This window comes from Heloderma suspectum, chromosome 1 (assembly GCF_057233095.1).
Source record: "Heloderma suspectum isolate Gila_16-S chromosome 1, 16-S_ref, whole genome shotgun sequence".
Lineage (NCBI taxonomy): Eukaryota > Metazoa > Chordata > Lepidosauria > Squamata > Helodermatidae > Heloderma > Heloderma suspectum.
This window is the reverse complement of record NC_139458.1, coordinates 142,676,866-142,820,380: the sequence shown is the minus strand read 5'-3', so window position 1 is coordinate 142,820,380 and position 143,515 is coordinate 142,676,866. Positions and strand designations below refer to the sequence as shown.

Sequence of the window (143,515 nt, the reverse complement as noted above, 5' to 3'; positions counted from 1 at the left end):
AGCACACTGCTTTGAATGGCCATGGCTGCACACAGAGGGCAATGGACTTGGAAGGAGATCATCCAGTCCAGCCCTTCAGATGTTTGAAACAACTATCTTGGCCCACCTTAACCTTCTCGTGCGACAAGACTCAAGAAGGGGGAGAGCAAATAGTCATGGTTTAGGGTGTACCAATGTGTGGATCATGATCCCAACTAGGATTACTGAAAGGGACAAATGAGGCTTCCGAGTCCCTAATTCCAGCAACTCCACTTCACTCAGGCAAGATTTGAAGTGGCCCGGAGAAAGGAGGCAGGTAGGGAGGCATGGGTTGGGGGGCAGCTGGTGTGTGTGTGCAGGAGTGCATTAAATGGATGAAGCAGCAAAAGGAGCCAGCGTAGAGAGGGGAAATAAAGCAAGGCAGTGTGGGAATCAGCCAGGTATATACTCAACTACACTGAGGGGTGGGGTGTTTACAGGAGATCCAGCACTTTTCTACTCAAGGCATTTATTGTGCACTCGTCATTCCCTACTCACAGTCATTTAAAGGTTCTTTAGACAACATGGTGACCCTCCAGTTTTGTTTCTGTTTTTCAATAGCATTTTCAACGAGGATTTTTTAGAGTACGGAAAACGCAGTAGTATTTGTGAAAATGAAAGAAAATGACTTTTCTACTTGTGTAATTGTCCTATTCTGCTATACCACAGTGCCACCTAGGGGTTATGTAGTGGAAAAGCAGGAAAGGAAACACTCTTCGTGTAGTGCTCAGAGCTCAATTCTGCAACAAAACTAAAAGTAGATACAGCAGATTAACAGCCGTGTGTAGGAAAGCACCTAATAAATTTCGAAGGAAGCACAATGTCATAACATTTCCGAAAATGTTAGCATAGTGAGAAACCACAGGTAAATCAGGTCACTGGAGATCAGGGGTGTATACTTCCAATAACTGAGGGCAATTTTTATTTTATTAATTCAAGAGGGCTATCCTGTTACATTTACAGTGGGCAAGCATTTTTGCCACCAAAGCGTTTTTAACCCTGTGTTTTCTTTTGAGCTTCTTCTGTTAACTCCCCTTTTTTGCTGTGCTCCAGAGCACACCTGCTTTTCTTTCCTTGCTCTACCACTGGTGTCTTTGCAGAACCCCCATTTCTCTTAGCCCACCATCATTCTCCATCTAGAGCTGGCCCAAGACATTTTGCTACCTGAGGCAGAACAACAAATAGCACCTCTCCCCCAACGCCAAGTCAAGATGCATAGTATCCAAAGCTGGCAAAATAATTTTGCCACCTGAGGCAGAAAATCCCACAAAGACTTGGAGTAAAAATATAACAACAACAACAATGTAAAAGTAAGAATGTGCTGCCTTTTCATGACACTCCAGATGTCATGAAAAGTATGTGGCAGCTGCCTCACTCTGCCTAATAGTAGGGCCAGCACTCTCTTACACACTGTGTGTGTATGTCCCTCTCTCTTGCTTTCTCATTGCATCCCATCTCTCCATCTTTCTCTTTTCTTCCTTTCAATGGTGGCTCCAGGTTTTTGAGAGCCTTTGGGGAAGATACACTCAACGGGCCCCGTCCCTCAGTGAGTTTACCTTGTCACCAGCTCCTCATCCTCTTTTTCCTCATTGCCACCACTTGCTTGCTTGATGGGCAGACAGCCAGGGAGCCAGCAGGCCATGGCACCTATTGTTCCTCCTCCTCACTACCACCATTTCCTGGGTCAAAGCAAGAGGCAGGTAAACAAGCAGGTTGCTATGGTGAAGAGGAGGAGCAACATCAACCCCAGGGGGATCTTGTCAGTGGGCCCCTGCTGAGGCATGGGCCCTCAGCAGGGGCCCGAGCGTGCCTACCCTTGATGCCAGCCAGCCTTGTTTCCTTTAGTGTTTTCTTTAGCTCCATTTCATTCTCAAGGCTTCCTTACTCCAAGCAGTTCACACACAAGGCAATCTGGCTGGATACAACAGGCTGAAAAGCTGGAGCCAGCTCCCCTGTGCGAGTGCAGGGAGAGAAAGAGTCACATTCTTCTATTCACATCCCACTGTTGATGGGCTTGTGGGGCCACCAATGCTCCTGCGAAGAGGAAATGGGCCACAGCAAAAGTGGGTGTTTGGAATCCCCCCAGGGGACTGCCCTCCGCTCACAGAGAACTATGCTGTACCCATTTTACAACCCTCAGAAATTCAAAGAAGTATTAAAGAGGATGGCCAGGGCATAAACCCCTTGCCAAGGGTGTCTTGACACATAAGACCTTGGAAGCTGATAGTGACCCCTGGAACTGGAATGCTCTGCTGTTGCCTTGCAGTATTGACATTTTTCTGCATGAAATGGAGGATGCAGACACTGGGTGCTTCCAGACAAGGCTTTTATTGTGCAATTGCCTGGGCTCATTCGTGGAACTTTCCAAGGCATCCAGACAATGCCATCTTCCACTTGCAATCCTCCCATGTTTTCCCATTGCTTCTTCCATCTTTTCCCACAGAAAATTGTTTAAGGAGGAAAAGATGAAAGAGCTGCACAATGCTTTTTGACAGGCAGCGTGAGAAGCCCTCCACCTGGAAGCACCCAGGATCAGGAAGTGGAAGCATCATTGGCCTGGCCCTCTTTTGAACTGGTATTGAGCAACACTTTTTGCCCTAAGCACTGGAGCGCATTGTTATATGGGCAAGTCACTTCTGTGTCACAGGCTGGACATGCAGGTATCCCATGCCTGAGGAACTAGCTTGGGGGAAAAGCCTTGCAAAACTCCATAAAATCATCCAGCTCTTGCCACATGTCATGTGTACATTGCCATCCCCCCACTATGCTTGCACCTCACTTGGCGGCATCAGCGTGGCTCACGGCGATGCTTTTCTTGCATTTCAAATGGGCATGTTTTGAGGCTCCGAAGATCGCTACAGTCTTCTCCCATGAACAGTGATCACCTTTCCTCTTCAACTGACTAAAAGGGCTGGGGAAAGGCTGCAGAGACAAATGGCAGCAGTGTGGCCCAATGGACGGAGCATAGCAACCGGGCAAGGGACGTGGTCAAGCCTCAGTTGGGCCCTCTTGGTGACCTCTTCCCTCTCCATTTCGGGACAATTCCAAGGAGGCCAGCTCCAGCGGCCATCTTCTCACTCAGCCCAAACGGAACATTTCACGGGGAGTGCGGCGGTGGTGGCAGCTCCTTCAGCCTGATCTTTCAGGCAGCCAAGCTTGCAGACCATCCGCCCAGCTTCCTTCTGTCCCTGATTGTGTTTTACAGTTACAAGCCTCGCCTGCGTAGGAGGCATCTAGCAAGGGAAGGCGGCCAACTCAGACTGGAGACGGAGATAAAAATCAGGTTTGCCTAGGGCTGAAGGCAAGCAGCCATATGCAACAGGGGCAGGAACGCCGCTGCCTCCTTGGCTCTGAAAAGGCACTTTCCCCCCAGAGGGCTTTTAAAAAGAATGAGTTAGAAAGTCTGTAGAATGCAGAGAAATTCTTCCCCGCAGCCGGGGGCTTGTGATCCTCCACCGGACCGGACAGCTCTGGGCTGGGACTTGGCGAGGAGCACAGGGTCAAGGGGCCAGGCCCACTTGCTGGGAGCAGCGGTTGCTCTGCGATTAGGCACGCTGCCCCTCGGCTTTCTTGGGAAACGCCTTCTCTTTGATAATTCCTTGTAGGCACTTCAAACCCTAATCATCAGTCCAGCAGCCCACTTGAAAGGGAGACGTGGAACTCTCCGGGGACTGGGCCTCATCACTGCCAGGATCTCCCGATGAGAAGGCCAAGGTTCGATTTGCTTCAGCCTCCAGGCCTTGCCACTGGCTTTGTCGTCATCCATATCAGAACAAAGGGGGATGTGCACTGCCGGAGTTTACACCCTTTCTCCACATTTTGCCCCTGAAGATCAATGAAGAATGAGGCTAAAACAAGAACAACAAAATCAATGGCCGATTATAGAATTCAAAACATTGTTTCAGGGCTTGTTATCTTGGCCACCCGAGCGACACCAAGATAGAGAAAGAAGCTTGAGGACAATAATCTGAGATATTTCTGGCAGGAGGTCACCAGCCAGTGCTGTTGAACGGCCTTAAATCCACAGAGTAGCAGCTGCAGCCTGCTATAGTCCTGGGGTGTTCGTTCTCTCTCTCCCCCTCTCTGGGAGCAAGCGCTCTATCTTACAAAGGGAACCAGAGGGAATACAGTAGAAGGGAAACCAGGAGTTGACAAGTAGGGGGGGATAGATCTATATATCTGCCAAAATCTGTGATTGTCTTACCCCCTCTAGTGGTTATTGCTAGGAAAAACTGAAGCTGTGTCTCTCTGCCTTCTCCAACCAGGTGCCTTCCAGACGTGGTGGATTACAACTGCCATGTTCTCCAGACTGCAGGGTCAATTTCTGGATGAGGATGATGGGGTTTGAAGTCCAACAGATCTGGAGGGCCCTGGATTGGGGAAGGCTGATCTAGGGCATTGGTCTTCAACTGGTAGCGGATCAGGACCCACTACTGAGCTTCGCCTTGACCGAAGTTGGGTCGCAATAGCACAGCCTTCCCCAACCTGGCACCCTCCAGATGTGTTGGACTGCAAGTTCCATCATCCCCAGCCAGCAACAATGCCATACAAATATATGTGTGTGTTTTTATTAAGATATGGATCGCCACATGCATGCTTGACATGAAGGCAGGTCTCTGGGGAACTTGAATGACAGCTGGACTCCAGTTCTATGAATCTTCTGCTCAACACCACCTGCCTCCAGGCTGGGGTCAGCAGCAGATTCACAGTTGGAGGATGGCCATCATTCCAGAGAACCCTACCTAGAGCATGACAGAGAACCACGCCTTTTATTCCTGCTAGCAGCAAGCCCCGGAGGGAAATGGAGAATTCCACATTTTGTACTTGAGGCACAGGCAGCTCTCTCCCTCCCTCCCCCCTCTATTTGACCCTTCTATTGTACTCTCTCTGGTTCCCATTGTTATGTGGAGAGCTGCAGACTGGAGAGCATATATCAGTGGGGAGAGAGGGTGGTTTAAGCTGGCCACAACTTCGTTTGGTTGGTTTCGTGGGCAATTTACAATTTCAGGGTGACAGAGGCTCACATTGACATGGTTTGCACATAATGGCAAGCCACCTTTGGTGAATTTCTCCATGGGGCTTGCCATTTTGCATTTTGAAAATGCAAGCCTGGGGAGGGGGGTGCCATGGCTTGTTTTACATGCAAATCTGGAGAAGTGGGTTGTTGGGGTGGTTAGCAAACCACCCATGGCCTGTTTTAGGGTTGTGAGTGGTTTATTAACCTCTCCAACAACCCACCCCGGCCAGGTCCACACATAACAATAAGCCGTGGTGCACCAGATGCAGCTTGCATTTTTAAAATGGCACCCGGCGTCACAACAACAAGCCCCATGGGGAAATTCACCTACAGTGGCTTGATGTTACATGTGAATCAGCCCATGTTGTACTTCATATGTTTTAAATTTGTTTCACATTCATTCCACTTCCCCCTCTTCTTAGAGCCAGAGAACAGACCATGTTTGCTATAGGGATACTACTGAAAATGGGTTCACCATGCTGATCACTTCTCCTCCCCAGCACAGTTCTTCACATGGAACAGGGCTATTCCATGATCAGCTTCCACACTGCTGGGTATCAACACTATCAGCCTCAGTACCACAAGAATGAGGGCCTTCGTTGTTATGGGTTTTAGGGATTGCTTTCTTCTTTATGAATGAACACATCATGTGTTTAGATCAGCCTTCCCCATCCCAGTGCCCCCAAATATTTTGGACTACAACTCCCAGAAGTCCTGAGAATTTGTGGTTCTTGCCCATGTTGGCTGGGGCTGATGGGAGTTGAAGTCCAAAAAATCAGGGGGCACCAAGTTAGGGAAAGCTGGCTTTGGATAATCTGGCAAGATCCTGTTCCAGCTGCCTTTGCCTTATAACATTAGCTATATGGCTGCAAAGAGCAGCGCTTTCTTAGGGGTGGTCCTCACTTTATAGAAATCCCTCCCCTGGAAGGCTTGTTAGAGTCACATTCAGTTGACCTTTAGGAGGATGATAAAGGCCTAGTCCTCGCTGAGGCAGCAAACCTGGGTTTGGGCTGTACCACTTCAGACTGCCATGGGGCTTCATACGATGGAATGCTCCTCCCTTTAAAAAATGATTCCTAAACATAGAATAACCATGCCAGGTAGAATGTTACACGAGAGCCCTTCTCCCTGAGATCTAATTTTCTGTGGAGGGAATGGATGGTACCCTATTGTGCCCATGTGCTCACAGGACCTGCCACTTGCCCAACAGGGTGTTTGTGGGTCTAAACATAATCCCAGAATCTAGCAGCAAGGCTTGTTTCCAAAATGGGGCAGGTCAGTGGCACTCACAGAAGGGAGCTCTGTTGACCTGTCCCAATCCAGAAACAAGCATTTCTGCTAGGTTCTGGGATTGTTTTTAGAAGCGCAAAATCCCCATTGCAAGTGGCAGGTCTCACGAGTGCAACAGAACCAGTGGAGGCAGTGCGGCCCCCCAAGGACTAGATGAAATAAGTCTATTGTTTTGGAAGGCCTTCAGGACACAGGACTGACATCAACTTACACTGATGAACATAACTGAGTGCTGATCTGTTATGGAGTTGTTTTGCTGTGTTTTTTCATCGTTTTAATATTTTAATAACACTTCATATTGTTTGATGTTGTTTTCAATTATTTTAGAATGTTTTGTGTACTAGTGACCGTAAACAGGCCCTGTTGGGCATAAAAAACAGTGTACTAGGGACTTTCAAGGTCCTGTTAGGCATAAAAAACAAAACCACCAGAAATAAAGTCTGCAGAGCCAGACTTACTGTGAAACAAGCAAAATCAATCAGTTGTTTTAGGTAGCAGATTTATTTTCATGCTTCCAACCTCCATCCGACTATATATTTTTTTAAACAAACAAACAACTTTCATTCCAAAGGAGGGGTGGGGATGTCATGTTGACATTTCATTTCTGGTGCAAAAATGTCTCAGGCCTGATGGTTTTTATTCTCCATAGCAGCAGGAAAAGGAAAAAAGAGGAAACCAATTTGCATAAAATGTGCATATGCTTATTTATATATATAGATGCACATTTAAAAATGATTGCTATTATGTAAATAGAAATACAGTATATCTCACCATAGAGGGGAAGACTGTACTGTGGGCCTGCCTGCCAGCCTGCTCAATCTGCTACCCAGGTACTAACTGTTTATGAGCAACTTCAAGGCCCCAGCTGCTCTCCCATCTTATGGTTCTTTATTTTTAAACTAGACTTGGCCTGGGCAAGTCTGGTTTACAGACTACTTTACAGACTCTCATCTGTAAAGTAGGACACATGGGCATGCCAGCAAACACCAATACTGTAACATCTGAAGCAGGAATCCCAGGGACTTTTTCTATTTTTGTATGAACAGTGCATCGCTACTGCCCTCTTGTGGATACACCACTTTAGAAAAAATGTATGAAGACTCCTGTTGCAATGCTCAGGCAGAGCATTTCCCGCAAAGAATGTTCCCCAGTGGAGAACATAAACTGAGATTCTGTACCTGCAGAGCAGCTACTCTGTAGACACATGCTTAAAAGTTGTTTATTCTTAAATCCTTGACTCTCAATGAAATATTGATTTCTGTCTGTGCAACTAACATGAGCTATATAAATAGGCATGTAATTCACAAAATGCCTTGCTGCACGAAAACTAAACTAAAAAATATGGCTGCCATTCCAAGTTGGAAAAAGTCACCTGCAAGGCGTATGCATAGATGTGATCTACAAAAACTACTCTGACATGACAGTACCACTGCCACCACTGCAGCTGCCGCCATGTGCCGCTCTGTATTTGACAGCAAGGAGCACTGCACACATGCATAGGCAGTGCACTGCTTCCCCCATCTCACCCCACAATTCCCACGTGGCAGTGCAAGACTGGGCATGCATCCCAAAACAGTAGCCCACGTGCATGCGCCAACCATGGAAGCCGGGAGAGGACTCTCGGAGGAAGTTGCACTTTTTTTCCTGGAAGTTCATAGATGTCAAGACCATCCTGAATCAAGCTGGGGAAACTCCATCATTGCTAGTACAGTTCAATCATGCGAGGGCTCACCTGCAATCTGAAGCAGTCCAGTCCAGAAAAAGGTTTTCCGTTTCATCGGCTTTTTGTGAGAACTAGCCATTAGAGATATTTGGTCTGCCCGTGTTGAACTTTATGTATAATTTCTTTTATTTTCTAAAAAGCTGTATGTGTGTGTGTGTGTGTGTGTGTGTGTGTATAAACTCTAATTGATACATTCAGTCATGTCGACATATTTTTTCTCTCTTTTTCCTTTTATGGTTTTGTTTTTCTTTGTTCTCTTGAAATTCACAATAAATATAATTTTAAAAAAGGATTGAACCTGGGACCTTCCGCAAGCAAAGGATGTGCTCAGTTTCCAGGACAAACCACACATGCCCCACGAGAACACACTCCTCGGGATTACACAGCTGCATTGAGCCCCAACATGGAAACTGCCACCCTGTGGTCTCTCATAAAAATGGGCTTTTGCCCATGGAAGTACAGGCAGCACACAGTAACCTGCCTGCAAAGAAAGATCGTTAGAAGAGGCTATTTGTAAAAATTATTTTGTTGTGTTTTATTACTGGTTTTGTTGTATTTGTTTTTATTGTGTATGTCACCTAGAGAGCTTTGGCTATAGGGCAACTCATACATTTAAGTTGCCATTTAATGATGACGATGATGATGATGACGATGATAATAATAATAATATCACCTTATTAACTTATTAACTTATTACCTGTGAGTGTCTGGTTCCATCCTGATGGATGACATCTACTTTTGGTGGCAGGTCTCTAGAAGGTCTGGCTTTTTCCCACTTCGCAATACACATTTAGTATTAATGTATTGTACCATAGCCCCCCCCCTTCATGGATCACTGCCTTGTTGTGGCGAAGGGGCTTGCGTAACTCAGTGAAGCCATCAGCTATGCCGTGCAGGGCCACCCAGGACGGACAGGTCATGGCAGAGAGTTCTCACAAAACGTGGTCCACTGGAGAAGGAAATGGCAACCCACTCCAGTATTCTTGCCAAGAAAACCCCATGCAACGTATCACAAGGCTAAAAGATATGATGCTGGAAGATGAGCCCCTCAGGTCGGAAGGTGTCCAATATACAACTGGGGAAGAGCAGAGGGTATTTCCAAGTAGCGCCAGAAAGAGTGAAGCGGCTGGGCCAAAGCTGAAAGGACACTCAGCTGTGGATGTGTCTGGTGGTGAAAAGAAAATCCGATGCTGTAAAGAACAATATTGTTTAGGAACCTGGAATGTAAGATCAATGAATCAAGGTAAGCTGGAGGTGGTCAAACATGAGATGGCAAGATTGAACATCGACATGTTGGGAATCAGCCAACTAAAATGGACAAGTATGGGCGAATTTAATTCAGGTGACCATCAAATCTACTACTGTGGGCAAGAATCCCTTAGAAGAAATGGAGTAGCACCCATAGTCAACAAAAGGGAGGGAAAAGCAGTACTGGGGTACAATCTTAAAAACGATAGAATGATCTCAGTACAAATACAAGGCAAACCATTCAACATCACAGTAATTCAAGTCTATGCCCCAACCACTGAGGCCGAAGAAGCTGAGGTTGATCGGTTCTATGAAGACCTACAACACCTTCTAGAACTAACACCCAAAAAAGATGTCCTCTTCATCATAGGGGATTGGAATGCTAAAGTAGGAAGTCAAGAAATCACCGGGATAACAGGCAAGCATGGCCTTGGTGTACAAAATGAAGCAGGACAAAGGCTAATAGAGTTTTGCCAAGAGAACACGCTGATCATAGCAAACACTCTTTTCCAACAGCACAAGAGGCGACTCTACACATGGACATCACCAGATGGTCAATATCGAAATCAGATGGATTATGTTCTTTGCAGCCAAAGATGGAGAAGCTCTATACAGTCAGTAAAAACAAGACCTGGAGCTGACTGTGGCTCAGATCATGAGCTTCTTGTTGCAAAATTTCGGCTTAAATTGAAGAACATAGGGAAAACCACTAAACCATTCAGATATGACCTAAATCATATCCCTTATGAATATACAGTGGAGGTGAGGAATAGATTTCAGGGATTAGACCTGATAGACAGAGTGCCTGAGGAACTATGGACGGAGGTCCGTGACATTGTTCAGGAGGCAGCAACTCAATCCATCCCCAAGAAAAAGAAATGCAAGAAAGCAAAGTGGCTGTCTGATGAGGCTTTACAAGTAGCTGAGGAAAGAAGGGAAGCGAAAAGCAAGGGAGAAAGGGGAAGATATACCCATCTGAATGCAGAGTTCCAGAGAATAGCAAGGAGAGACAAGAAGGCCTTCTTAAATGAACAATGCAAAGAAATCGAGGAAAACAACAGAATGGGAAAGACTAGAGATCTCTTCAAGAAAATTGGAGATCTCAAGGGAACGTTTTGTGCAATGACGGGCATGATAATGGACAAAGAAGGCAGGGCCCTAACAGAAGCAGATGAGATTAAGAAGAGGTGGCAAGAATACACAGAAGAACTATACAGAAAAGATCTTAATGTCCCTGATGGCCATGATAGTGCGCTCACTGAACTTGACCTGGACATCCTCGAGAGTGAAGTCAAGTGGGCCATAGGAAGCATTACTAACAACAAAGCTAGCGGAGATGACAGTATTCCAGCTGAGCTATTTAAAATCCTAAAAGATGATGCTGTTAAAGCACTGCACTTAATATGCCAACAAATTTGGAACACTCAACAGTGGCCGCAAGACTGGAAACGGTCAGTTTACATTCCAATTCCAAAGAAGGGCAATGCCAAAGAGTGTTCGAACTACCGTACAATTGCGCTCATTTCACATGCCAGCAAGGTTATGCTCAAAATCCTACAAGCTAGGCTTCAGCAGTATGTGAACCGAGAACTACCAGAAGTGCAAGCTGGGTTTCGAAGAGGCAGAGGAACTAGAGATCAAATCGCCAACTTTCGCTGGATCGTGGAGAAAGCGAGAGAAGTCAGAAAAACATCTATTTCTGCTTCATTGACTACACTAAAGTCTTTGATTGTGTGGATCACAACAAACTGTGGCAAATTCTGAAAGAGATGGGGGTACCAGACCACCTTACCTGTCTCCTGAGAAACCTGTACGAGGGTCAAGAAGCAACAGTAAGAACCAGACATGGAACAACCGACTGGTTCAAAATTGGGAAAGGAGTACGACAAGGCTGCATATTGTCGCCCTGCTTATTTAACTTATCTGCAGAGTACATCATGAGATACGCCGGGTTGGATGAATCACAGGTCAGAATTAAGATTGCTGGGAGAATTATCAACAACCTCAGATATGCAGATGATACTACCCTAATGGCAGAAAGCGAAGAGGATCTAAAGAGCCTCTTGTTGATGGTGAAAGTCGGGAGTGCAAAAGCTGGTTTGAAACTCAACATTAAAAAAATGAAGATCATGGCATCTGGCCCCATCACTTCCTGGCATATGGAAGGAGAAGAAATGGAAGCAGTGACAGATTTTATTTTCTTGGGCTCCAAGATCACCGCAGACGGTGACTGTAGCCATGATATTAAAAGACGCTTGCTCCTTGGGAGGAAAGCTATGGCAAACCTAGACAGCATAGTAAGAAGCAGAGACATCACCTTGCCAACAAAGGTCCATCTAATCACAGCTATGGTTTTCCCAGTAGTAACGTATGGCTGTGAGAGCTGGACTATAAGGAAGGCGGAGCACCGAAGAACTTATGCTTTCGAACTGTGGTGCTGGAGAAGACTCTGACGAGTCCCCTGGACTGCAAGGAGGTAAAATCAGTCAATCCTAAAGGAAATCAACCCTGAGTGCTCATTGGAAGGACAGATACTGAAGCTGAAGCTCCAATATTTTGGCCACCTAATGCGAAGAGAAAACTCTCTGGAAAAGACCCTAATGCTGGGAAAGACTGAAGGCAAAAGGAGAAGGGGACGGCAGAGGATGAGATAGCTAGATAGCATCACTGATGCAATGAATATGGACTTGAGCACGCTCCGGGAGAGAGCGGAATACAGGAAGGCCTGGTGTGCTATGGTCCATGGGGTCACGAAAAGTCGGACACGACTGAATGACTGAGCAACAACAACCATAGCGCCACCTTGTGGAACAAGGAGGTTCCAACACAACTGGAATTGCCCCTGGGGAAGCTCCCTTTTTCAAGTTCTCCAAACTGGAGTGTAGTTAAAACAGTTTGAGGCAGCTGTAGGAAGTTCCCACATAGGCAAGTGATGGTTGTTGACTGCACTAAGTAGGATAAAGATCCCATACAAATCCCAGCTCTGCTCTTCTGCAACCAAAATTGCAACATGAGATGTAGAGCAGAACATGCATTAGCTTATACAAAACCAGTAGGGCTATCACAAGATTGAATATACACACACACACACACACACACACACACAACCTGCCTTTTAACCTTTAACCAATGAAGGGTGCAATCCTATGGGGATAGTTGGCAGCCTCCGAACACAGAGGCGACCGGCTATTCAATGCAGGGCAGGCGGAAGGGATCTTCTCCTCTGCGCTCCAGCCACTCGGCATTTGTGGCTAGACAGCTGATTTAGTGTGTCTAGCTGGAGCGGCTTGGGGGGGGCAGGAGAAGCAGGATGGCACATAGGAAGCATTGTACTGGCGCTTCCGCCATCCCTGCCCCTCCCTGCCCCACAGGAATGCACCATTTCCCCAGGCTCTGTGCTGCTCTTATGAGTGTGGAGCCGGGAACGAACTGCACCTCCTACAAGGCAGTGGGGGCAAGGAGGCAGTTTTCTGGGAAGCAACCGCAGAGCATGGGCTCTGAGGTCAGTTCCCGAAAACCAAACAGTCCTATGGCCGTCTAGCTGCTGTCTAGCAGCCATAGGATTGCACCCTAAGTTTAATAAAATTTATGTTTTGCAAAACTCTGATGAATGTGCCTTTGCTGAGGAGTATGAAGAGGCTGTTTCTGTTCAGTGTCAGAATTGTACAATGCAATAAATGAAGGTTGCAATTCTCTGCACACTTACCTGAGAATAAGTTCTATTGAACTTAGTGGAACTACGGACTGGATCAGACTGCCAAGCTACCGCTCATTGCTAGAAGGAAAGCCGTCTTGAACATTTTCTTCTCAATCAAATTCAGGTACATGGAATGTTCCTGACTAGGGATGTATGAGCAGTTCACAACCCCAAACACAAAGGTGAGCAGGAACACAATTCTGGGGAAAATTTCACAGTTGCCCAAACTTGTGTTCACATTTGAAAGCATGCACTTGCAAAATGCACCCTTCTGAAATTGCACACTTGTTCAAATCCCCCCAAACTCAAAATTTTCATGTGTTAGCCAATGGAGGAAAAAAGCACATTTTTTTCAGTTGGGGAAAATGTGTATTTTTTAAAATGCATATTTTTCAATTGGGAAAAATGGTGCAATTTTTAAAATGCACATTTTTCCCAATTGAAAACAAACAAGGTGAAACGAGCTTCGAGGAAGAATTCACAGAATCTCAGTGAGCGCGAACATTGCATATTTGCCTATCCCTATTTCTGACTATCTCAAAATGGCTTAAAATAGACAGGGTTAAGATTCATCAGTATTGTAGAACATCTAGCGATAATAACAGATGCATTGCCATTAATTTCAGTTAATCTGCTATCAGCTTTAGTGGACTGTTTATTGCACCGTTGGCTATGGTTCCTCATATAAGAAAAGCCATGGAGATTTCATCCTGGAAGGCAAAGTGTATGCCAGCTGTGGCTGTAAATGACAAAGAAAGAGCACAATTTGTTTTAAATAAATCTGGGTGGTGTTTTTTTAAAATGTATTACATTTATTTATTTATTTATTTCGTTTATATCCCACCATTTTTCCTCCTTAAGGAACCCAAGACAGCATACATAATCCTCCTCCTCTCCATTTTATCCTCACAATAACAGCCCTTTGAGGTAGGTTGGGCTAAGAGTCTGTGAGCTTCCATGGCTGAGTGGAGACTAGAACCTGGGTCTCCTGACTCCCAGCCCAGCACTCTAGCCACCACACCAAGCTGGCTCACATTTATACCCCACCCTTCCTCCAAGAGCTCAGAATGACATACATGGTCCTTCTCTGCCCCACCCATTTTATCTTCACAACAACCCTGTGAGGTAGATTACCTTGCGAGAGAGTGACTGTCCCAAGGTCACCCAGCTAGCTTCATAGCTGAGTAGGGATTTGAATCTGGGTCTCCCTTGCCCTAGCCTAACACTGTAACCACCACACTACCATGGCTCTCAGTGCAGGAAGGAGGCAGCCTGCACGGTAACACATTCTTAAACAGGTGTGACCAGATATAAAATAAAAGCTTCAATTACTAAACCATCAGCAGAAATAGCATACTACAAACCAAGAAAGCAGGGGTGGGGATACAACTCCCATCACCCCGACCACTGGCCATACTGACTGGGGCTGATCGGAGTTGGAGTCCAACAACATCTGGAGGGACCCACCCTGCAATAAAAAAACAAATCCAGGCAGCAATAACTTGGATGGCTAGGGAGTCATGAAGGTCACTGGTATCCTTAAGAAAAGCTGCCATGTTGTACTGTAAGAAGGAACAGACTATGAGAGCCTTTGGGGCAATATTAGCCCTATAAGTACCAAAGAGAGAGAGAGAGAGAGAGAGAGGAAGAGGTCCCTCAGATAGAGATACAAAACTGGACAAATCAAAGGACCATAAAAACACATTGTAGAATGAGTACTAGAGTCAATGTCAACTGATAATGATCAATAGATAATTGAGCACCTATGCATCAGGTGTGAATACTCAATATGCAAACAATTGTATAAACAAAAACACAATGCACAGTATAGAGAATGTAGCAATTAATCAGTAGATAATTGAGCACCTGTGAGAGTACTCAATATACAACCACCTATCTATTCGAGAAGATGTTGTACAGAACATCGCCTTTGGCAAGCACTCCAGATTCTTGTTTATATGATAGTTTGCATATTGAAAAGCCATGCATAGGTGCTCAATTATCTACTGATAGTTATCAGTTGACATTGGCTCCTGTACTCATTGTGCTTATGTAACATGTGTTTTTATGGTCCTTTGATTTGCCCAGGTTTGTAGCAATATTAGCCCTGCCAGGAAAAGACAGACCAATTAACCTGGCTGCTGCCTTGGCTTCACCTTCAGATATGTGCTGTCAGGATAACCCAATAGATCAGTTCTCATTTTCTTCTGATTTTGTTGTTCTGAACCTTATAAACAGGTGTCAGGAGGCTGCAAGTGTTCACACACCCGTTCTGGGGGCAAAGTTCACAGTTGCTTCTGAAGACCTGGATTGGTTGTGGAAGTGCATCTTGTAGGAGAAAAGGGGGGCTTGACAGGGGTGGTGTAGCATCAGGGCTAAGCAGGTGAGCTGGGATGTGCCTGATTCAAGTCTCAGCTGAGCCATACACTCACTGGCTATAGGAAAGCCGCTCTTCCCCTGCCTCCCAGTTGAAATAAGGGTGCAATAACCCTATGCTGCCCTGCCAGGCTGCTATAATGATTACGGAGATAACGTATGAGAAATGTCTTGAACACGCTTGCCACACTAAGTGCTAAATAAAAGGGTCCTCAGATTCCAGACCATTATGCAGTCAAAGGAACACCGGATGTTGCAGGCATCTGAAAACCCATTTCTGCCAGCGCTTGCCCAGAGCTGGCAGTGGGTCAGTGCAGAAAGGAAGTGCTTCACTGCAAACGGCGCTGCTGGAGGCAGCTCTTGCTGGATGAGAGTGTACGTGCCAACTTCCCCAACCAGGTGCCCTCCATTGGTGTTCAGCTCCCATCATCCCCAGCCAGTATGACCAATGGCACCAAGAAAGGCACCAGGTTGGGGAAGGCTGCCTTAGAAGAAGCTGTTTGTTCTTATGTGAACCAATCTCTAAATACTTACTGAAGGACGATATACAAATCCATCAAGTATAAAAATCCTCCTCCCTTTTGCAGCCTTAAGATACTGTCTAGAATTTTCACACTCAAAATGTTTTCTACCATAGCCTATGCATTAGAAGAACTCCCCGTGGACTTCTGTTTCAAAGGGCAACACTAACTTCCATCCATGAAGCCCTACATGAGGGGTGAATCCTTTTCCCCAACAACATCCCATAATAAGCCTTGTTATGCACCAAACCTAGTTAATAGAAAATTCTGTAGCTATCTATGTGCAAAATTTGGGGCAGATCGGACAAGGGGGAGCTTAGCTATGCCCCCCAAACTGACTTTTTGCCCCTATGGAAAAATGCGCAAAATAGTGCTCCCAACCATAACTATGGGAGGCCCAACTGGGCCACCCACAATCCTAGATATGGAATGATTCTAGATTCTAGATACTGAATGATACTGAATGATTAAGGCTTCACACAATCACCCCCCTGCTTTTATTCTCACAGTGCTTTTGTTCTCACAGTCACTAACATTTCTGTGAACCACCCAGAGAGCTTCGGCTATGGGGCGGTATAGAAATATAATGAAATGAAATGGGTACGCTAATTTTGGTGCATGTTCCCAATCCTCACAACATATTCATTAGATTAGTGCCCAACAGGCACTGATCTGTTTCACGTGGCTGGGTCATTGTGGGTTATTTAAGCTGTGGTGAGTGGCAGGCATGTGTAGCTGCCGTTTTGAATATGCAACCCCCAATCAGGGAGTTGTGCAAACCTGGCCATCATGGGTTACTTGAGGGTTAAACAAGCCTTGCATAACCCTTGATTAATAATAACTAAACTGCAATGAGCTGGCCATGCCATGTGAACTGTCTGGCAATGCCTCAACTAACCTGGCATCAGTTAGTCCTCACAGCATGGAACTAGATCACAGTCACCAGCCTGATTACTCTTTGGAAGCACAGACAAAGAACAGGAAGTTCTTTGGAAGCACAGACAAAGGCTGCTTCCAGATGGTGGGGGACTAGCACTACCAGTCAGAAGGCACTGTGCACCTGTCCCTTCTCTTCCCTAACAGACTTTCTGCAGCAGTGACAAATCCAGAGGTGCAGGGTCCCTTCATGACAGTCACAGCCACGCCCCTTCTAAAATTATACAGCCTTATAGGATTACACAATACAAATGAACTTTCAGTCACTTACTTTGTTTGGAGAATCTGGTCACCCCAATTCAGAATTATTAAATGATCCATTTGAAAAGCACACACACACACACAAGTCATGTCCAGCAACTTGCTAGAAAATATTATTTGATTAGTCCTTTTTAATTCAAGAAACATATAATAATTATAATAATTATAATATAATCATAGTATATTTATTATTCATTATTATTATGAAGAGCCATTGCAACCAGATGTGAAGCAATGCCCCATTAAAATAAATGGAACTTAGTCTGCGGTGACCCACAACTTCTTTAAGGCTGCAATCCTATACACACTTATTTGGGAGTAAATCCCATTGAACATAATGGTACTTACTTCTGAATAGACAAGTAGGGTTGCCCTACATGGCTACAAGCGTAACTACACTCACTAAACTCCATTGAACACATTGGGACTTACTTCCAAGTAAACAAACCTAGGATCCTACTGTCAGCCAGAGGGGTTAGATCCAACCCCAGCCCCTTCCTGCACCTTGAAGGACAAACTTGATGTGCAAACAAACAGCAGGTGAAAACTTTTCACTGCATGGTGCTAAAATATGATCACCTGCTAACATGTGCACATCAAGCCCACTAGAATCCTTCTCCCACACACAGCAAACGCCACGCATAAGCACAAGCGACAGACAATGGTGGCAGCAGCCCCGTGCCTGCTCCTGCTGCCGTGGCCAGCAGCAGCAGCCCTGAACGAGTGGCCGGTGCTGCAGGACGACGAGGGCAATGGAGGAGAAGAGAACAGTGGCAAACCTCACACAGCCCAGTGGGCGAGCATGCACAGAGCAGGGACGGGCAGCAGGGTGGGAAAAGGGGCAGGAAGCTGAGAGCCTGGCTGGGGACGGTCGAGATGCAAGGTGTGGCAGCTGCTCAGGGGGTGGAAGGTGGAGAAGCCAAGGGCTGAGGAGGAGCATAGGGGTGCCAAGGTGAGGGAAGGTGGCTTTGGTCCCGTGTGGCTCTTTTCTCCCTCCTCCCGTACTGGAGAGGGGAACAGGTGACCTTGGGGCTGCAGAGCTCCCTCAGGCTCCCTCTCTCGCCCCCTTTGTCTGGCCAGCTCTGCACCATAGGCAAGAGACAGCCGCCAGTCACCCGCACTCCCTTCCTCTGCTCCCTCCTCCCACCGCATCTGCCCCTCAGCAGCCGCCACCGCCGCCTGGGATCCGGCTCCAATAAAAGTACAGGAGCAAAGACCCGGTGCGACCTGCCAGCACTACATAGCTGTTCTGCAGTAAGAAAAAGAAAGAAGCAGTGGTGGGACTGGGAAAACACAGGAGGGTTACAAGTAGAAGATGGCATTGTCTGGACCCCCTGTAAAATTCCATGAATGAGGCAGGGCAATGGCACCACTGAAGCCTCATCGGGAAGCATCCCAAGTCTATTCCCTGCCCATTCCGATGAACTCAGGCAGTGTAGGCAGAAACAAACAACTACCAAAGTAGGCCGCCTCTGCTGCTCCCACCACCACCCCTTATGTCCACCTCAGCCTAGGCCAGGGGGCTCTTAGACCTTGTAGGACACCCTTGAAGCTTAGGGAATAGGGGTTCAAACCACTACACCCTATTCCCAAGCCTGACCCATTAAACAGTAGCAATTAACCAAGCAGAAGGCTCTGAATTTAGTACCAAGGCCTACTTGGAAGAAGCACACACAACTCTTGAGGTAAGTTTTAAGTTTATGTACAAGGGGGAAAGAAGTAAAAGGGAATACAAGAACCAGAGTATGTGTTGGAAACAATACTTCAGGCAGAAAATAACAATAGTTACTTACACCTGTTCGTATATACTTACGCATGGGTCTTTACATAGAACAAGGACCAAAAGGTGACACTCAAACTCCCTAGACAGAAGCAAGATGGAAGACAAAGAGAATGGGAAGCTACCACCACAGCTTTTATGCTCAAGCCCCTGACAACTCCAAGGAGATCTCTGTTAGCCAATCACAAGCTGGCTGGAACAGCACCCCCAAACCACTAGGAAGGTGGTTAAAAGTTCCCACAGGAACACATCTGAGATCATTCAGTCCAATTAACTGAGCCTTACTCTTACCTTGGAGCTAGAGACATCTTGAGATAACACATACACAGGTGGTTGTATCACTAAGTGCAACTTCAGCCTGGCCAAATGGAGTCTAATAGACAGCTAGAGCACAAAAAGGAATATGGAGTTCTTGACACCTCCCTTACTTGTCTACACAGTGTTTGGATGTCCTTATGAAAGGTGAGACTAGAAAAGTGATGAGGCACTCCCCATCATGGGATGTTTCCCAAGAACAGTTTTGCCCTTATTCCCACCTCCCTGTTCAGACATGAGTCTAACCTATATTCTCAACGCATGGGCCAAACTAAACTTGGGCAAAACTAAATGTGATGTTCAAAGCATTTTTGCATTTAATGTGCATGTTTGTTTGAAATACAAGTAGCCACAGCAGTGGGGTTGGAGCACGATGGGGACCATGGTGGGTGAGAAGGAGATCTTAACCCATCCCCCCATGATCCTAACAAAAATCATCTCCCTCCCCCATGCTGCTATCCCCTACCATAGGGAGTATTTTTTCTTTGAGATCATGACAGTGGGGAGGGTTAAACTCACCCTTCCTGATGACATAGATATTTGCATTTCAAAAAAACATGCATTTTTAATGCAAAAACACATTTAAAGTCACTTTTAGTTTGGCCCTAAGTGAGGAATCAGAAACCATCTAATATAGTCTGCTGCTCCTGGACTTTTAAGATAAGAGGTTTGATAGGCAGAGATCAGCAGATGAAACTTCTTATAGCTGGAACCATGTTTTTTCTCCTTCAGATAAGACCTTACAGACAAATTGAAAATAAACAAATCACCAGGTCCAGTTGGTATCCATCCAACACTTGGTAAAGAACTCAAATGAGAAATTCCTGATTTTTTTTTAAAGTAACATGTCCCTAAGATCAGCTTCTGTATCAGAGGACTGAAAGAGGCCAATGCAATGGCAGTTTTAAAAAAGGGGGATCCAGGAAATTGCAGGTGGATTCGTTTAATGGGAGGAGCTAATTGTGTTAGATGATTCTCACTTAGAGGTGTCCCTCCGCTAGCTGATGCTTTCATATTATTTTCAACAAAGCAGCATACAGAGACGCAAGCTGCTCCTCGTGTTACCCAGCAATACTGAGGTGATCCAAACAGTATGAATCCTAATCGACAAGTTCGTGAAAGTTCAGCAACATGTCATAAGAACATGAGATCATAAGAAGAGCCCTGCTGGATCACACCAATGGCTTCTCTCGTTCAGCATTCTGTTCACACAGCGGCCAGCCAGCTGCCTATGGGAAGCCCACGAACAAGGCTTCACTTATAAAGAGTACTGTGGGTACTACAACTGTACTGAGATCTTAAGCCATGTCTACCCTTTGAGCAATACCTCATTTCCCTTCCTCATGCACTATGTTCTTCAGGCCCCATCTTCTCGCTCATGTCTGCGGCCCTCTGCTAATGTCATCAGGGGTTAAGTTATATATTTTTGTCTCATCACATCAGCAGGGGTTCACTTCCGTGGTCTGCAAGCCCTGGTCTCCTGGAAAAGGCTTTTTGCCATATTGTGTGCCCAAACAGCATTTACTAGAGCAGGGGTTGGGAACCTCAGGCCCTGGGGCCAAATCCAGCCCTCCCAGGATGCCAAAGCTGGTCCTCTGAGGTCCTCAAATGGCCCCACCCCCTTCCCCCACCCAGCAATTGTTTGATGGCTTCCCAGCTTTTGTGCAGATTTTTCCCCATTCTAAATGGTTGAAATTCCCCTCCTAGGGCTTAGTTACTGGAAGTATGACTTCAAGCTCAAATATGATGGTATTGCTTTGCATTTTTGACCCCATGCCTTTGTTTCTGCCCACCCCTGGAATGTAGCCCCCGAGAGCTTCTCCAAAACTGAATTTGGCCAATGGGCTGAAAGAGGTTCTACACCCCTGAGCTAGATAGTGCACCCGCTACAGCCAGGCCCTTGTCAACCAGATCCCCCATCTTCAGCAGAGGCCTAGGCCTTCCCCATTATTATAAGACTGGATGTTTGGACAGGAGGGCATTAATGGAGCTGGGAGTACTGCTAGTCACTGCCTCAATAGTCCAGCAAAGTTGCCAAGTAGCTTCCTTTTGTTAGCCAGTCTCCCCAACGGCTCTCAGTAGCTGCTCTTCTGAACGGCTAGGACAGCCTTCCCCAGTGTGGTACCTCCAGATGTTTTGGACTACAACCCCCAGCATTCCTGGCCACTGACCATGCTGGCTGTGTGACCAAATCTGTCTGATACAGGGTGATCAGTCCCGATCAGACTTGAGATCTAAAAGGAGCTGGAGTAATGAGGCTGCACACAAGAGCTGTTCTAATCTTAGATTGCTTTATTGATTGCACGGATAGCACGCGCACATATATATATATAATTTGTACTTCAAATCACAGATTTCAGATGTCAGATAAGTAGAATTTAGTTCCTATCTGATCATACTCACCACTCACTACAATGGGAGGCCTACCGCACTCAGTGAGGCTTTGCTCTGGAGTTTATGGGGTCTCAAGGTGTGCACCTTCCTGATGTTGTGGGAACTCCAGTTTGGGCTATTCCTAGGTCCACTTTTATATCCAGTAGTCCACAGTCACTGTGTTGGCCATTGAGCCACATCCATTAGTCACTGCATCACCCCACAGACATTTAGGCTTTGACTCACGAGTCAAGAGACGGTCTTATTGCTGAGGCTGCAATTCACTGGGGTGAGCTGACCACAAGCCTACTTGTCATTCCGCAGGATATTACAATGGCTATTTTGAGCTGTTGTGTCTACAGGATGCTGTAACTGCTGACACAGCAATTGCCGACCTCATTCTGTAAGGGCCTCATCACCCAGTTTTCAGAAGTTCTTATAGCATGATTTCTGAGACCCCTGATACGCCATGGCTCGCAGCCTTACTGGAACCCATCATCACTCCAGGAACCCTTTCAACTAAAATCTAACACATAATGTAGATACATAAATGCTGGTTGTTGTTGTTCAGTCATTCAGTCATGTCCGACTCTTCATGACCCCATGGACCACAGCACGCCAGGCCCTCCTGTCCTGCGCTCTCTCCCGGAGTGTGCTCAAGTTCATATTCATTGCATCGGTGATGCTATCTAGCCATCTCATCCTCTGTCGTCCCCTTCTCCTTTTGCCTTCAGTCTTTCCCAGAGTATATTGGACACCTTCCGACCTGAGGGGCTCATCTTCCGGCGTCATCTCTTTTAGCCTTGTGATACGTTCCATGGGGTTTTCTTGGCAAGAATACTGGAGTGAGTTGCCATTTCCTTCTCCAGTGGACCACATTTTGTCAGAACTCTCCGCCATGACCTGTCTGTCTTGGGTGGCCCTGCACGGCATAGCTTATGGCTTCACTGAGTTACGCAAGCCCCTTCGCCACAACAAGGCAGTGATCCATGAAGGGGATAAATGCTGATCCTGGGTTGTTAATTGAAAACGGAAGTGATGAGCAGCGTGCTTGCTTGCTCCCACCAGTTCCTGGGTTTAACAACCCAGGAATTGAATGTTACATGTGAACTAGCACACAGACTTCTAGATCACATCATCCTTAGGCATTTCCTAGCCCAGCCTTTAGATGTTTTGGATTACAACTCCCATCAAACCCAGCTGCGTAACTAGGTATTGCATTTTGTGTTACATTTTATTTTATGTGTTATTATGTATGTATCAGCATTTATACATACATAATAACACATAAAATAAAATGTAACACAAAATGCAATACCTAGTTACGCAGCTGGGTTTGATGGGAGTTGTAATCCAAAACATCTAAAGGCTGGGCTAGGAAATGCCTAAGGATGATGTGATCTAGAAGTCTGTGTGCTAGTTCACATGTAACATTCAATTCCTGGGTTGTTAAACCCAGGAACTGGTGGGAGCAAGCAAGCACACCGCTCATCACTTCCGTTTTCAATTAACAACCCAGGAATGAGGCATTCCCAGGTTGTTTCATGACATCCAAACCCAGAAACTCTAGTTTGTTTATAAGTTAAACAATCCAGAGTTAATAAGTGAAGTCAATCTTCTGTGGATTATCTACTCTCCAGGCATCAATAAGGTTGAATTCCTGCAGTAATTTCGCCAATTTATTTCCCCCTATTTTGTCCTTTATATTATTATTACTTCTTTTATCTAGAGAATCTGTATGAATCCAATTTAGATCGCCCCCTATTGTAATTTCTCCTTGTTTAAATTTATCTAATTTTTTAAGAGTATCTCTTAAAATTTTAATTTTTTTTCTTGTTTGGTGCATAAATAGACACAAATGTAAATATTTTGTTCCCATAATGCCCTTTCACAAAAATGTAACGTCCTTGTGGATCTCTAACTATTTTCTCTTTTTTAATGAAAATGCAGTTGAAAAAATTATTGCTACCCCTCTTGACTTTGAATTACCTGGTGCTGAATAATGCTACCCATAATATCCGTGTTTCAATTATCTGTCTTCTTTTTTTACTATGATGTGTCTCTTGGAGCATAATGACTTCACGGTGTGTTTCTCTTATATAATTCGCAACTCACCTTCATTTGATAGGATCCCCCATTCTTCTAACATTAAATGTATAATTTTTAATGTCCCCTTTTGTAACCATATTCGATCACTGTTCTAATATTTCTATACCTACACTGTATTTTCCTCTCCATTTATTGTTTTAAACCCTCCATCCAAACATTTAAATAAAGCTGAAACTGTGTGGGTGTCATATGTAAAGTCCCACTCATATCCAAAGTGGGACGACATGGATTAACTACATCCATGCCGTACTGTGGCACCTTGAGGGGGTACATCTTCTCCCTCCAGCTTCTCCTTCCCCACACCCACACCTACATAGAATTTACCCTTCTTTAACTAAACATGCACATCATATTCAAGTCCTCTTTTGCCTGAATATTTATCTCTTGATAATATACAGTTCCATCTCATTGGGTAGCTCTAATTTTTAAAATCACTTATTTTTAACATCCTTCATTTTGAATTCATATAACCCATTAATGATATAGGAACATCATAACTTATCTAACATGTTAAATTAAAGTTGATTGTTCACTCCTTAAACTTTCATTTAAATTTTGCTTGTCTGGGAAGTTTGGGACGGCTTAGAATTTCAGTTATTTGTCTTGTTCTTTGATTTTTCTTCCTTCCTGCTGTCCTCCTGTGGTATGTTCGCCACTCACTTTCACCATTTTCTCCTCCTCCTCCTCCTTCTGATTCCTTATCTGTATTGTCGGTGTCATTAATCTCACTTGGGAGTTCCAGCTGTAAATCTTCCAAAATTCTCAGTTCTTCTTTTAATGAAGTTGCAATGTAAGTTTTGTTTTCTCTTTGCACAATTAGTTTGAAAGGAAACACCCAGCGATATTTAACTTTAGCTTCCTGTAGTTTTTGTGTAACTTGTCGCAGAGAACATCTTCTTCTAAGAGTTTTAGAGCTTAGATCTTGCATGAACATTACTGCATGTTCCTTATAATTTAGGGATGGAAGTTTCCAGACTTGTTTAAGGAAATTGTATTTCACTGCATATCTTGCAAAACACATATAATGTCTCTTGGCTTTACAATGCCACTTGTTCTTGAAATTGTAACTCTGTGTGGTCTTGTAAAATATTGCTATTCGCATAGACTTATTCTAGAATAGATTTTATTTTAACATCAGCTAATTTAATGCAAAATATTGTAAAAGCAGAAACTGACATTAAAAAAAATCCGATCATTCACCTGTTTGGGTAGATTTAAATATTTTTGGACAGCAACCAACCACTTATGCGTGGAGATTTAATACTATCATATTAACTAAATCAGAATCTAGGAAAAAATTACAAGAGGGTATACAGAATTATTTTAAAGAAAACATGACTGTAGGAATGCCAATGCATATAATATGGGATGCATTAAAATCCATACTGAGGGGCCAGTGTATTCAGGAAATGGCTAGATTAAAGAAGAACATTAACTATGAAAAATTAAAATTACAGGCAGAAATAAAAGAATTTGAAATGAAACATAAAAAAACAGGATCAAAAAAGATATGTAATGATCTGGAAAAGAAAAGAAAAAATTTAGACATCATTGAATTAGATTCCATTACAACAAAATTATTATATGTAAAACAGAATCATTATGAATATGGCAATAAGAGTTCAAAATTACTAGCAAATATACTGAGAAGATGTAAAAATAGAAATAAAATTGCAACAATAGAATGCAATAATACCCAAATATATAGTACAGAACAAATAGCAGAAAAATTTACTAAATATTATGAAAAATTATATTCTTCAAATAAACCATGCAATAAAAAATTGATGAATACTTACAAAAATTAAATATTCCAGAACTGAAGAATGAACATAAAAGTATTCTAAATAAACCAATTGAAAGTAAAGAAATAGAAGATGCGATAACAAAATTAAAGAATGGGAAATCTCCGGGTATAGACAGATATGGTCCAGAATTTTATAATCAATTTAAAGATTTACTACTACCATACATGACAATATTATTCAATCAGATAATGAAAGGGGAGCAATCACTATTATCATGGGAAGATGCAAGGATCGCAGTGACTTTAAAACCAGGTAAGCAAGCAGATCAATTAGATTCATATCAACCAATAGCATTACTAAATCAAGACACAAAGTTATTCACTGTGGTCCTTGCATCCCGACTGAACACTATAATAAAAGAATATGTCTCCCCTGATCAATCGGGATTTATACCCCAAAGGAAAATAGCAGACCCAGTACACAGAATACTGAATGCCATTCATATTAGTAAAAAGAAAGTGACACCATTAGCAATTTTGCCCCTCAATGCACAGAAAGCATTTGACCATCTGGAATGGGGGTTTATATTTGGACTCCTGGGGAAATGAAACATTGGACAACACTTTATGAAAGTGATACAGTCAGTTTATCAAAAATCAAAAGCTATAGTGAGAGTAAATGGATTTGATTCAAGGAGTTTCTTTCTGGGCAGAGAAACTAAAGGGTTGCCCTTTTGCACCCTTGCTTTTTATCCTCTCTTTAGAACCTTTGGCAACTGCCATAAAGAATAATAATAATATCAGAGGCCTAGAAATAAATGGTCAAATACATAAGATCAATATGTTTGCTGATGATGTGTCAATATTAACTACAAATCCAAAAGAAGCTTTGCCAGAATTAATGAGAGAAATTTATGAGTATGAAGCAGTGGCAGGACTATGCATCAATTATAAAAAAAATCTGAAGTACTATATATAAATATGAAACTTAAAGTACCATATGAAATTCAAAATTATATAGGTATTCCATAAATCATTTAAATATCTGGGAGTAACTATTTCAAAAAATTTAAACAAATGTCAGCAGTTGAATTTCCATCCAGTGATCAGACAAATAAAAAAATATATCAAAAGGTAGTCTCAGATACATTTAACAATTATGGGCAGAACTAGCGCTTTAAAAATGGTAGCACTGCCAAAATTAAATTATCTTTTTCAAACACTCCCTATAACAATTGATTCAAAAGATTTGGCACAATGGGAAAACATATTTACAAATTTTATCCATCAAGGTAAAAGACCAAGGCTAGCCCAAAACCTGAGGCAAAAAAGATTAGATCAAGGGGGATGGGGAGAGCCAAGTATACACAAATATTATGAAGCAAATCAATTACGAACCATAGTATCATATTTATAGGGAACCTCAGAGAAATTATGGGGAGGTATGGAAGAAACAAGGAAACACATACAATTAATTGAAAAAGTTATATTCGGAGGGGGGGAAATAACAGATTTAGAATGGATAGATAATCCCTTTTTACATGTTAATTTAAAAATTTGGAAAAAATGGAAAAATAAATTAATCCCAGATGGTTCCCCATTGCTTCCATTCATGTTATATTCTGGCTTCTCATATTTAGATAAAGCAGAGCAATATTCCAAACAGAAAGAAAAAGGATTATATAGAATGCGAGATTTTTATGAAAAGGAAATCCCTCTTACTGTTGCAAAATTAAAAGAAACACTTCAGGGACTACAAATAAATTGGATTCTTTTTCATCAACTACACTATCTTATTATGAATTCTACAGTAAGGCAAAAGATGACTAGAAATATGACTAAATTTGAATGCATTATATTGAAACATATGAATAATATGAAAGGAATAATCAAATAAATATAAAGACACTTAATTGAAATAGATACAAGTACGTCAACAGGATTGAAAATAATATGGGAAGATGATGTTGGGATAAAAATAGACCAAGATATATGGAACGAATTATGGATACTCAGTCAAGGAAAACTGTGTCAATAATCCTTAGGGAAAATTCTTTAAAAATAGTACACCGATGGTATATTACACCGGTGCAGCTAGCAAGGATAAATAATACAGATATTACAAAATGTTGGAGACTGCAATGGCCAAGTTTTATATATTCATGTATGGTGGTCATGTCCTGTTGTGTTACAGTTCTGGAAAAGGATATTTACAGAAATGGCAAACATCACGGAGCAAGTTCTCCATGCCACACCAGCATTAGCTTTATTAACAATCTGGGAGGAACAAAATGGCAAAGTGACATCTAAGGGACTGATAGTCTTTATGCTGATGGCAGCTTGCAGGGTAATAGCAAAATGTTGGAAAAATGCAGAATTCTTAACATTAAATTCTTGGTATACAGAGCTGTGGCAAATAGCCATAGCAGAAAAATTGACACACCAACTTAGATTAGTTAAAGATAAAGATAAAGTATCTGATTTTTATAAAGTATGGCATGGTTTTATTTCATACACAGACCAGCAAGGTATTAAACATCCGTCAAGGTCCTTCCTCAGATTATGGAAAAGAGAATAAATACAAACTGTAATATGAAGAATTATATAAATAATCTCCAAGCCATTTACGGATTTAGTTCACATTTGTGATTGTAATGTAAAAGTGGAAAATGTGTTATTACCCTCTGCCAACAGAATTCAACTTTATGTATTTTATTTTAATGTTGTTGTTGTTGTTGTTGTTGTTGTTGTTGTTCACTTGTGCGTGTTTTTATTGTATGTGGAAAATTAATAAAATTATTTAATTAAAAAAAATCCAGAGTTAACTCAACAATTGCCCATGGTTTGTTGTTGGGTTAACTCTGAGTTGTTTAACTCATAAACAACCCCAGGTTTTCAGGTTCGGATGTCATGAAACAACCCAAGAATGGGGCATTCCTGGGTTGTTAATTGAAAATGGAAGTGACAAGTGGTGCACTAGCTTGCTCCTGTGTGTCCCCACCAATTCCTGAGTTAAACAACCCAGGAATTGGCCATGATGTGGCTACCAAGTCTAAGGAAAAAACAATAGATTGAGGTGGAGGGGTTTGAGCTAGAGACAAACAGAGACAGGCGGAAGACACGGAGAGCTCTGTTTGGCCTCTGTACGCTAGCCTCAGGTTGGCCTCTGTATGCTAACAGCATGTTGGAGTGTTCTCTCTCTCTCTCTCTCAAGATGGAAAGAGAACTGACATGGAAGCAGTGGACTTTAGCTGTCTGTTGGAGTGTTTAAGCCATGGCTCCAATTGTAAACTAAATACATGAATATTTCAAAACTATATTTTTCAAAATATATTTTGAATATATTCAACATATATTTTTGAATATTTCAAAAATATTTCAAAAAAGCCTCCACTGTTCCAAAGAAAACCAAACCTAGGCAAGTGCTGCTCTCCTGGAATGTCTCATCACTTGGACAAGTAGGAAGACTGTAACACCTTCAATCTATGTGCGTGCAATTTGATTCAATTCTTTAGGGAGTGAGCTGATGCAAAGGAGGAGAGGGCTTCTGCGCCTTTAATAAAAACAGTATAGAAATTGGCATTTTTGCAGGTGCAACTTAAGCACTTTCCTCACTTCTGCACCACTGAAATCCTCACTTCTACATAGCATTTATTAAAGGCACAGGAGCCCTGCCTGGCTTTGCATATACTGAGTTGGACCAAAGAGTTAGGTGCTTGCAACTCGGCTGGCAGAAGTGGAATCCCTCACACCCTCCTCCCCATGGCAGCCCCTCCAGCCCCCTGAAAATGCTACACAGAGGATCAGGGGACCCTGCTGAATGGTATGAACTGTGGTGCAGGGGGAAGGATCCATGAAAATTGGGCAGAGGCATCTTATGTGAGTAGAGCCCTTCCATCAATGCAAAGTAGTTCCTGGATCCAACCCACTCACTTGAATTCCAAGTTAATTATGTTAATTCACCTGCCAAGGATAAGGATTACATTAGGATTGCCACCTTTTTCCAGCAGGCCTACTGTGCCTTTAATTAATAGCTAGAGATATCATCACCCTTTTTTTTCTTGAGAGAGGTGCTGTGCTTTTAAAAGAAACATGACAGATGAGTGGAGAGGGTAATCTGTAGTGAAGCTGTTCCTAGTAGAGAGATGCAATGAACAGAAATACTTCACCTGCTGAATTCCTGCCAGTTATGCAGCTGTTTAAGGTGCAGGAGCTCTGATGGGACAAAGGTTGTTGCTGTTGTTTATTCACTGAGTTGCTTCCGACTCTTCGTGACTTCATGGACCAGCCCATGCTAGACCTTCCTGTCGGCCGTCGCCACCCCCAGCTCCCCCAAGGTCAGAGCCCTGATTAAAGTATGCTGGGTAGGTTGCTTGAGTCCAGGGGACAGCCCAGAACAAAAGCCAACCCTCTAAGGATGCCCTTTAGCCAAACTAGTTGATAAGGGAAATTAATAATTAGCCAAGGCATCTGCAGAGTAGCAAGAGTGCTGGAAATAGTACAGGGCAAGAGCTGGCTTTGGGGAACTGGACTCAACATACCTTCCATTGCACTTATTTAGTGGGCCATTTGGTCCCACAGAATCTGTTTTCAGTATCAGGTCCCAACCCTGAAACCACTGGTGTAGTGGAGGCAGGGCTCTCAGGGACACAGCCCCAGCACTGTTTCATTAGCAGGGACTCTGATGTCACCTGGCACCCCCCTCAGAATTCCCTGTTCCCTCTGAGCTTAGCTGCAATCCTCACTGTAGCTGTGGAGGGAATGAATTTTCCCAGCCATGATATATTGTTCCATGTTGGAATGCAAAGTATTTGGGATGACTTGGTCTGGAATGGGCAATTAAGACCTATTCACTTTACCAAAGGCATGCTCCCAGTGGATATGAAAACTCTTAGAACTGGTTTGTTGATATGGATCGACACAGCTGCCTGAAATCTTTGGACTGCCCTTGGAGACTGTCACAATGAGCTCCTGCATTTCCAAATTTACCACTACACCTCTGTGTGTGTGTGTGTGTGTGTGTAGTTCAATCCAGCTGGGTGTGTGGATGTTTCTGTTGGAAGGAGAGCGGGGAGATATAATGAAGGAGCTTAGGGAAGGCTAATGGGTAATTTTGGGGCACTAAGGGAGTGTGCAAGGGGGCTGTTTAAATGAGAAGGGATCTGTCCATGAGGGCTGAGTTGAGAGGGTGAAGTTTCCACAGAGTATCATATTTTGAAAACCTAAAATGTTTGTGTGTGAGTGAGTGAGTAAAAAAGATTTTAACACCTCTGCCTTTTTCTCAGACATCCAATTGAAATACCCCTGCCTTACTCTCAGCTGCACTGTTTTTGGTTCCCAGTTGAAGGCTGTAGTGTATATCTTACGAAGTTGTATAATCTTAGAAGGGGGCATGGCTGTGACTGTCACGAAGGGACCCTGCGCTTCTGAATTTGCCTCTGCACTACTGCCTGAAACATGTTGCATGGGGCAGAAATTAATCCATCTAGAATACTCCTCATACTCCAAATGCAACTGAGTAATTGCAGAAATTATGGAACGCAGCCAAAATGGCTAAACTAACAAGTCTAGTGAGAATTTGTAATGACAGACTTATGACAAACAATTCTGAAACCAGCTGGGGCATGTTTTTTAATTACTGGAATCCATTAATTGGACTTCAACAGAACCCTGATTTATTTTTTGCAGTTCCTTAAGATGTGGGCTTACATTAAAGCATTGGTGGTAAAGCCTGCGGTCCTCCAGATGTTGTTGGACTAAAGGCGCAGTCCTATGCATGTTTAGACAAGAAAAAAAGTCCTACAATTGCCAGCATGCTCCAGCCAGCCATACTGAGAGTTGTAGGGCTTTTTTCTGTCTAAACATGCATAGGATTGTGCCCTGAAACTCCCACCATTCCTGACCAGTGGCCATGCTGGCTTGTGCTCATGGGAATTGAGTTCAAGAACATCTGGATGGTCACTGGCTCCCCATCTCTGCTTGGAGAGCTGCTGTTGCCCCCAGCTTCACAGGTCATGTATCTACTCTTTAGGTGCTTCAGAAATTACATCTGTAGGGGCATGGCTAGACGATGGAGAAGATGGCTGCAAGGTAATTCGAGCTCCAGGAAGATGCTACATAATTTATGGAAAAACTACTGCTCTAGAAACGGTTAAATTAGTAAAAGTGGTCAGTCTTGGGGTATGAGTACTCAAGTCCATAGGACTAAAATTGCAAGCATTACTGCTTATTTCAAACCTAAGGAGAGACAAGTATCTCTAAAGGGGGGAAAAGAGAAGGAAGTGATTAACATGGCGACAGACGCTGGCGTTTCAGAAATCATGGCTGAAACCCTAAACCAACAATTTGAAACTCAACTTGCCCCCCTTAAAACAGTCCTGATAGAAACTTGGAAGGAATTAATGTCTCCCTTAGTGACAAAGCTGATACACTGACCACTAAATTAGAAGGTACAGCGAAACTGCAGCAGCGGCTATGGACCTGTGTCTTTTACATGACAAACAACTGAAAAAAACTTCAAAGGGAGAACAAGAAATGAGAGCAGTGCTGGCAGAAACTTAAAATAGAATGCCAAGGGTTAATATCCGTTTGCATGGAGTAAGTGCTGACCGGGACAACTTATGTGAATTTATTGTCACCCGGTTGAAGACTTTAATCCTGACACTGGAACTCATAGAATCATTGAATAGTAGGGTTGGAAGGGGCCTACAAGGCCATCAAGTCCAACAACTGTTCAAGGATGATCTCGAGAGTGCTCACAGAGCCCTCACAGCAAAACCTAAAGAGAATGCCCCTTCCAAGAGACATTATAATGTGTTTCGCAACATTTAAGAAAAATGAGGAAGTGTGGCGCTCTCTTACAGACCTTGGCAAGATATCTTTTGAAAATCAACCAGTGATGGTGTTACAAGACCTTTCTTCAGAAACTCTGCAGAAACGTAAGGAACTGAAACCCATCACATTTCAGTTACAAGAAGTTGATATACGATACCGATGGGCTTTTCCATTTTGCTTGATTGTAAACAAAGGATCATCCACCTATTCAGCAGAGACCTTAAAAGAGGGTGTCAGTCTTCTTGCAGCACTGGGGATTGATTGCCCAGAGGAAAATCTAATCAGAATAGAGAGAGAAGACGAAGATGAAGACGAAGACAGCAACCGCTCATCAGCCAGGGAGTGGGAGTCGACCAAGAAAGACCGTAAGACCCAGAAACGAACACACCTCAAACATAAGCCTGGAACTCAGCTACAGACAGACCACAATCTTCACTCTCAATCCATCAAAAAATAGAAGGAAGCGTCAGCTAGTTGCTAAGCAGTGGAAAAGACAGTAAAGGAATTAACTTCTCAATAACATTTCACAGGCGTTCTTTTAAAGTAATAGCTTTACAACCCGCTCAGAATCTGGGGAGAATAAGGGGCAGGAAAGAGCGGAAGGGATCTTTAAAGAATACAGATGAGCGGTGAGGCTTGAATGTTTCAGGGAAAAACCTTCCTCCTCTAGTTTAAAAGTTTAAAAGTTTTTCTTTTTACACTTTTAAAAAAAATTATTCCTAATGGAATGTAAGCCTCTGGGAGAGAGAGAGTAGATAGTGTCACCTGTAGATAGAACACAGGCAAAACAAACCCCCCACCAAGTGAATATATAATTAATCAATGTCGATCATTTTCAATCCCATAGAAATGTTTAATAATGTAAAACTTAAACCTACTGCAGACTTCCCCAGAATAAGGATGGGGGAGTGTCCCCAGTTCTTTATTTGGGGCAGAAGCAGAGTTATGGTATTTTTTAGAAGTATTATTTTGTTTTTGACCACTGGAGTTGCACAGTTTTTGCGTAACGAAGGTGAGCAAAGGGTCACAAGGAGTAAACGTACTTTATTTTCTGCACGCTACAAAGGGGCAACAGACTTATTGAAGGGGAGGGCTGAGGCCAGGATTGAAACCCAGGCAAGGAGTAGAAGGCCAAAGAGTTAATTTTAATAAGGGGATGGCTATGCTGCTGATTAAAGTTATAACACTTAATGTTAAAGGCATGGGGGGGGGAAATAAAATGGGCTAGAATTACTCAATACTTACAGACAATGCACCCCTGGATTGTTTTTTTGCAAGAAATTCACAAGGCAGATCCAAAAATCTCATTATTGCAAAATAAATGGTTTGGTAAATAATTTTTAGCCCCCAGCTGTGCAAAAGCCAGGGGAACAGGCATAGCACTAGCTGACAGCCTGGATTTCAGACCTGGCCACATTTTAAAGGACAAAGAGGGAAGATTCATCTTTGTAGAGGCAGTACGGAGCGGTAAAAGAAATCTAACTCTGGGGTAGGGATGTAGGAAAGTCACTTACCTTTTCGCAGGGGTGATTCGCGGTGGTGGGGAGGCGCTCCGCACCTCCCCCCGAAATCCTAACCCGTCCGGCTTCACTCCGCAGCAACTCCGTGGAGCCACTGGCCGGGTGCATTCGCAGGCATGTGGAGCCTGTGGACGCAAATGGTGGCAGCTACAGCAGCCACCATTTGCCTTCCCTATTTTTGCCATGATAGGCTACGTAAATATTTACGTAGCCTATCACGGCTTCCGCAGGGACACAAATGGCATCCCTGCGTTAGCTGTGATAGGCTACGTAAGTATTTACATAGCCTATCACGGCCTAAATGGGGAAGCGAATGGCGGCCGCAGATGCGGTCGCCATTCACAAAGCAGCGTGAATGGCACCAGGTAAGTGCTCCATTTTGTGCACCTTTTGCAGGGTCGTGGGGCGGGGGGCTTCGTTCCGCCACGTATTTCGAGGGGCCGAATGCACTGGCATTTGGCCTCACTGAGATCCATGGTGGAATTCTCTGACATCCCTCCTCTGGGGGCAATTTATGCACCAAACATGAGACAAGAAGAGTTCATAAGTATGGTCTTGAGAAAGATGGAAAAATTCACGAAATTCAAATTTATAATAGGGGGAGATTTAAATTGGAATGTCAGAGGTATGTCACACAGGGACTTGATTGATCCAAAGTGGAAGAGGAAATGTCAGAATGCAAAAGAACTTAAAAAGGGGCAGGAGCAGCTGACTCTGCTATGATTGTTAAGAGATAGGGGGATCGGGAAGTCTGGACTGGAGTGAGTGCAACCCTAGAGATAGGAAAGGCAAGGTTCCTCCTGTGCAAGCACCGAGTCATTGCTGACCCCTAGAGGGATGCCACTTTCGCTGGCGTTTTCATGGCAGACTATAGCGGGGTGGTTTGCCATTGCCTTCCCCAGTCGTGACTACCTTTCCCCCAGCAAGCTGGGTACTCATTTTACCGACCTCGGAAGGATGGAGGGCTGAGTCGACCTGAGCCGGCTACCTGGGACCCAGCTTCAACAGTTTCACATTTCAGTCATTGAGATTCCAGACCCTAAGTCATATAGATTTTATCTTAACACCCAAATCCTTATTAGAGACGGTTGGATCAACCCATATTGGAATCATGGAAACAACGGACCATGCCCCAGTGGCAGTAGAACTGGCTCTGGACTCTGACCCGCCCCAAAGCACACCATCTTGGTCCTTTATTAATTGCAAATGAGTCTATACAAGAAAGAATTCAGGAGGTGCTTACACAATATTTTAATGAGAATTCCACTCCAGGAATTTCAAATAGCCTCTTTTATGAAGCAATGAACCCTGTTATAAGAGGAGTCTCCATTCTGAAGAAGGCATGGTTAAAAAGGCAGGTCTCAAAAAGGAGTAAATATCTAGAATTATCAGTTGCAGATCTATCCTCACAGTATGCACAAACAGGCTCTAGGTACCTATATAAACAAATTCAAGCTAGGAGGAAAGAGCTGGAGGTATTAAAGACAAAGTAGACAACACTTAGTCTCCTGTATTTGAAACAGAAGTTCTATGAAGGGGGGGGGGGATTCTCAGATGATGGCAAGAAGTTTACAAAAGAAAAGGGAGAGAAATCAGATATTAAGTATCCAGGCAGCGACAGGGGAATGTATTTATAATACTCAAAAAATCTGCGAGGAGTTTGCAGACTATTGTAAGTCATTATATGACACTTCCTCGCATCCTCGAACGCATATTCAATTTTTTTTAGATTCAGTTAATTTGCCACTGTTAGGGGAGGAGGATAGAAGGCTGATGGACTCTCCTGTTACAAATGAAGAGGTCAGTGAGGTAATCAAAACTTTAAAGGAAGCAAAATCACCAGGCCCAGACAAACTCACTACAAATTTTTATAAAACTTACAAGGACACACTGACACCCTATTTAACTGCAGTATTTAATGATGTCCTAGGAGGGGCACCCCTCCCATCAACATGGAGACCATCCCGCATAGTGGTAATTCCAAAACCATACAAGGACCCCGCTCTGACTGAATCGTATAGGCCAATCTCTTTACTAAATGTTGATTATAACATTTTCACAACAGTACTTACAAACCAGATTTTATCTTGTTTGTTTATTTATTTATTTATCATCTTTATTAATCGCCCATCTGGTTGGTCACCCAGCCATTCTGGGCAAGGTACAACAATAAAAACAGTTCAAAACAATAAAAGTCAACATTAAAAACATCACATTTCTAAAACTACCCTAACCGACCCCAAATGCCTGCCTGAACAACCACATTTTTAATGCGCGGCGGAAGCTCATTAAAGAGGGGAATGGCGGAGTTCCCTAGGGAGGGAGTTCCACAGAGTGGGGGCCACCACAGAGAAGGCCCTCTGAAAAGATGAAAAGCTTTATAACAAATTACGTACATCTGGACCAAATGGGATTTGTCCCCAAATGTCAAATATACGACCCAATTAAGAAACTATTAAATATAATGGAATACAGCAAAACAACAGCATCCCCATTAACCATTTTGGCATTAGATATATTCAAAGCTTTTGACTGCATAGAACCTGCATTCCTAATCAGCACGATGGAGAAATTTGGGTTTGGCACAAAATTTAAGCACGTTCTACATCAAGTCTACTCTCACTCAGAAGTGAAACTGAGAATAAATAATTATGACTCAGTTCCAATAACCATCCGATGTGGAACAAAACAAGGATGCCCATTGTCACCACTCCTATTCGCAATTGGTGTTAGAACCTCTAGCAGACAAAATCCATAAAGAACTAGATCAATATGGGGTGAGGATAAACTCACATCCCCATACAATAAGCCTTTATGCGGACAACATGGTTGTATATACAAAACAGCCGACTTAAATTAATTCTGGCTGATTTTGCACAAGCGGCAGGCCTATGTGTTAATTATTCAGAATCAGAGGCCATGTTTTTCAACACAGCACCAAAAATAAAATGCCAGTTCTCTGATCTGATGGAGATCCCAGTGGTCCATACTATGTTTCATTATCTAGGGCTACAAGTCACAAAACATCTAAACAAACTCTACAAAGCAAACTATGGAAAGCCCTGGGAAGACATCAGCAGGGACATAAGGTGATGGAGGTTAATGAAGCTCTCTATAATGGAAAGACTGACAGCAGTAAAGATACAGTCCTCCCTCGCCTTATGTTCCTTTTCCAAACACTCCCAGTTTATATCCCTCAGAAGCATTCAAATAAATGGCAGGAAAAAATAATTCTTTTATCTTTGCTACAAAACTCCCAAGGATTAGAGCAGCCCTACTCCACCTGCAAGCACAGCGGGGGGTTTGGGGGATACTGAACTGGCAACTCTATTATGATGCTTGTCAACTTCAGCAGGTAATTCCCTTAACTGTAAAAGATGAGGGAAAGCAATGGGTTTCAATGGAAAACATAGAGATAAAGGGAATATCATTTTAAGTGATCGCCTATTGCTAAAAAAATCAAACTAACCTTAGGCACCTAGCTGAAAATAGGTTTACATAAACCACTTGCCAGAGCTGGACAAGGTAGGCAGCGAAAGTGTCCCTGGACACATAGCCACTACTCCCAGTGGAAAGTCACTCTAATTACCATAACAAGGCCAGGACACCAGTAGTGCAGTGGCCAATTCAGAAGCACAGGGTCCCTTCATGACAGCCACAGCCACGGCCCCTTCTAAGATTGTACAATCTTGTAAGATATACAACCTTCAACTGGGACCCAAAAACAGTGCAGCTGAGAATAAGGCAGGGGTATTTCAACAGCTCTATTTCGGCTTAAATTGAAGAACGTCGGGAAAACCACTAAACCATTCAGGTATGACCTAAATCATATCCCTTATGAATATACAGTGGAGGTGAGGAATAGATTTAAGGGATTAGACCTGATAGACAGAATGCCTGAGGAACTATGGACGGAGGTCCATAACATTGTTCAGGAGGCAGCAACTCAATCCATCCCAAAGGAAAAGAAATGCAAGAAAGCCAAGTGGCTGTCTGATGAGGCTTTACAAGTAGCTGAAGAATGAAGGGAAGCGAAAAGCAAGGGAGAAAGGGGAAGATATATCCAACTGATTGCAGAGTTCCAGAGAATAGCAAGGAGAGACAAGAAGGCCTTCTTAAATGAACAATGCAAAGAAATCGAGGAAAACAACAGAATGGGAAAGACTAGAGATCTCTTCAAGAAAATTGGAGATCTCAAGGGAATGTTTTGTGCAAAGATGGGCATGATAAAGGACAAAGAAGGCAGGGACCTAACAGAAGCAGATGAGATTAAGAAGACGTGGCAAGAATCCACAGAAGAACTATACAGAAAAGATCTTAATGTCCCTGATGGCCATGATAGTGCGCTCACTGAACTTGAGCTGGACATCCTCGAGAGTGAAGTCAAGTAGGCCTTAGGAAGCATTACTAACAACAAAGCTAGCAGAGATGACAGTATTCCAGCTGAGCTATTTAAGATCCTAAAAGATGATGCTGTTAAAGTGCTGCATTCAATATGCCAACAAATCTGGAACACTCAACAGTGGCCGCAAGACTGGAAACGGTCAGTTTACATTCCAATTCCAAAGAAGGGCAACGCCAAAGAGTGTTCAAACTACCGCACAATTGCACTCATTTCACATGCCAGCAAGGTGATGCTCAAAATCCTACAAGCTAGGCTTCAGCAGTATGCGAACCGAGAACTACTGGAAGTACAAGCTGGGTTTCGAAGAGGCAGAGGAACTAGAGATCAAATCGCCAACATTCGCTGGATCATGGAGAAAGCAAGAGAATTCCAGAAAAATGTCTATTTCTGCTTGATTGACTACGCTAAAGCCTTTGATTGTGTGGATCACAATAAACTGTGGCAAATTCTTAAAGAGATGGGAGTACCAGACCACCTTACCTGTCTCCTGAGAAACCTGTACGAGGGTCAAGAAGCAACAGTAAGAACCAGACATGGAACAACTGAGTGGTTCAAAATTGGGAAAGGAGTACGATAAGGCTGCATATTGTCACCCTGCCTATTTAACTTATATGCAGAGTACATCATGAGAAACGCCGGGTTGGATGAATCACAGGTCGGAATTAAGATTGCCGGGAGAATTATCAACAACCTCCGATATGCAGACGATACCACCCTCATGGCAGAAAGTGAAGAGGATCTAAAGAGCCTCTTGTTGAGGGTGAAAGAGGAGAGTGCAAAAGCTGGTTTGAAACTCAACATTAAAAAAACTAAGATCATGGCATCTGGCCCCATCACTTCCTGGCATATAGAAGGGGAAGAAATGGAAGCAGGGACACATTTTACTTTCTTGGGCTCCAAGATCACCGCAGACGGTGACTGTAGCCATGAAATTAAAAGACACTTGCTCCTTGGGAGGAAAGCTATGGCAAACCTAGACAGCATAGTAAGAAGCAGAGACATCACCTTGCCGACAAAGGTCCGTCTAATCAAAGCTATGGTTTTCCCAGTAGTAACGTATGGCTGTGAGAGCTGGACTATAAGGAAGGCTGAGCGCCGAAGAACTGATGCTTTCGAACTGTGGTGCTGGTGAAGACTCTTACGAGTCCCCTGGACTGCAAGGAGGTCAAATCAGTCAATCCTAAAGGAAATCAACCCTGAGTGCTCATTGGAAGGACAGATCCTGAAGCTGAAGCTCAAATATTTTGGCCACCGAATGCGAAGAGAAAACTCTCTGGAAAAGACCCTGATGCTGGGAAAGACTGAAGGCAAAAGGAGAAGGGGACGGCAGAGGATGAGATAGCTAGATAGCATCACCGATGCAATGAATATGAACTTGAGCACACTCCGAGAGAGAGCACAGGACAGGAAGGCCTGGCGTGCTATGGTCCATGGGGTCACGAAGAGTTGGACACGACTGAACGACTGAACAACAACAACAACAACGGTGAAAAAAGAGGCCACTAGAAGCCTAAGTATGTTTGAAAAATTAATGGTAGGGAACTCGGGAGAGACCCGGGGATTTATTTCTGTAACATACAAATGGTTCCTGCATTTCACATTTGATTTAACCACTGCACAAAAAACTTGGTGGGAACAAACTGGAACTTTAAAGTAGGTGGTTATGACTGGCAACAGGTATGGGATAAGCCTCCATATAAATCAATATCAGCCCAAACTAGAGAGATGTCAGTGAAAATAGTCCATGGGTGGTATCTGGCTCCAAGGCATCTCTCACTTATGACACATTCAAGTTCTCCTCAGTGCTGGAGGGGGTGCCAGGGGTCAGGAACATACCTTCACATGTGGTGGGATTGTGCAGAAGTCCAGCCATTCTGGCGGGCAGTGGCAGCAGAGACTGGCCATATTACAAACCAAAATATCCCACATATGCCAATTCCAGCCGTATTAAATTTGTTTACAGGGGAGGCCAGTGATTTAAACAGTAAGGAGCCAATTACCCATTTACTTGTAGCTTCCAGATCCATGACAGCTAGGTTTTGGAAGGGATTCACCTTCCAGGGATTAGGTTATTGGTATGCCATGGTCTGGCAAATTGCCATAATGGAAAAAAATACTACACAAGTTGAAGGTGGCCAGGGGTCAAAGCAAACACAGTTCATTCCATGTGATATGGTTTGACTTTATCGCATATACAAACAGAACAGAACATCACTATTTGATTCCCTTGCACTATGAAACCCTATGGCTTTTATAAGGAAGAAAATAGATGAAGAACAATCCTGAGTCCATCTGATAAAATATCAAGTAGCACTGACAAGAATTACCTGTGACCTCTGTATACCAATTAAGATATAACGGTATGGTAAGAAGACATAATCCTGATGGAATTTGTTTTACTTTTGTTTCTATTTTGATTTGGTTTGGTTTTGCTTTTATTACTGAAATTATTACTGAAATTCAGTCAGAACTCTAAAGGAGCTATCCAAGGTGCCAAACCCATTTTGGGGATAAGATTCAGCACCTTGGATGGCTCCTTCAGAATTCTGGCTGGTTCTGACTGAAACCCAGGGCAGATTCGCCACCCCACGATATCGGAGCCAGCAGTCTCCACTGCTGGAAGGAACCCTTTCACTTTTTCAACAGCAGCTTGAATGAGTGGTTGGGCCTGTACAGTGTCTACCAGGGTCAGAACCAGGGAGAATTTTTAGTTACGCTGCACTTCTTTCTTGTCCTCCAAACCACATTGTCCTTTCCTGGGTTTTCCCAGTGGGTTGTCATAATAAATAGTCGTGCTTTTGGGAAAAGTCTGCTGCATGCTGCTGTTCTCCCATATCCAACGGTGCCTGGCCCATCAGTTTCAGGCAGCGGCTTTACAGCGTCAAATAATAAAGGTGTTCTCAGAATTGCCTGCGGGATTTTTTTCCCACTGTGCCAGCACTGGATAGTTGCCGCTCTTAAACCTCTGGGTTGCTCCAATCACGACAGTAATTGTGGCGGTTTAATGCGAGCCGCCCATTTGCTTTTGATCGGTGGTTACGCGCCCGGGAAAGGCGGTGGGTGCAGCGAAGGGCGGCCGAGCAGTGCCCGCCCCCTGCTTTTCCCCTTCGTGCCTTGGGCGGTTCCGCCCCGCTCGGCTTGGAGCTGCCGCCTCCTGCCCGCTCGCTCTTCTCCGTCCTCCGCCCGCCGCTCAATCCAGCCCGGCAATGGCGAAGTGGGGCCGCTTCGCCGCGAGGCTCGGGCGCCGGCCGGGGTCGCGGCCCGCCGGCCCGCGCCCCGCTCTCGCGTGGAGGGGCGCCTCCAGCGCCGCCGAAGCGGCGTCGGCCTCCCGCGGGCAGGAGCGGCTGAAGCGGCCGGAGGAGCTGCCCGGCCCGGGGGTGCTCGGATCCATCTACTGGCTCTTCGTGAGGGGCTATTTGCTGCACACGCACCGCCTGCAGGTGGGACCCGGCGGAGCGCTCGCCCGCCCGCCCGGCCACGGGGGGCGGGGGGCGCCGGGGAGAGGCAACCGGACGGGGCGGGGGGTCAGCTCGATGACCTCACCCAGGGTCGCTGGGCTTGGCACGGGCATGAGCAAGCTGGGCGCGTTCTCTCCGGGCGCTTGGAGATGGGTTAGATAGCAAGTGACTGATCGGCCCAGAAAGGTGACACCTCGCCGGGCAAGGCAACGGGGCCCTGCGCGACCATTAGGATCCTACACGGCAGGATGGGGACCAGCTGGCCTCAGCGAGGGCTTCAGTGGAGGCTGGTGGCTCCGATTTTAGTGGGGCTGTGAATCCATTCTGGGTTTCAGTCATGACCAGCCGGAGCTCTAAAGGAGCTATCCCAGGTGCCAACGCTATTTTGTGGGGATCGGGTTCGGCACCTGGGATACCTCTTTCAGAGTTCTGGATGGTCCTGACTGAAAGCTAGAATGGATTACAGCCCCACCGAAATTGGAGCCACCAGCCTTCCCTGGAGTGCTTGAGCCTTTCGAATTCGGTGCTGAGGCTCCAATCTGCTGGGAAGTCACAGCATTTTACCGCAGATGACCAGGTAGTTCCTTTAGACCAGGGGTAGGCAACCTCCAGTTGTTTTGGACCCATAATCCCTGACCATTTGCTATGTTGGCTGGAGCTGGTAGGAGTTGTAGTCCAAAACCCCTGCAGGGGGGCCAGGGTTACCTACCCTCTGCTGTAGATTAGGAAGGTTATGCTGCCTTCTGGAAGCCCAGATGTGTTGAGGGGAAGACAACTCTGCACATGCTCAGATGCAGTCAAACTTTAATGTACCTCACGTGCCCTAGGCTAAACCCCTGCACTGCAGGGTTGATGGGCTGACTCATCGTGGGTCAAATGAAGTCCTGTCTGGCATCAGCATTGTAGCACAAAGGGCTGGAGGCATATGGGACTAATTTCAGAACATGGTCGGCTAAGCGGGAAGTGAAGCGGAGGACAAATACCTAGGGAGGTGGTGGGCTCTTCCACACTGGAGGTGTTCAAGATGAGGCTGGACAGCCACTGTCAGAGATGCTCTGACTTGGATTCCTGCACTGAGAAGGGCGTTGGACTCGGTGGCCTTGTAGGCCCCTTCCAACCCTACTATTCTATGATTCTAAGTTGGCAGGCAGTGGGGGATGGATAGTCTACTCCTTGAAGTGAATTCCCACATAAGCTACAGTTCTGGACAGAGGTTTGTGGGCAGGGAGATCCACACTCCTGGGCCAGTTGCAAAACCATGAGATAAAGTTTTGAGTCCAGAGTGAGACTCTAGATATGTGTCCTTGAGTGTCTTTCTCTATCTGCAGATCATCCTGTTTCCCAACTCTTATGAGTTTGTATCTGATCCTGCCCATCTTACACAAATAATGCTGCTTAAATCCATAATGCTACAATAGTACACAGCGCAAGATAGGATCCTATACAAATAACAATGAGTACTAGCTGAGCATGAAGTCAGGGAGGCTCAAGAAAACACGAGGGTTGGCGCACTGCTGTGCACAGACCACTGGTTGCAACAGTGGCTGGGAGCATGGATTGCAGGATACTTCCCAAGGGCACTGGCACTGTGATCTCTAACTCGCTATTGTTCCATTCTGGTGCCTATGTTCTCAAACAGGGAAGCAACCTGTGGCCGTAGCACTGCATGCAGCCCTTGGCCTAATTTCAAAAACCCTCTGCAAGCAATCCATTCAGACCTCTGGCAAGAGCCATCTGTGCCTCCCTCAGTGGCTTGCTGGGCAAAGAGGGGGAGAGAGATGGGGCATCAGAAAAAGGGGGGGAATAAAGGACTGTCAGGAAGAAACAGATGGGGTGTTAGCGAGAGGGGGGAAGCGTGACTCTGCCCACTTTTGGCTCCAGCTCCACCCACCACTGACTTGCAACCCCAGGCAGATTGTTCACCAAGGATTGGGGCCCTCCGTGGGGAAAAAGCTTCCCTATCCCTGTTCGAAAAGGGAAGAATTACACAAATGACCCAAGGGTTGGGAAAGTGATCAGGCGGCTAGGCATTTGAACTGCCGCATGGCTTGAATTTTGAAATCATGAAAAGGGGCCTCATTATAGGGTTTCCTCTACAAGGCGGGAAATGCTGGCTACTCAGGGACTGTGACTGATCAGACCAGGAAACAGCACTTGGGAGCCAACATTGGGCACACATTCTAGGGACTGTTTGCCCAGGGCCCAAGAGACCAGCGAAACAGGTAACTCTCAAGTGCATAGAGAAAGATTATGACACTTTCAAATACAGATTGTTACTGGGAGATTAGCCAAACAGTTCAAAGGGCTTGATTCCCTCCTACAATGAGGGGAGGAAGAGTGGAGGAGGAGCTTTAAAGCACAGCAGCAGCTAAGCCATCTTGTGCTAAATACAAAGCTGGATGGGATTAAACAGCCTGCAAGACAAACCGTGCAGGAAGGTGGCCTTGCTAGAGAGAACATGTTTTATACTCCTGCAGAACTGAGGTGGCAAAAAGTTTTGCCAAGATATAAGGGGGGGAGGATGATTACAAGAGTGAGTTAGGATATTCTCAGCAGAGTTTTACTGCCGCTGCCCCCCCCCAATCAACAAGGTTCTGAATTAATGGGCATGCCCAAAGGTGTGGCTGTGGGTGTATTTACAAGCTCCATGGCCTTTTGAAACCCCAGTCCATCCTGGGAACTCAATCAATAGTACTGCTGTTGGGATGCAAGGAACAAAATGTCTTGGGTTGTTGTTTTTTTAGAAAATACATCCTGGGAAAGTAGCCAGTTTCCTAGTAAACAAGAATCTTTTCAGCAGCTAAATAGCTTGGTACTTGCTGCTATTTGTGAATTGTTCTGAAAACTAGGCCAAAGGAACTCAAATTGCTGAGATTAACTGACTTGTTGGTATGAAGCTATGCAAAGTTGCAAACCATAGCTGACTAACAGAGCAACCCTGTGCATCCTGACTTGGAAGTTAATCCCACTGTGTTCAGCAGGGCTTACTCTCAGGCTTACTCTCAGGTAAATGTGCATGGAAGTAGAAAGAAAAAAAACACTGTGATGCTCTGCTTAGATCTGAATAATAATAAATATATGTAAAAGCCACTTTTCTATGTCCATCACATGTTAGCACATCGGTAGCCAACCTGGTGCCTTCCAGGTTTAGACTACAATTCCCATAATCCCCTACCATTGGCCATGCTGGCTGGGGCTGCAGAGGGGGTACCAGTTCTCTACCACTGCCCTAACAGGATAAGAAAAAAAACTCAAGCTGAGGCTATGGAGAAAGGAACATATTTAATATTTGGAGGGTCCTGTTAAGTTTTATGGTACAAAGTAAATGGCCTGCAGCAGTAAAGGCTATTTATTATACTTAATTGCATTCATATCCTGGCTTACCTCCAAGGAGCTCAAGGTAGCGTACATAGTTCTCCCAACAACTCTGAGCAGAACACCCAACTTACTTTGGACAAAGTACTGCTGACTCTCAGAGGAGAGAACCTTGATACCTGTAAAACAACTTCACTGCCACATGTATTACTCAAGGGTCGGGAAGTATTTCTGTATTGCCCCACCTCTCCTGTACTCAGGCATCACCTGGATTTCCACACTGATCAGTACAGATGAGTATCAAAAAATTCAAGCTTCTGTCATGGACATGGAAACCAACCACCTACACTCAAAGGGCCGGTTCACATGTCATGCGACGCCACCTGTGAATAAGCCACCATGGGTTGTTTGCTCACTCACCCGACAGACGATCAGGCTCTCTGTGGCTTGCAATGACTTGTTTCCCCCCTCAGCCCCCTCAGTCCTCTTGCTGGTTCTGGCATGTATCCCAGGCATCTTTGCAGCAGAATTCCTTGTTCCCTTGGTCCCTACATCAGCACCCTTCAGCACCCTTTCTGAAGGGTTACATACAATCCACTGGGGTTGCCAGCTACCAAGGGAAGCCCTCACCACCACCACCACATCAGATGGCAAATGAATTTTCTGAGTGCTTATGTGCAGGATCACCTGTCTGCTATTTAGCCAAGTACACAGATATCCCCCTCTTGTCAATGTCCTTGTCAATTTCACTCTTCATTTTTGTGCTTGCTTTGCTAGTGAACACCTTTTTTTAAAAAAAAGGCTGCTTCATATTCTACTGCAGGAAGAACACCCGCCCCTAAAACTCCTCTCCTGCAGCCGTCGCCACTTTTGGCTACCCCTTCCCCTGCCCTTCATGTTTGTCGCTTCCCTCCACTGATCTCCACTGCTAGCTGTCACATATACATATGGGTTATAGAGCAGTGAGCAGGATCGCTAAACGTACACAAATCTCATGGCAGAGCAGAAAAACAGAGGGGAAAATTGCACAAACTTCCTAGCAGCAGACATTCACTCCTGCACACTTGCACAGGACTGGAAAAGAAATTTTAATTGCAAATGCATTAAGGACAATGTCAGGTGTCCTGCTTGATTTTTAGGAGCATGGGGTGGAGGGCACTGAGAATGGGTGAGAGAGGATGGCGACAGCACTAGAGGGATTGTGAGGAGCAGCAGGGGTTTTCACCGCTTTTGCTGGGCGGCTCTCTAGCCATTCCCAGCAACTCACAATGAAATCACCCTGCCAGGTTCAGATGACACAAGAAGCCACCATGGGTATGAACAACCCTACAACAAGGCATAGGTTCTTAGAGTGACTTGTTCATGAAAAATAAGCCACCCTGCAGAACCGCACTGGGTTTGCACAAGACAACAACCCAGGTTGAAAGGTAAGACCAGCTGAAGGACCTCAATAGATCAGGGAAAAACTCATTGGATGGTTTCATGAGCTTATGTCCTGCTTGATGGAGCCCAGGGATGCCATACAGTGGTATGTTACCATTATCTAGGTCAGGGGTGGGCAACGTGTGGCACTCCAGATGTTGCTAGACTATAACTCTCATCACTCCTAGCCAGTGGAGAGGGCTGATGTGAGTTGCAGTCCAGCTGCAGCTGGAGAGGGGCATATTCCCCATTCCTGCTGTAGGCCAAGATCATGTGATTTAAGCAAGTCATCATCTCTTGGGCTTGTTGATCTGGTATTATGCTAAAATGCAACTGAGCTCCTCAGAAGAAGAGTGTAAAATGTAATGGACAACATGTGGATCTAGGGAATGAAAAGTTGTACCACCACCACTACCCACTCATGGAAAACTGAAATCTTCCATCAAGACTTTTGTAGGTCCCATGAAGACATGGGAAAGTGAATTCATGTTACACAAAGAGCCAATGAATGTGTATAAACATTTGCACAGCAATAGAACTTTGGGTAACACAGACCAGTATATACCTGTTGATCCTTGGACTAGAACAACAACAGGTATAACTTTGTTAAACTGCATGCCTTATAATCCCATGGAATTATTAAAGCCTGAAGCTTGGGTCTACAGCAAAGTTATTGAAGAAGCTATTTAAAATGTTCTCTGCCCAGAACAGTTAAGTGAAAAGATTCTACTCTGTTCAATTTATGTTTAGAAAAGTGTGACTTCAGGGCAGGAAATGTACGTTGCACATTTCTGGAAGGCATTATGGCTCTCGATAAGGACATTTTGCTTCAGAGGTGGGGAAAATGTGGTCGTTCAGATGTTGGACTCCAACGCTCATCATCCCTAATCATTGCCTATGCTGGCTCTGGCTGATATGCGTTGTAGGCTGAAATATCTGGAGATGTCTATTATGCAAATCATGTATGTGTTGCCTTATTTAAAAAATGACACCAAGAACATCTTGACATGACCACAGAAGTAGGGATACAGCAAAACTCACTCTCACCGTACCTTTTGTCACTCACAAATTTACAAATTGGCAGACAATACATGCAGAAGATTCATGCAAAGATCAACTTGATTGCATGGTGTTTTATTACAGCTCCAGAGAGTGGAATCATGCTGCTTTCCTGCCATCAAACACCATCAAACTTCCAACATATTTCATTTGCAAAGTGTACACTAGTAAAAAAAAGCAATTCAAGTAGTTGCATGTATTGTGGCACTACTAAATGTGCTTTTGCTAGCAGTTTCAGGCCTGGGACCCACCTTTAGACAACGCATCCATCAGGGAACCCACTTCTTAAACATTTACCATATATTGGTATGGTGGTAGTGATGCTGTTGCAGCCCAACCAATGCTGGCTCCAGGTTTCTGAGGGCCCTTGGGCAAGACACCCTCCATGGGCCCCCTCCCCCAGTTAGTCTGTCTTCTCACAGCCATTATCGCCAGCTGCTGTCGCTCCTCATCTTTGTTCTCATCACTGCTACCAGTTGCTCACCTGACAGGCAGGAAGCCAGCGAGCAAGTAGGCAGGGGCATCTACAGCTCCTCCTCACTGCCACTGTTGTCTGAACCAGAGCAAGAACAAGCAGGTTACAATGGTGAAGAGGAGGAGCTACTCCCAGGGGCCCTAGTCAGCGGGCTTCTGCTGGGGTGTGGGCCCTCAGCAGGTGCCAAACCTTGCTGACCCTTGACGCTGGCCCTGAACTCAGCTTAAGACTGCTTGCAACCCGGTAGTGGGTCCCGAGCCCCAGACCTACCAGTTGAACACTAATGGTCTATGCCAGGTGTGAGGAACCTGTAGCCCTCCAGATGTTGCTGAACTCCATCTCCCAACATCCCTGATCATGCTTGTTGGAGGTGATGGGAATTGGAGTCCAACAACATCTGGAGAACCACACCTCTGGTCTGTGCTGATAGGCAGCAGCTCTCCACAGTTTCAGATAGGATTTTTTCCAGCTTTATCTGGAGATGTCAGAATTTGAACCTGGGACCTTTCTTGCTTGCTACAGCCCTTACTCCCCCCTCCACCCAGAGCCTGGTGTTCCTAGTTCATGTTCATGTTTTGACTTGCCATTGGCTTCCTTGATTTTGCCTGAATAATCTTTTGGTGGTGGTTGTTCAGTCGTTCAGTCGTGTCTGACTTTTCGTGACCCCATGGACCATAGCATGCCAGGCCTTCCTGTCCTGCGCTCTCTCCCAGAGTGTGCTCAAGTCCATATTCATTGCATCGGTGATGCTATCTAGCCATCTCATCCTCTGCTGTCCCCTTCTCCTTTTGCCTTCAATCTTTCCCAGCATCAGGGTCAAAGTCAAAGGCTTTAGCGTAGTCAATGAAGCAGAAATAGACGTTTTTCTGGGATTCTCTTGCTTTCTCCATGATCCAGCGAATGTTGGAGATTTGATCTCTAGTTCCACTGCCTCTTCGAAACCCAGCTTGTACTTCCGGCTTACAGTCAAAACAAACATCACAAAATCTCAATATATCATATTTAGAATTGTATGTATAGTGGAAACTAAACAGAGCAAAACACAGGTTGGCATATGATTGTTTTGGGGTTGTTTTGTTTTGATTTGTTTTTAAATTACTACTTATGTTTGTGTTGTTGCAGTCTTACAGTGTTACGGATCCTATGCTGATTTTGTCTTTAAACTGAATCTAAAAATAAAAAGAACAAAATCCCAAGACATGGTATATTTTGAGAATATTTAATAAAGAATACTATTTTTCAGAAAATCAGTTAATATTCTGGAGCACCATCATAATGCCACATTGAAACCCTTATCACAGGGAGTTCCAAACAAAACTCAGTTAAACAACAGCATTAATTTGGCTCTGATCCTCTTTTTAAATTACATCTGCCCCCAAACCTCTTCATGGACTATATTTCTTGCATATTTCTTGCCTTCAAAACCAATCATAATGCAAATCATTGATCATCTTTTCTGGAAGTATTTATCCTAGCACGGCATCCCTGGAACATGAAGGCAAAATTCAAAGAATTCTTTTAATTAGTAACTATTGCTGATTTTAAGTAGTCTGCCGTTTCCTTAGAATTTTTCTTAGAACTCTTCCATTCAGTCAATTTGAGACTTGTGGATAAATCGACATCTAGAGGCATTTTGGAGCAGAAGTGGGCCTCCTTCTTTAGATATATATTTTGTATATGCTGAGTCCAAATCTGCTATATGCCAGGCTATATTTCAACTCATTCACCCTGAAAAGACTAAAAATTAAAAACAAATGGCAGCATAGTTTTCCTGAGAATGATGTGATTGCCCTTGTGGTTATGACATGGTTTGGCCTTTCCCTATCCAGCATTCGGACCAAATTATTCCACTGAGCAATAAAGGCACATGCTTGTTTTCTGGGAATGGCCAAGTGCCATGCCTGACCCCACTGACCTTGTCTGTTCCAGGTCATTTCCAAGAAACTGTATGGCCCCATTTGGAAATCCTGGTATGGCCCTTACGTTAATGTTAACATCGGCAGTCCTGAAGTCTTAGAGGAGCTGTTGCGTCAGGAAGGGAAGTATCCCATCCGGAGCGACATGGCCCTCTGGAAGGAACACCGGGACAAGCGGCACTTGCCCTATGGCCCCTTCACAGAGTGAGTATGAATTAGCCCAACGTATCCCATGCCAGGCTGCCACTACATTGGTAATACCCAGGCTTCTATGCAGAAAAACAAGGAGCGGCACAAACCATACATCAGGGATGGGGAATGTGTGGGCCTCCAGATGTTGTTGGACTGCAACTCCCATCATCCCTCACTATTAGCTATGCTGGCTAGGGGTGACAGGAGTTGCAGTCCAACAGCATCTGGCAGGCCACATGTTCCCTGCCACTGCCTTACATCATGAACTTACCTAGGCTGCCTTGTGTTTAATGATTTACATCATGAACTTACCTAGGCTGCTTCTGTTGTAATGATTTCCAGAGGGTAGCCTACTACAGCAAAAACAACAAAGAGTCTTGTGGCATCTTTAAGACTGACAAATTTATTTTGGCATAAGCTTTACGGTGCCACAAGCTGCTTTGGTGTTTTATTTTGTTTTAAATCAAGGCTGGCAGATGTGCCTAAAGGGTTGTGTGTAGCCTGTGCTTAACAACAACAGAATCAAGTTCTGTCCCCCTCCCCAAGCTAGATTCTGCAGACTGTGTACGTGAATCCAACTTGCTTACTTTCCATGAGGTAGTATGCTTCTGGCAGTCATGAGAGGCAAAGAGCTACTAAAGGCCTACTGGCTAACATCTGGAAATGCTGCTCAGCCACATAGAACCCACCCATTTTCCAGAGATTTCACAAAGCATTGTGTACTTGCAGTGCTATCTTATACAACAGCTTTCCCCGGCCTGATGCACTCCAGATGTGCTGGACTGCAGTCCCTATAATTCCCAGCCAGCATTGACCATGCTGGCTGGGAATTATGGGAGTTGCAGCCCAACACATCTGGAGGGCACCAAGATGGGGGAGGCTGTTATAGAAACATGCTTCTGTTGTGAAAGCGGAGATTCTCAGGCTACCAAATTGAATTCTGTGCCCACTATCAACTTTTTGCTTCTGCATTGTAATCATCATGCAGCCCTGGATTTGCCCTCTACATGCTTCCCATTTTGAATCTGGGAGGGAGAAGATGGATTTAGCATTTAATCAGTGGTCTGAAAAGGATATTGTATTGCTGGGATAGGTGCAAAAAACAGCAACCAGAAATGATCAAGGAGCTAGAGCAACTCCTCTGTGAGGAAAGGTTACAACATCTGGGACTGTTTATCTTAGAAAAAGGCACGTGGGGGTGACATGATAGAGATTTACAAAATTATGCAAGGTATGGAGAAATAATAGATTTTTTGTCTCCCTCTCTCATACTGAAAACTTGGATCAGCGGATCCTGGATTCAGCTTTAAGAGATTACCAATGTGAGCTTTAGTAGTTGTATTAAATTCAGGTTTCATTTTAAAACAGGTTACTTTTCAAGAAGAACTTGCTGCAATATTAAATTTTTAAAAATCAGATCCAATTCTTTTGATGTCGTGTCCCATGTTAAACCAAGTTAGAGATGCTGAGAGTATCCTAGGAGAAGACAGGTACCTTTTCCCTTTGGGATTTACCTGCATTCAGTCTAGGTAGCCAGGCATGTAGATCACATAGGTTCATTTAGATTCCAATTGAACAGAGAGAAAACTATGCAAAACTAGGTCAAGAGTTTACAAATTAATCTGTTTATTTAAGTGTATTAACATTACACATTTAGAAGTAATCAAAACACTTCCAAAGCAAATTATGCCTCTCCTGAGGCTCCCCTAGCCCCCTTCCCCATGCCTCACCCATTCCCCTCATCATTTTGTGGTTTCCCAGCCTTTGTGCAGTTTCCCATTCTAAGGTTTAGTTACTGGCAGCAAGTGCTTTCAGGTAAAATATGCGGGTATTTTTTTGTATGTAGGCCCTTCCCCTTTTGCCTTTAGCTCCACCTGCCATTGGGGGAGCGTGGCCCGCAGGAGCATCTCCAAATTTGAATTTGTCCGTTGAGTTAAAAGACACCCTTGCCTCAAGGTCTGGACTCGGGGATGGAAAATGGCCCAATGACTCTCCCATTCCTTGCAGGTAAGGGCTGCCTGAACTTGCCCTATGACAGAGGGAGGCAATCTGTTTTTGACCACAGCTCCCATAAGCCCCAGCCAGTGTGACCAGTGGTCAGGGTTTATGGGAGTTGTAGTCTGACAAAATCTGGAAGGCACCAGGTTACCTACCCGTGACCTCTGGGATAGGTGGAAGATCTAGGCTGTTTTGAGAGCATGAGAGGGATCCCAGGGCAGAACTAAGAGTGGATATTGGCAGATAGGGAAGAAGTGCCCAGGCTGGGTGTTTCCCTGCCTGAATTCCAAGGGACATTTGGGTTTCATACACACACACACACACACACACACACACCACTCTTTCTCTCATTCCCAGGGATGGGGAGCGATGGTACCACCTGCGGCAGGTGCTGAACAAGAGGATGCTCAAACCTTCAGAGGCCGTGTTGTATGCAGATGCCATCAATGAGGTGGTGTCTGACCTGATGGTGCATCTGGAGGATGAGAGGAAAAAGAGCCCCTCGGGGGTAATGGTCCAAGATATGGCCAGTGTATTATACCGATTCGCCTTGGAAGGTGTGTGGCCAGTTATAATATAGGACAGCAAGTTCTTTCCTTTCAGTGATTGTTCTGTTACTGTCATGGTAGGGGAGGGGTTGTGGCTCAGTGGTAGGGCTCCTGCTTTGCATGCAGAAGGTCCCAGGTTCAATCCCCGGCATCTCCAGGTAGAGCAAGGTAAGAATCCTGCCTGAAGCCCTGGAGAGCTGCTGCCAGTCAGTGTCAACAGTACTGGGCTAGATGGATCAAGGGTCTGGCTCAGTAAAAGGCAGCTTCCTAAGTTCCCTTGCTGTGACTGATGCATAGGTGAAGGATGAGCCCTTCAAATGTCAGGAAGATACGGGCATGATCGCAGTCGTATCGGTGAAATCTTGTGATTATGGGCCAAAGTTGGCATGAAGTCAAATGCACCTTCCTTCGCTTAAGGTGGTTGTTGCATTGGGAGGAACACAGGAAGCTGCCTTATACTGAGCCAGATCATGGGTCCATCTAGCAGTGTCTCCCCAGGGTTCCAGGCAGGAGTTTTTCCAGCCCCCCTTGGAGATGCCAGGGGTCGACCCAGAGATCAAACCTGGACCATGACTCTACCACTGAGCAGGTACTCTACCACTGAGCTACAGCTCTTCCCCCAAAATCCTCACTGAGAGGGACCATAGCAGTGGAGGAAAGCCTTAAGTTTTACTCATGCCTGCCACTATTCTGGTAATTATTATCACACACACACACACCCCTGCAGTTAATTCTATTTCCATTTTTTAAAACCTGCAATTTAAAGATGATCATGTCTAGTTTGGCCCTGAAGCTCCTTTCTAGCTCCACAGTGCTTTTGGGGAAGCCTCTGCAGAGAAGATAATGGAGACAGGAAAAGTTGCCTGTAAGCCAAACAGCCTTCCTCAGGAGGTGGGGAAGGAGCCAGGAACCACGTTGCTATTGCATCATTGCAGGGTCTTGGCCACATGGAGCTGGTGGTAACATTTATTTTCAGAAAGGCGTGGGAAATTAAAACTGCCCCTGCTCAAGCTCATCGATGCCAGTGGAACTAAGCACAGGCAACTGATCATGGGGTTCAATTTAAGAAGGGTTTCCATTTTTCAGTTATGAACCTGGATTGGTGTGTGTGTGTCTAAATATAGATATGAAACCTTTAAAAAACACTTTTCTCCTTTGTATTCTAGAATGGGGGATAATAGGATGGGATAGCTTTTTTCTAAAAACGCATAACTATTCAAAATGCATGTTTAAAAAAAAAATAAACATTTGCAGATTTTTTTAAAAAAAAAATTTAATCAAGCAGATTCATGCTGTGAGTTGCAGTGGCAACCTCCTGATATGTAGCATAGTCAGAATAAAGACTGCAAAGGAAGGTAGTTTCACATTTAGTGTGTCTGAAATAAGGGTGATCATTTTTTTCCCTTTCTTTTTTTTTTTATGTTCGTGTACTGGGGCTTATCATTTAACACAAGGTATAGTCTTTTAGAATAGAGGACATGACTGGCGGGTGGATACACCACCACCCTGGAGAGTTAGGTAAATCATGTAAAACAGGGGTTGGCCACTTGTGGCCCTCCAGATGTTGTTGGGCTGCAATTGCCATCAGCTCTAGCCAGCATAGTCAGTGATGAGGCCTGATGGCAGTTGCAGTCCAACAACATCTGGAGGGCTGCAAATTGCCCACCCTGATGTAAAGAATATTGTCTAGCTACCAGTGGGGCCATCATATACCCCCCCCTCAGCATTGCCAGTCATTCCAATACTTTCTAACCACCACAGTTTGCTCCCCCAGCTCCAGAGTACAGCCATCTGTCCCTCAGTATGGCCGACCCAGTCTTCTCCTTCCCTTTTCCCCCAGTCTCAGCTCCTCCTCTTCTCAGCCTCCATTCTCCACATACCATGTTTTGATATGGCCCATTTTCACTTCACTGCGGCTTTCTTTTTCTGTTAGCTGCCATTTTATGTAGATCGGGGGGGGGGGGGACATTTCCTCCAGACCTTTCAGCTGTGTGTTTCACCTCCAGGCATCTCATACATCCTCTTTGAGACGCGCATTGGCTGTCTGGAGAAGCAGATCCCTGCTGAGACGCAGCGCTTTATCAATGCTATTGGCTTCATGTTGAAGAACTCCATCTTTGTCACCATCCTACCCAAGTGGACCCGGGATGTGCTGCCTTACTGGAACCGCTACCTGCAGGGCTGGGACACTATCTTTGCCTTTGGTACGTGAAAGGTGGGGATCCAGGATAACTCTTCATCTGGAGTCAGAATTAGTTCAGTGTCGTTTGAGGAGCTGGGATCTATCCCTCCTCCTTTGAGAGAGTGGGAGGATGTGCAATCGCCCTAGGCCTCATTGCATATCCAAGAAGGCGGGAAGCAAAGAAGTCAGTGGTGAGTGGTAGATCCCCAGCCCCTGTGATGGGCGCTGTCATGACAGGCTTAGCGTTGTGTTCCCATGGTAACAGATGCTCTTTCATTGCTCTAGGAAAAAAGCTGATTGATCGAAAGATGGTGGAGTTAGAGGAGCGCCTGGAACGGGGTGAGGAGGTCTCAGGCTACCTAACCTACCTACTCTCCAGTGGACGGATTAGCCGTGAAGAGATCTATGGCAGCATAGCTGAGCTGCTCCTTGCTGGCGTAGACACGGTAGGGTGTTGACTTTTTAGCCTTATTTGGGTATCCACACCAAAATAGGGTCATGAGGAGAAAAGCTCCCTGCTAGCCCTGGCTAATGCTAGTCGTGTTAGAGAGCACGTTGTCACCGGCTAATTAACATAGCATTCCTCATGTTGATGTTTGAATGCCCTTTAAATTATCCCAATCTTGATATGTGCTAGAAGCTGAAGATCACTATTCTGGAGCATCAGTAGATAGGGAGGTGCCTTATACATGGGTAGATTATTTATCCATTTAGTTCAGTGTTGTCTACTCTGACAATGGGTCTTTCCTGGAGGTAGGTCTTTCCTGGATAACAGGAGATGCCATGGTTTGAGCCTGGGACATTCTGCATTCAAATCATGTACTGTACCACTGAGCTATGCTCCTTCCCACAAACATTTAGACAGACCAATATCTGTAGACTCTCAGGGGGATGAGTCCAAGTCCCTTGAGATGTATGACAGCTCCGATTCTGAATCAGAGTTGGAACAGCTAGATCAGAGCCCGGGGGAGGGACCTTCCCTAGATCCCCAAGACTCTGGGAGAGATTCCACCGAAGGCCATGACAAACAGATAGTCCAGGCTGCATCACTGCCCCCTCCCTCCACCGTAAGGACGCAAGTTTCCGAGGAGGAGGAGGAGGAAGAGGGGCATGATTTGAGAGATGCTAGGGCACGTTGCAAAGCAAAGCGGGAAAAGTTAGAGAGAGGGCTTAGACGCTCCGCCAGGATAGCCACTCTTAGAAGCCAATGTAGGAGGGAGCCACCCTAAGGGAGGGGCATCACTGCAAAGCATGTTTGGCCGTGAGGTCCATGGGCAAACTGTTGACAACTTCACTAACTTCGGGTTTGTCCCCTCTGATTAGAGATCACAGATTAGTTGCTTAAGACCTGAGACAGTCTGAGAGCTTCTTTGAATCTGCATTTGCAAAGAGGCTAGTCTCTAGCAAATAGAGTTGTATTAGCCTGAAGCTTTGTCTCTTTGTGGTGTTGATTGTGAAGGGGAAGGACGATGCAATCCTGACAAGACAACGACCAGTCCTGGATGGTTCATCACATTTCATTGCCATTGGTGAAGGATAGAGAGTAGGTGGTGTACCCGGCTATTCATTCCATGTCTCCTACAGTTTATATGGCCTCTTTAGACTGCAAATCCCATAAGCCCCAGCCAACACATCCTGTGGTCAGGAATTATGGCAGTTGCAGTCCAACACATCTGGAAGGTACCAGGTTGCCTACCTGTGGTTAATGCTGTGAAAGGCAATTCAAAGAAGAATTTATCTTGCCTGCCAAGCTGCATTGGCTCCAGCGTCCAGGAGGTGAAGCTTCTGTGATCATCGTGATCATCATCAGTATGAGCTTCATCATGTGCTTCCACCTCCAGTAATTTGCCCTGCCTAACCCCTATCACCTGCCACCACAAGGACTCATGCAAAGCACTTGGACAGGAAGACTTCTACAAAATTCAGATATCCAGCTTCGAATAAACCATGCAGATGGACAACACACATCTCAAACAAGCAAATATTTGTGTTCTGAACCATTGACTGTGATCACAAAAGGTTGGATCTAGACTGAGTCATACTTAGAGCAGACCACTGAAATCAATGAAACTTAAGTTAGTCATGACTTGTCCCATTTATTTCAGTGGTTCTACGCGAAGTATGACTATGTCTAGATCCAACCAAATAATTCCAGTTTTCTTTGTGCTTATTCTCTAATTCGGTGCATTTATTTATTTATTTATTTGTATTTGTATACCACATAATATAATAAAATATCTGAGCAGTTTGCATATAAAAATCAATACTTAATATGCACTATTAATAAACAATTACAACTACAATAACTTCTCTAACTTCATATAGGGCCAATCTACATTGCGCCCGCCATCACACCGAAGTCGGGGTCCTGTCGGGTTAAACACACTCGCATTAAAACATGATTATCCACACTCACCCATTTTCCCCATTGCGGTTCTTGATCAAATGCGTGAGCATGGTTCATACTCGAGATCTGTGCTGTTTTCCTGCTCTTAAAGACAGCGGCTCTCATTGGAGGAGCAGAAACTCTTCCTGTTTCTGCTGATTCCCCTCCCAATGTCCCTCTCTTCCTCTATCCGTGTGTGTGTGTATGTGTGTGTGTGTAGGGATGGTGCAAGCATCCTGTTAGGGCTCAAAGCCCGGTGAGAGCTTGTCGCTTGCCACCATTGCTGTAGCAGGTGGGAGTGGAGGGAAGAAGGAGGCACCTATCCTCTTCTCCCCCCACACCTGCTGGAGGCCTGGGTGAGAGGCTGGGGGGTGTCTGCCAATGCTCTTTCCCCCGTGCCAGCCCTTTGCAGCCAGCACGAGGAAGAGGGGCAGCGGCGACAGCACCCAGCTCTCGCATTGGGGGGGGGGGCTGCTAGCTTCGCATCTTCGAAGACCACCCTGTGTTTGTCCCCTGCTCCTGAGATGATATTAAAATTGTCCACGGACATCTTTATCAATGTTAGTCCATGGACACTGAGGACTGTCTGCCTGGATATGTGTGTTTTCTGTGCAGTGAGCATGGATGGGACTGTGAAAACATCTACACTTGCCTGGGCTTGCCCAGGCAAGTTTGCGGAGCAATCGGGCTGGAGAAGCTACAACTCTTCAAAGATTCACTTCTTCAAAGATTCACTTATTTGAAGATTTGAAGATCTGAAGCTTTGAAGCTTTGAAGATAATGCCTTAATTTAAAAAAAAAAAGCCAAAGCAGGGGATAGAGGGGGGTAAAACTTAGTCTCATTTGAAGGGATAGGACAACCCCCTGCTCAATGCAAGAAGCCTGATTCCCAAGCGGTCTCTCATCCAAGCACTGACCGGGACTGACCCTGCTGAACTTCCGAGATCAGACAAGCATGTGCACATTCAGCCCTTTGCTTGTTGCTGAGGAAATGGAGTGTGCTGAGGAACCTATGCAAACAGTAGCTGGAAGACAACATGGGGCTGTCGAGCACTGTGATTGGACAAGAGGGAAATACAAACACTGCCATATATGGACAGGCATGGGAGGGGACTACAACCAGATATGGTAATGAACACAGAAAATCAGAGCACATTAAAGGGAAATACCGAGATATCAAGTTATTGAAAGTGGAAGCACGGAAACAGGAAATTCTGGTTCCAATTCGAGGTGGGTACTGCATAGTGTGAAAGACGGATGGTGAAACCTCATTGGAAGCACACACACAAAAAACCCGTAGGTGTAGCTTGGCCCATATTCTGTGCTATATAATCTTCACTTTAATATTCATATGTAAGTGCAGTGTTTTACTTAAGTACCAGTAAAACAAGTTTTGCTTTTGGGAACTTCACCTATTTGTAAAGAGCCAGGTAATAGAAAAAGGGGGCAAAGTATGTAAACTATAGTCCAAATGTGGGCTACAATCTTCAATCTGTAGATTAGTCAAAGCTTTAGTGCAGTCGAAGATTCAGTGCGGGCACATTTTTATCAATAGGGTTATGAGTTAAGGCTGTGTTAATTTTGATGTATTGCTCTTCCCATTTGTATCTCTACTACATTCAGATCAACACCAGAGGCCTTGCTCCAGCTCTATATCCTCTCACCAACTAAAATTTGGCAGGTGTCTCCAAGGGCCTTCATGGTCATGGCACCCATGTTGTGGAATGTCCTACCTAAGGATACCCGCCTGGTCCCATTGTTGAACAGCTTTTGCCAAATGGCAAAGGCCTGGCTGTTTAGGAGGATTATTGAACTTTCCTGCCACTGTTGGTTTTATGGAATCATAGAATCATATGGTTGGAAGGGGTCTATAAGACCATCGAATCCAACCCCTGTTCAGTGCAGAAAGTCTGATTCCCAGGCGGTCTCCCATCCAAATACTAACCAGGGCTGACCCTGCTTAGTTTCCAAGATCAGATGAGATCAGGCGCATCTAGATCTTTGTGCTTCGTGGGAGCCCAATAAGAAGGACATGAGGGCAACAGCCCTCTTTTCATCTTTCCCCCTTCTCAGCAATTCATATTATTCAATAGCAGGTTGCCTATAAACATGAAATCTCTATACTTATCATGGTTAATAACTATCAACAGACCTGTCTGCCAGGAATTTGTCTCATTCTTTTCCAAGCAAACATAACCCAGCCGCTATTACCACACTGAAGCAAGGTTCTGCCTACTTTATTCAGAACTATTATGATGCAGGGTTGCAGCTCAATGAATGGGCTCCTACTTTCCTCAAGACGCAACTCCAGGTAGGGCTGGGAAAGTTTCCGGAGTCACTGCCAAACCATGAAGGCAATACTGGGCTAGATGGAAGAAGAGTCTGACTTAGTAGAAGGCAGCTTCCAGGATTGCTCATTAGGTTTTGTTTTGCTCCCTTTCCAGAAAACCTGGAGGAGGAATTGGTGGGCCTTTTCTGTTCCCCAATGGAAGTAAATATATACACATCAAATTACATGTAATGAGATTTTTAAAGCGGCCCAGCTCACTCCTTTAACGTCAGAAGGACTTTGTGCATAAGAATAGAGAAGACTGTAAGAGTAACATACAGTATATAGGTTTGGTTTTCTCTTCTTGGTTTTTCTTCTTTTTTGATGGGGAATCTACTCTGCCATTATTGAATGTAACGCATATTTCAATATGTTAAACATTTTTGGTGAAAGCTCATTTATTTACTTATTTATTTATTTTTGCGGTAAATATACCGCTACATAACTATTTATCACATCGTTTCATTGCTCTGATTTTTGGTACTACAGACACACGCTGTTCTTTTACAGTACAGACTCTCATTTCCTCCCCTGCCCCACCTCCACTGGAAACAATATGAAGCACCCAGCACTGGGAATGCTTTCAGTGGTTCCAAACCTTGAGTCAGGGCTGATGACAGCTGTAGTCCAAGAAAATCTTGGAATTCAAGGTTGGGAATCCCTGGCTTAGATTTGGAGTGGCCAGACTTCAGGCTTGCAGGATTTACTTCATTTTTTTAAATTAGAACACTAAGATCCCTGAATTAGGTCTGGTGCAAAAAAAAAGAGGTGCTTAGAGCTAACTGACTCCAGGAATCTGTTTTGAGTACCAGAACTGAATGGAGCTCACAGTCCTATGTAAAAATCCACTCCTTAGTTTTTGTTAGTTCTGTATTCACTTTTAACTTGATTGCATTCACTGCCTTGGAGTTCTTTTAAGAGAGAAAAGCGGGAAATACATATTTTAATAAATAAATACAAGATTTATCCTATGCTAGCTTCAATATTTCAAAAAAGGCATTTATCCTGAGCTTTTGCTCTTATGCCTCTTGCTTAAATTGTTTTAATATTTTTTTTTTTTTCATTCCTATACCGCCCAATAGCTGAAGCTCTCTGGGCAGTTCACAAATAATTCAAAAGGCGTATGCTAACTAAAAATTAGTTAACTTGACTGAAACCTCTAACTCTTAATTTGTATTCCATGTCATCTTTATTTCTTACATTTGTATCCCATCCTTCCTCCTTGGCAGAGATTTGAGACTCATGAGTAAGGTTAAGCTGTGAGATGGACTTTCCGAAAGCCACCTACTTCAGTTATCCAGGCAGAAATCTGAACCTAGATTGTGGGAGAGATTTTGACTATCCCAGCCTAGTCAGTATATGTCAAGGTACTGACATCTTTTGTATGCAGAAATCAGCTCCAGGATCCTGTTTCATGTTTGCTGCCCAGAGGTACCATCTTCACCCCATCCCCTTGCTTTGCCTTTTCAGACCTCCAATACTCTCTCATGGGCCATGTACCATCTGGCCAAAGACCTGGACATCCAGGAAGCCCTATATCAGGAAGTGACCAATGTGGTACCCAAAGACCGGATCCCTGATGCCAAGGATATTGCCAAGATGCCACTGCTTAAGGCAGTAATCAAGGAGACGCTCAGGTAAGAGGCCTCTGTGTTTGTCTGAGGGAACAGAGCACAATCCTGAACCTCAGACTAAGAGTGTGGTAGCTCCCGGTGCTTCCTGCTCACCACTATCACTGTGCCCAGCTTCGAGAAAGCTGTTCCACCCATTTCCATTTGTGCTTCTGTGTTTATGGGGAGCCCCCCTGCTTTACTGTGCTGCACAGTGACACCTCCACTGATATCCTTATAGGCTTTACCCCGTGGTCCCCACCAATGCCCGAATCATTGCAGAGGAGGATGTGGTTGTTGGAGGGTACAAGTTTCCAAAGGATGTGAGTAGAGATGCATTCCTGACCTTGCCGCTCAGACATTCATTTGTGACATAGACTCAGTGGCCAGAAATGGAGCTGAAAGTTTAAAAAGTAGGGAGAGTCGCTGGATTTGCCATATGGACAGCCCTAATAGAAAGAGAGGCTGGCAAAAACCAGTGTTAGAGAGCCAGTGCGGTGTAGCAGTCAGAGTGTTGGAGAACAAGGTTCTAGTCCACAGTCGGCATAGTGGCGAGAGTGTTGGACTGGGAGCTGGGAGATCCAGGTTCTAGTCCCCACTCGGCCATGGAAGCTCACTGGGTGACTTTGGGCTAGTCACAGACTCTCAGCCCAGCCCACCTCACAGGGTTGTTGTTGTGAGGATAAAATGGAGAGGAGGAAGGGGAGAATGTAAGCTGCCTTGGGTTCCTTGTAAGAGGAAAAAAGGCAGGATATAAATGCAATAAATAAATAAAGCTCACTGGGTGACTTTGGGCCAGTCACAGACTCTCAGCCCAGCCCACCTCACAGGGTTGTTGTGAGTATAAAGCGAGAAGGAGGAGGACCACCATGGATTCCTTGCAAGTGGAAAAAAATACTACTACTACTACTGTTATTATTATTACTATTATTGGTAATATGAGAGCTGGACTAGATGACAGCTGTATGTTAGAACTGAGGAGCATTAAAGGAATAATGGGAAATGATAAGCTACGTGGCATGACTAGAAAGCAAGCTTTCTGGGCCGCTCTCGACACCACCCATAGTTTTGCTTAGGGGAGCCTGTCGGTGAAGAGCAAAGCCTTCATCACTCACGCGGCTTGCAAAGTCTGTCCCTAACTCTCTGTACTTCCCGCTGGGCTCAGACCCTCTTTGTGCTGGCCCACTACGCTCTGTCACATGATGAGACCAGCTTCCCCAAGCCGGAGCGCTTCCTACCGCGTCGCTGGCTGAGAGACCAGAGAGACTTGTCCCCCCACCCCTTCAGCTCCATCCCCTTTGGCTATGGGGTACGTGCCTGTGTGGGACGCCGCATTGCTGAGCTTGAGATGCATCTGGCACTTGCCAGGGTGAGTTCTTCTTATACAAATCTCTTATCTATTTAGTAAACGGAGGTCGTGAAATCCCCTGCTTCGGGCACCCTCCCCCCACCCCACCCAAGCGGCAGAATGCAGCTGTGAAATTCCAACCCCAACTTTCCTTATCCAGGGAATAACGTCAGGCACCCATGCTAGATCTCTGCCCACTGGAAATGCAGTGGATGATGTACCTACTTCTGGTGGCTTTTAACATGCTGGAAACATATACCTTAGCATAGGGCAGTTTTCCCCAATCTGGTACGCTCCAGACGTTTTCTGGAACCAACTCTGATCATTCCTGACCATTGGCCATGCTAGAGTCCAAAACTCAAGCCCAAAACATCTGGAAGGCACCAAGTTGAGGAAGGCTGGCATAGGATGCAGCCACATGTGCACCAGAAAATGGAAGGTAGGGGATAGGTGGGGTGGGGGCAGTCCTGGCAATATAAATGTGATGGCCCCATGGCCATTGCTCATTCTGCACCACCCCTCCATCAACCCCAGTTAGCCCCTTTCCACTTCATCTCGGATTCAAAATCAGGGAGGCAAGCAGGCGGTTCAAGAAGGAAGGACAGCAATATTTCCTGCCACCCTCACCCCAAGTAATTAAGAACATAAGAAGAGCCCTGCTGGATCAGACCGAGGGTCCTTCTAGTCCAACATTCTGTTCACACCATGGCCAACCAGCTGCCCACAGGAAGCCCACAAGCAGGACACAAGTGCAACAGCACCCTTCCGCCCATGTTCCCCAGCAACTTCTGTACATAGGCTCACTGTCTCTGGTACTGGAGGTAGCACAGAACCATCAGGACTAGTAGCCATTGGTAGCTTCTCCTCCAGGAATTTTTCCAATCCCCTTTAAAAGCTATCCAAATTGGTGGCCATCGTTACATGTTGATGTAGCAAGTTCCATAGCTTAACTACAGGCTATGTGAAGAAGTCCTTCCTTATCTGTCTGGAATTTCCTACGAATCAGCTTTATGGGATGACCCTGGGTTCTAATATTATGAGAGAGGGAGAGAAATGTTTCCCTATCCACATTCTACACACCATGCATAATTGTACAAAAAGTTGGGCTCTTTTACCCAGTCAGGAGGACAAAATAACTTTGGGGGAAAGGAAGAAAGTGGCATGTCGGAAACAGCTCCTTGGGATTTCAGTTCAGGGGAATTCAGTGGCTGCAACTTTATGGGTCAAAGGATTGCTCCCCTTTTCCCCTCTGAAGGCTAAAACGGCTTTGCCAGCATGGCAACCATATTACTGGCAAGCCAATGTTGTGCTATAGGCAATCTGAGACAAAAGAGGTCATCACACTTGGGGGAATGTCTGGCAATTGGGGTTGGGAGGAGGGCATGACCAGAGAGAGTCAACAGAATTCTTTCATTTCATTTCTGTACTAATCAATAGCTAAAGCTCTCTGAGCAGCTCACAAAAATGACAAAACATATTAAAAAGTTTGAGAAAATTTAATAACAATTACCAAAAGAATGAAGCTTCTCCCTAAAACAGTGCATAATCTCAGGCCCAAGGTCCAAATCCAACCCTCCGGGGTTCTCCAGATGGCCCCACCCCCTTTCCCAGGCCCCACCCTTTTCTTGCATCCACCAATCATTGGGTGGTTTCCCAGCTTTTGTACAATTCACCCCCCCACCCTCTTCTCATTTGCCCACCTATGAGAGCAGTTGGGTGGGTGACCACACATAAGAGGGCCTTCTCTGCAGTGGCCCCATGCCTTTGGAACAAGTTGCCATTTGAGGTCTGCCATGTTCCGTCATTGCAGGCTTTTAGGAAGGCTTGAAAACATATTTTACTTTGGCCTTCTGTTGATATGACTGCTCTAGTTGTTATTGCCATTGTTGTTGCTGCTAGTTTTATTGTTGACTTTTATTGTTGTTTTTATTGCTATTTTATTGTGTTTGTTTTTACCGCTTTTATGAAGCCACCTTGGGAGGGCTTCTGCCCTGAAAGGCAGAAGAAATATTTTTAAATTCTAGAAGGTTAAATTCTAAAATCTCCCAGGACTTAGATACTGGCAGGTGAAATATGCTGGGTTTTTTGGCCCCACCCCTTTTGCCTTCAGCCCTGCCCACCATTGGAATGTGGCCCTTGAGGGCTTCTCTAGAGTGGAATTCAGGCCCCAGGCTGAGAGAGGTTCAACACCCCTGCCCTAAAATAATGTGCAACTTCTTTTCTGGGTTATTTCCAGCTCATCCGCATATTCTCAATCAGGTCCGACCCGCAGTGCACGGAGGTGAAGTCCCTCGCCCGGATTGTGCTTGTTCCAGACAGGCCCATTAACTTGGAGTTCCTTGAGAGACAGACAGAGCTTTAAGAGAACCTCCAAAGTCATGTTGATACACCACAAAGACTTTGAGCCCGACTCTTGGATGCGATTGTGCCCTCCGCTGGTCAACTTGTGGATCTTTCCATACCCAGATCACCGTGAGCTTTTGACAACATTTGCAGCTTTCTCCCATGAGTCTTGCAAGGCTCAGCACCATATTCTGTTTCCACTTCATGCCTGCAGTGTGTATGTGCATACACAGGGGTTACAGCTTAGCCTGTGCCCCTCAGAACTGGTTGACTCGCTGCTTCACCTCTTCCCTGTTCCTGGGCTCCCGTGACAAAGGAATTGTAGCAGTTGGTGGTGATTAAAATCCCTCCTTCCCCAGCAACATACCATCCCCTGCTCTCTGCTTCATTGAAAGAGCTAGACCTCTTGGTGCATTTGCTTTTCCCATGGAATTGTATTTTATTTTGAAATAAAGTTAAAAATACAGGCAACAAAAAAGAACATATATAACAAAAGAACAAGGGAATTAAATAAAGAAGTTCACCGATTATAATTCTTAGTATTACAGGAATATGGTTGTGGGACAACTAGAGTAAAACAGGCTTATCTAATGAAAGACTGGATATATACATTATACTATACAAAAGGTGGGGGAGGGGGGAGGGGATATGCAGTGTGTGTCAAGAGTTAATCCTTGCATCAAAGCCTGTGGGGTATAGTGGTTAGAGAAGTGTTTCCCAACTTAGTGTCTTCCAGATGTTTTGCACTGCAATTCCTATTAGTCCTGATCATTGGCTATGCTGCCTGGGGCCAATAGGGGTTGTAGTCCAAAACTCCTGGAGGGAACCCTGTTGGGAATGGGTGGGTTACAGCAGTGGTGAGAACCGTGTGGCCCTCCAGATGTTGTTAGATTGCAACTCCTATCTACCCTAGCCAGGATAGCCAATGGGGAGAAATGATGGGAGAGGCAGTCCATTGACATCTGGAAGGCCACACATTTCCTGTCTTTTGGTTAGAGTGGAGACTTCCAGATTCAAATCCCCACTCAACCACAAAGCTCACTAGGTGCCTTGGGCCAGTCACAATCTCTCAGCCTAATATACCTCACAAGGTTGTTGTGAAGATAAAATAGGAGGGAAACCATGTTCTCCACACTGAGCTCCTTGCAGGGAGGGTGGGATGGAAAAAGTTGCATATCAGTCAGAGAAGCAAATTCTGTTACAGTCCTAGGGCAGATTTAAACTATGTGGGACATTTATAGTTGTCAGGCTGCTTGAATTTCTGGGGAGAAATGAGATGTTGCAGCTGGCCTGCCTAAAAACTTCTCCTTCAGTCCAGGTCACCCTGTCCTTAATAATATATGTGGGGAAACAGGCTATGGTTACTCAGTTGAGAAGGAAATACACAGTCTACATTAAAGTTTTTCATCTGAGATAAACATTATGATACCACAAACATCACCATTTCGCCACAAATATCACCGGCTAGTTGCTGCAGGTGAAGCCAAAATTAAAGGCATAACAGCTTAAGCAGGTTGAAAGGGTGTGTGAAGGATTGCCAGTTTCACCCCAACAACCCTGCAAGGTAGGCCAGGCCCAATTTGGCCACAAATTTCCCTGGAATTAACCCAGTAGCTCCCTTCCAGGCCAATAGACACTGCACTTAGCACTGAAGTTATTCAGGAAGACCACACCAACTGAAGGTTGGATAAAAATTTATTAAGAGGGAAAAGGGGCAAAGAGAAAGGAACAGGGGAGAGGTGGTAGGTTGTACAGGAAATTACAAGCAAGGTTCAAAACTCTAAGCAAAACCAGAAACGCCAAACACCAAGGGACACACTCCCAAGAGCACATCAATAAAGCTAGCTAGTCTATCCTATACATACCAAAGTATGAGCCTCCCAGGATAGCCATCAACTAGCTGCACACCCTAGTACCGTCAGGGCCAAGAAGAGACACCTGCCCCTTCTTTAGCCCTCTTTTTATTGCCCAGCCCTAGCAACTCAGGGCAGATTTGAAACACCCAATCCAAGCCCAGTCCCCGGACACCCCACTCCCCAGACAGAGGTTGCATCTTCCCATCAGGCATGGTCGGCTGTTATCATTTTCCCAATTAGCCAGAGCAAATCGTGGCCTTGAGCTGCCTGGCTGAGAAAGGGCCAAAAAACAATCAACTGCCAGGTGGCTGCTGCATATGTGACCGCCCCCGCGGCCCTCATGGCTCCTACCCTACTAACCCATTCTTGACAAGGCAACAACCTTTCTTGGCATATGCTCAGATGCACTCTTGTTGTAAATTCCAGATGTGTAGCTTGTTAGTCTGTTTGAGCAAACACAAAAAGAGAATCTTGCAGCATATTAAGGACTGACAGATTTATGGTGGCATAAGCTTCTACAGACAAGAGCTCACTTTATTGGATGCATGAAGTGTGATCCTCAGTTGGCAGATATACACATGGGTACAGGGGGGAGGGCGTCACCTGTGGAGCCTAAAGGCCATGAAACGCAAGAGGTATGTTGTGACATGAGGTGCTTATCTTGTATATGTTTGAACTTTACATCGAAATGACAAAAGACTGACTATACCTCCTGTACTTTGTGGCGTTCTGGCCTCCACACAGGTACACACGCTTGTGCACTCAGCTAAGAGGAAAACAAAAATGTAAACAGAGGCCCCAAAAGCCATGGAATGCAAGAGTTCCAATAGGTCAGTGACATTTCTCTGCAAAGCTCATGTGTACGCAAAATAAACACAAACTGCACTTCCTCCATGTCATGGCCTTGCTTTGGGCTCCATTGATCATGGTTTTCTGTCTCTCCATAGCCATGTGAACAACTGTCAGCTGAGGCGAACATTTTGTGCCCCTGAGCGCTCGTGTATGAAAGTATGTGCCACCATAAAACTGTGCTAGCAGATATTGTATGTTTCACTTCACATAATCCTGGACTGAACCCTGCTGTTGCAAGCAGATTAGTTAAGCCCTGACATAAATTAAGGCCTGAGCAGGGTTCTCAGACCCAAATGTCTGCATGGCCTTAGTACCTATACCAGGGATGGAAAACTTCAGGCGCATGGACCAAATCTGGACTTCTGTGGTGTATGATCTTTCTCCTCTCCCTCCCTGTTTTGCCCCTTACTGCAACTGGTTGATCTTGAGGTTCAAGAAAAAGAAGTACATCCTGCATACTTGAAGCCCTGGCCTTAAAGCTTTGCTGCATGGAGAGATCAGCGTCCTGCTTAGGCATGCTCCCAAATTGTTGCTATGGGGAGGGCAGTGGTGCATGAGGCTACTAATTTTTCCTTTCTTTCTGGAAGAGCTGCTCTTGAGCATTTAAGAGGAAGAGGGCAGGAAAAAATGCAAGTGCTGAACCTGTTACTGCTGGGGGTAAGAGAAAGGAAAGGAAACCTGGCAATGCTGTTGCTCAGTGCTAAGCCAGTTACTCTGGAACAGAAGGGGTAGGATCAGCCACATAGAGCAATGAGTGGACATTATGGATGAATTTTCTCAACTCTTTTTTTGGTAGTGCTTCTGTGCTTTTAGCAGTATAATCCAATACAGGCCTATTCAGAAGTCAGTTCCATTGTTTTCAGTGGGGCTTACTCCCAGGTAAGGAAGTAAACGATTGCAGCTTAAGAAGAGTAATGTGATAGAAAGAAACTGAATATGCACAGCTTGGAGAGGAAAGAGAAATGATAGTACTACTAGTACTAGTACTCATAATTTCTGCCTCAAATACAGCAGCTAAAGTGGGGTGGGCAACTTGTGGCCCTCCAGATTTTTTGGCCTATAACTCCCATACAGCCAACATAGCCAATGGTGAGGCATGATGGGAGTTGTAGGGCAAAATATCTGGAGGGCCCCAAATGAGCACCTACTTTGAGGTCCCAGGTTCAACCCCTGGCATCTCCAGGTAGGTAGGGCAGGAAAAATTCTTGCCTGAAGCCCTGAAGAGCTGCTTCCAGTCAGTGTCAACAATAATGGGCTAGATGGACCCATGTTCTGATTCAGTATAAGGCGGCTTCCTCTGTTCCTAAATTGCCCACCCCTGAGCTGAAGGCATAGATGAAAAGATGGTAGGTACCAGTAATATGGAATTGTGACCACCTTAAACTTAGTAAGATGGAAGCATCATGGCCCAAGGGTTCTAGAGCAGGAGAGATATAAAAGGAGACCTGGGAGCGGGGTGGCTTGTGGCAGAACACGTTATTCCAATATCCTGGATGCAAAAAAGTGGTTGTTATTAGTGCCTTATTAATAATAATTGTGGCAAGAGTGTTGGACTGGGAGCTGGGAGATCCAGGTTCTAGTCCCCACTCGGCCATGGAAGCTCACTGGGTGACTTTGGGCCAGTCACACACTCTCAGCCCAACCCACCTCACAGGGTTGTTGTTGTGAGGATAAAATGGAGAGGAGGAGGATACTGTAAGCCGCCTTGGCTTCCTTGCAAGAGGAAAAAAGGCAGGGTATAAATGCAATAATAAATAAATAAATAAAACATCCAAAAACTAACTTATGATTTTATTTATTATGCATGATGGGACAGGGATGCTTTGCCACGCATGTCTGGATGACAGGGAAATTCCCTGGCCGTTGTCTTTTTAAGGAGTCCGTTTAGCACTTTTGTTCCCTAGGGACCAGGCCTCATCTGGCTGAGGAGCTGCGACGACCGTCGGTTTGGGCCGCTGCGTATAAACGAGAAAAAAAAAAAAGGAGGGGGAACTCGTTTGAACTTTAAGGCTGCAATCGTATGCACGCTTACGCGAGAGTCGGCTCCACTGACTTCAGCGGGACTTCCTTCTGAACAGCCCTGCCTAGGATTGCGCTGCGCTGCCCTGCGCGCTGCGCTGCCCTGCGCGCTAACCCCCCCCCCCGGCCGCACTCCTCAGCTCTCGGGCTGCAGATGATGCTCCAAAGTTTAAAGGAGCCCCGCCGAGTTTCGCCAAGATCTCGTCCCCGGCGCCCCTCGCAAAGCGGCTGACTTGCTTCACGACCTTTATTCTTCGGAAAGGCGGCGCTCGCTAGGTGGGCGGGGCTTTTTAAAAGCCGAGGCGCTCGCGGAGATTCCTAGATGGCGGAATGCGCTTTGTGGGAGGAAAGCTGTTCGCGGCGAAAGGGATTGATTAGCACGTGGGGATCTGATCGTGTTGGCTCAGCAGCGCGTTTCCAAATGCACTTGATTTGCGTTTATGCCCTGTAGTAATTTATGAGTAGGAGAGTAAAGGCTCCCATGTTTTCTTCCTCTCCCCACCCCGGTTTTTGGTCATTCCCGGGACTTTTATGGCAAGGATAATTTCCCCAAGAAAGGTTGAGAGATCCCATTAATTAGGTATTCGTCCACCCCGTAGGCTTTACACCATCCGGGGCTTTGTTTCTGGAAGCTGCCTGCTGTAGAAAAGTAGAGTCTGAGTGTGGGTGTGGCTACTCAGTGACATAAAAGAGGCTCTCTGTACATGCTTGGGGACAATCTTCCATTCATCACTGTTTCGCGTACACGATAGATAAGCCCGACACTGCCTTATGCTGGGACTGGCACACACTTAGGCGTCTGTTTCACCCCTTTTGCTCTTCTTGAAGCCCAAAGCGTGGGTGCTTCCCTCTCAGCCGCACTGTATCTTAAGCAGGATGAATCGTCTGGGCCCACTGCTTATGCACCGTTTGGACCAACTCCTGGAGTTCGTAGACTTCAACAGCAGCATTGAGTTAGGTGGGTTGGCTAGAACGCTCTTTCTGCTTTGCCCTGTGCCCTACAGTTTGCTAGTCTGAAACTGCTTTTCTCTTCCTCCCCCCCCCCCAACTTTCTGGTGTTAACGACTCACTTGATATAAGGTCCATTTTGGGATTTGATTACTCCTAAACTACTTGCAAATCCCATCTCCTCCTTTCCACTCCCCCTACCCTAACAGTGCAAAATATGCATTTGGCAGGAGCAGCCCTGAGCCATTCTTCTGCAACTCTGAGTTGCTATTTTGACGTTTGTAAGCAGCCCTTTGTATTAGAAAAATCTAAGCATGCCTCTGGCCATGTTGGTGATATTGTTTAGCATGTGTTAGGTGGGCAGAAGGAAGATTGAGATGTACTGGTAAATTTCTGGGTGGTTTGCAGTAGATCAGCAAGGGTTAATTCTGGCTCCCAATTGTCTAAGAAGACTGAACAACTAAGGATGCAATCATATGCACATTTAGGCAGAGAGAAGTCCTACAACTCTGTGTTCCCTCAGCCAGCACACACCCTACCTTGTAAGACTTATTTTTGTGTAAACGTGCATAGGATTGCATCCTAAAAGCTTCCTCCCACACTTTCCTAAATTAGGTTGCTGGAAAATAAAATGGGGGGGGACACTTGGAGTGGATTTTTATGTGAAAGGACTTGTGAGCTTGGTTCTGGTACTGATCAGAAATTCCTGGGCTGAGCATGTGCTCAGAGGCACCCTGTTCCTTAATTCTTTGTAAAGAGCTTTGGCTATTGAGAGGTACAGAAATGTAATAAATAAATGTCTACCTGCCTGAGCCTAGTCCAGATTAGAGCCTAGATATAATTTCAGTTGCCTCTGTTAATTTGCCTGTTTGCCTGTTAATTTGCTTGTTAATTTCTTTCAGTGGCGCTGCTTTCTTTGAAGGATGAAATACATCATTAGTCTAGAAGGCTGGAGGGTCGAGTCTCAATCCAAGTGTAGCCAGCTCTAGAGGAGAGAATAGGTGGCGATATCAAGACTGACTTGGATTCCTGCACTGAGCAGGGTGTTGGACTCGATGGTCTTCCAATCCTACTATTCCGTGATTCTGTGATCCTGAGCAAACCGGCCTTCAATCTGTTCCAGCTTCCTTCATGTTCCTTTTTGTAGGGTCATGCCATGGAGCAGGGCTGTTGAATCTCTTTGAATCTGAGGGCCAAATTCAATTCCAGGGAAGCTCTTGGGGGCTGCATTACAGTGATGGGTGGGGCTGATGGCAAAAGGAGGCAGGGCCCCGATCCAGCCCTCTGGGCTTCCCCAGAGAGCCACGTCCCCACCCACCCACCCACCCCCCGTGCCAATTATTTCATGGCTTCATGGCTTTCGTACAGTTTTCCCCCCATTCTAAAAAGTTGAAATGCTTCTCCTAAAGCATGATTACTGGCATCTTGGCCATGCCCCTTTTGCTTTTGCCCCCACCCTCTGCTGTAATGTCGCCCACCAGGGCTTTTCCAAAATTGCTGGAGACCCTTGGACTGACAGTTTCCACAGCCCTGCTCTAGACGGACAGACTTCCTTACAAAGGGCCCTCTACACATGCAGAGTTCTCTTTGGGTGCCCATGGAGGACCCTGGCCCTCCATTCCAATACTGATGCAATGCTTCTAACCTGTCTGCTCTAGACTACCTCCAAATTGCCCGATGTCTCGAGGGGATGCGCCAGCGATGCTGCCAGCTGGACCGTGACCTGCAGGGAGCGAGGGAGCAGCTGCGCCAGTCGGAGTCTGAGCGTTCAGTGCTGGAGGTGAAGCTGAAACATGCCCGCAACCAGGTGGAGGTGGAGATGAAGAAAAGGCACTGGGCAGAAGCTGAGCTGGAAAAGCAGGTGCTTGGGAGGGGGCCATGGTGGTAAAGCTGGGGGGCGGGGCCGGGCATGTGTTGCATCAAGCAATGCATGCTGGGCAGAAAAACCGCTTAACTTTAAAACTGTACTGTCTTTGCTGCTCTCAGGGGTACAGGGCTGGTCATTGTTCTGACCCAGTACAGTCCCTGGGAATGAATGCAATCTGGCTATAGTTACCTGAAATGAAACTTAGGGACAGTTGTTTCAATCAATACAGTGTATGGCACAGTATGGCCTAGATCAGCCTTCCGCAAGCTGACACCCTCCAGATGTGTTAGACTGCTATTCCCATCAGCCCCTGCCATAGGGCACGTGGCCATGCTGGCTGGGGCTGATGAGAGTTGTGGTCCAACCAGCTTAGGGAAGGCTGGTTTACATTCTATTGCTGCCCCATAAAATCTCTGCCTACCTGACCCAGTGTAGTTGTGGCATGATATGTTTCATATAGACCTCAAAAGACATTTCTGAGAGCTGGTGTAACATAGCAATTCCGACACTGAACTGCAAAGCAAGCCTATGAAAAGCCCATTTAATTTGCTTAAATGTATTTGGACTGCAGCGTTTTGAGTTGGAGGTACAGAACTTGAATATCCTTCATGCAGGGTTTAACGCAGTCCTGGATTTAAAGTCCAGGCAGGAATCATTCACTTGTGTTATATTAGACTGGTAGAGCTCTGGGTCACTGTGGTTCCCCCCACCCGAAACACACACACACACACACACACACACACACTCCCCTACCATGAGGTTTAATAGGGCAGCAAATTGTTAGCTATTCAGTTTGTTAACATTGTCTTTCTACTGCTAGAGATGAGGAAAGGTGTTTGTGGGATTTTCTGCCTCATGTGCCCAAATAACATGCCTGCCTTTGTGTCCTATGCACCTTGACTTGGGTGGCTGAGGGCCACCATTTGCTGTTCCACCTCAGGCAGCAATATGTCTTGGGCCAGCCCTGTTCTCCCCTCCTCTCCCTCAAAGGAGCGATGCAGAGATCTAAACACTGTTATAGCTGCATGGAGGCTCCCTCTGGGCATTGCTGCATTCTCCCTTCTGACAGCCTCTCTCTTGTCTCCCTCCCCACCCCCACTTCATCCCCCTCAGGAACGCAAGCTGCAGCTTGTCTATGACCACCTGATGGCTGATCCACAGATCAGCCCTCTCAACGAGGAACAGTGCTCAGCCCTGGCTGTTTTCGACATGCCGCGTTTCAGCCACAGCACCCTGCTGCCTAGCAAGCGGTGAGTGCCAAGGGGAGCAAGGGGTTAATATCACTGAGACAGCTGTCTAGCCCAGTGATGTGGGGCAGAAAATTTTCCATTTCATAAGTTCATTAGTAACCATGATCAAATTCTAATTGCAAATACAGTACTAGGTGAGCTTGGTAGGTTCAAAGTTGTAACTGATGTTTTTCAGGTGATTCAGTGTTCCAATCAAAGAATCTACATAATACAACCTTTAAGTCTCATTAAGTGTGATCTAACTTTCTTCCTCAAATGTTTCAGGTCAAATAATTAAGACAAAAAATTAACATGGGGTACTTTTTTAGATTTTATTAAATACAGGTAAAATAAACACACTAAACTAGATCACTCTCTAGATTTTCTGGACTTCCAGATGTTTTGATCTGCAACTCCTATCATCCCTCACAATTGGCTGTGCTGACTAGGGCTGATGGGAGTTGAAGGCCAAAACATCTGAGAAGCCACAAAGTGTCCACCCCAGCTCATTGACATCAGAAACTTTTCCGATACAAATTGCCCTAATTTGCATGGGAAAATTTTCTGAGAAATTTTCCATTTCAAATTTTTCTAGAAAACCCACATCACTAGTCTGTCCTAAGCAGAAGTGTTGGCTGCCAAATCCTAATCTGGATGTTGAATTGCCCTGCTACCTCAAGACCTCCCCACCATGTGGGATTCCTTTATCTATACCTGGCAAATATTTTCAAGAACTTAAAGCTTTGTTTCATGAGTGTTTGTGGGGTTCTTTTCCGCCACAGATATCCTTGAAAAGGATTCAACTTCCGATTGAAGAAGGTGGATTTGCCTTTCTGGATCTTGCTTTATATCATTAGGCCTATTTGTTGACCTGTACTAAATGTTGGTCTTTTCCACTTAGATCAGATTTTCCATCTTGGTCAGTTTTGGAATCTTCTTGTCTAGATCCTCTCTCCAAATGGATGGCATTAGGTTCTCGGCACATTAAAATGGATAGGGTTCCTCCTGCAGGCTGTTAGAGATGTGTGGCGTATAATGTCATGTCAGTTACATTTTGATCCATTTTTCTCATGCTAAATTGACTCTATGGAGAAACCGAGATTTAAAAATTGGTAAGAAAATGTTTTTGTGGTGGACTTGGATAGATAAATTGATTTTTTTTTACCTTGGATCAGTTAGAGGATGCTGATGAGTTTTTGTCATTCTCGGCTTCGCGTTCCAAATACAATTTGCCTGCTACAGCTGAATGGCAATACTTGCAGTTGCAATATTTGTTAGAAACTAGATTTGGCCTTGCTGCTTTTACAGCTTCAGAGTCTCCCTCACTATTGGAAGCACTCATCGAAGCCGTTTAGTTTTATCAACCCACAATCCACGCTTATAAATATTGTTGTTGTTCAGTCGTTCAGTCGTGTCCGACTCTTCGTGACCCCATGGACCATAGCACGCCAGGCCTTCCTGTCCTGCGCTCTCTCCCGGAGCGTGCTCAAGTTCATATTCATTGCATCCGTGATGCTATCTAGCCATCTCATCCTCTGCCGTCCCCTTCTCCTTTTGCCTTCAGTCTTTCCCAGCATCAGGGTCTTTTCCAGGGAGTTTTCTCTTCGCATTAGGTGGCCAAAATATTGGAGCTTCAGCTTCATTATCTGTCCTTCCAATGAGCACTCAGGGTTGATTTCCTTTAGGATGGACTGATTTGACCTCCTTGCAGTCCAGGGGACTCGTAAGAGTCTTCTCCAGCACCACAGTTCGAAAGCATCAATTCTTCGGCGCTCAGCCTTCCTTATAGTCCAGCTCTCACAGCCATACATTACTACTGGGAAAACCATAGCTTTGATTAGACGGACCTTTGTCGGCAAGGTGATGTCTCTGCTTCTTACTATGCTGTCTAGGTTGGCCATAGCTTTCCTCCCCAGGAGCAAGCGTCTTTTAATTTCATGGCTACAGTCACCGTCTGCGGTGATCTTGGAGCCCAAGAAAGTAAAATCTGTCCCTGCTTCCATTTCTTCCCCTTCTATATGCCAGGAAGTGATGGGGCCAGATGCCATGATCTTCGTTTTTTTAATGTTGAGTTTCAAACCAGCTTTTGCACTCTCCTCTTTCACCCTCAACAAGAGGCTCTTTAGATCCTCTTCGCTTTCTGCCATTAGGGTGGTATCGTCTGCATATCGGAGGTTGTTGATAATTCTCCCAGCAATCTTAATTCCGACCTCTGATTCATCCAACCCGGCATTTCTCATGATGTACTCTGCATATAAGTTAAATAAGCAGGGTGACAATATGCAGCCTTGTCGTACTCCTTTCCCAATTTTGAACCAATCGGTTGTTCCATGTCTGGTTCTTACTGTTGCTTCTTGACCCTCGTACAGGTTTCTCAGGAGACAGGTAAGGTGGTCTGGTACTCCCATCACTTTCAGAATTTGCCACAGTTTGTTGTGATCCACACAATCAAAGGCTTTAGCGTAGTCAATGAAGCAGAAATAGACATTTTTCTGGAATTCTCTTGCTTTCTCCATGATGCAGCGAATGTTGGCGATTTGATCTCTAGTTCCTCTGCCTCTCCTAAACCCAGCTTGTACTTCCGGTAGTTCTCGGTTCGCATACTGCTGAAGCCTAGCTTGTAGGATTTTGAGCATCACCTTGCTGGCATGTGAAATGAGCGCAATTGTGCGGTAGTTTGAACACTCTTTGGCGTTGCCCTTCTTTGGAATTGGAATGGAAACTGACCTTTTCCAGTCTTGTGGCCACTGTTGAGTGTTCCAGATTTGTTGACATATTGAATGCAGCACTTTAACAGCATCATCTTTTAGGATTTTAAATAGTTCGGCTGGAATACTGTCATCTCCGCTAGCTTTGTTGTTAGTAATGCTTCCTAAGGCCCACTTGACTTCACTCTCTAGGATGTCCGGCTCAAGTTCAGTGACCGCACTATCATGGCTATCAGGGACATTCAGATCTTTCCTGTATAGTTCTTCTGTGTATTCTTGCCACCTCTTCTTAATCTCATCTGCTTCTGTTAGGTCCCTGCCTTCTTTGTCCTTTATCATGCCCGTCTTTGCACAAAACGTTCCCTTGAGATCTCCAATTTTCTTGAAGAGATCTCTAGTCTTTCCCATTCTGTTGTTTTCCTCGATTTCTTTGCATTGTTCATTTAAGAAGGCCTTCTTGTCTCTCCTTGCTATTCTCTGGAACTCTGCGTTCAGTTGGGTATATCTTCCCCTTTCTCCCTTGCTTTTCGCTTCCCTTCTTTCGTGAGCTACTTGTAAAGCCTCATCAGACAGCCACTTGGCTTTCTTGCATTTCTTTTTCTTTGGGATGGATTTCGTTGCTGCCTCCTGAACAATGTTACGGACCTCCGTCCATAGTTCCTCAGGCACTCTGTCTATCAGGTCTAATCCCTGAAATCTATTCCTCACCTCCACTGTATATTCATCAGGGATATGATTTAGGTCATATCTGAACGGTTTAGTGGTTTTCCCGACGTTCTTCAATTTAAGACGAAATTTTGCAAGAAGCAGCTCATGATCTGAGCCACAGTCAGCTCCAGGTCTTGTTTTTACTGACTGTATGGAGCTTCTCCATCTTTGGCTGCAAAGGACATAATCAATCTGATTTCGATATTGACCATCTGGTGACGTCCATGTGTAGAGTCGCCTCTTGTGCTGTTGGAAAAGAGTGTTTGCTATGATCAGCATGTTCTCTTGGCAAAACTCTATTAGCTTTTGTCCTGCTTCATTTTGTACACCAAGGCCATGCCTGCCTGTTATCCCGGTGATTTCTTGATTTCCTACTTTAGCATTCCAATCCCCTATGATGAAGAGGACATCTTTTTTTGGTGTTAGTTCTAGAAGGTGTTGTAGGTCTTCATAGAACCGATCAACCTCAGCTTCTTCGGCCTCAGTGGTTGGGGCATAGACTTGAATTACTGTGATGTTGAATGGTTTGCCTTGGATTCATACTGAGATCATTCTATCATTTTTAAGATTGTACCCCAGTACTGCTTTTCCCACCCTTTTGTTGACTATGAGTGCTACTCCATTTCTTCTAAGGGATTCTTGCCCACAATAGTAGATATGATGGTCACCTGAATTAAATTCGCCCATGCCTGTCCATTTGAGTTCGCTGATTCCCAAGATGTCGATGTTCAATCTTGCCATCTCATGTTTGACCACCTCCAGCTTACCTTGATTCATTGATCTGACATTCCAGGTTCCTAAACAATATTGTTCTTTACAGCATCGGATTTTCTTTTCACCACCAGACACATCCACAGCTGAGTGTCCTTTCGGCTTTGGCCCAGCCGCTTCACTCTTTCTGGCGCTACTTGGAAATACCCTCTGCTCTTCCCCAGTAGCATATTGGACACCTTCCGACCTGAGGGGCTCATCTTCCGGCGTCATATCTTTTAGCCTTGTGATACGTTCCATGGGGTTTTCTTGGCAAGAATACTGGAGTGGGTTGCCATTTCGAATAAATATGATATATGGTTATAAGCAGGAATGGAATAGGGAACTGGATTGTCTCATTTTGCCTAATCAATGGACTTCACAGTCTGTATGGACTTTAGCGTCTGTATCTGAATGTCTATGGCTCTCAGGTGACGCCTTATTCAGCAAAAACTCTTGTGGGCCCAATGGACATGGAATAACATCTCTGTAATAAGTAAGGGTTTGTCTAAGTCAGCTAATTGCTGGGGGTGTAACATCGCTAATGCTGCTTTTAACCATATGTTCTGGCGATGCCCAATAATTGCTTCTTTGGGGGAGGAGGTTATTATGCGGATAAACTTTGTATTGGAACACTCTTTAATATTTACTGATGTAAATTTTTCAGTTAAATTATTTGAAATTTATCTACCTGCTTCCTGGAAGTTAGCACACGGTCAGTGCAAATGGATTCTCCATGCTCCTTTGACAACTAAAAGACTGATATTACAACATTGCAACGATAAACACTCACCTCCTATAATGCAGTGGATTGAACACCTTACAACACTTTCAACATTTGAATGGGTGGTATATAGATGCCTCCTGCAAATGGATACTTATTTGGATATTTGGTCTGCTTTTGCTGAAGTTTATGTATAATTCCTAGAAAGCCATATTTTCATATATGCATTTCATATGCATGCATTGAAATTGATATATTCAAGTTTATGTAGCTACATTTTTTCTTTTGTTTTGTATTATCAAAGTTTTACAATAAAAAACTAATTAGAAAAAAGACCTCCCCACCAGATCCACTGATATCACCACTTTCTCTGCTCAGGCCTGGCTTATTTCTTATTTCCCTCTTTACAGGCAATGCTAGTACAGCGTTGTTGTTGTTGTTGTTGTTGTTGTTGTTGTTATTATTATTATAACATGTTGTTCCTCAGTGGTCAAATCAATTAACATCCACACCTGCTGTAAAGATTACAGAACTAATGTACTTTAAGTGGCTCACCAAAGGGAATGAAATCAAGAGCACTCAGGAACAAAAAAATGGATGTTGAAGTAAGATTTTCAATGCCATGAACTGATAAGCACCTTTGAGTGCCCAGAGGGAGAGGAGGGCTTAGCTAAAGAGCAAGACCCTGTACAGACACAGTATCTGTGATTATGGACTCCCTTGAAGACCCACAAGCCAGCTTTGCATCTGTAATGCATATTTATTTTATTTATGTGCTTTGTGTTCATTTTAACTGAAAAATAAAACTTTATTTTATTTTAACTGGAGATGTCTGGCATTGAACCCTCTGCAGGCCAGTCATGTGCTCAACCTTTGAGCTATGGCTCTTAATTAGGTCATCAAGAGTCCATGAGCAGATTCTCTAGAGTGGTAATATATGCTGTTTTTGGAAAATCTGAGAAAATCAGAAGTGAAATGCCTCTTTCGTTGTAAGTATTTGGCCCTCATGGAATCCTTAGAAAAGAAGGTCCTAAACAAAAGCAAAATGCAGGTATTTCAGAGTGGCGGTCCCCTTTTCTCCGAACACCCATCGTCAACTTTGCAGAAGAGAATAGCTGAGACTATTTTGGATTAGTTGAGCTGGGCATGAAGTTGGGGAAGTGGGCTGAAGAGACAAATGTGACACTATGCAGATATTCGTTATGCAGCCCACTTCGCTGTTCTTATTTGGTAGGTTTTCTGCAATGGAAGAACTTGGCACCTCAGTCATATCTGATATCAGTTTTGATCGTTCAGATGATGAAGTGGTAAGTCCTATCTCTTCAGACCAGGCTTGTCATGGGAGAACTGGGAAGTCTTAGGGCAGGGGTCCCCAAACTTTTTGTGCCGGTGGGCGCATTTGTATTTTTAAGTAAAGTATGCCATCACACTTCGTACCATCGCAAAATAGCTGCCATGGGGGGAGGGGGAATGCTCATTTATAAAATAGCTACCCTGCTGGACATGGTCAGTCAAAAAATACCTATTTCACATAAGGCAAACTGGTGATGCTAAAAATAAAAGTAGCTTGCCCCTGAATGTAAGGCAGAAGTGAGTTCTGAACCCCAACACACAACCACTCCTTTGATCGCACAGGCTTCTGCTCCAACAGTAGATCCGTCTCACAGAAAGCAGACTTTCTTCCCCTCTCAGCCAGCCAACTGACCTCCCCTACCCCAAACACAGAGCAAGCTCTTTCTCTCACCATGGGTCACCACCCATATACACACTCTCATGTGTACACATGCACCCCCCATCCATATTCTCTCTATATAGAAAGACAGAAAGACATTCTACATGCCTATTTATATATAAGCATGTGCACATGGGTGCACAGACTTTGTTCCTTTCTTGCCTCAGACCCCAACCACCCCAGCTTACTAGGTAGCAGTGGAAGCGGCAGGTTCCCTTTGTTTAAAAAAATGTTTTTCCTAGGCAATCAGGGCATGCTTTAAAGCAATGTGCTAGACCACCCACCATCTTCATCTTCTTATATAAGAATATGGTAATGTAAGGCTTATTACCTGAGATCTACTGGACCGATTTTGCTCATTTTTGTTTTGAACTGAAGCTCAAGCAGTGTAGACATGCAGAAAATTTTGAAACTCTGAAAAAGTTCAAAGCTCAAGCTTTGGGCGCTCAGGAAGGGAAGGTAGAGGGAAGAGGCAAAGGGGAGGTTAATACATTACATGCATATATGCAACATGTGACAGTGTGTGCGCGTGTGTGTGTGCGTGCATGTGTAATAATGCTTACTCCTGTGAGCTCTTAGAGTGCTCAGCTAATGAAAGGACAGGCACAGAATGTTGGGAAAGGGGCTGAAGAAAAGCCAGGTGTTGATAGTTAGAGGAGGAGGAAAACAAGCTGAGGAGAAAAACTGAAAAAACACCAGAGGGAGAAGAGAGAGAAAAATCTTATATCACATGTTTTCAACCTCAAACTTCAAGAAATAGTAAATGATCTTTAAAAAAAGAAGCTTTTTTTGTTTTCACCTTTGACAGTTTATTTGTAGTACATTTATTTTAAAAGTGTAAATTTGTTCCAATCAAAAGGGTAACAGGATAAAAATATGTTTCCCCATTGTTCTTAGACTACTAGCCCTCATGGCAACATGGGATTTCCACTAGTTTCTAAGAATGCCTCTGGGGTAAGTAAAGATGATGGGCTGGAGGCTGGTGCTTTGCAGCTCACCTGGCCACCAGGTAAAACAAATTTTCATTGGTGGGGCAGGGACTCTTGGCAAGCACTGTGGGAGGTATCTGCAGCTGCTGGGGCACCCACAAGCTCCACCTTGGGGACCCAGGTTTAGGGTGTGGCCAGGCTCTTGCTGTTGCTATGGTCCGAGCTCTCTGTACTCTGCACCAGCAGAATCTGAGACTTCAGCCTTGAAAGAGGTTGTGCCAAATGTGCAACCTGCAGCAATAATTGGATTATGGTATATAAGCTTTTTTCCCAGAATTGTATAGTTGAGAGAATTGATGAGAACAGAGATGACTAACAGACATGGAAGGAAGGAGGTCTTCTTGAAACAAAGAAGTAGTATTTCAGAGGGAGTTGTTGTGTTTCTCTGCAGAAGGGTGACGAAAGATGTGACATTACGAGCAGTGAGGCCGGTTTGAAAGTACTCTCCCTGCACTTTTGTATGTTCAAATAAACCCTCTTCTATGCTGGAGTGAGCTTTTTGTATGGGATGGGGGTAATTCTGAAAGTTCTTTGTGTAATTTGGTTTGAGATGGGGAAAAGCAATTTAAAACAATAAAATGTTAGCACAAGACAAACAAGAACAGTAAAAACAGTAAAACATTAAAACTGCATAACTTCAAAGGCTAAATTAAAGGTATGTGTTTTCACACTCTTTCTAAAAGCCAAGATGGGGAGTGGGAGTGGGTGGAAAGCAACTGTAGTTCTTGAGGGAGCACATTTCATAGTTGGGAGCAACATAGGAGAAAGCCCCTTCACGTGTGCCCAACAAATGGGCCTCTGCAGGGAGTGATGCTCTCAACAGGGTCTCTCCAACAGATCTTATTAGCTGGACAGGTTCATAATAAGTCAGGCGGTCCCTTAGATAGCCAGACCCTGAGCCATTCAGGACTTTAAAGGTTAAAAATCAACATGTCCTACTTGTAAGCCTACAGTGGGGCATCTGGTTGGACACTTTGGGAACAGAATGCTGGACTAGATAGGCCTTTGATCTCATTCAGCAGGGCTCTCCTTGTGTTCTTATATACTTCTGATTTCTAATGTGCTCCATTTTAAGATTTGGATGGTGGCTAACAAGAGAATTTTAAGCATATATGCTTAAAGCTGAAATAAAGCAAATATTGCATGTTGATTTAAATCCCATTCATTTTACTCCTGGCTACTCTAAATTAAAATGTGGGCTTCCTGTTGCTTCTAGAATATGCAGGGGGTCTGCATGGTCATGGAGGGGAGCACCGCAATGATGGAATGCCCCTTGAGTTGGCTTCTCTGTGTGTTGCCATTTGATCTTCTGAATCCAGAATGCTGTAAATAGCGAGCTAGTGAAGGGGCATTAATCTAATCTGCTTCTGTGGTGACCGGCTGCTGTAGTCTGCACAATTTTCTAAAATGATACATATCCAGTGCAAAGCATAACTTAGAGTGAGAAGAAGAGGGAAGATGTGCACAAACTCATGGTGGGAATTGACTGTTCAGTAGCCCATGAACTACGTATGCTCCCAACTCATCTCTCTGGCTTCCCTTCCTTTTTCTTTTCTTCAAGGATCTGGATATGATAAAACCCACCAAAGGCAGAGACAGAGGGGTAAGTTTTGAAACTCGCATCTCTACCTCTGATTAGTTCCCAGTGACACCAGATGCCAGAAAACTACTAATCCTGCAATAACTTTAAATGAGGACATCCCATTTCCCTTCCCACTAGCCTTGTGTGGCTGCTACAAACATCTGTTTGATCAGAGGCCACAGCTGGACAGGGAAAAATAGACCTGTACCCACACGCTCCATTTTTCTCCCTTCAGGTCTCTGAAAAACTTGTCGTCTATCCAGCCTTATAGTTTGCTAAGCCTTGTCAGTATTTGTGGGGGGGATGGCAAGGAGTGAACAGAATGCCCCCCCCCAGAATAACATGTGGGCCCCATTATGATGCTCTCACACCTTTTTCTCTCCCTCAGCGCACTTCCTTGGCACCCCTGATTCAGCCAGTGGTAGCAGCCAAGCGTTCACGACCCTCTGGGGCACCTACTCCCAGTGTAAGTATCTGTCAGTGCCCTGTACCTGTGCAAGTGGTAAGTTCCAGGGTGCAAGGGATTATCTTTGATTATATCACAAACCTGGCCCTCCTATTGCATCAGAGAACTGATGCAAAGGTATAATATGATGTGATAACTTGTGGGTACGTGTGATATGTTCAAATAAAGCAGTGACATATTGGGCGCAATTAAATGTAAGTAAGTGCAAAGTGATGGTTCGGCTGGATCCCAGGACCCGAGGAGCTCCTCTGGTTGCCAAAACTTGTAGTGTAATAATTGCATTTCTCTGCCCACTTTTTTTCTAGTCAAGGCAAATAACAGGTGGCAAGGAGGGTGTAGTTCCAGGAGAAAATAGCATGGGGGAAACGGTTAATCTCCCTTCCCTGCAGTCATATCTAGTTTGACCCTTGCGTGACACACTGTCTAGTCAATGGCAGATTAGGCAGAAATATATTGAAAGGAGCTTTCTGAAGAGGTGAAATGGGAGGCTAAGATTAGGGATTATGAGAATTCTATTTAGGGGGTGAAATCTTGATGGATTTTTCCAGTTCAACTCTGGGGACTTTCATTCTGTTTCCCCCTGCTGGTGTCAACTTGATTGGTAGTGAGTCTATCAGATATGCAGATTCCGATTGTTGTTTTTTTAATGGCAGAAATTTGCATACATTGGATTTTTGTTTGGGGGGGATCTTTAAATTTGTGCAAATGGAGTCATAATTTTTTTAAAAAATTAATTGGCCATCTTGCACAAGTACACATGATCGCAAGTCCACTTGTCCTCTATGTAGCCCCGCAGAGGTATATTCCCCTCTTGTAAATATCCTTGACAGTTTTATCCTCTCTATACACTACTTCATTTAGCCCAACAGAGCCATATTCCGTACTTGTCAAAGAACCTGTCAATTTCATCCTCCACTTCCCAAGTGAAGGTGGGTTCTCAAACGATCTGTGATCATTTTAAGATACTTTGTGAATCGCTCCCCTAAAATAGTAGTGAAATGTGCTATTCAAAAATGCAATTAATACTGATGACCATCCCCCACCCCACCCCAGCCAAAAGGAGTAAAATAATATGGGTATTTCACATAGGAATTGGTGATGCTGCCCCAAAAGTTGGTTGTGTGCATCTTAAGACCAAGCCATTGGAGAGGGGCTGAGTTTGCTCAGGTTCTCTCAAACAAAAGCGTGCTGTGTGTGTGTCAAGAAAGTGTTAATATTTATTGAAGCCAAGGTTACATACATTGTAACTTATTCTATTTGTAAGTTCCAAACAAAATACTTAATAAACTATTTTATAGTAAATAAACTAAATTTTTGTGGTATAGAGGTGTAATAAATAAATATTAGTAGTAAAAAAAACCTAGTTAGTAAGAAAATACATTTAAAACTAAATCCAGAAAAGACTATAGAATACATAGAAGAGGTACAGACAACAGTCAATGACACAGACAAAACAGTAGTAGGAGAGACCCACTGGACATAGATCTCATAAGAATGTAAAAAGAGCCATGCTGGATCAGACCAAGGGTCCATCTAGTCCAGCATTCTTTTCACACAGTGGCCAGCCAGCTGTCGACCAGGAACCCATAAGCAGTCTTAAACTAAAGGAGAACCTTCTACCAAGGTGGGGTAGAGAATGGGAAGATGAGAGGAAATTTCTCTTATATCAAAAATTATCTGTTTAAGGTTCCTTATATACAGTCAGGGCCAGAAATATTGGAACAAGGATAACTGTTTTGGCAGTTGGCCTCTGTACACCACCACATTGAAGTTGAAAGGAAACACAGCCAAATGGGAGCGAGGTCAGGACTTTCAGCTGTAATTCAAGGAGTTTGACAAAAATGTGGCGCTAACCATTCAGGAAGGACAGCCAGTGGCATTCCCCCCCCCCCCCGTTTGTGGCTCATAAGTAATGGAAGGAATGGCTGACAAGCAGCTGCATGGCCAGGTGTGGCCTGTTTCCTGGGTACCCCATAACCAATCAAGCAGATAAAAGGCCTGGAGGTGGTTCTGAGTGTTACATTTGCATTTGGTAGCTGTTCCCTGGAACTCCCAACATGAGGTCCAAAGAGGTGTCCATGCGAGTGAAGGAGGCCATCATCAGGCTGAGGAAACAAAATAAACCCATCAGAGAGGTAGCAAAAACACTGAGAGTGGCCAACACAACAGTTTGGAACATCCTGAAAAAGAAGGAATTAACTGGCAAGCTCAGCAACAGCAAAAGGCCTGGCAGACCATGGAAGACAACTAAAGTGGATGACCGCAGAATTCTGCTCATGGTGAAGAGGAACCCTTTCACAACATCTAGCCAGGTCAAGAATGCTCTTGAGGAGGTAGGCATGTCATTGTCAACATCTACAGTCAAGAGACGGCTTTATGCATGTAAATACAGAGGCTTCACAACAAGGTGCAAACCACTGGTAACACTCAAGAACAGACAGGCCAGATTAGCCTTTGCCAGCAAACACCTAAAAAAGCCTGCCCAGTTCTGGAATAAGATTCTTTGGACTGATGAAACCAAGATTAACTTGTGCCAGAATGATGGGAAGAGAAAAGTATGGGGAAGGAAAGAAACAGCTCATGATCCAAAGCATGCCACATCATCTGTCAAACATGGTGGAGGCCATGTTATGGTATGGGCATGTATGGCTGCCAATGGAGCTGGGTCACTGGTTTTTATTGATGACCTGACTGCTGATAAAAGCAGCAGAATGAATTCTGAAGTGTATAGGGCTATACTTTCTGCTCAGATTCAGCCAAATGCTGCCAAACTGATAGGACGCCACTTCATATTGCAGATGGATAATGACCCAAACCATACAGCAAAAGCTACCCAAGAGTTTCTGAAGGCAAAGAAGTGAGATGTTCTTCAATGGCCAAGTCAGTCACCTGATCTCAACCCAATAGAGCATGCTTTTCACTTCCTGAAGACAAGACTGAAGGCAGAAAGACCCACAAACAAGCAGCAGCTGAAGGCAGCTGCAGTGAAGGCCTGGCAAAGCATCTCGAGGGAGGAAACTCAGCATTTGGTCATGTCCATGGGTTCTCGACTTCAGGCAGTCATTGACTGCAAAGGATTTTCATCCAGGTATTAAAGGCTGGAAATGATTAAAGTATTAAAGTTTGAAATGATGTTGGTTTGTTCCATTACTTATGAGCCACCTGTCAAGGGCTCCTTGGAGGCCTCTCTCAGTCTAATCCAGTAGCCAAGTCCAGACACAGACAAAGGGATTCCTTTCAAAGCTTTATTCTTCTTTTACAACTTAACAACTATACCGTTTGCAACTAGATCTGAGCAGCACAGTACCTATGCCCTAAGTTGGAACAGTTGGTCCCCGTTTGAAAGGGAATTACTGGCAGACCCCTGAACCTAAGGACTAGGGAGAGTTCCTCCCCTTTTCCCTTGGATCCTCTGGGCACAGCCGTTGTTTGCGCGCCAACCGGGCACTACGCCTCCTTTCCGCGCCCTCCATCTGGCGCTGCTCTCTGCGTCTGCGTTGCGCATCCACCAAGTCTGCTATCTGTGCTCGGTCACTCTCTGGACTGCTAACTAAACTAGGAATGCTGGTGGGAGGAATCTCCATCAGCTGTTGGTCCTAGGAAAGAGGAGCGCGTTCCTCTCCCAGGAGCGACTGCTCTTCCTCAGAATCAGAACTACTCTGGGATTCTATGGGCTCAGTGTCCACCCTGACACCACCAATGATGGGGGGATATGCCACTGGCTTTACTTCCTGAATGGTTAGTGCCCCACTTTTGTCAAACCCCTTGAATTACAGCTGAAAGTCCTGACTTCACTCCCATCTGGGTGTGTTTCCTTTCAATTTCAATGTGGTGGTGTACAGAGGCCAACTGCCAAAACAGTTATCCTTGTTCCAATATTTCTGGTCCTGACTGTATACATACTCATGTGTGTCTGTGTGTATAATTTTTTAATTACATTTCTATACCACCCAATAGCCAGAGCTCTCTGGGCAGTTCACAACAATTAAAATCACAAATTACACCATAAAATACAGTATAAAATGTAAAAGCTTAAGACTGCAGTATAAAAGTGCAAACCAAAGCAAAACCTAGCAGCAATGCAAAGATTTAAAATACAATAACAGATTTAAAACAACAGAGCTAAAGGACTAAAATGCCTGGGAAAATAGAAAGGTCTTCACCTGGCACCAGAAAGAGCACAATGTAGGTGCCAGGTGAGCCTCTCTGGGAAACTCATTCCACAATCGGGGTGCCACAGCAGAAAAGGCCCTCTTCTTGGTAGCCACCCACCTCACCTCCTTTGGCAGGGGCTTCTGGAGAAGGACCATTGGCCTATATCCTTAATCTGCGTAGGTGTGATGAAGTGCCGTTCACCACTCTCTCTCTTTTTCCTCTCCCTCCTCTCCTTTAAATCTTATCAGGCCAATGAGATGCTTGTGGTGACGCTGAGATCTGGAGCCCTTGCGAAGAGCAGAGTCCCTGCCCAGAGTTTGCCACCTACCTCTGTGGTTCCACGTCGCCGATCCCAGCAGAGCCGTTGCATCTCCACACACTCAGGTGCCCCTTGCCCCTTCGGTTTGACCTGCCTCTTTGGTAGGGACTGGCAAATGTTGAAAGTGACCAGGTAAGATTAGGTAGGGAGTGTTAGCAAAAAGTTTAGTAGTGGTGCTAGAATATCACTCTATGCACTAAAAGCCCCTCCCCACTCCTCAAATTGGACTGTGTTCCCAGAAAGGTATCAACTTAGGACTTGTTTACCTGAGAGATGGCCTTCTTCCCTATAGACCCATTTGATCCTCTGGCAAGGCCCTCCTGGTGGTACCACATTCTTCTGAGGTCTGCTCCGCAGTAATTCAGAGCAGGGCATTTCATGTGGTGGCTCCCACTATGTGGAATAATTTTCCACCTGACATTAGACATGCGCCAGCACTTTTTATTTGTAGGCAGATGTTGAAGACCCATCTTTTTATGCAAGCCTTCCTTGTATAGTATGGCCTACCCTCTTATCTAGATAGTTTTTCTATGTAGTAGTCTTCATTTTTATGTTTTACTCTGATTTGCGTACACTGCTTTGAAACCTTTTAGATGTAAGAGGTTTATAAATACTCACAAATAAATGAGGTGGCAGCAGTGCTGGAGCCAATGTTTCTGGAATTCAGAAGCCCCCTGCCATCTCCCTGAAAGAAAGCCCTTCTCCTTCATTGTAAATGGGGACAGGCTGCAATTGCTCCTGGGTATGGGATATGCACTCTGTACATATTCAGAGTATGTCTTCCTATTTCATATTCCTTTTTTTCAAAGGGAGGATAGGGCCAAAGGTATTCCAGGGAGGAGGAGGGATGGGGCCACAACTAGGAATGCCAGAGAAACCTGCAACGGAACCAGATAAGTTCAGATTTTCCTGAATCTGACCCGCGGATTCCACAGCGGACCAGCTTTCCTCCTGTTGGTTGAATTCTGTGGACTTGCGGACCAGTTTTCTTACTTTCCTGAATTTTGCACAAATTTAGTTGTAGAAAAATACACAAAATAAAATAAAACAGCCAAAAATTCACATTTTCCCCATTGGCTAAAGCATGAAAATGTGCGTTTGGGGGGATATACGCATTTTCGCACATGGGAATTTGCATAAATTCGGAAACAAAAAAAAAATCCAATTCCATTGATGGGTGGACCATGGAACAAAAGGCGCCTGACAGTCCACAAAACACAGACAAAACGGATCTTACACAGTCTGTACATCCCTAGCCACAACTCACAATCAACTGTATCTGCCGGAGACCACTTTTGTGAACGTTACTGAGACCAGCAGGCAGCTCTTCAGTGGACCTGAATTGTTTCCACAGTGATTTCAAATGTGAGGTTTTGCATTCCTACGAGCTGGAGTTGTAAGAATGTCTTGACAGGGAGGGGGAGGTCCTGTATCTCCCTCCTGAGCCCCCTTGGAGGTAGGGCTCCACATTTGTTTTGGGATACTTTCCAATGTTGAGTCCATCCTCCTGCTCCTCTATCACCTGGAGGGTGACGGTCACCAGGTTCCCAAATCCAGTTCTGCAGGCAGAGGTTGAGCAGGAGCCCTGCCCTGCCCTAGCCAGGATTCCTGGACAACTGCATATGCACAGAGCAGCCATGTTGAGCTCTTTGCTGGGGGCTCCTGCACCCTCGGGGTGTTGCCCTCCAAGTGGAGTCTGCACCTTGGGGGAGATAGACAAGTACCAGAGTTTAGCAATGCATCCTGGGAGGTGTTCGCTAGAAAGGTGGTGGCAGAATATGCCGTCAGTTGTGTTCCTCATGCTGACTGTGGTCCTTCCCTCCACAGATCTCACTACAGTCTGGGGCAGCACTGATGAGTCAGGTGGACGTAGCAGTCGGATTGAGAGTGACACCATCAGCACAGGGACTGGGGCTGAGCCAAGGAGTGCTCCAGACCCCTTCTCTCCCTCTTCCTCACGGGGAACACCACCACTCCAGCAACACCACTTTACTTCCAAGACCGTAAGTTAAGGGCCAAATTATGTGTTACCTTAGCTGTGTCACTCTGGCCTTGAGTGCAAACTTTCCCACCCACCCCCAGACGCATGAATTGCCAGGGCAATCCAGATCAGGACCATAGCATGGGACGTAGGGGAACTTTAACCTGTTGGCCCCTGCTATGGCACTGATTTGGATTTCCCTCCTATCACCAGGGCTGGCCGTACAATTAGGCAGAGTGAGGTGGCTGCCTTGGGCCGCAGGGTTTGGGTGTCCTGAAAGGGCAGCGAAGTGTCAGTTACTTAATTTGTATTGCTTTTTTCTTTTTACTGACTAGGAGGGGAGAAATGCTTGTGGATTTTTCTGCCTCTAGCATTAAAATAACTTGGCCAGCCCTGGGCACAGTACAGCTTGCCTTAGTCGGAGCCAGGAGCACTGTTTGCTGCTCTGCCTCAGGCAGCACCATCTCTTGGGCCAGCCCAAGACGTGAATGGATTCTCTGGGGAATGCGAATGGCAGGCATGGGGAACCGAATCAGGATTGGGACCACGGCAAGGGGCGGGGGCGGGATTGGGACCACAGCAAGGGGCGGGGGCAAGAGGCTACAGCCCTCCTACCACCCCCATCCCAAGCTAGTTCTGTGACATCCAGTCTAAGGACCCTGCCTGAGCTCAGGTCCCCTGGGGCTGCTGCCTGCCCACTCTCCCGCCGTTCATCACCGAGTACCCCCTGCCCTCTTCACCAGGGGGACCACTGGCTACGGAGAACCCGGACAACCCTTCCTTCAGAGCACTTGGGGTTACCGTACTAGGGTCCCAACCCTGATTAGGGCCCCCATGCTGGCAATTTGTGGGGGGGGGACCCTGCACTCGAGGCCAGAACTATGCAGCTAAAGTAACATGCAGTTTCTCCCTAAGTCTTGGGAGAGCAGGACCCTGGCCTAACACCCTACCCCAACCATCCCCAGTGTGGTGCCCCCCAGATTTGTTGGACTGCAACTCCCAGCATTCCTGGCCAGTGGCCATTCTGGCTGGAGCTGATGGGAGTTGAAGTCCAAAACACCAGGCTGGGCAAAGCTACCCTGTCCTTTCTCAATAATGCCCTCTGCTGGCATACTCTGCTTTGGCGTAACCCCAGGTGCTCTGAAGGAAGGCTTGTCTGGATTCTCCATAGCCAGTGGTCCCCCAGGGGAAGAAGGCAAGGGGTTCTCTGTGCTGAATTGCAGGAGAGTGGATAGGGGACCTGAACTCAGGCATGTTCCTTAGACTGGATGTCACAGCTGGGCTTTTTTCTCGATCTCTGCTGCATTCATCTCCTCCTCTTCTTTTCCCTCTACCCCTTCCCTGCCCCAGGTGATCCGCCTGGAGTGTTGTGCGGTTTGCAAATCCCGCCTGCGCTTTGGGAAGATGGCCCTTAAGTGTCGACCCTGCCAGCTTCTGGTACATCCGGAGTGCAGAGAACGCTGCCCATCTCTTTGCGCGCCAGGGGCCCGCCCTAGCGTGAGAGAGGTGCGCGTGGAGCAGGGTGGGCCTGGGGTGGGAATCAGGTTCGCCCCCCACCCCTTGGTGGCTTTGCCCTGGGGTGGAAGCTGCTTTGGTGGCTGAAGTGGCTTCTGTGTGATTGGAGGTGTCTCTGGTGTTTCTCCCACACGGTGCCATGTGTCTCCTCTTCCTCAGGGCGTTCTGGCAGATTTTGCACCCTCCACACCACCTCTGGTGCCCCCCATAGTGATTCAGTGTGTGAATCAAGTGGAAAAGCGTGGCCTGCTGGAGGTGAGTGGCATGGGACAGGGCCCAAGTGGGGTGCTCCCGTTTGCCAGGAGGGCCTGTGGCTTGGTGGCAGAGCACCTGCCTGGCATGCAGAAGGTCCCAGGTTCAATCCCCGGCATCTCCAAGTAGGGCTGGGAAAATTCCTGCCTGAAACCCTGGAGAGCCGCTGCTGCCCGTCAGCGTCAACAGTACTGGGCTAGATGGACCGATGGTCTGACGCAGCATAAGGCAGCTTCCAACATGCCTATGCTACGCCCTGCCTGGCTCTTCATCCAAACCTAATTCCTATTCTGTATTACTCTCGTGTACTTTCTTGTGCTTTGTTGAACTGCTGACTATGGCTATCAGCAAGTGGTACATTTAGGTAACTTCAGACTGTAGACTTCGTAGTCTTACGGTGATGTATAAGACTTCACTTCCTTCAAAATGTGCTAAGCCAGCCCTGCTGCATTTGGGGGCCCTCCTGATCGTTCTGCTGGGGGGGGGGGTCTGGGGCTTCTGCTCCAATGTCCTGCCCTGATGGCACCACCTGTGACTACTTAGAATAGGTGTCCTTTCGAAATGTAACAATATTTTGCTCTACCTTCAAAGAGCTGGATTCCTGCATCGAATTCTGGAATGCTTCAGGCTCTCCTATGCAGCTCTTCTTCCCACTCCCCCTATTCTTGCACTTGGGGTGGAGGTGTGTTGCATTTTGTTCATGTAGTTCTGTCAACTCCTTAGGCTTATTTTGATTTTTCACCTCTACTGGTCATTTTGTTTTCTAATGTATTTTCAAATATGGCTAGGATTTCCTTTCCTTTTGCATTTGCTATACGTTTCCTAATGCTCTTCATAATAAATCTTGGTCCTTCCTGTGTTTATCCTTATGTGTCATTCCCTGCATTCTGCAGCTTCTGGTTTTCTCACTTGACTTCTTAGGGTCACCTGCTCTCATCTCTTCCTCTGCCTGGAACTCTCTACTTCTCTCCACTAGTATAGAATGCAGCTGGTGTATCTCCTTACTGGTGTTTATGGGAAGTTTGCTCACAGACCCACTGTCTATTCTGCACCAGCTACATTAGCTACCTGTAGTCTTCCAGGTCCAGTTCAAGGTTCTGGTTTTAACCTTTAAAACTCTATGTAATCAACTACAATAAGAACCTTTGCCTACAATCTGAATTTGACCATTGACTAATATTATTTGACTAATAACCCAATAGGAGGATTATGGGAGAGCAAAGGAAGGGGACAAGGGAGGAGACAGCAGCCAAAAGGAATGATGAACAATGGACTGTGAACCAAAAGTTATAATGCACAACAAGCGAGTCTTTTACTTTTTTATTATTTTTTAAAGAGTAAACATAATTAATGTATTTATTTCCAGGCCAGAAGTATTGGCTGAGGTCAGACCTTGTGGCCATTTCATACCTATGTGACCTATTTCTCTTGTCTTTTCACCTGCAGACTGGCCTGTACAGAGTGCCGGGTGCAGAACATCTTGTGCGTGAATGGAAAAGCAAGCTGCTTTGTGCCCGAAGAGCGGTTCCCTCCCTCGACCACGTGGCTGATGTGAATGTGATTTGTGGCATTCTCAAGGACTTCCTGCGGAGCCTGAAGGAGCCTTTGGTTACTTTCTACCTGCATTCGGCCTTCCTGCGTGCTGCAGGTGAGTTGGGACAGCGCTGTAGGACAGAAATATCTGTGCGGGGGGTGGTAATGGCTGCAGTGGTGGGGATGGGGCGGTGGCTTGCCCTGCTGCGCCTGGTCATAGTTGGGAGATGAGACTGAGGTTAGGAGCTGGAAACAGGAGGCTGGGCGACTTCTGTGACTGGTTCCTTGGGAACATCTCTTTGTTGTTGTTGTTGTTGTTCAGTCGTTCAGTCGTGTCCGACTCTTCGTGATCCCATGGACCATAGCACGCCAGGCCTTCCTGTCCTCCGCTGTCTCCCGGAGTGTGCTCAAGTTCATGAACATCTCTTTAATTGTATATAAAGCTGGCAAAACATACATCTTGTCATCGGAAGTTAGGGTTGAGCAACCTTTTGGCTGCCCAAGGGCCACATGGGACAATGGGCAGTGGGTCAGAGGTCACAGCTGCACATAGCTGCACAGCCAGCCAGTATGGTGTAGTGGTTAGAGCATTGAACTGGGACTTTGGGCCAGTCACTGACAATCAGCCTAACCTGCCTCACAGGGTTGCTGTGAGGATAAAAAGCGAGAGGGGGGGGATCATGTAAGCCACCTTTGGGTTCTTCGAGGGAAATGGTTGGGGTATAAATATAATAATAAAAATAAAATAAATGCCTCCTGCCCTTCTGCTTCTGCTGGGAAGCACATCAGGATGTCTCCCTTCATGTGCCCTTCGTGGCAGCAGTGGGGGAGGGGGGAATTGGGGGCAGGGCACATGTGGCAGGCCACAGGTTTGTCTGCCCCTGTTGTAAGTCTTAAGAGATTCTACATTCATATTCTTGGAGACACTGTAATTGGCTGAATACCCACTTCTATGGATGGCCTAGAAGAGTATTAAGGACTTGCATGTTCCTTTCCTCCCACCCAGAAATCCCAGATGAGTCCGCCCGCCACACTGCGCTCTGTCATGTCGTGATGAAGCTGCCTGCGGCCAACAGAGACACGCTGGCTTTTCTCATGCTCCATCTGCATAGGTGAGGAGTTGGGAGCACGTTAGGCTTGAGGGGGAATTCAATCATGGAGTCGGGAAGAGGTCTTGTAGGCCACCTAGTCCAACCCTTGCTCAATGCAAGACATCCAGAGCTACAGCACCTCCAGCAGGTGGCTGTCCAGCCTCTGCTTGCAGACCTCCAGCGAGGGAGAAACCAACCTCCCCTCTAGGTAATTGGGTCTGGGTCTGGGAAAGCTGGGACACTTAGCATGTGTAAAACCATTCCCATCTTCATGGATAAGTCTACCTTGCCGATAAGTAACACTGCATGTCTAGGACACTTCTCTGCAACAGCAGATTCACAATGGTATATCTTTCTGAACATGTTGGGATTCTAGCACTATTGTGAATTGTTCCCCATATTTAAAGACAGAGGTACTGCTTCATTCCATTCTTTGAGCATGCCCTTCTTCCTCGTGATAAACATTTCTGTTATTCGGCCAGCTCTCTCTTGCACAGAGCCAGTGTCTGGCTGTCGCTTGCCACCATCATTCCTTGTCAAAAAGTGCTGACTAACCCACTTGCTGCTGCTCAGGCGCTGGGCTGTTGCGGACTGTTCCCACTCTTGCACAAGAGGCTTAAGTTGAAACAATTCGTTCTTTTAATTTTTTTTCTTCCACAGATCCCCTAATAACTGATCTGGAAATCTGTTTGTACATTCGGGACACTGAATCTGCTATTGTAAATATTCACTCTTCAATTAAGAGAAACAAAAAGCACAGATATCTGTTACATCCTGGAAGGGACGTCTCCACTAGCAAGGGGTTCTATCCATTGGAGCAGCCTTTGCCAATCTGGTGCCTTCTGGATGTGTTGGACTGCACCTCCCCTCATTCCCAACCAGCAGCCCATCTGGCTGGGGATGATGGGAGTTGTAGTCCAACACAATTGGAGGGCGCCTCCTTAGCAAAGGCTGCTTTAAAGTATAGGCCAGGGATGGGAAATGTGTGGACCTCAAGTTGATAAAGGACTGCAGCTCCCATCATTCCTCACCATTGGCTACGATGGCTAGGGCTGATGAGCATTGCAGTCCAACATCTGGAGGACTACACATTCGTCACCCCTGGTCTAGGCTTAGACCCAAGGTAGTCTTGGTTGGGCTTGGCTGCTCATCCCCATTGTATGGCCTACACAAACCATAGTTGCTGTCCCTGCAGTAATGGGCTCTTCACCCAGGCATTATGGGGGCCCGGACGGAAGGTTCCTGCTCGGCCACTTGCCTATTGATTCCATGGATCCCTCTCTCCATCCTCAGGGTCATGCAGAGCCCTGAGTGTCGAATGGACCAGCATAACCTGGCACGTATCTTTGGACCAACACTAGTTGGGCACAGTACTCCCAGCCCTACACCACTTGCTATCATGGAAGACACGCCACGCCAGTGCCTGGTAACAGATGGGACACATATTTTTTGCATATGGGCAGTCTCTTAATTTCTTCCAGTCCTCTGTGGGACAATAGGGAGGCCAGACTGTACTCTGTCTGTACCTCAGGAAAATACTGGGGAATCTAAGATTAATTTCTTTTGTTGCACCACTGTACCTCTTGCTGCCTTGGTGGGGTGTGGCGAGGGGCGGGGAGGTTCCCTGGGCTGGAACGTTGTTTCTCCTAGTTGTGAGGACAGGTAGGAACAAAGAGCTATGCTGCACACTTAAGTTCTGAACATGGGAAATCCTGCTTGGCCTCCTTTCTTGTTTCTAAGACTTCACCAAACACTTGGCACAAATTTTCAACCCTCAGTTTGGACTGTAAGGGCTAGAAACTTGTGTCTCCTTTTTTGGGAGAAACAGCTGTGATTCTCAGGAAGACTAATTCTAGGCCAATACAAAATTCTGAGAAGAGCATGTGGGTATGCTCACTACTATACACCAAGCCGTGGCTATGAATTGTGGCTTCCCTATTCCATAAAAGTCTCATCAGAGGAGCAACAGAGTTGCAATAAGGAAAAGAACTTGAAAGTTAATGCAACAAGCACAGGGTTTAATTGACCACTGCTTAATCAGTGCTCTTGCATGTAAAGTACAAGAATCCAGAGAATAATTTTGAAGGCTTGGCTTTAAATCTTGGTTTATGAGTGTGTCAAACCATTATCTTTCAAGCTTGTATTTTTGCAAATGTTGACCCCAACAAAATTCAGTATTTACATGTTATAATCTGAACCCACGCAAAAGCGGGGCAGCACTCAGAGATACACGTGAAGCATAAGGATGAACCAGCTAACTGGGGGGCCATGATGGGAGGTAGATGAAGACTGATGCTATTTCTTTCCCACAGGTGGTTTCCTGTCTCTTGGAGTTGCCCCTCAAATTTTGGAAACGTTTTGTGGGAGAAGAGCAGGAAAATCTAGTGCCATCAGTTCAAGAACCTAACGTAGTGCATGAGCAGGGTGAGTTGGCTTGGACAGGAAGAAAGCTGAGGGAGCGTCCCAACATCTCTCAGTTCTGGTGATCCTCAAAAGGACCAGTGTGAGGGAAATGTACCTAATCCTGCCCTTAACCCTCCATCCACAGAGCGTCTCTTCCATCCTCTCTCTTCCCCCGAAATCAACGCCATGCAGATGAGCCCAGGAAGCGGCTGTCTCCCTAATAAACTCCGGGACTGTATTGGTACCACCTTCCCACCTTTGTGAGTGAGGGGAGAAGCTGGCACAAAACTGGACTGCATATTGTAGGGTGGCGGCCTTGGTAATGCCGTACCAGGGTGTGGAATGGATTAATTTGGGAAGGCTGATCAAACTCGTTGGCGCCAAGGCTGGATGTGTACACACCCACCCATCTCTGGGATGGGGATGTTGTACTTCATCCACAGGGCGGTACCCTGGCCTGTCTTTGTCCACTTAGAGGCACCATTGCCAAGCAGATGATTGTGTTTGTAGAGGAAATGTCCACTGATGGGTCTTCCTCTTCTGTTTGTGTTTCCTGCCAGGAATGCCCCCCGCACCAAGAAGACCAGCAGATTCCTGCCACTTCCAAAATAAGGAAGCTACTCTAGCGGACCCCTTGTTCCATTTGCTAATGAAGGGCGTGCTCTCACCCCCTTGCTACGTTGTCTCCACCAGGCCTTGCCCCCATGCAGGGAGCCTTTTCCTTGCCACCACCAGATCTCAGGCCTGAATGTCCTACAGTTCATGAAAGATGATGCTTTACCTTATTTCTTGATGGGTGGCTGACACTCTCCACTCCTCCCTGTCACCATGGCATCTCCCTGCTCCATGACTGGGGATTCTCAGAAGAGCAAAGCCCTCATCTTTCTCTGGGTGGATTGAGGACTGGGGGGGTGGGATGAGGCATTCCAGGCCTGTACTTGGGACACAGCTGTGGGCATTTATGCATGGGGGCAAAGTGGGCCAGTTCAGAGAAAACATGCTCTTGTGTCTTTCTTTGTTTTTGTCCATTATCTATTACACTTGTATGGCAGAATTTGGTGGTGTCATGTGATGGTTGGGGAAAGGAAGAAAGTCATTTGCTGTATGACTGGTGGTGTTTTTTTTTCCTTTTTCCAATCTTGTCTTGGGTGTAATAGCCAAAGAACATCGCTCTTGAGCAGCCTTCCCCAACAGAGTGCCCTCTAGAGCTTTTGGAGTATAATTCCCATCAGCCCCAGCCAGCATGAGCAATGGGTGGGGATTATGGGAGGTGTAGTCCAAAACATTTGGAGGACACCTGGTTGAGGAAGGCTGCTCTTGAGCCATGGCTATCTTTAAAGAAGTATTTAATACACAGGTTGCTTCAGAATCCCTGGGGCAAGTCAGATAATGGTAATCCCAATAGCCTTCCCTGGAATATTCAGGTGTAGTAGGGGACCTGGTCCCTTCCTAATATTGCTGATCTACAAGTTCCAGCATCCCTGGCTATGCTGGCTGGGGCTAATGGGAGTTGGAGTCCAACACTGGGCAGGCGCCCGGTTCCCCCACCCCTGTTGGAGTACCTCAGGCTGGCAGAGAGAATCCTGCTTCTTCATGTAGTGTGCATTTGTCTGGGTCTTAATATGAAATTTTATTTCCATGAACATAAGAGCAACAAGAAGAGAAATCATACCCTTTCCCGGAGTGAGACCCTCCCTCACTAAACCTTCTGGAAACATGTTACCTACCTCTAAGCACATCCTTCGTTGTGAAGTGCAACAGATGTGCAAGAGCAAAGCTTTGGCTATTCATTTGGCTTAATAGGAAAGATGCTCTTTCATGAGGAAAGGGATAGCAAGAGCTAGGCTTCTTTTTAACCACCTTCTGATGATGAGGGAGATGCTATAGCAATCCTGTCCCTATACTATAAGTATAGTATACTGTTGCAATAGGAGGAAATACATTTGCTAGAAGCTTTAGGGCAGTATTGAATGTGGCACTACTGTGAATGTAAATTACATTGCGCTTGCATAAGGGACTTCTAGTGCAATGCCAATGGCGTGTGCTGATAGGACGGGCTTTCTGGAGAATCCCGCTACGCCAGCTAACACTACTGGCTTTGTGCTAGAGGTCCCTTATGCAAGCACAAATTAATTTACGTTATTGCTAGTGTCTGATAAGGTGGCCTCTGAAGAGTTCATAAATGTTAAGTTCCCATTTCCCTCATGGGAATTATTCTTTAGGTTAGGTTAGGCCGGTCTCAGATTTTGTTGCTGGTTCAAGTACAATGAAATATCAAAAAAAGCAATGCAGTAGCGCTCTATCGTGTGTTGAAGGCAGCCCTGAAGAACTGCTTTCTCCACAAAGTCGTGTGGTCTAACGGGAATCTGTTCAGGTATGGGTTTAAATTAGGCCTGACAGACCGCTGCTTAGCAGACTCAGGCTTCTTGTGAGGGTGAAGAGCCATCTTGATTGCCCTTTAACCTGTAGCAGTAGCCATCACCTCTAGCAAGTGCCTTTGGCTCAAGTAAGGAGGCCTTGAAGCAAGTTCGATTTTTGCATAGGCTTGATGCCATCTTCTCCAATTGGCGGCAGGCGCTAATGATGGAGACAAGTGCCAGATGCAATATCGGACTAGGAATGGCTTTCTCCCCATCTGGAACAAGGCTGCCTGTGTAACACTGTAGCAGGTTTAAGGGGTTGAATATCTGTTTACAGTTCTGAAGTTCAGGTCCTTTCCCCTTAGCACTTCTCCTCTCGCCTTCCTTTGCCCATCTTTCTGTATCACGGAGAGGAGGCAGGGCGTAACTTGCAGTCAGAGCACCCGTGTTGCCTGTTAGGAGAAAATGTTGCTCTCTTCATGGGTCGGAGATCCCCACCCCGTGTGCCATAGTGGCATGAAGTGCTGGGGTAGCACCGTCAGAGTGAATAGCGGTCAACACCTGCAGAAGGGAATCACCAAAGTTAATGTTGCAGCAGGCAAAGCAGCTTGGCCTCTTTGGGGCTGCAGAACAGGATGCTGCTGAGAAGCAGCACCACATAACCAATCCTGTCCCACTAGCTCGCCTGCTGGGAGCAGCACAGCTCTGGTGTGAACACAGGACACGCTACTGCAGTAGCCCCCAGTATTGCCGCCCCTTGGTTTTTGATGCATTTGCTAATCAGCTAATTGGGAATGCGCCCTTTATCACTCTGCTACACAAACTGTCACTGGGGAAGCAGGCGCTTGATCACTGGGATGTACTAGTTCATTCGTAGCAGTGGCTAGTATTTATCCATTACATTTTTATACTCTTTCTCTGAGGAGCTCTGTAGAATATTGCATAATACTGGATCAACAAGACCAAGATAAGATGGGTTGTTTAAGGCACCCAATCAATCTTGGCCTAGAGCAGGGATGGGGATGTGTGGCCCGCCAGTTGCTGGATTGCAGTTCCCATCATCCCTCACCATTGGCTATGCTGACTAGGGCTGATGGGTGTTGCAATCCAACAACACTTGGAGGGCTACACATTCTCCACCCCTGGCCTAGGCAATGGGATGAAGCCTGGATTAATAAATACAGAGGCCTATCCACTAGAAAAAAGCTCAAGGTAGTGATCAATAAAGAACCCATATATCACTGGCTTTCAACCCCATTTGTTTGCAGTTGTGGCTTTCTATGCTGCTACTTACAGGTGAATTGGTGTTTTCAATGGATGCAGGATTCCATATTTTCTCTTTTCATGCTGCTTACTTTGGTCATGTTACCTGGCAGGCTGTTCTGTCTTCTCTCTCCTGCCCTCAGGGTAAGATGGTTCTTAAGTCACCCTATGACTGGCGGGGGAGGGAGGAGTTCTGCTTCTGCTCAAATGCAGTTGTGCTGCTCAAGCTAAAAAGGTTTGGCCCTGAAAGCTGTATGGATGGGAGGCTGTGAACCATACGAGAGCCAAATCCAATTTCAGGGAACCTCTCAGCTTATGTTCCAGTGGTGAGTAGGGCCAAAAGGGTGGGACCAAAATTACCAGCATATTTTAGCTTAAAGCTCTTACTGACGGTAGCTAAGCCTTAGGCAAGGCATATTGAACTTTTTGAATGGGGGAAACAAACCAAGCAAAAGCCGGGAAGCTGGCAAACAACTGGCATTCAGGGGCAAGTGCATAAGGATTCTAGGGATTGGCACCATAGGTGGGCCAGATTTGGCCCATGGGCCTGAGGCTCAACACCCCTGACATATAAGCTGCTTTGATCTTCTTGAATGAAGAGTGGGGCATGGTCTATCTGAATGGGGATGTAGGCCTAGGTTTCCCCATAGCTAAGCTCAATATTTTAGCCACTGATATTACATGGTTCACTCCATCCTAAACTAGACAGGCAGGAACCAAAACCAGTCACTCAAGTGGCAATCCTAAAAGTGACTAAGCCAGACGTAAGCTATGGTACACTTGAATTTCTTGTCAGCCTTTGCATGGAGCTGTGAGAGTGATGTTCTGACAAAGCCCTCCACAATAGTCTCTTCAATAGTGAAGAGCAGAGACATCACACTGACAACAAAGGTCCGCATAGTTAAAGCAATGGTATTCCCTGTAGTAAGTAACCTATGGCTGCGAGAGCTGGACCATAAGGAAGGCTGAGCGAAGGAAGATAGATGCTGTTGAACTGTGGCGCTGGAGGAAAATTCTGAGACTGCCTTGGACTGCAAGAAGATCAAACCAGTCCATACTCCAGGAAATAAAGCCAGACTGCTCACTTGAGGGAAGGATATTAAAGGCAAAACTGAAGTACTTTGGCCACATCATGAGAAGACAGGAGCCCCTGGAGAAGATGCTGATGCTAGGGAAAGTGGAAGGCAAAAGGAAGAGGAGCCGACCAAGGGCAAGATGGATGGATGATATTCTGGAGGTGACGGACTCGACCTTGGGGGAGCTGCTGGTGACGGTCGACAGGAAGTTCTGGCGTGGGCTGGTCCATGAAGTCACAAACAGTCGGAAGCGACTGAGCGAATAAACAATGAAGGAGCACACAGACACAGCTGGCTCTGGGAAGGTGGCAGAAGTCTGAACCAGAGAGCTGGCAGCACCAGGCAAGGACAAGGAGGACCAATCAAACTCAAGCCCAGTGGAGCGAGGCTACAAGAAGCCTTAGGTACAGGCAACGTGCATGCATGTGGCCAATGATCTCCCAGTAACCATATCAGCCAAAATCGTATGTCTTTCCCAAGTGCTTGTTAGGGAACCGGGTGAGCATAAGAAGAAATTCTAAGCCATGTAACTGCCACAACAGCCATACAGTGTGTGCGCCCATCTATTGCCATCCCCAGGCCCCTTGGCTCCAGACAATGAATGACCTCAAGGCAGGCAGGCAAAGCTCCTTGACTCCTGTTTCTAGCTGCCACTCTCCACCCCTGAGATGCTCCTACAGAGAGTAAGTCAAGGACAGTCCCGAAACCTTTCTGGATGATGGAATAAAAAGTAGCAGCAGCCGTGGCCCAGCGCTAGTAGTCCACTGTACTATCCATACACAATCGGAAGGGTAGCCTTCTTGCAGGGGAGACTGCTGTGCTCCAAAGGTGGTGCCTGTTTGTCCTTGGTCATGTTTAGGAATGTGCCCCAGCACTGGATGGCAGGGGGTTGTGTCAATTCAATACCTTAGTGCAATTTGCTAGGTTTTTCCCTGCCTTCGAAGTTCTAAAAGGCTATATAAGCATGCCTAATGTGGTTGAACTGAGAATCTCGCTTACTGGGATGCTATTGACTTTTCCCCCTTCCCTTCCTACTCACTTAGAGACATTCTGGCTTAATGTACTGTCCTATTGTTGTATAGTGAGTTATTGTAATTAGGAACACCACAATTTATAATCCTGTGCCTCGGTGATTGTTCTGATATTTTTACTGTGTTTATTTTTATGAGGAAGCCAGGAAATTTTAGTCTCAGTCTACTGTTGTTTAATAGCAACTATAATATTATAAAGCATTACAAAAACAATGATGATTAAGCATAGAGAAAAAGCCTTGCTGGGAGAGAATCAGCATTGCTTCTGCTAAGGAAATCCTTTAAAATTTTAATTTATGAGCATGTCAACAAATATAGAAAAGGAATGATCCAGTAGACATTGTACACTTGGACTTCGTCAAATGCCTTTTGAAAGTCTCTCCCCAAATCTAATGCTGCAATCATATACCCACTTACCTTGGAGTATGCCCATTGAACTCAATGGCGCTTAGCTCTGGGTAGGCATGTATAGGATTGCACTGTAAGTAAACATAGCGGTATAACAGATCCTCTTATGGATCTGGCAGCGGTTAAAGAAAAGGAAGCGAAGGTTAGGAATAAACTGGCAGTATTCACAATAGGGTTGGATGAATCAGAGGTCAGAATTAAGATTGCTGGGAGAATTATCAACAACCTCCGATATGCAGACGATACCACCCTCATGGCAGAAAGTGAAGAGGATCTCAAGAGCCTCTTGTTGAGGGTGAAAGAGGAGAGTGCAAAAGCTGGTTTGAAACTCAACATTAAAAAAACGAAGATCATGGCATCTGGCCCTATCACTTCCTGGCATATAGAAGGGGAAGAAATGGAAGCAGTGACAGATTTTACTTTCTTGGGCTCCAAGATCACCGCAGACGGTGACTGTAGCCATGAAATTAAAAGACGCTTGCTCCTTGGGAGGAAAGCTATGGCAAACCTAGACAGCATAGTAAGAAGCAGAGACATCGCCTTGCCGACAAAGGTCTAATCAAAGCTATGGTTTTCCCAGTAGTAATGTATGGCTGTGAGAGCTGGACTATAAGGAAAGCTGAGCCCCGAAGAATTGATGCTTTCGAACTGTGGTGTTGGAGAAGACTCTTACGAGTCCCCTGGACTGCAAGGAGGTCCAGTCAGTCAGTCCTAAAGGAAATCAACCCTGAGTGCTCATTGGAAGGACAGATACTGAAGCTGAAGCTCAAATATTTTGGCCACCTAATGCGAAGAGAAAACTCTCTGGAAAAGACCCTAATGATGGGAAAGACTGAAGGCAAAAGGAGAAGGGGACGGCAGAGGGTGAGATGGCTAGATAGCATCACCAATGCAATGAATATGAACTTGAGCACGCTCCGGGAGAGTACGCAGGACAGGAAGGCCTGGCGTGCTATGGTCCATGGGGTGACGAAGAGTCGGACACGACTGAACGACTGAACAACACATTCACAATAGAGGGGAAGTAAGCAGTGAGATCTTGTAGTGATCCATATTGGGAGATCAATGCTATTTAACTTGTTTATAAATGATCTTGGGTTAAGGATGACTAGGATGGTTTGCAGATGAACCAAAATTATTCAGGTGAAATCCCAAGCAGGTTGCAAAGAATTCCAAAGGGTTCTCTCCAAACTGGATGAAGGGAAACAAAAAGGCAGATGAGGTGCAATGTAGGTAATGGGAAAAAAATCGGGGCAGGGTGGGGTGGGGGGAGAGACTTCCACATATACAGTGCTGGGAGCAAAACTGGGTATGACTGGGAAAGAGATTGTGGTGGATAGCTCTGTGAAATCATCAGCCCAGCTAACTGCACTAGCAGTGAAAAAATGCAACTTCCATATTAGGGATAACTAGTTTGAAATTAAAGCAAGTATCCTAGCACCTCATGTAAATCTACAGTACAGCCACACTTGGAATTCTACGTAGATGGTGCTGGTTGTCCCATTTCAAAAAGGATATCACAGAACTGCAGAGAAGAGGAACCAAAATAATCAAGGGGTTAATGCACTTTCCCTCTGAGGGAAGGCTAAAGCACTTACAACTTTTTAGTTTAGGGGAAAAAAGTGTCTAAGAGGGTGGGAGATATATGACAGAGGCTTCTAAAATGATCAGTGATGGTGAGAGAGAAGAAAAAGCATTGAATTCTTAATATGTTATTTAATATCTACATGAAGCTGCTGAGAGATGTCATCTGGCGCCTTGGAACATGGTGCCACCAATATGTTGATGACATGCCAATCTATAGCTCTTTGTCATCTAACACCAAGGAAGCAGCCAATACCCTGAAGCATTGCCTGGGTTCAATAATGGGTTGTATGAGGGTGAACAAGCTAAGATTTAAGCCAGCCAAGGTGGAGGTGTTGTTGATCAGTAGAAAGTCTGGCCAGGGGATTTGGATTCTGGAACTAGCTCTGGAAGGATGCACTCCTTCTGAAAGACCAGGTTTGCAGCATGGGAACGAATACCCCTTGATACTGTCCCTGGCTTTTCAGGTGGCAGCAGCAGCAAGGTGTGTGTTTGCACCATTATGTTTCACGTGCCAGCTGCAAACTTTCCTAAGTTGGTCTAATTTGGCAACAGTTGTCCATGTCTTGGTCACATCATGTCTAGACTATTGCAATATGCTCAACATGGGCTATCCTTGAAGAGCATCTAGAAGCCTCAATTGGTGCAAAATGTGGCAGCCAGGCTGATAACCGGTGCACAGTATCAAGGGGCTTCTCCACACAGGGCTTTTAACCTACAGTTGAGATCGGTTACTCATGGAAGTTTGCAGGTCCTTTACATGACGTTGTCACCCTCCAGGGCCTCTCCCATGCTTTGTGACCATTTCTGCAGCTTTATTTGCAACTGGGATAATGAGCTATTTAAAAAATGGCAGTTTGAATCTAAGCACGTAATGACGGAGTTGTGCTATAACAGCAGTACCATCTAGTGGCTGTATGAAACATATAGAACTTGCAGATAAAGGCAATCATGGGGGGGGGGGAGAGGAAGAGTCTGTGAAGGAGTCAATCTTAATCCCGCAAAAAATCTGGAAGCAGAAGCCCTGGTAAAGGTGCAGGATACAAAGCCTGGTGTGGAGAAGCCAGATCATATTACTCCAGTATTGAAAGATCTGCACTAGTTGAAGACAGTTTTCTGGGATCAATTCAAGGTGTTGATTTTTAAACTTTAAAGCTGTAATTGGCTTAGGGACTGGCTATCTTAGGGGCTTAGTGATTGACTATCTAAGGAACCACCTGTCTCATTATGAAAGTGTCCAGTAAATAAGATCTACAGGAGATGTCCTTTTGAGGACACCATCACTTGTAGAGGCCTATTTATCCAGTACACATGAAAGGGTGTTCTCCTGTATCACTCCCGAACTGTGGACTCCTCTCCATTCAGAGAGAAAATTGGCCTCCATTCTCTCAGCTTTTCAAAAAGGTGTTAAGGGCACCATCCTATGTGGATAGGTGGCCATCTCTGAATTTGGAGGTGACCGCCTACCCAGTGCATGGTGGGAGGCACGCGGAGGGGATCCTCTCCTCTGCACTCCAGCTGCCCTTCATTTGCGGCTAGGCAGCCGATTTCGGCTGTCTCGCCTCAGGACCTCGGAGCGGGGGTGGAGAGCCTAGATTACGCAGAGGAAGTGTCGCACCAGCACTTACGAACTCCCCGCCCCCTTTTGCCCTGCTCCACACTGCTGTTGTGAGCATGGAGTCTGGGGATGATCTGCACCCTCTATGAGGCAGTGGGGAGGGGGTTCTCTGGGAACTGACCTCAGAGCATGGGGTCCGAGGCCAGTTCCTGGAAACCACAGGATTGAGCCCTAAGCCACTTGTTTTAATCTGGCGTTTAAGACTGTTTATAGTAGTTTTAATATGGGGTTATTGCTAATTCTTGTTCTTATGGTATTGTTTTATTTACCTTGTACACTACCGTAGTGACTTTCATAGAAAGGTGGTATAAAACATTAACAATAAAAATAATTTTAAAATACTAGAATTCAGGGTCACTCAGTGGCATGGACTAGTAGTGCAGGATGGACGGAACACATCATTAAATTAATGAATTCACTGCCAAAGGTGTGGGTGACAGCCACTGGCTTAGATAGCTTTACCAGAGGGATTGGGCGCCTTCGCTGAGGAGAGAGGTCTGCCAGCACCTGCTAGCTGTGATAACTTAGTGCAGGGGTACTGAGCCTCTTTCAGACTGGGGGCCAGATTCAATGGCAGAGAAGCCCTCGGGAGGGGGTCACATCCCAGTGGCGGATGAGGCCAAAGTTAAAAAAATACCAGCATATTGTAGCTTAAAGCTCTTACTGCCAATAACCAGGCCTCAGAAGAGGCATTCAAACCTTTCAGAATGGGGGGAAATCTGCACAAGAGCCACGAAACCACCAAATGATCGGTGGTCGGCAGAAAGGGAAGGGTATGTGGCTTACTAGGTCGGCAGAAAGGGAAGGGTATGTGGCTTACTAGGGAACCCCAGAGGGCCAGATTTAGCCCCCAGGCCTGGGGTTCCACACCCCTGGCTTAGTGGAACCTCCATGTTCGAAGGCAGTATGCCACTGCATCCCAGTTGCTAGGGACAAAGAAGAGGTGCCCTGTTGCCTTCACTCCCTCTCTGTGAGCTTCCTAAGATGCATCTGGTTGGCCACCATGGGAAATAGGACGCTGGACTTGATGGACCCCTGGCCTGCTCTGGCAAGGCTCTCGTGTGCTTACTCATACACTAATGGTCTTGGGAATCACTTTTCCTCCTCTTGTTGCTGGTGGTATAAGTGGGAGTATACAGTCTCTGCAACACTAAATAAAATGTACAACAGTCTCCCAATGGCATCACAAGGAGAGTGTGATGCATCACATCACAAGCATCACATCAAACTGCCTGCAACACTTGGGGAAATACATTAGATGGGAGCCCCCTGAACTGCAATGGACGTGCTGGCCACTGAAAAATATCACATTTTCCTAGTGAGAGAATGTTGAGGTTTGTGCTAGGAAAAACACTGTTCTGTGTTTGCAGTTAGAAATGGATCCAACATGCAACAAATCTTCTAGTGCTCTGCCAAAAGAAATGTCTGTCTCTCTGTCTGTCTGTCTCTCTCTCTCTCTCACACACACACACACACACACACACACGCAGAGCTTTCCAGATACACTGATGTTTTCTTGCAGCAGAGCCATCCAAGGCCTTCAGTCATCTCTTTCCAGGCAACAAACACCTCCCCCGGCCGGTGTGTACTGTGCCAGCACCAAAAGCCAAGAAGAGGAGAAGAAAATCCAAACAGCTTGAGGCTGAAAGGGAAGCAGCTATTCCCGAGGGCTCAAGCATAGCTCCGATTCCTCTGGGGGTAGCAGGAGGTCCCTCTCTTACCTCTGCCTGTGTGCATGCCCAGTGCCGCCTCCAGGTCTTGGAGGGCCCTTGGGCAGGACACCCATAAAGGTCCCCCTCCCTCCGTGAATCTACTTCTCACCGCCATTGTCCCCAGCTGCTGTTGCTCCTCCTCCTCTCTCTCATCATCGCTACCACTTGACAAGCAGCGAGCCAGGGAGCGAGGAGGCCACGGCACCTCCTGCTCCTCCTCCTCGCCACCAACGCCATCATCTGGGTCAGACAGAGAGGCAAGTGGACAAGCAAGTTGCAGTGGTGAAGAGGAGGAGCAACTCCAGGGGGCTGTTGTCAGCGGGGCCCTGCTGGGGGGGTGGGCTCTTGGCAGGTGCTCAACCATGCCATACCCTTGAAGCTGGCTGTGGGTGTGTGTGTGTGTGTGTGTGTGTGTGTGTGACATAAAGAGGTGTCCACAAGGCTACTACACAAGGTCCACAATCCGTAGCATTGGCCTCCCTTCCAGGCTGGGTGTTTGCTGCTAGACAGACAGAAATACAGACCTGGCTTGACCGGACAAGAGAGACCCAGCAGCAAGGCAAAAAAGAGCAGCAGGGAAGATGCTGGAGGCGTGGGGCCTACCTGAGCTGGAGAGAAGCGGAGGAAATGGAGGGTACAAGTGGAGGAAGGATGGAGCGTCGAGCGGCTTAAGAGTTTAGGGCATCGATACCTGCAGGCGTGAGCACCAGGGCTTGGAGAATGTCGGAGAGGGACACGATCCCCCGTGGGGCGTTCTTCTCGTCCACCAAAACCAGGCGATGGACCTGCCAGAGGAGCAAGCCACACAGCATCATGGGGAGGACAGTAATGGAACAGGCAGAGAGGAGTCTGAGAGATCCAGGCGACAGAGGTGCCATTCCAGCCTTAGGAAAACCCAGGCAATGTCTCCCTTTGGTGCAGTATTATTAATGGGCTGGATCCAGACTGAGTCATACTTGGAGCAGACCCATTGAAATCAATGGAACTTAAGTCAGTCATGACAAACCTAAGTATCCCTTTGATTTCAGTGGGTTTATTCCAAGACTGGATTCAACTCTTCTTATTATTATTATTATTATTATTATTATTATTATTATTATTATTTTATCATTCCTGTAGCACACCTGGGGGGACCGAGTTGTTTCAGGAATAGGCATTCTGGGACAGGTTAAGGTTAGAGAGGTAGGCAGTTAAGTATACTGAAATTTATGATGCGGCAACAAGGCTGTATTCTGCCACACACTAGTCTTGAGTAACTTCGACAGGAGCAAAGGTGTTGTGTTGGAAGAAAGCACAGAATGCCATTTCTAAGCAAAGGTTTAGGGCCACTCCCCACATTACCATTTTTTAAGTATGTGCATTCATGTAGGCTAGAAACATCTGTTTGCTGTACATTTTTGCACACAGCAAACACACCGTTCCAGCTACAGGCATCATACGGGTACCATGAAGCAGGGAGCCAGGAGTTGCCAAGACGTCCTGCTGGATGGCAGCAAACATGCTTGCTTCCGCATGAGGTGTGCAGCGGCCTTTAGATTTCCGATTCTTAATATTAAGCTCACATCAGCAGACAAAGATGGTTTCACTTACCTTGGGGACCTTCCTCCTGAACCACCTGCCTCTTGTGCAAGGACCCCCCGTATTTCTTTTGGGTTCCCCTTTCAGTGGTTCATTGGCAGAAGCTTCAGCCCTGGAGATGTCCTACATGAGTGGTGTCCTTTGTCCTTTGCTGAAACTGATGGAACATTCCACAAACTGCACCCCTCCCTCCCAGGTCCTGGCCCATGGCATCAACCAGCCTGCTTTACCCCCCCACCAATTGGGAAGAAAGGGGCTGTCCCTAAACAGGCAATCAGGCAGGGACTGGCTGATAAACAAGGCATGATTTTTATCAAGACATATCTGGAGTGCTACCCTATAAACAAAGGCATCTTCAGAGAGCCTTTGACTAGCAAGTCCTATAATTACACCCTTCCTTGTTCCAGCAGGACTCTTCCTATTACAAATTTGGCCAAGAAAGAAAGAAAGAAAGCCAGCCAGCCAGCCAGCCTGCCTGCCTCTGAATGCCTCCTTCCTCTCTTCCAAGGAAGAGCCCCTGAGAGCCTAGCAAAGCCTTTCCCAACCTTGGGTCCCCAGATTTTGTTGGACTGCATCTCCCATTATCCATGACCATCGGCCATCCTGACATCCTGACAGGGGATGATGGGAGTCATGATCTAACAATACCTTTGGGACCCAAAGTTGGGAGAGGCTCTCACGTTTTTGCCATTTATCTTGAGGGGGTGGCACCTTGAAGGTGAGGAAAACAGATCAGAGGCAAGGAGCATTTCTACATGAGGCTTTTATCCTGCACATTTACCAGGACTCCTGTGTCCGGATTCTTTGCAGGATTAAGATCGGCTCCTTTACATGTACTTTTTTCCAGGATTTTTCTTTCTCTACTTTCTATATGTTTTGTTATACAACCACTAGATGGTGCTGTGGTATAGCAAAATTGCCCATTTACACTAGGTGGCTTCTATAGCATGATTCAGAGAAAATACCATACTCTCCTAGTTATGAACCAATGATAATGGTTGCAAAGAGAGGGAGATGCCCTGGAGGATGATGGCGACATCGTGTAAAGGACCCGCAAACTCCTGTGAGTGAGAAATCATGAGCTCACAATAAAAGCCTCATGTAGAAATGCCCACGCTCCTTTACCAGATGAGTATGCATTTTCAGCACCTGAAAACCCATCCACCTAGCCAATCCTTGGGCAAATGTACTTCTCCTAGGCTCCAAATCTCCAGCCAGGAGTCCCTACCATAGGGGGCATATGAAGAAGAACGGGCTAAATGGGCCTGCAGGTTGCTGCTACTGGAAGACAGGTGCCAATAGGGCAAAGTCAGTCCAGGGAGGGCTTGAGGCTGGCTAGATTAGAATGTGACTTCAGGCATGGCTTGAGTCAACAGCAAGTAGAAATGAAGAGGTTTCTGTTCAGCTTTAAAAGAAACAAAATTTAAAGCCAGATGTTTTTGGCAAGGGGTGAATAAGGCATTGCCGAAGAGTAGCTATGAAGTAAAGCCCTGCAGAACCTTTCCCCTCTACCTGAGCCTGCTGGCTTACCTGCTCCTTCGCAATGCGATCAATTATGTCTTCCATGGTTTCGTGAGGGTGGCACTTGAGCACCCCTTCTAGGCAGACCGAGCGCTGCCTCAGTGCTTCCCCCACACTAATGTCCAGGTTGTTGTAGGACTTCTGGGCAGCCAAGTGCTATGGAGAGTGAACAGAGAGATGAGGAATGGGTCTAGAGCAGCAACAGCGCATCATCCAGGCAGGGGACTTGGCATTACCAGGGAACAAAGCCACCATGATCCTACTTGGCTATGGTGGGAGAACTCTAGCCCTGATATATAGGTAGCTGTGATGATCTGAAGCAAGGTCATGGCTCAGATGTCCCATACTGGTCAAATGCTCCTTGCACAAGTCCCTTTGCTAAACAGAGCTCAGTTCCTAGCAAGCTGCCATCAATTTAGAATCCGATTTGGAGGCAATGTCCTCCTTTGATTTCCACCCTACACTGAACACTGAAACAACTGTTGGATGCCCTCCCTGGAGCCAATTCACATGTCTCTTTCTCTAACACAAACACACACGCACCGGCTTGAGTGATCCCCCATCTCAAAAGTTAAACAGCACAGCACCCCTAGAGGCAATACAGGAAAACTTCCCATTTTCTTAGCTTGGATTTATTTAAAAATGTGTTCCCCCTCATCCCCATGTTTCAGTGTCTCCATCCTCTATGTCACACGGCCCCAACCTTTTTGGACCCATGGGCACATCTGGGAATTTGAGAAACTGCTGTGGGCACCACCATAAAATGCCTAATCAGTGGATCACCACTTTGGCATCTACCTGTCGCATCTATGGATCTTAGGCTGTGTCCTATTCAGTAAAAAGTGTTTTTTCATGTCTATTGTGGTTCATGACGCCACAACATCTCTTTAATAAGGGATTGCCTAATTCAGCTAATTCCTGGCAGTGCAATACAGGTAACGCTTCTTTTAAACTTATGTTTTGGCAATGTCCAGTAGTTGCTTCTTTGGGGGGAAGGTTATTACACAAAAAAGTTTTGTACTGAAACAGTCATTAATATTCACTGATATACGCGTTCTTTTAAATTGTTTACCTGCTTCATGGAAATTAACAAGTGGTTAGTGTAAACAGATTCTCTGAGCCCCTTTGACAGCTAAGAGATTGATGTTACAACATTGGAAGGATAAACACTCACCTCCTACAATGCAATGGATTGAGGTCCTAATAATGCTTTCAGTATTTGAATGGGTGGCATATAGACGCCACCTTCAAATGGATACTTATTTGGATATTTGGTCCACTTGTTGAAACCGATACATAATTGTTACAAAGTTGTATGCATTTCATACAAATCCATGTACATATATTTAAAAAATCAGGGAGGGGGGAGAAATAAAATAATAAATAATTAGTTCCAGGTGCCCGCAAGCACTGTGTTGGGGACCCCTTCCGGGTGCACTGGACACACCCACGGGTGCTGTATTGGGGACCCCTGCTGTATGTGATCCCTTGTCAGTTTAGCTCTGCTTTGATAATACTCCTGTTATTCTGACCATTTGAACTTGGGATGGAGGGGACAGGACTGTGCTGTACTTACAATCACATCAAAGCGGGAGTAGAGGCCAACTACACTCCCTGTAAAGAAAGAGAAGGAAAGATAGCACTATGAATGACTCCAAGTAAATGGGAGAAACTTAATCTTCCACTTTTCAGTCGAATAGCAACTATTAAGATGATGCTCCTTCCTAACTTAACGTATTTGTTTTATGCATTACCCCTAGAACTTCGATATAAGACATTGCGAATTTGGCAGAGTAGATTAGAGCAATTTATATTTAAAAGTTGGAAACCACGCACAGCCAAAGTTCTTAGATATAGGCAATGTACAGCAGGAGGATGGGGCATCCTTAATCTAATATTATATTATGAATCATATCTGTTACGTCACCTCCTGTCTTGGTTATCAACGGATATAAATAATCATTGGGTACAGGTAGAGAGTGAAGGCAAAAGGAGAAGGGGATGGCAGAGGATGAGATGGCTAGATAGCATCACCGATGCAATGAATATGAACTTGAGCACATTCCGGGAGAGAGCGGAGGACAGGAAGGCCTGGCGTGCTATGGTCCATGGGGTCACGAAGAGTCGGACACGACTGAACGACTGAACAACAACAACAGGTGGAGAGAACAACGTTACCATCACAGATAGTGGATTCATTTTTATATATTAAAAATGAACTTAAGATAATATGTGTGAGTGAAACCTCTATGCTGAGAGCAATTTTACGGGTATGGAAAGGGAGGAAAGAAAAATTACTACCAGGGATATCCCCTATGACTCCCTTACATTGTCATCCGGCCTTCTGCTCTGAGGACCGACCTATGGATATACTAGCCTTCAAACAGAAGGGGCTTTATAGGTTGAAATAACTTTATTTAAATGCCCTGCCCCTCCTCAGAGAGTTCTGGAGGATTCATTTGAAGGAGGTTGGAATAACTGGGTTAGCATGGTATCAAGTAGGTATGTTCTTCAGAAGAGAGGATATCAAACGACAGGCCCTAAGAAATACAACACCATTTGAATCTATACTCAGACTCCTAGGCAAGGGGGAGAAAGGCCTGGTGTCACTTATTTACAGAGTGCTAATTGATTTAGATATGGGTTCAACTAACAGTTTAAAATGAATGTGGAAACTGGACTGGGAAAGAGAAATAGATGATACATGGAATACAACGTTGGAAAAACTCCCATTTAAATCCGTATCTATCCATATGAGAGAACTAGCTTTGAAGGTTCTTCAAAAATGGTATATGACTCCTGTTCATTTAGCTCATATTCATCAGGAACTGTCAAGATTGTGCTGGAGCAATGCAAGGAACCAGGATCAACCCAGCAGATGTGGTGGTCCTGTGTAAAAGTGGCAAAGTTCTGGACTGCAGTCTTTGGTGAAATTGATAAGATACTGGGACAGCAATTGGAGAGAACACCGGAGTTGGCACTCTTAGGAGTGTTTTGGGGAAATAATAGAAATTGCTCCTCTAAGCCATTGGCTGGATTTTTGCTGGCGGCAGCTAGACTGGTTATTGCTCAATTTGGAAGGACTTAAGAGGAGTCTCATTGGGCGCTTGGTGGGCCCGGGTTTGGAAAATGGCCTTAATAGAAAAGCGAACAAATAAGTTGCAAATGGCGAAAGGAAGTAGGAAACAAGATACATTTACTATGGACTGGTATCAATTTATTATGTATGTTGGCAATACTCAACTTCATGACACTCTGCCTGTAGCATATCGGACTCTTTGGTTTATGCGAACAATGTATTCTATATTTTTCTGCCTTAACCTATTATAATGTTTGAAATGCCTGGACTATTGCACATAAGGGGTGGGGGGAAATGGACCAAAAAAAGAAGAAGAGAGAAACCAAAAAGAAGAAGAATGACTCCAGGCAGTTGAAGCAAGCCTCCCATCCACCCACCTCACAAACTTTTTAAAAAATCAGAGAGAGAATTAAGCAAGTATTCCACAGGCATTAAAATGGCACAGAACGATTGACCAATGTCCAATAAAAGGGAAAAAATCATTCACAGAGCATGCTTGCATAATATACGTAATAAGAAATGTTCAGGTTTGTATTACATCCTGAAGTTTAAGACTGGAACATATTATTAGGGCTATGCACCACTTCGGCCTGAGGCCCGAACCCTGAGTCGAAGTGGGCCGCTTCAGGCTGTTTCAGGCCCCTTCCGAGGCGAAGTGGAGGGGGCACGAAGCCACCCGGAGCCAGGCAGGGGCTCTCCAAAACGCTCGGTGCGCTTCAGAGCTTCAGCGCCCCGGCCCAGCCACGCCAGCGCCTCCAGCTTCTTACCTGAGGCGACTCGCAGGCGTCGCTGCTTCCGTGGTCTCTGTCGCCACCACTATCGCTGCCACCGCCCGCTTCTGAGCCCTGGATGTGCGCCGGCTCTTGCTGCAGGGAGTCGCCATTTGGGCGGCGGTGACGGCGCTGATAGCGGCAGCAGCGCAGGCGGCAGCGGCTGAGGAGGAGGCGGCGGCAGCAGCCCGGGTAAGGAGCTGGAGGTTTGTGTGGGGGTGTTGGGGGCCCCCGAAACGGGTTTCAGATGGCCTAATCCTCCTTCGGGTTCGGGGCCAAGTCGGGTCCAGGGGGGCGAATGATCCCGAGCTGAATCGGACCCACCTCCGAAACCACAGGGAGGTTTCCAAGTCGGAACGGCGGTGCCTGCACAGCCCTACATACTACGCAAAGCTACCAGTTCAGCCAACGTCTGTCTCCATATGTTGTTAAGCCATTCCCTCTTTAGCTTCCAGTACTTGACAAACAGGATTCTAGCAGTTGTTAATCCCAACACAATGGGTACCTGATGTCTCTTAGGGTTAATTTAACACGTTTAAGGAGACATACAGGCTCTAAAAAGGATCGACAGCATCTCATCAATCATGTTAATCACCATCTCCCAAAGTCTGGTCAGTTCCCTGTAATTCCATGAGATGTGGCAAAAAAAACCACACCCTCCTTTATATGCCTGGCAGTGCCAACATTTACCGTTACTTACTGTATACGTGTTATGAAATTTCAACATCGCGAAAGGCCCCTGAGATACTGTTTTGAAACCACTCTCTCTTCAACTTAAAGCTATGGGGTTGGATCCAAACTAAGGCTGCAATCCTACACACACTTACCTGGGAGTAAGGTTCATTGAACTCAATGGAACTTACTTGTGAGTAGAGATGCATAGGATTGTGCTGTAAGTTAGCTGACCTTAGCTCCTGTTGAAATCAATTGGACAAGTTATTGATAGCTTACCTTAAACTCTATTTATTTAAATGGCAACTAAGCGGAACTAACTTGGTCTAGATCAAACCTCATAGATAACGAAGATTCTTTATTGATTTTTTAAAGTGCTGGATGTTTGTGGGCATATTCCTTTGTATATCAGCCCATTTAGTCATTCATAATATATTCTTCAGTATTATTTGATATAAGCTGCTACTGTCATATCCTAATGATTAGAGGAGTAGATCATTACAATGGGTTAAAATAAATCAGGCATTAATTGAATATCCAGCCTTAATAGTGGGGGCAAGTAAAGAACTATATCAGGAGTGGGCAATATGTGGCCCTCCAGATGCTTTGGCCTGATCCTTTGGAAAACACCACAGAGGGTTTGTGGGGCTTTCAGTGGCTCCAAAGGAAGTAGGAAGGCCATGGAAGTGAAAGTTGCTTGATGTTCGCCTCAGCACATGAGAGGGAGGCTCAGCTGACATTGCAAAGGGAGGGAAGAGTGGCGGGGAGGGGCCCCCCACCCCAGTACCTTTTTCATTGACGACAGGCAGTGCCGAGACCCTGCGGTCCACAAAAATCTCAAGGGCTGTGTAGACCGGAGCCGAGTCCAGCACCATGGCAATGTCACGGAAGGTGCCAATGCCCAGCTCCAGAATAGTTTTCTGCAGGAAGCGTGGCTTGGGCAGCAGGGCCCCCTGCGGGAGAGAGGAGAGGAGGTGGCTGTGCCAGTCAGCCAATGGAGGGACACGGAGGGAAGGAGGGAGCTTTGGCTATTGGGCATATAGAGATGGAACAAACAAACAAGGACCCAACTGTGCCCTTGCGTGGGCGGCCAGGCCCGCTGGCCCTGCCGCACACACCCCGGGACTGGCAGGCCAGGCAGCCTGCTCAAGGGCACGACTGGATCCTGCCCAGGGGCTTAAAGAGGTACATAGTGTTATGGCCAACTGTAATAGACCAAAGTGGGGCATATTAGGGCTGAGCGAAGGCTGGGCCTGGGTGTCCCCACTGTGGACTTTTCGGATGTGTACTTGACCATCCCCAACCTCTCTCTCTGAAAAACGCAAGATCTGCAAGGTTTGAGAAGCAGTTTGCCTAATCAGCAGGGGTTTCCAAATAAGCAACCCAGACAGAGTTGCCTATATGTTACCATCCTCCTAGACAAACCACATAGCGGTTTAAGAACTCATGGACTTCCTTTTGAGTCAGCAAGCATTCTGAGCATGTTCAAGTTGCTATAACCAACTCCCTGTTAAAAAGCTAGTTGTGTCTAGCATGGTTTGAAGAGTTCTCGCACCCCACAGAGGGTGAGCGCTTTCCGCTGCAGTGTTGCTCTCTCTCTCTCTCTCTCTCTCTCTCCCCCTCTCAATAAAGGTGTGTTGTACCTGAAAGTGTCTTCGATTGTTGGGCCAGGACAATGGCAAAGGCGGGCCAGTACAGAGCACAGTGTGGCGTCCCCGCTGACCCCAAGATCCCCAAGTGCTTGTCCCTTTCTCCTAAGGCAGGGTGCTGAACCTCTTTCAGCCGAAGGATCAAATTCCATTTCAGAGATGCTCTTGGGGACCGCATTCCGGTGGAGGGCGGGGGCAAAGGCAGAAGGGCTGGGGGCAGGGGCAAAATGCCAAAGTGCCAGCATAATTTTACTTCATGTTCTTGCTACCACTGATTAAGCCTTAGGAGAGGCATTTCGACCTTTGAGAATGGGGAAGCACTCACAAAGAGATGCAGAAACTTGAGAATGCGTTTGTGCGTCAGGATGTGTAGGACATTCCCCGAGATGGGCTCAATAACTGGCAGCCGGTGGATCTTGTTCTTAATCAAGGAATAAACGGCATCAAAGAGGCTAGCGAAGGGAGACACAAAAGGGCCGTGTGATATGCCTGGGGACTGGCTAGGAGACCAGCCCATATCCAGAGGATGAATCCCCCAGACCCGTTCAGCCACTGCCACTTTGGCCACAACACAGTATGGATGATGTAGAATGAGATGAAGGGGTAAGGTTGGGAGACAGCTAGGATTGTCACCCCATTATGGATAAAGACTCTCGGTTCGCACTGAGTTGCTTAAAAGGCAGAAAGCAACACTGAAGCATTTTCTGGCAAGGAGATGATGGGTCAGGTTTCACTCTTTTCTGTCCCCTATACAGCTATTAAAGACAAAAGCCTCTCTCCATATAAAGGTGGAGCAGCAAAAGGACACCTGGGTTCTCACCATGGGGGAAGGGTCTAGTGTTGGTAGGGAGGGCCACAGAAATGGGAGCCTTTGTTTTGATCCCACGGTCTGTGCCCATTTTTTTAAGGCATCCTTGCCTCTCCTTCATGAGCCAAATGGTGCTGTTCAGTCCTCAAGCCTCCCCCATCTCCTCTGTCACAACCAGGGGATGACCTGATTTGGCAATGTACGTGTGGCATAGCAGGGTTGTTTCCAATGGGCAACCCAGGGGAAAAGGTTGGGGATTGGTAAACCTCTAAAGCAGCCTTCCCCAACCTGGTGCCCTCCAGCTGGCTGGGGGATTATGGGAGTTGTAGTCCAACCCAGCTGGAGGGCACCAGGTTGAGTTAGGTTGCTCCCCATTTTTACCTCTGTCTAGAGAAGGGGTGAGCTGAGCACTAGGAATGACTTACCTATCATTTGGAGAGATGCACACCAAAGGCTTGAAGGAACCTTGCAAATACACCTCTGGGGAGAAAGGAAAACAGCTGAATAGTGTATGACTCTGGTAGGATGGAAGAACACCTGCCCCAGGTTGAGTAAAGAGTTATTGTCTGGGAAATCAAACTTGGCAGAAGGGGTTAGTTGGATTTCCAACCAATTTAGAAGGATGACGAATTGCTCCAATTTTAGCATAAAACACGTTGGGGTCACTATATTATACCCACCCCCAACCTGGTGCCCTCCAGATGTATGGGACTACAACTCCCATCATTCCCAGCCAATACCTGGAGGGCACCACGTTGGGGGAGGCTGATTTATCATAGATGGATGGATGGATGGATAGATAGATAGATAGACAGACAGACAGATAGATAGAATATACCATGGGTCATCCTGCCCACAACATGTGCACTGAAAACATCTTGGAAATTGGTGCAGGCATGGTAGAAGCCTGTGTTTTTCATGGTTCAATTTGTATCACTTTGAACAGAGACAAATTTCCCTGCAGTAGCTCACTGTAATACAAGAAACACAGACAACAATCCTCCGCTGTCCCCATTGTGACCTTGCATGTATGACCTTGGGGTAATATGTTCTGTCCAGCAGGTGCTATCTGTTACATTGTGATTCTTTCTTCAAACTAGGTTATCCTGCTTCAGAAAAAAAAAGGGAGGAAAAAGGTAGGGGGAGAAAAAGGGAAGGGGGAGAAAAAAGAAAAATACTCCACTGGAAGCTTCCTCCAAAGTTCAAATCACTTCTGCTTCCACTTTGCTTTAGATGCTGGCTGATCCACAGATACCTATTTAAGATGCCACCCAAGAGAAGAAATGGTTCCTTAGGAACACAAGAAGCTGTTTTATACTGAGTGAGACCTTTGGGCCATCTTGCCCAGTACTGTCGACACTGACTGGCAGGGGCTCTCCAGGGTTTCAGGCAGGAGTTCTTCCAGTCCTACCTGGAGATGCTGCGGATCTCCAGAATTTCCCAGGGATTGATGTCAGACTGACTGGTCTGTAGTTCCCAGGTTCCTCCTTTTTACCCTTTTTGAAGATCGGGACAACATTAGCCCTCCTCCAGTCATCTGGCACTTCCCCCGTCCTCCATGATTTCTCAAAGAGAATAGACAGTGGCTGGGACCTGGGACCTTGTGCATGCAAAGCAGGTGCTCTGCCATGGAGCTATAGCCCCCCCTTCTTATGCTGGTGCAGACATGAGGAGACAGCTGGGTTTGGAAAAGATCAAAGGGTGGGGGGCTAAAAACCACATAATTCTAGACGTGGCATAAGACAGTCAACATTTGTGTAGATGAGGCAAATTTGGCGAGTGCAGTTTCTCTCACCCATCCAGCACCGTGACAGGACAGCCTGTGTCTCCTAGCATGGGTTCATCTACACTGTAGTGTGTTTCTTTCGATTACCTTAATTGATAAAGATAGTGGCAGACGGGCAGTCTGCCCACCTCCAGGGACAGTCCAGTACAATAGCATAGAAGCATGTGAACAGCATGGAAAAAGAAAACATGGGCCATCTTCAGGAAGAGCTAATGAGAACACACACAAACCAAAATACAGCAAAATAGCCTGTACCGTAGCCTAAATCCTTTGTCTAGATCTAGATCCAAAGAGAGAATATCAGGCAATTAAGGATTTTTCATGTTGAAGAAGGAAGAGTTGTAATTCAGGCTAAACATATGCAGACAGATATAAAATATACACATACATACGGTACATACATACATACACACACAGAGGGTGCAATTCATCCTCCACTGGTGGGTCAATCAGAACTTCAGCTGAATCGCATCCATGCACACACCACTCCCCCTGGTGGTGCCCTCCTCACCTCTCCATGTTTCAATTTTGTGTTCCTCGATCTCGTATATCTGAACCTGAAAGGGGACAAAATCATCATAGCACTGAGGGGGACAGACATTCACTGGCCACCTACAATAGGGTAAGATCATGAGCTTAGGGTGGGTTATGTTAGATTATGTTTGAGTTTGTTGAAAGGGTTGAGAATGATTAGGCAATATGAGAACACTTTTCAAGTATTTGAAGGGCTGTCACATAGATGATGAAACATATTTGTCTGCCGTTGCTCCAGAGCAAATTCTTGTAATTTGAACCTGAAGCAGTGGGTTCAAATTACAAGAAAGAGAATTTCAGCTAAACGTTAGGAAGAATGTCCTAACAGTGTAAGCTGTTTGACAATGCAACAGACTGCCTTGGAAGGTGGTGGACTCTCCTTTGCTGGAGGTATAAAATAAATGATCAGGGATGCTGTAGCAGTGGATCTTATAACACTAGAATCCAGGGTCATCCCATGAAGCTGATTGGTGGGACATTCAGGACAGATAAAAGGAAATACTTCTTCACACAGCACATAGTTAAACTATGGAATTCGCTACCACAGGGTGTAGTGATGGCCACCAATTTGGATGGCTTTAAAAGGAGATTAGACTAATTCATGGAGGAGAAAGCTATCAATGGCTGCTAGTCCTCATGGATATATGCTATCTCCACTATCAGAGGCAGTATGTCTATGTACACCAGTTGCTGGGGAACATGAGCAGGAGGGTGCTGTTGCATTCATGTCCTGCTTGTGGGTTTCCCATGGCAGCTGGTTGGCCACTGTGTGAACAGAATGCTGAACTAGATGGACCTTGGCCTGATCCAGCGTAACTCTTAAGTTCTTATTTCCTACATTGGCAGGGGGTTGGACTAGATATCCTTTACGGTCCCTTCCAACTCTATGATTGTGTTATTCTACTTTGAAAGCCCCACAGTGGAGTTGCACACTACTTTCTGGCAAGGCAGATGAATCTGTATTCAGGCTGTATGCTTCGATTTCATTTAAAAAATCCCCATGAATTTAAACTCAGAATTTCTAAGACGTTCAGCAACATTGTTGACCTTCTAAATAAAATGTTTCATTTGTTAACAAACGTTTCAATACCGTTTCCAATCACCGTGTTCATATGACTCTGTGCAAAAACCACGTGTGCCCTGTCAGTATCCCTGGCCTACATTTAAAGACATTCATCCATCAAACTAAGGGGCTTGGCTCTTGAAACCCCAGAGTTCCAAAGCACCACATCTGCACCTAGCCTTCCCCAACCAGCTGCCCTGCAGACGTTGAGGTCTTCAACTCCCATCAGCCCCAGCCAGCATGGTCAATGGTCAGGGATGCTGGGAGGTGTGGTACAAAATATCCTGAGGCACCAGGTTGGGGAAGACTGTGCTACCAGGACTGAAGTGGTCCTCTCCCTTTGCTGCCCCACTCCTCTTCTCCTCTTCTCTCCTCTCTCCACCCCACTGTGCATATTTTGGGACAGAGACACTGGAAGCTGGTTTGTTCTGGATCTGAGAAGGGGGCTGATGTGCAGGAAACTCACCAGAGGGGATCGATAGTAGCGATGCAGGATATTAATGAAGTCAGTGATAGTCAGCATACCTGCGGAAAGAGAAAAAGAGGAGAAAGAGAAAGAGCGCACAAGAAGGGGGCTGGAAGAGCTGAAAGAACAGATGTCAAGGGCCTAAATCAGGGGTGTACAACTTTTATTGCCCCGATAGCCACATCCAGTGTTGACTGGGGGGTGCGCCTATACACACACAAGGGGGTGGGGTAGGCTCAGGACACATACACACAAGCAGGGAGGGGGGACTCAGGATCAATGGGATGGGAGGTTTTAACCTCACCCCTTCCCAGCAATCTTGCTCCAGATCACTGGGATGGAGGAGGGGTGACTGCTTTGGGGTCACTGAGGGACAGGGAGGCTAAATCCACCTCCTCTCCCAGCAACCCCAATTGGGATCACTGCTGCCGCTAGCAGCAGGGAAGCAGTGACCCTGATCAGTGTGCGATTGTGAGTGTGTGTGTGGGAGTCATGGGGGCTGCACAAAAGGCCGGGGGGGCATGCGGCCCATAGGTTGTACACCCCTGACCTAAATGGAACAGCCTTCAATTCATGGGGCGCCAGAGCCAGAGCCAGGCCCAGGCTGTTGAAAGTCTTTTCTGAATAACTCACTCCCCCAAATCCCTGCATACCTCAAATCCCACCTTCTTGGACATCCCTAATAAAGCGTGAGTGGCCAGATGTCTCATGAGGCCCCCAGCCACAATTCACACTGCCCCATGTCCAACAGCCGTGCCCTGTTGAGACCTTCCCACTGCATCACTTACCCACAAAGCACTGCTGCTTGCTGTCCCAGAGTGGGGCAGCTCGCACCCCATTGGCCACCAGGGCCAAGAAGGCCTTCTTAATCTGGGGACAGAGAAAAGAATGGGTTGGCCAGACTGGTAGCTGTTGTTTGCTGTAGCCGTTTATCCACAGGGGCAGGAACAGCTGCATCCAGCACAGCAGGCTGGGTTGGGAAGAATCCAAAGATCTGTTTTCCACTTGGCTATCCTCCACTTGGACTTCAGCTCTGTGCAGCGATTCTTTTATCCCTGTCTGCTAGCCATATGATTAAACAGGGCTGGTGGATCTGGGAGGCAACTATCTTACTAGGCTTACTGGCTGCCAATAAGCTACTGGGCAAGGTTCAAGGTCTTGTTGTTAAGATATAGAGCCCTAAATAACTTGGGACCAGGTGATCTTAGGGAGTGCTTCACCCCTTGTGTTCCTGCCCAATGTCTGCGATCATCCGAGGGAGCACCTCTGAGGGCGCCACACGCTGCTGAGGTTTGCCTCAGGAACACTTGCAGCAGAGCATTCAGTGTTGCAGCGCCCACCCTCTGGAACACTGTACCAATTTATATTAGACAGGCCCCCACGGTTCTGATGTTCAGACGTCTTCATAAAACTCAACTCTTTACAGAAGCGTTCCCTGAAATGTGACCCAGCCAGCTATGGTTTGTAGCACACAGTGGAGCGTGCAGTTTTAGTGCCGATTCATTTCTATTGTGTTGCTTTTATTGTTTTATTTATGGCAGTTTTTATGCCATTGTATTTTATGTTTATCACATTGATACTTTTGTGGAAAGCGGTATATACATCTGAATAAATAAAATTTTAAAAAATAGTCTTTTCCACCAAATGGCAAGACCTCTCCTTGCTTCCTATTTGGCTTTCTTCCCATGAGTTTACTGCGGGGGGGGGGGGAGAACCACAAGCCCCGGGGCCAAATCCAGCCTGCCTGGGGGCCAAATCCAGCCTGCTTGGGGGCCAAATCCAGCCCACCAGGTTCCCCAGATAGCCATGCCTCCTTCCCCCAGCCCCTTTCCCCCAAACAATTGGTGGTTTCTGGGCTTTTGTGCAGCCCGCCCACCCCCAATTCTAAGAGGTTGAAATGCCTCTCCTAAGGCTCTGTTACTGGCAGTAAAGCTTTAAGCTAAAATATGCTGGTTTCTTGACCCCACCCACCACTGAAATGTGGCTCTTGAGAGCTTCTCCAAAATTGAATTGGGAACTCAGGCTGAAAGAGGTTCCCCAGTCCTGTTCTATTGCTTCCTAGATATCAGCTCTAGGAATGGGATGAGCCACAACAGATACAAGGGGAAATGGAATTGTGTCAGGAAAGATAACCTGATGAAACAGATGAAACTACTACATCCCAACACAAGAGCTTCTGTCAATTTAAGGATTCCTTGCTAGGAAGAGCAGTGCAGATTTAAGTTCCTGCATTCTAGCTCTGCTGTGTCCCAACAGTTTTTTCTCCCCCATCCCTCTCTGCCATAGCATGAAGACAAGTCCCTAACAAATTAGGGAAATGTCTGTCATTGTGATGAGTTGACTCCATATGGAGGGTGGACTCACGTATTGTAATGATCCCTGGCAACACTCCTTTGGAGAGTTCCTGTCAGTGAGTACATGACAAACCCCTATATCCTGATTTGCCACACAATGCCCCCACAGTGTCTGGTAAGCTGGCACCACCCCAGAAAGCATGAATAGGTTTATCTCACCTTTTTGTTCCCCCAACCAAAACATACTTTAAAATCATCACCATCATCCTAGTTCAAAGCAGTTGGCTTTTAAAAGATGTACGTTTAGGGTTGTTACAAAAATGGGTCCAGGCACCAAGTAATTTTCTGATTTGCTGACTAGACCACTGAGAGTGATAACCAAAATGGAAGGTATAGCACTATTGGATCAAACAGGCTGCTAAGGGGCTGGCTTTTGCTGAACTCAGATTCCCATAAAAGTGAGTTTGTTCACGCCCAGTCATCTTCCTAACACTAAGAGGCCAAGGTGCTCTCTCTCAGATCTTCCTCTGTGCAAGGAAGTTTGCACATGCTCTGAAACCTGATAGTCAAGTAGGTAGTCTGTAACTACCTATGTTAGACTGACTGTATTGATCTTGTTTGGAATTCTCTGTGTGCAATTGTTTCCATGTTTTTCCCCCTTCCACTCCCCCAAATAAACTTTTTTAAAATATTTGCACATTTGGCTGTGTTATTTTAAAAGGGAATTTCTCACTAAAACCCCTTCCCTTTGTGAAGGATTGCATGGTTACAAATCTACTGCTTGTGCTTTGGGGTTTTCACAAGGTTCTCGTTAAGTTCTGCATCTTGTAGGCTTTGCGTACAAAAATCCAAAGCATCTTTCTTTTTTCCTAGAGCTGGGCTGAAAGGAGGGGTACATGGCAATTGGGCTCAGAAACTCCTTAAGCAGTTCGACAGACTAGGGCATGTCAGGAAGTTCAGCCTGACTTGGCACAGCCTATCCATAATTCTTTTGAGGGGGAACCCTTGTAAAGAAGGGGTCTGCCAGCAGGGGGAGTCATCCTCCCTTCCCAGATCTCACTGCTTTTGTAACTATGTTCCCCAAGTACAATGCTTTACTTTTCCCATAGGAGTGAAGAGAAACGAGGGTTACCATCAGGATGGGAGCTAACCTACTTCCTGCTGCCCCAGAGCAGTCTTAGCCACTGATGATCAAAGATCCCAAGGGCTGGATGCGCCCCAATGGCCTGATCTCGGAAGCTAAGCAGGGTCAGCCTTGGTTAGTACTTGGATGGGAGACTGCCTGGGAATCAGGCCTCCAGCAGTGAGCAGGGGGCTGGTCTCGATGGTCTTGTAGGTCCCTTCCAAACATAGGATTCTATTTTATAAACCTTGGCACAGCCCTTCATCTGCATAGTCACATCCTGTGTTCTGTTTATTGATCATGAGAAACGTGTGTGTGTGTGTGTGTGTGTGTGTGTGAGAGAGAGAGAGAGAGAGAGAGAGAGAGAGAGAGAGAGAACACAAACGAACAGAACCCTTTGGTGGAAGCACTGAGAGGGAGGGAACAAAGCTGTTCACTTGGATCTGTCAGCCCACTGACCTGTTGTCGTTGGATGTCTCAGCAGGATTTGTAAGAAACAGAGCTTCCAGCAGATCCAGACACTGAAACAATCAGATCCCACCCCACCCCCCACAACACATCCCACATTCCCCTCACCTGCAATGTGGTTTCGAATACTACCAGTTTGGAGCTGGTGGGAATGGCGTCGTAACAGCGGTGGCTCCGCATGAAATGCATGTATGTCTCAGCATCAGGGCCCAGGAAATCAGTATTGGGGCCAAACCCAAGAATTTCACAGTCGAGAGAAATGATGTCGCCATCGCCTTCCTGGCTGCCCTGTTCGAGCCTGGTCGCTTCTGATGCAGCTGCAGCCACAGCCACTTTGGCATTCAGAACAGTGCCTCCTTTGCCATGCTGACCTGCATCTTCAGCATCCAGCACAGTTGCTTTGGCATCCCAGCCCTCGTTCCTGCCTCTTGGCATCACGCCCGCGCTCCCTGGCCTTGCTTGCCTGCTCTCTGTAGCTGGGAGCTGTGACCCACTGCTCCTGTTCGCTCCATCCAACTCTTTGGCCTCTGAATTTCCTGTCTTAACATCCGGTTCTGTAGCAATCGCATCCTCAGCTGTCACTCTGCCATCCTGTTTTGCAGTCTTGGCATCCAGCACAACGGCTTCAGGATCCCAGTTCATGGTCCTGCCATCTGCCGTCACATTCATCATGTCCAGCTCTGCATCTTTGCCATCTGTAGCCAGGTCTTTGGCCTCCCACACTACAACATTGGCTTCCAAAGCAGATTCTTTAACATCCAGAGACAGGATGGGGCCTAGTGGGTAAGGGAAGCATTGCCAATCCAGACACCAAAACCCTCTTGGTAGGTGAAACATTTAAGTAATCTTGACCCTTTGGACTGATGCTTTTCCTCCTTCTGCCTAGGCCAACCAAAATGGCATCTACTCACAAAGTGCAGGCACACACATGCTGGGCTGAGCAACCTATGACTTGTGCAGAGAACCAGCCAAAATTTGCAGGAAGTACACTGACCGCTGGCCACCTATCAGCTCCACCCACCCTGCCCTGCATCAACAGAACACACACCTAGTTTATTGTTCACATCTTTTGACAAACCACAGGACACACACACACACTGACTTCAGTTAAAGGTGATCTGAAGGTATTCTCTGATTTTAATAGGGGCCCAAACTGAACAGATGGAAGGTCTGCTGGAAAATGTATAGTAGAGGGAGAAGGACAGGGAGGGGGCTATGTCCTCTGAAAAAGTAGAAACAGCCAACAGGGGGGCTGTATGTTTATTAACACATTGCTGTGGCACTTAAATTGCTTGATGAACTTTATTGAGTGCCCTCACAACAACCCTGTGAGGTAGGTTACCGTTATTCCCATTTGACAGCTGGACAACAGAGGCTGGAAGATATTGGGCTTCCCCAAGGCCACCCAAGGAATCCAAGGATGAGCCTAAATTTGAACTTGGGTCTCCCAGGTCCAATTCTCTAGTCACTGCATAAGATGGCACTGCATTGGGTTTCACAGGTACCAGCAGAACTGGAATTCCCTAGACTGGAATAGCAAGATGATGTGAGAATGAGAGAAAGTGGAATCTTTGTACCCGAGAGAATAATAGGGGAAGCAATCAATGAGCTTGAAGACCATAATCCAAGCTAAATGGAGCTGGCATCATAGTCCTTAAGGGGGTACATAATGTCCCAAATTGTGTGTGTACTAAATCATGCTGTTACTGATGAGCAGGATTAGAAGACACCCAAGCAGGCAGTTAGCATCCAAAGCTGTTTCCTGGCACAGATGACAGGAGCTAGATGGCTGGCAAGCAGTGATGTCTGTACTTGGGAATGGTCACTCCACCAATGGCGGGCAAAACCAGTGCATTACCTACCTGCTTCCTGAGGCTGGAGGCCATTGCTCAGTGGTGGTGCCTGGGAGCAGAGGAGAAATTGAGAGAGTTAAAGGGGGCAGGGGGAGCTCTACGGCACACAGTCAATGTGCAAAAGAGTTCAGCTTTTAAGACGTGATGTGTGGGTGCTACAACTCTGGCAACAGTGCCAACAGGGACCAGAAAAGATGGCTGGAACCCAAAGTCAAAAAAGAAACAGCTGCACCAATTGAGTTTCCAATTGAATTTTGACACTTCGTCTTTCTCCAGGGAAAAGCTCTTGGAGATTCTTTTGGGGAAGAAGAGGGAATCCTCCAAAAGAATCTCCAAGAGTTTTTCCCTTGATAAAGACCAAATGTTGAAATGCATTGGGAATTCAACTGATGCAGCTGTTTCTGTTTTGACTTTGGCTACAACTCTGGAGCATATATTGTGGGAGTACCATGATGAGAGGGAGCACCCGGTCACCTCCCCAGGCCCATAACCCCAAACTGCCATGAATCTAATTCAGTTTAAATGCTGGGAAGATTTAGAAACAAACTACAGCTTTGCTTCTTTCTGCAAGCAGGGGCTACTCAAGCACGGTATTTCCTTTACCCTGACATGGCTGCAGTTTCTCTCCTTCTTATTGCTACAGTGCTAAAATGTTCCTTGCAGACAACTTTGTTCATATTACACGTGGAGGAGGAAAGCATATGTTTAAGGACACAATCCTATGCACCTTTAGACCGAAAAAAGCCCAACAACTACCAGCATTCCCTAGACAGCCATGCTGGCTGGGGAATGTTGGTAGTTGTTGGGCTTTTGTTTGGCCGAACATTCATAGGATAGTACTCTGAGGATGTGTCATACTTATTTTTACATAGTGGGGTGAGGATAGATTAGTTAGGCAGTAGCACAGAAGGAGCTGAGAAACAAGAGAAATGGGCAAGGAGACGGGCCCCCTGGTTCTCTTACACCCTGACAATCTTCCCCATGGCTCCTCCAGTTGACACCCAAAGCTGGCAGCTAGAAGGAAACCGCAGTCTGAAGTCATGCACTATACCAGCCTTCCCCAATCTGGCACTGGCCAGATGATATGGACTTTATCTCCCATCAGCCTGAGCCAGCAGGGCCAAATTCCAGGGATTTCTGGGAGCTGTAGTCCAAAGCAACTGGAGAGCAGCAGGTTGGGGAAGGCTGTTAACATAGAATGGTGGCGGGAGGAGAGAGGACACAAGAACCATCCAAAAAAACAAGAGAAATGGCTGTCATTGAGAGCCAGCGTGGCATAGTGGTTAGTGTTGCACTGGGACTCAGCAGATCTGAGTTCTAGTCCCCACTCTGCCATAAAGCTTGCTGGTTGACTTTGGGCTAGTCACTAACTCTCAGCCTAACCTACCTCACAGGATTGTTGTGAGGATAAAAAGGGAGAGGAGAGGAGGACCATGTAAGCCACCTTAGGTTCCTTGCAAGAGGTAAAAAGGCGGGATATAAATGTAACAACAAATAAATTTACTGGGAGGAAGACACCATATACGTTACCTTGGGCTCTATGGAGAAAAGGCAGGATATAAATGTAACAAGCAAACGGGTAAAAGTTATTCGTTCAATACCACACCTAGTCACAGACCTTGCATTAAAGACAGCACACCCAGCCATGATGCACAGATACTTAAACAGGGCAAGAAAGCCAAGTAAGAGCAGAATACTACGGGAAACAGCAACACGTCCAGGGAACAAACTCCAAACAGAGATGCGAACCTAGCATACATGTAGCCAAAAGCCCATACCTTCTCTAATCCAGGTGGATTCCAGAAGAATAGTCACAGTCTCTGTTGCCACTCACTCCCCTCATTATTTTTGCCCATCTTTCCTCCCTGAATGGCCCAGCCCCTACACACCAGGGAACAGCTACTCTGATCCTCAGCGTTCTGTCTCGACTGATGGAAAGCAGAACCATGCCAGCTGACAAATATAAACAATAGTATTAAGGCCTTTGCCTTTGAGCAATGACAGTGGCAAGAGAACCAAATAGGACTCGAATTCAGGTGCTATATTGAACTCAGTTCTCCTGGGGCTGCAACGCTTGGTTAATCAATTAACTGATTAATCAATTAAAATATTTTGATCAATTTAAAAAGTGTTCTCAAGTAAGCACATTTTTAAAGTACTTCTAAAACTAAGATTTAAAAAATTAGGTACCCTAGTTAGAGCACAAACCCATGAGTTAAGAAGAAGCAGGACTGCACGATGCTGAAACTGGTTACTAATTCCCAGTTCCTTATTTGCATGAAACTTTGAAAGAGAGCTCAGTGGCAAATAAGGAACTGGGAACTAGTGACCAACTGCAGCAACATCAGGGTTGCCAAACAAGGCTTTTGTTTTTAATTCCTGTTGGGGTGGAGTGAATCCTACTGGGCTAGAAGGATGTTTGTGAGTCAGAACTCCTAGACCAAAATTGGAGACATGGGAGGCATTAGAAGCCAGGAATCCTGATTTCTGTTCTCTGCCCTGCTCCTTGGTGCTTTAATCCTAAAAGGGATCCTTCAGTTGTTCAGCATCTTTCCCTAGATTTCCTCTCTGCCTGGCCCAATCCAGTTCGTACTGCCTAGGTGTGCATTCCATCAGAATCGTTCCTTTCATCTACCGCAGGGGTAGGGCAACCGTGTCCTCCAGATGTTTTCAACTAAAACTCCCATCATCCCCGACCATGCTGGCTGGGGCTGATGGAGGTTGTATTCCCAAACATCTGGAGGGCACCATGTTGCCTCTCCAGAAAATGTCAACTTATCCCAAGCAGTGGGGCCAGAGGAAAAAGACACACACACACACACACACACACAGAGATAAGCCAGCATCTTATCTAACATGACATGAAAAATGTGAAAGGCCAGCCACGAATGGAAGTCACACCTCCGTAGAGACAGTCAAACAGCACTCTGCACGCGCTCAACAGCTCTCGTGTTTATGATCCAGGGCTGGCCTTGGAAACAGGGTTGGGGGCCCGGCCCCGGCACAACTGGATCCCGCCTGGCCTCCACCGTCCAGGCGACGGAAAGCAGGAAGTGGTTGTGGCGTTGTTCGCGGCAGGAAGTGCTGGGCGTGCGCCCTGGGCCGGCGGGAAGGTGCAAAGTTGGCGCGGCTGCTGCTCCGGCTCCCTTTGTCTGGGCTAGTTGCTTTTTGTCAGCCCCCACCCCCTTCCGCGCCTTACCTGCTCCAAGGCTGGTGCCGGTGCCGCCACCCGCTCCATGCTGGGCCAACTTCTATTTAGGGCGACTGGCCGAGGAGCTTGAGCGTCAGGCTGGGACGGCGGGCTTGGCACGAGCACACGCGTACACCGGGGTGGGGGGAGAGGAGAGGAGAGGAGAGGGAGGGCCCGCCGGCCATCATCCGTCATCGGATGCCCGCCACCGTCCGCAGCGTTTTGCGCAGGGTCTTCCGCTGGCGAGGACAGTTCTCGGGGTCAGAGCAATGCAGGGCTGCCTCTCGGGACTTGCCCTGCGCACAATAGCCGCTGTGATGCAGGAGGAGAAAGGCACACCGAGGCCCAGCCAGCTGCTCCACCCTTCCCCAAACGGCGAACCGGGGTGCCAGCAGGACTGGTGCGGTCGCAGACCAGTACTGAGCTCCGTGCCGGCAGAGACTAGGTCGGCGGTTGGCACTTCTGTCTCCCCGCTTCGCTTTCTTTTTCTCAGAGGCTCCTGCCCCTTTAAGAACTGCGTGTTAGGCAGACATTCAACAAGGGAGGCCGACCTCTCCCCTCTCAAGGGGCGCGGATGGGAAACGAATGCAACTTCACGTGTTGCATTTTTTTAAAAATCAAACACTGCAATATCCAGGGGTTTTACAAAATATGCAGGGTACCGTAAAGATACAAACTGTAATCTTGCTGGACGCTTCCCCTCAGCCCATTTCCCTTCAGCCTACCCACGCATCCATGGCCATGCCACATAACAGCCCCAGCCTATTCTCCATATTAGTTTATCGTCACCAGAATTGGGGGCAATATAGTATTTAAAGGGCTGGCCATGCCCCCCTCTCTCCTTTTTTTTAAATAGGCCATTTGCTGCTAAACAACAAAGCTCACCTCCTAGCCCATCATTAACCTCAAATGCAGTAATTGCTTTCCAATGCCTAATAATAATTCGCTTGGCTATTAAGAAAGCTCTGTGGAACCAAGCTGCTTGTGATCAGTGCCCCTATTTTTATAACTTTAAAAAGCATGAAGAAATGTTGAAGGTGCACACAGTATTCAGGACTAGACTAGACTGATATGCTGGCCTAGAATGAGAAGCACTGCAGTTCGAATCCCAACTTGGCCATGGAGCTCACTGGTTGACCACAGGCCAGTCACTCACTCTCTCAGGCTAACCAACTTCACAGGGTGGTTGTGAGGATAAAATGGAGGTTGGGGGAGGAGGGAAGAGAAACGTGCCACCTTGAAAGGAAGGTAGAGTATAAATTTAACATTTGTTGCATTTCTGCCTTTTAGGTCTGGCACAGGACTAAAGAGCAGCTTCCTCAGTACCAGATGGCTGCTATAATACCCAACCAGGGACTAAGGAAGCATTCTGAATAAAGAGGGGCTCACTTTTGCACAGGATAGCGCTCATCTGAACACAAGAAACCAACTATATACAATACACGCTGATCTTTTACACACAAAACATAGATTGATGTGGAGTAGCATGGGCTGAACTCCACTGATCACGTTTTTCTAACCCGCATGCCACAGATGGGGAGTATATCTTGGCTGCGCAACCCTCCCTCTTCCTAGGTTGTCAGGCTCCCCCATAAAGTCAGCATCACCTAGTGGCAGTAGGACATCACACCGCAGAACTAGTCATAACAGGCATTGCATACAAAGGCTAAGAGGGGGAATAGTAAAGTATGACGTGGCTCTCTCCCACAACCGTTTGAAATAATTTTCCTCTGTGGGCAAAATGTTTAACAGTTTGATTAAAGGAACATAAGAGCCTTGCTGGATCAGACCAAAGGCCTATCTAGTGACCACCCAGATTCCCCAATGGGAAGCTCAGAAGCAGGACACAAGTGCAACAGTGCCCTCCTGCTCATTTATCCCAGCATACTGCCTCCAATAGTGGAAGGAATATATACCCATCATGATTGATAGCCTTAATAGCACTGATAGTTGGCAAGGCCACTAGAAGCCAGATAAGATTGCTTGCTGGGTCTATATCTGGCCTATGGACTGCAACCTGGCTTTCCCTGGGATTGGCTACAGGGACTGGATGCTTTCAAACCATATCCAATCCCTGCAGTTTAGAGTCTTGTGACTAATGTGCCCTGATAGCCTGTCTACAAATTACGAGTGTACTGCAGAGGCAGCTCAAAACAGCCTTTGCCGTGCAGCTGTCAGGTGGTGACTGTAGCGTATAGAGCAGCCTGTAATAAGTACTAGAAGTACCATTCCAGCTAGTGGCAGCTACCTACCCTCAAGTTGCGATTTTATTTTGAAGCTTCTGGTGGGCGTCTGCAGAAGTTCTGTGAAAGGTCAAGGAATAGGTGATGTTTCAAGGACCACCGTTATTGCTCAAAATTACTAATTGCTATTTGCATAGCATTCTTCCTAATACCTTAAGCCTTTGTCATATTTGATGCTGCAAACTTCATAAAATGGTGCCACAGAAGACTGAAGTATGGAACAAAGTTTGCACAACACCATGCAGTTCTTGGTTTCAAAATGTGGGTGGCTGCTCTAAGGTTCCATTCTCTTTTGATAGTCCCCAGCACTGCTTTCCTCAGTGCAACCAGTGACAGAAAACTTTGATTCCTGCTATCCTTACGGTCTTCATATAATCCTCATGTAACCCCACTTTCCTTAGCAGCTTTTGAAAAGCATCCAGAAATGTAAATTGGTCCAAAATGACCAGATTCTTGTCCAAGGCTGACCAAAGGGAGTATACTATTCTGGCTTTGCTTGATCTTCAGTGGCTACCTGTTCGTTTCCAGGCCAGTTTGAGCTGCTAATTTTTACCTTTAAAGCTCTAAACCAGTGGTCTCCAAAGTGGGGTGTGCAAGACGATCCATTGGGGTGCACGAGCCACCTGATAGTTGAGCAGCCTCCTGCTGGCTGCCCTGACAAGCTGTCACTGTGTGCAATGATGGTGGCGGCAGCGGCAGCAGGATGGGACGGGAGCGGAGAGGGAAGCTCCATGGTATTTCTCTCTCGGCTCCAGTCCTATCCTGCCTCTGCCACGGCTGCTGAGAGCAACTGCACCAGTCTCTGCCAGCACAGCAGAGGAAAGCGCAGTTGTGTGCTCGGCCCCAGCACAGCTGCCCTCCTGCCGAAGGAAAGCAAATGTGTTCCAAATTTGCTGGCCTTTTCTGTGATGACAAGTGGCTGTCAGTAGTATGCCAACTAGCAGATATTTTTGAAAAAATAAACACACTTGATCTGCCCCTTCAAGGTAAAGGTGATGTTTTAACAATGAGTGAGAAAGTACCTGCTTTTCGAAAGAAACTCGTGCTATGGAGAGAGCATTTTGAAAATGGATGTTTGGAAATGTTTCCATCAGTATGTGATTTTGTTGCCGAAAATAAGTGTGTCACCTATAAAAACTCTCATATCTGCACCTTTAATAAACATGGAAATGGAATGTTCTAACCTGTTTAAAAACCTTCTAAACAAAGTGTTTCAGTGAGCTTTGAACACATTTGTTAAAAATATAAAAATGCAACTCCTTCCTATTAGTTTGCAAGAACAGCTGATTGACATCAGGGAATATGGAAGTTTACTAGCAACTTTCTTTTTTCAAGAAAATCCTTTGCATAATTGGTGGATAGGACTGAAAAATGAGTATCCTGGTTTAGTAAGTGCAACCAATGATGCACTTCTTCCATTTGGATCTACGTATCTTTGCGAGGTGTCTTTTTCAGCTATGACAGCCATTAAAACCAAGTATCGAAATAAACTGAACTTGGAACTAGACCTTCAAATTGCTATCACAAAATGTTAAACCAGGATTTTCAAAAATAATGAAGTATATTCAATCACATTGCTCTCACCAAAAAATATTACTAATAATACTTTAATGAGAGCAAAAAGGGCTTTATACCATTAATAAATAAAATAAATTTTAAAATAGTTTATTTCATCTTTATCTCATCCTTTTTTTAGTTTATTTTTGTGTATGTTTTATAATGTATAAAATATATTAGTACAGTAGTACATGTACAGTCAGGGCCAGAAATATTGGAACAAGGATAACTTTTTGGCAGTTGGCCTCTGTACACCACCACCTTGAAGTTGAAAGGAAACACACCCAGATGGGAGCGAAGACTCCCAGCTGTAATTCAAGGGGTTTGACAAAACTGGGGCACTAACCATTCAGGAAGGATGAAGGATGCCATTCAGTGGCATACACACACACCCATCGTTGGTGGCTCATAAGTAATGGAAGGAATGGCTGACAAGCAGCTGCATGGCCAGGTGTGGCCTGTTTCCTGGGCACCCCATGACCAATCAAGCAGATAAAAGGCCTTGAGGTGGTTCTGAGTGTTACATTGGCATTTGGTAGCTGTTCCCTGGAACTCCCAACATGAGGTCCAAAGAGGTGTCCATGCGAGTGAAGGAGGCCATCATCAGGCTGAGGAAACAAAATAAACCCATCAGAGAGATAGCAAAAACAGTGGGGGTGGCCAACACAACAGTCTGGAACATCCTGGAAAAAAAAGGAATTAACTGGCAAGCTCAGCAATAGCAAAAGGCCTGGAAGACCACAGAAGACAACTAAAGTGGATGACTGCAGAATTCTGCTCATGGTGAAGAGGAACCCTTTCACAACATCTAGCCAGGTCAAGAACGCTCTTGAGGAGGTAGGCATGTCATTGTCAACATCTACAGTCAAGAGACAGCTGTATGAATGTAAATACAGAGGCTTCACAACAAGGTGCAAACCACTGGTAATGCTCAAGAACAGAAAGGCCAGATTAGCCTTTGCCAGCAAACACCTAAAAAAAGCCTGCCCAGTTCTGGAATAAGATTCTTCGGGCTGATGAAACCAAGATTAACTTGTACCAGAATGATGGGAAAAGTATGGTGAAGGAAAGGAATAACTCATAATCCAAAGTGTACCACATCATCTGTCGAACATGATGGAGGCAGTGTTATGGCATGGGAATGTATGGCTGCCAATGGAACCAGATCACTGGTTTATTGATGACCTGACTTCTGATAAAAGCAGTAGGATGAATTCTGAAGTGTATAGGGCTATACTTTCTGCTCAGATTCAGCCGAATGCTTCCAGACTGATAGGACACCGCTTCATATTGCAGATGGATAATGACCCCAAACATACAGCAAAAGCTACCCAAAAGTTTCTGAAGGCAAAGAAGTGAGATGTTCTTCAATGGCCAAGTCAGTCACCTGACCTCAACCCAACAGAGCATGCTTTTCACTTACTGAAGACAAGACTGAAGGCAGAAAGACCCACAAACAAGCAGCAGCTGAAGGCAGCTTCAGTAAAGGCCTGGCAAAGAATCTTGAGGGAGGAAACTCAGCATTTGGTCATGTCCATGGGTTCTCGACTTCAGGCAGTCATTGACTGCAAAGGATTTTCATCCAGGTATTAAAGGCGATCCTTAAGTTTGAAATTATGTTGGTTTGTTCCATTACTTATGAGCCACCAACGATGGATGGGTGTGTGTGTGTGTGTGTGTATGCCACTGGCTGTCCTTCCTGAATGGTTAGCACCCCACTTTTGTCAAACCCCTTGAATTACAGCTGGAAGTCCTGACTTTGCCCCCATCTGGGTGTGTTTCCTTTCAACTTCAATGTGGTGGTGTACAGAGGCCAACTGCCCAGTTATCCTTGTTCCAATATTTCTGGCCTTGACTGTATATCATTTATGAATATTCATATATTGGGGGTGCATGCTCAAAAAATTTTTATTGATGGGGTGTGCAACCAAAAAAGTTTGGAGACCACTGCTCTAAACTAGGGATGCAGTACCTCTGGCCCGTGGAGCTTTTACATCTGGCCTGCACAGCCTCCTTGGTTTCCTCCAAGCACAGCCCCCTGGAAGAATCCCTGCTCTCCGGCTGAGTCCTTGGGGATGGCACGCACCATGCAAGCCGGGAAGTCAGCTGGGGGTGGGAGGAGGAGCTGCTCTTTGTGCTGAGAGGGGCACGGAATCTAAACAGCCTGGGACCCGAGCACCTTAAGGATCCCTTTCCCCCATATGTTCCCTCCTATGTACCCTGATCAACTTTTCAAGGCCTGCTCCGTCTTCCTACCCAGCTGAAGTACAGCTGGCCCCACAGTTACAGAGTTTCCTCCCCAGGGAAGCCCGCCTGGCCCTCTCTTCACTCTCCTTTTACTGCTCAATTATGACATGGTTTTGGGGGGAGGTGTCTGAGGCAGACTAACTGTGATGGTCTTTTCCCCTTTTCTGCTGCTCTGGAGCAGAGTGTACACATGTGTGTCAAGGAAGTCCCTTTTTGCTGCTGCTTATTATCTACTACTTATTGGCATTGGTGCTTACCTATAAAGCCCTACGTGGCTTGGGACCAGGACACCTGATGGAACATCTTCTGTATCAACACCAAGCCTTCAGCGGCCCTCTTCCACATGCCCTTGCCTAACCCCCACCCATGAGGGAAGCCAGGTGGTGACCAAGGAATATAGAACTCTCTCCCCTGAGAAGCTCGCCTGATATCTGCACTAATGTCTTTTAGGCAGCACGCAAGGACCTTTTTATTTTCCGAGGCTTTTTCACTTCTGATATATTAATTTCTGCTGCAATTGTTCTTTAGTGCTGCCCCTTAACCATGGTAAATTATTGTTTTATGGTTATTTTTTTTACAGTGATTTGTTGTAAACTACCCTGGACATTTTTTTAATTGAAGAACATTTAACATTTAAAAATAGATATAAAATAAATACAGCACCGTTGGGATTTTTTTTTAAGGTTTTGATGTTTTTGTTTCAATTTTTGATTGCAGCAAACCGCTTTGAATTTGTTGAAGAAAAGCTGAGGATACTTTTTTAAACAATTTTTTTTTAAAAATGTGATCTTGGTAAATGCCAGGTTCCTCCTCAGGATGCCACCTGAAGCAGGTCCGTTGACCCTGCTGCTTGTCATGTCTGGCCCTGCTCATGGCTGGCTTTGAGCAGGAAGAGGTTTATCTTTATACCCATTCCTGGTTCTGCCCCAGAGCCTTGTTGCTGATGCAAGCATTTTTTCTTCAGCTCTTGGCCTCCCCCACAACCCCACCACAAGTGTCCACACATACAAAACATAGTCCAGTTCAGCCTGGCCTCCCTTCCCCACTGCTGCTGTGGAGAATTCCTAGAGAGTGAGTCAGGCTCTATAAAGAGAAAGCAGCAGTCATCTCCCCTCTCAGCTTCTTCCACGTGTAGTTTGATCTCATCAAGCACCAGAGGCCATGCAACTCCCTTGACAAGCAAGGAAATGGTGCATAGGTGCCCACTGCCAGCATGGAACCAACTGTGAAACACTGCCAGTGCTCACGAATATTCAGAATTTAGGGCGACAGGCAGCCTGTTCCTGTTGCAGTCCCTTTCTAAAGCACGAGTTCTTAGCCAGGGGAAACCATCTGCTCCAAAATGGAGAATATAAACACCTATTCTACACTTTGCAGAGCAAGAAAGGACGTTTCAAGGTGTGTATCCTGCTTCTCTTCAGCAGCTAGACAGCTGCTTTGTGCTCTAGTAAAAATCCTAAACGATCAGGAGGGCAAGACCTTTTTTTAGGAACAAGTAAGGATGGAACATCCCTGGAGTGGCATTTTCATCAGGTATAATGGCAGTGTGTGAAATTCCTCCTCCTTCAGTGCACAGTACACACACACACACACACAGACCAGATTTTCTTAATGGAGGGACCATCCAATCATTTATCTCTCAATTTTGAGTTCCCCAGAACGTTCTTCAGGAGCAAAACAGCAAGAACAGGGAGGGGATGGTGGGGTATAATCCTGGCAAGATGGGAAAGCTCCAAAGTCTGCATCTTCTAACAGAAGAGTGCAGGAGGTCGTTTGCAGAGTTAAATTTAGACCAGCCTCTCCCAACCTGGTGCCCTCAAGATGTGTTGAACCTTCATTCATATAGTCCATCCAACATATCTGAAGGGTATGACGTTGGAAAAGGCTGCATTACATTGCTGCATACAAAACAGATCTTAGGTTGCACCAAGGACCACACAAAGAAATAATGCAGGCTGTTCCCTCTGTGGGAATTGAAAAACCATGTGTGATTTGAATCTGCTTCTACTGCTAAAAGGAACACATAGGCCCCTTGAAAGGTGGAGAGCAGAAGCAAAGAAAAACATGATAGCCTTTCTTTAGCAAAGCTAGAGATTAATTTTATATCATGTATAGGTAGAATCAATAGGAGCCAAATTGGGCAGTACTTCCTAGTGCTTGGAGGGTCTAGAACTCCCCTCACCTGGTAAGGCTTATAAATCTCTCAAGTGGTAGGCCATCTTCCTCCAGATTTGTAATCCTTCTCTGGACAGCCACATTTCAGTATTCTCCCAAATACCTCCAAATTCCTGGTAGTCAGCATTGGTCCAGCAGAATACATCCAAAAGTAAGAGTAAGGTAATACGTTTATGAGGACCCACTGGATAATTGCCTCAGGTTTTTTCTGGCATTTCCTCCATGTTTCTTTCTCCCATTAGCCCTTGGTGGAACCTGAAGTCTGCTTTGTTGATTGGAGAAGGGGCTTTTCCATTGTGCCGTTTTTCCTCTCACCCCCCCCCCTTTTTAACATCCAACCTCCAGAAGCGTTGTGGGGAACTCAAAAGCTTGCTTATTATATTGTGATATTTTTGTTGATCTTAATAACAGTATTACCTACTGTTAGTTTTGATTTTTTTTTTTAGAACACAATATGGTATTTTGTGCTTTAGCAAAGTGATGGTGTTGAGCTGCAAGAGAACTTGATTTGCTCACACTCATCTCCTTATATCAAAAGGGGGATAGAGCCTATCTAGATAATTACCATCCAATTTGTCTCATTGCTCTCCCTGTAAAATTATGCGCACAGCATCTATTAAATAAACTGGAAGAGTGACTTACAAAAAACTCAATAGAAGTAGGGTGGCCAGATGCAAAAGAGGACAGGCTTCCTACACCTTTAATTCCTTCTCCATGAAACTATTAAAGGTGCAGGTGCCCTGTCCTCTTTTGCATCTGGCCATATAAGAGAAGACATATAAGAGAAGACTGGGCAGAATTTCAGAAAGGAAGTTCTACAGATAACAATCATTTTACTCTTAATTACCTCATTCAAAAATATGTTGGAAGGGGGAAAAGAATTTGTTTGCTGCCTTTAGCAGTTTATTATATTGATGGAGCACAACTTTAGCAGAAATTTGGTAAAACTTAATAGAAACAATTGCTTGCTCTGATAAAAGCTTTGTATCAAAACACCCAAGTATGTAAATGTCAGTTGATGGCCATCTAAATGATTTGCCTACAGATCTTTAGGTTGCAGTCCTATACCCACTTATCTGAAAGTAAGCTGCATTGAACTCACTGGACTTGCTTTTGAGCAGACCTCTACAGGACTGCATAGAAAAGGCTGTGTGTGTATATATATATATATATATATATATATATAAAAAAATGAGGAAATAGTATAAACATGGGACAAATTCTTTCCCATTAGGATTAATGGCCAGCCCATGCTGCTATGGTTCTTCTAGCTCAGAACTTAGGTGTTTACTAGTGACATTGGGGAAACTTTGTTTATACAGGAAACTTACAGTAAAGTATCCTAATCCAAACATATGGTTTTCAGAAATAACTGAGCCCAATTTAATCAGAGCATGGATGAACAAAATTGGAACAAGCGCCTTCCTTCAAATATGATACTTTGCAGCAAATAAAAGTCAGAGAGCTCAAATCCAATATACCTGCCTCAAGGTGCCCGCTTCCCCCAAAACAGTAATCGATTTTTCCAGATACAGAGGGATGAGGATTGATCAATGCTGCAATACAGATTTTTGAAATCAGAGCAATTTCCCAATTCTCATCTGATGCAGAAATATGGGTATGCTGCACCTACCCAAAGTTTACTTATGATAAAGTTTGGGTAAGTATGGTGGCCATGAGAATGTATAATTAGTGACTACCCCTGATCAATAAGTTCCTACATAGTTGTGGCTTTGCTAAAGAGTTCCTATGAAATCAAGGTTTATTGAAAGCCAAGGCAATTTTGAAATTTAGACTGACATATCGAGCAGCAAAAAGATTTAGAGAGTAGTTGGATTTCTAAAATCTTACCTTTTTATTATTATTCAGATAAGCATTTGGCCAAACGCTCTTGGATTTAAAATCCTTTTAAGCCTCAAGCTGCCTTTTGGGCTCTGCCTCCATCCAGTAGACATGGACACTAAAACTGAGCGCCACAGCCTTACTTCATATAAGGGACAACTTTGCTCTTCTTCCAGAAGTGGAAAATATCTATTCATCGCATATTCTATTGCCCTTCCTCATATAGACCCCTGAGAAAGTACTACTGAGTACATATCTGGCCAAAACACCTGTTTAACTTGCAAAGTTTTATCTATTTGGATAGTAATACTGACAGGTACGCAACTTTTAAAGTAGCTGTGCTGAAGGAAGTACAGTCAAGGTTTGTTCACAAATCCCAATTAAAAATGTAGGGGTGATGAATATAATAGAAGGAATACTTTTTATGTGATATTGACATACAGCAGATAGTGTTCTTGTGGATCTGTTTGGACATCGTGATATATCATAAGGCATTTTTTTCCCCTATATACTAAAGATTGGTTAGATGTGACCACCCTGCTCTGGCACAGCTCAGGCCATTAGATACATTTCTCATAGCTGGATAACTTCCTGCAACAATTGATCTAATCTGTCTGCAGTTCCCATGCCCGGCAAAACTTTCCCTCACCCCAGAGCAGAAACAGCTACAACCTATGAGCTTAATCTACCACACAAGTGGGCAACCTACAGTCCATGGGCTGTATTGCTAGCCTTGTCTGCTCCCCATGCAGCCCATGAAGCCCGGGGGAGCCCCACCCACTTTTCTCACAGCTGTTAGCAGCACCTGGACAACAATCACAATCAAGGTTGGTGGGGGAAGTTGGGGGGAGGTTTTAATCTCTCCTTCAGTTATCCCATCTCCTGATCTCAGCGGGCAGGAAAAAGAGGTTTAAACTCCCCAGTCCCTGCACTCTGAGATGGGTACATGGGGGGGTGGGGGAAAGAGAGTGTACACACGTGGCCCCTCGCCCAGCACAGCATGCTGCTCTCAGGGCCAAAAAGGTTGCCCACCCCAATCTAGAAATTTATTTATACATCTTCTGACCACCCATCCTAACTTCCATTAGCTCACTTGATTTATTAAAATCAGGCAGTGTTACCAAAGGGTGAGAAACTGAGACAAGAATCTACGGAGGTTGGTGCTCCTTTTCCAGTTCTCCTGAAGTACCCCAGCAAGCTCTGGTGTGGCTCTCCAGGGCTTAGAGCAGCCTTCCCCAACTTGGTCCTCTCCAGTTGTGTGGGACTACAGCTGCCAGCATCCCTTTGCCAGCATAGCTGGCTGGGAGATTCTGGAAGTTGTAGTCCACCACATCTGGAGGGAACCAAGGTTAGGGAAGGCTGGACTAAAGACTTGACCAGTATTCAGCCTGACTGAATCTTGTTTGCAAATCTTGGATAGGCTGGGACCAAAGGTCTGGCAGTCAAGAGATGGGCAAAATGGAAGCTTGCTTAAGGTAGTTTGGGAAGCAGCAAGGTTTGTCTTGACTCAAAAGTGCCAAAAGCACTCAACATGGCCTTTACTACCACCTAATAACAGCAAGTTATATCACAACAGCCATGACTACATACTTGCAGTTAAAATCTTTATTATGAGTTAAGACTCATGACATCCTCTCAGGATGAACATTTACCCACCACTGGATCTCTCTCACACACACTTTTGAAAGACCCAAGCCACCACCAGAGGACTTGGTACAGCTCTAAAATGGTCATTGTCATTTCAACATGAGCAGAAGAGAGAGAAGGGATCCTTCCGATGAAGCTTGCTATGTTAAGCAGGTTAAGACAGCAGCTACAGAAACTTCACATCCTGAAACAAGGAAGGAACTTGACTGGCTTGCCCTCTAGCCAATCTAGGAACTTGATTGGCTTGCCCTCTAGCCAAGAACAATTCTCATCCATTCCCGATACACCTGGGCAGAATGTTACAGTCTTCCGCACAATGCAGAAGCCTCCTTAAGAGGGAGCTGCGCCACAAGCCAGAACATGGCCCTTTGTTCCTCACCATATCAAGTTCTAGTGCACTGCTTCAATTAGAGGAACCACCCCAGCAAGCTAAAACTAACCAATAAAACGTCTGTTTGCTACAACAGTCTGCTTTGAAGGATTCAAAACCACTAGGATGACAAAGAATATAGAGTATTGCACCACAGGAACACAGGAAGCTGCCTTATAGAGTCAGATCATGGGTCCATCTAGCTCAGTCCTGTCTACAGCCTGGCAGCGGTTCTCCAGCAGTCTTTCCCAGCCCGATCTGGAGATGCTAGGGACTGAACCTGGGACCTTTTGCATGCAGGACAGGTGCTCTGCCACTGAGCTGGAAGGACCTATTTGTCCAGACACTTACTGCATATTCCCCAGGTCTCATGCGATCCTCTGATTTTTATGGAGAGATCCATGAAACTTTATGCAAGAGTAGTAACCACCTAAGGTACCAGAGCCCAAATTCTTATTTGGGGGCAGTGGAGAAAGAAACATCAGTGGCTGTTAATACAAGGAAACAGAGATAGCAGTGGAGACCACATAGGAGTGTTGAGCACCTGTTTGCTAGCAATTACTTTAGTTATGAGGAAGGGTGGGTGGTGGTGGGGAGAGTATAAGGCAGTCCAGGGAGACTGTCAGCTGGGGGAATTCCTTTAGACACCCGAAGAGCCCTCTCCACTTTCACACTTGTACAGAGTGAGCTGTTTTAGGTCATTCGATACAATCCAAGGAGTCAGGCTGGTTCACAGGAGATCGTTGCTATGGGATTTCAGAGAGACACATTAGGCACCAATGTCCTATGGAGCCCAAGGAAGGGGACACTACACTCAGTTTTCAGCAGGGGGGAGTAAACTGAAACCCAGTCACAGCACTAGGACACATAGGCTGGTTCCCAACAGAGGATTCAGAATTTGAGCCTTCCTTGTTTATGCACTAGGTAAACAGGAGAGAAAAGTTCTAATAAGTTTGAAACCACAGTTGGCTGTTAGCAGCAGGAAGCAACTCTCCACCACCATTGTTCTAGTCCAGAACAGATATTGGCTTTTTGCTCCCTTGCTTATTCACAGCCTCGCCAGAATCTCAGCAGCTGTCAGACTTAACTTCCAGAGTG

General features: G+C 45.8%; 4 protein-coding genes across 13 annotated transcripts in view; 2 read left to right on the top strand and 2 right to left on the bottom strand.

The window, feature by feature from the left end:
• The first annotated feature begins 41,238 nt into the window (after positions 1 to 41,238).
• CYP27A1 (cytochrome P450 family 27 subfamily A member 1) lies at positions 41,239 to 65,283 on the top strand. Its single transcript, XM_084829329.1, has 9 exons — positions 41,239 to 41,610; positions 49,829 to 50,019; positions 52,363 to 52,562; positions 54,560 to 54,757; positions 55,021 to 55,181; positions 60,921 to 61,087; positions 61,302 to 61,383; positions 62,226 to 62,429; positions 64,645 to 65,283. The coding sequence occupies exons 1-9, from the start codon at positions 41,377 to 41,379 to the stop codon at positions 64,768 to 64,770; spliced, it is 1,563 nt and encodes a 520-aa protein (XP_084685455.1). The 5' UTR covers positions 41,239 to 41,376; the 3' UTR covers positions 64,771 to 65,283.
• A 4,469-nt stretch (positions 65,284 to 69,752) lies between these two features.
• LOC146358209 (rac GTPase-activating protein 1-like) lies at positions 69,753 to 98,047 on the top strand. Of its 6 annotated transcripts, XM_084805438.1 has the most exons (17): positions 69,763 to 70,436; positions 72,085 to 72,287; positions 73,407 to 73,543; positions 79,647 to 79,719; positions 81,042 to 81,098; positions 82,695 to 82,736; positions 83,104 to 83,181; positions 87,585 to 87,720; positions 89,483 to 89,658; positions 90,987 to 91,142; positions 91,311 to 91,406; positions 92,850 to 93,051; positions 93,943 to 94,048; positions 95,321 to 95,453; positions 96,340 to 96,451; positions 96,576 to 96,690; positions 96,991 to 98,047. In XM_084805438.1, the coding sequence occupies exons 1-17, from the start codon at positions 70,355 to 70,357 to the stop codon at positions 97,040 to 97,042; spliced, it is 1,956 nt and encodes a 651-aa protein (XP_084661564.1). In that variant the 5' UTR covers positions 69,763 to 70,354; the 3' UTR covers positions 97,043 to 98,047. The 6 variants fall into 6 exon arrangements, 5 of the variants coding, with proteins under 5 accessions (XP_084661574.1, XP_084661584.1, XP_084661605.1 ...); XM_084805448.1 differs by lacking the exon at positions 81,042 to 81,098 and having other exon boundaries at positions 69,753 to 70,436; XM_084805458.1 differs by lacking the exon at positions 81,042 to 81,098 and having other exon boundaries at positions 69,761 to 70,436; positions 90,987 to 91,073.
• Positions 98,033 to 130,610, bottom strand: PRKAG3 (protein kinase AMP-activated non-catalytic subunit gamma 3). Of its 4 annotated transcripts, XM_084805504.1 has the most exons (13): positions 130,346 to 130,610; positions 127,156 to 127,195; positions 125,402 to 126,069; positions 122,197 to 122,278; positions 121,409 to 121,467; positions 119,857 to 119,902; positions 117,985 to 118,039; positions 117,077 to 117,203; positions 115,890 to 116,055; positions 112,158 to 112,195; positions 110,591 to 110,737; positions 108,174 to 108,267; positions 98,033 to 99,351 (listed from the first exon to the last, which is right to left on the bottom strand). In XM_084805504.1, the coding sequence occupies exons 1-13, from the start codon at positions 130,529 to 130,531 to the stop codon at positions 99,329 to 99,331; spliced, it is 1,731 nt and encodes a 576-aa protein (XP_084661630.1). In that variant the 5' UTR covers positions 130,532 to 130,610; the 3' UTR covers positions 98,033 to 99,328. The 4 variants fall into 4 exon arrangements, 3 of the variants coding, with proteins under 3 accessions (XP_084661630.1, XP_084661622.1, XP_084661643.1); XR_014783895.1 differs by lacking the exon at positions 112,158 to 112,195; XM_084805496.1 differs by lacking the exons at positions 98,033 to 99,351; positions 108,174 to 108,267 and having other exon boundaries at positions 110,369 to 110,737.
• Positions 130,611 to 141,992: 11,382 nt separating this feature from the next.
• Positions 141,993 to 143,515, bottom strand: part of TTLL4 (tubulin tyrosine ligase like 4) — a 44,280-nt gene continuing 42,757 nt past the window's right edge. For both annotated transcript variants that reach the window (XM_084805400.1, XM_084805390.1), the window contains exon 19: positions 141,993 to 143,515. This exon is cut by the window's right edge and continues 2,865 nt beyond it. The gene's annotated coding sequence lies outside the window, so the exon portion shown is untranslated.

What these genes read in the sequence shown, in the direction of transcription:
- CYP27A1 (XM_084829329.1), top strand. Translation starts at nt 41,377, where the DNA reads ATGGCGAAGTGGGGCCGCTTCGCCGCGAGGCTCGGGCGCCGGCCGGGG. An exon ending in TGCACACGCACCGCCTGCAG is followed by an intron (nt 41,611 to 49,828) that starts GTGGGACCCGGC and finishes TGTCTGTTCCAG; the next exon opens with GTCATTTCCAAGAAACTGTA. An exon ending in ATACCGATTCGCCTTGGAAG is followed by an intron (nt 52,563 to 54,559) that starts GTGTGTGGCCAG and finishes TTTCACCTCCAG; the next exon opens with GCATCTCATACATCCTCTTT.
- LOC146358209 (XM_084805438.1), top strand. Translation starts at nt 70,355, where the DNA reads ATGAATCGTCTGGGCCCACTGCTTATGCACCGTTTGGACCAACTCCTG. An exon ending in AAGCTGAGCTGGAAAAGCAG is followed by an intron (nt 72,288 to 73,406) that starts GTGCTTGGGAGG and finishes CATCCCCCTCAG; the next exon opens with GAACGCAAGCTGCAGCTTGT. An exon ending in TAACGTAGTGCATGAGCAGG is followed by an intron (nt 96,452 to 96,575) that starts GTGAGTTGGCTT and finishes CTCCATCCACAG; the next exon opens with AGCGTCTCTTCCATCCTCTC.
- PRKAG3 (XM_084805496.1), bottom strand. Translation starts at nt 130,531, where the DNA reads ATGACGGATGATGGCCGGCGGGCCCTCCCTCTCCTCTCCTCTCCTCTC. An exon ending in GCTACTATCGATCCCCTCTG is followed by an intron (nt 119,903 to 121,408) that starts GTGAGTTTCCTG and finishes GTCCCCTTTCAG; the next exon opens with GTTCAGATATACGAGATCGA. An exon ending in CAAAATTGAAACATGGAGAG is followed by an intron (nt 118,040 to 119,856) that starts GTGAGGAGGGCA and finishes CTTTCTCCCCAG; the next exon opens with AGGTGTATTTGCAAGGTTCC.